Source organism: Musa acuminata, chromosome BXJ2-3 (assembly GCF_036884655.1).
Source record: "Musa acuminata AAA Group cultivar baxijiao chromosome BXJ2-3, Cavendish_Baxijiao_AAA, whole genome shotgun sequence".
NCBI classification, from domain to species: Eukaryota; Viridiplantae; Streptophyta; class Magnoliopsida; order Zingiberales; family Musaceae; genus Musa; species Musa acuminata.
This window is the reverse complement of record NC_088340.1, coordinates 385,934-507,829: the sequence shown is the minus strand read 5'-3', so window position 1 is coordinate 507,829 and position 121,896 is coordinate 385,934. Positions and strand designations below refer to the sequence as shown.

General features: G+C 39.6%; 15 protein-coding genes, 1 long non-coding RNA gene and 1 pseudogene across 32 annotated transcripts; 9 read left to right on the top strand and 8 right to left on the bottom strand.

Moving 5' to 3' along the window:
- Nucleotides 1–592: 592 nt before the first annotated feature.
- LOC135606704 (chloroplast protein FOR GROWTH AND FERTILITY 2-like) lies at nucleotides 593–3,571 on the top strand. The gene is made up of 2 exons (XM_065097824.1): nucleotides 593–1,104; nucleotides 2,478–3,571. Exons 1-2 carry the CDS (start codon nucleotides 775–777, stop codon nucleotides 3,264–3,266), a joined length of 1,119 nt encoding a protein of 372 aa, XP_064953896.1. The 5' UTR covers nucleotides 593–774; the 3' UTR covers nucleotides 3,267–3,571.
- Nucleotides 3,572–7,702: 4,131 nt separating this feature from the next.
- LOC135606703 (transcription factor ABORTED MICROSPORES-like) lies at nucleotides 7,703–9,773 on the top strand. Its single transcript, XM_065097823.1, has 4 exons — nucleotides 7,703–8,840; nucleotides 8,926–9,120; nucleotides 9,208–9,384; nucleotides 9,474–9,773. Exons 1-4 carry the CDS (start codon nucleotides 8,361–8,363, stop codon nucleotides 9,567–9,569), a joined length of 948 nt encoding a protein of 315 aa, XP_064953895.1. The 5' UTR covers nucleotides 7,703–8,360; the 3' UTR covers nucleotides 9,570–9,773.
- Nucleotides 9,774–12,679: 2,906 nt separating this feature from the next.
- On the bottom strand, nucleotides 12,680–20,165 carry LOC103977407 (uncharacterized; annotated as a pseudogene).
- Nucleotides 20,166–26,144: 5,979 nt separating this feature from the next.
- LOC103977277 (probable protein phosphatase 2C 60) lies at nucleotides 26,145–37,618 on the top strand. Its single transcript, XM_009392744.2, has 5 exons — nucleotides 26,145–26,699; nucleotides 26,963–27,366; nucleotides 27,899–28,266; nucleotides 32,106–32,342; nucleotides 37,022–37,618. The coding sequence occupies exons 2-5, from the start codon at nucleotides 27,051–27,053 to the stop codon at nucleotides 37,289–37,291; spliced, it is 1,191 nt and encodes a 396-aa protein (XP_009391019.2). The 5' UTR covers nucleotides 26,145–26,699; nucleotides 26,963–27,050; the 3' UTR covers nucleotides 37,292–37,618.
- A 1,889-nt stretch (nucleotides 37,619–39,507) lies between these two features.
- LOC103977278 (serine/threonine protein phosphatase 2A 57 kDa regulatory subunit B' beta isoform) lies at nucleotides 39,508–42,381 on the bottom strand. Of its 2 annotated transcripts, none has more exons than XM_065097821.1 (3): nucleotides 41,237–42,381; nucleotides 39,851–40,145; nucleotides 39,508–39,739 (listed from the first exon to the last, which is right to left on the bottom strand). In XM_065097821.1, the coding sequence occupies exons 1-2, from the start codon at nucleotides 42,254–42,256 to the stop codon at nucleotides 39,852–39,854; spliced, it is 1,314 nt and encodes a 437-aa protein (XP_064953893.1). In that variant the 5' UTR covers nucleotides 42,257–42,381; the 3' UTR covers nucleotides 39,508–39,739; nucleotide 39,851. The 2 variants fall into 2 exon arrangements, with proteins under 2 accessions (XP_064953893.1, XP_018679118.2); XM_018823573.2 differs by having other exon boundaries at nucleotides 39,508–39,648.
- A 2,633-nt stretch (nucleotides 42,382–45,014) lies between these two features.
- On the top strand, nucleotides 45,015–52,436 carry LOC135606700 (DNA-directed RNA polymerase II subunit RPB1-like). Its single transcript, XM_065097817.1, has 14 exons — nucleotides 45,015–45,212; nucleotides 45,313–45,576; nucleotides 46,308–46,610; nucleotides 46,693–46,851; nucleotides 46,933–47,094; nucleotides 47,180–47,400; nucleotides 47,469–47,610; nucleotides 47,684–48,019; nucleotides 48,101–48,387; nucleotides 48,470–48,728; nucleotides 48,802–51,752; nucleotides 51,907–51,978; nucleotides 52,073–52,126; nucleotides 52,217–52,436. The coding sequence occupies exons 1-14, from the start codon at nucleotides 45,129–45,131 to the stop codon at nucleotides 52,293–52,295; spliced, it is 5,373 nt and encodes a 1,790-aa protein (XP_064953889.1). The 5' UTR covers nucleotides 45,015–45,128; the 3' UTR covers nucleotides 52,296–52,436.
- LOC135606701 (uncharacterized) lies at nucleotides 50,273–55,845 on the bottom strand. Of its 5 annotated transcripts, none has more exons than XR_010484879.1 (7): nucleotides 55,622–55,845; nucleotides 55,427–55,540; nucleotides 55,244–55,344; nucleotides 54,894–55,145; nucleotides 54,615–54,784; nucleotides 52,903–52,981; nucleotides 50,273–50,476 (listed from the first exon to the last, which is right to left on the bottom strand). XR_010484879.1 is itself a non-coding variant. In XM_065097820.1 (6 exons), the coding sequence occupies exons 1-5, from the start codon at nucleotides 55,734–55,736 to the stop codon at nucleotides 54,629–54,631; spliced, it is 738 nt and encodes a 245-aa protein (XP_064953892.1). In that variant the 5' UTR covers nucleotides 55,737–55,845; the 3' UTR covers nucleotides 52,750–52,981; nucleotides 54,615–54,628. The 5 variants fall into 5 exon arrangements, 3 of the variants coding, with proteins under 3 accessions (XP_064953892.1, XP_064953891.1, XP_064953890.1); XR_010484878.1 differs by having other exon boundaries at nucleotides 54,619–54,784; XM_065097820.1 differs by lacking the exon at nucleotides 50,273–50,476 and having other exon boundaries at nucleotides 52,750–52,981.
- Nucleotides 55,846–60,121: 4,276 nt separating this feature from the next.
- LOC103977409 (high mobility group B protein 9-like) lies at nucleotides 60,122–62,195 on the bottom strand. The gene is made up of 6 exons (XM_009392902.3): nucleotides 62,006–62,195; nucleotides 61,853–61,931; nucleotides 61,592–61,754; nucleotides 61,389–61,505; nucleotides 60,489–60,883; nucleotides 60,122–60,407 (listed from the first exon to the last, which is right to left on the bottom strand). The coding sequence occupies exons 1-6, from the start codon at nucleotides 62,146–62,148 to the stop codon at nucleotides 60,246–60,248; spliced, it is 1,059 nt and encodes a 352-aa protein (XP_009391177.1). The 5' UTR covers nucleotides 62,149–62,195; the 3' UTR covers nucleotides 60,122–60,245.
- A 9,032-nt stretch (nucleotides 62,196–71,227) lies between these two features.
- Nucleotides 71,228–72,316, bottom strand: LOC103977410 (NAC domain-containing protein 22-like). 2 transcript variants are annotated; one of them, XM_065097402.1, is made up of 3 exons: nucleotides 72,151–72,316; nucleotides 71,789–72,051; nucleotides 71,228–71,710 (listed from the first exon to the last, which is right to left on the bottom strand). In XM_065097402.1, the coding sequence occupies exons 1-3, from the start codon at nucleotides 72,314–72,316 to the stop codon at nucleotides 71,303–71,305; spliced, it is 837 nt and encodes a 278-aa protein (XP_064953474.1). In that variant the 3' UTR covers nucleotides 71,228–71,302. The 2 variants fall into 2 exon arrangements, with proteins under 2 accessions (XP_064953474.1, XP_009391178.2); XM_009392903.3 differs by having other exon boundaries at nucleotides 71,234–71,713.
- A 3,022-nt stretch (nucleotides 72,317–75,338) lies between these two features.
- LOC135606699 (chitin elicitor-binding protein-like) lies at nucleotides 75,339–76,940 on the top strand. 2 transcript variants are annotated; one of them, XM_065097816.1, is made up of 4 exons: nucleotides 75,339–76,149; nucleotides 76,221–76,338; nucleotides 76,428–76,618; nucleotides 76,701–76,940. In XM_065097816.1, exons 1-4 carry the CDS (start codon nucleotides 75,483–75,485, stop codon nucleotides 76,814–76,816), a joined length of 1,092 nt encoding a protein of 363 aa, XP_064953888.1. In that variant the 5' UTR covers nucleotides 75,339–75,482; the 3' UTR covers nucleotides 76,817–76,940. The 2 variants fall into 2 exon arrangements, with proteins under 2 accessions (XP_064953888.1, XP_064953887.1); XM_065097815.1 differs by having other exon boundaries at nucleotides 76,695–76,940.
- Nucleotides 76,941–77,296: 356 nt separating this feature from the next.
- LOC135606698 (protein LAZ1-like) lies at nucleotides 77,297–90,464 on the bottom strand. 4 transcript variants are annotated; one of them, XM_065097811.1, is made up of 9 exons: nucleotides 90,045–90,464; nucleotides 89,713–89,945; nucleotides 89,559–89,615; nucleotides 87,076–87,184; nucleotides 81,044–81,228; nucleotides 80,855–80,943; nucleotides 79,738–79,999; nucleotides 79,024–79,272; nucleotides 77,297–78,077 (listed from the first exon to the last, which is right to left on the bottom strand). In XM_065097811.1, exons 2-9 carry the CDS (start codon nucleotides 89,860–89,862, stop codon nucleotides 77,724–77,726), a joined length of 1,455 nt encoding a protein of 484 aa, XP_064953883.1. In that variant the 5' UTR covers nucleotides 89,863–89,945; nucleotides 90,045–90,464; the 3' UTR covers nucleotides 77,297–77,723. The 4 variants fall into 4 exon arrangements, with proteins under 4 accessions (XP_064953883.1, XP_064953885.1, XP_064953884.1 ...); XM_065097813.1 differs by lacking the exon at nucleotides 79,024–79,272; XM_065097812.1 differs by lacking the exon at nucleotides 89,559–89,615 and having other exon boundaries at nucleotides 77,514–78,077; nucleotides 90,045–90,182.
- Nucleotides 90,465–92,475: 2,011 nt separating this feature from the next.
- Nucleotides 92,476–98,593, top strand: LOC135581943 (ubiquitin domain-containing protein DSK2a-like). Of its 2 annotated transcripts, none has more exons than XM_065097809.1 (8): nucleotides 92,476–92,861; nucleotides 96,104–96,877; nucleotides 96,949–97,157; nucleotides 97,233–97,340; nucleotides 97,411–97,469; nucleotides 97,827–97,858; nucleotides 98,034–98,120; nucleotides 98,233–98,593. In XM_065097809.1, the coding sequence occupies exons 1-8, from the start codon at nucleotides 92,621–92,623 to the stop codon at nucleotides 98,379–98,381; spliced, it is 1,659 nt and encodes a 552-aa protein (XP_064953881.1). In that variant the 5' UTR covers nucleotides 92,476–92,620; the 3' UTR covers nucleotides 98,382–98,593. The 2 variants fall into 2 exon arrangements, with proteins under 2 accessions (XP_064953881.1, XP_064953880.1); XM_065097808.1 differs by having other exon boundaries at nucleotides 96,946–97,157.
- Nucleotides 98,594–99,345: 752 nt separating this feature from the next.
- On the top strand, nucleotides 99,346–105,931 carry LOC135606697 (uncharacterized). Of its 6 annotated transcripts, XM_065097803.1 has the most exons (5): nucleotides 99,346–99,552; nucleotides 104,640–105,313; nucleotides 105,381–105,464; nucleotides 105,544–105,666; nucleotides 105,738–105,931. In XM_065097803.1, exons 1-4 carry the CDS (start codon nucleotides 99,515–99,517, stop codon nucleotides 105,639–105,641), a joined length of 894 nt encoding a protein of 297 aa, XP_064953875.1. In that variant the 5' UTR covers nucleotides 99,346–99,514; the 3' UTR covers nucleotides 105,642–105,666; nucleotides 105,738–105,931. The 6 variants fall into 6 exon arrangements, with proteins under 6 accessions (XP_064953875.1, XP_064953876.1, XP_064953874.1 ...); XM_065097804.1 differs by having other exon boundaries at nucleotides 104,667–105,313; nucleotides 105,544–105,931; XM_065097802.1 differs by having other exon boundaries at nucleotides 105,544–105,931.
- Nucleotides 105,932–106,590: 659 nt separating this feature from the next.
- On the top strand, nucleotides 106,591–107,769 carry LOC103977411 (uncharacterized). The gene has a single exon (XM_009392904.2). It carries the CDS (start codon nucleotides 106,591–106,593, stop codon nucleotides 107,767–107,769), a length of 1,179 nt encoding a protein of 392 aa, XP_009391179.2.
- A 2,807-nt stretch (nucleotides 107,770–110,576) lies between these two features.
- On the top strand, nucleotides 110,577–112,281 carry LOC103977285 (WRKY transcription factor WRKY51). Its single transcript, XM_009392761.3, has 3 exons — nucleotides 110,577–111,237; nucleotides 111,339–111,464; nucleotides 111,552–112,281. Exons 1-3 carry the CDS (start codon nucleotides 110,663–110,665, stop codon nucleotides 111,724–111,726), a joined length of 876 nt encoding a protein of 291 aa, XP_009391036.2. The 5' UTR covers nucleotides 110,577–110,662; the 3' UTR covers nucleotides 111,727–112,281.
- A 268-nt stretch (nucleotides 112,282–112,549) lies between these two features.
- Nucleotides 112,550–113,074, bottom strand: LOC135606379 (uncharacterized). The gene is made up of 2 exons (XR_010484809.1): nucleotides 112,983–113,074; nucleotides 112,550–112,815 (listed from the first exon to the last, which is right to left on the bottom strand). It is a non-coding gene; the product is annotated as an uncharacterized LOC135606379 (long non-coding RNA).
- Nucleotides 113,075–115,142: 2,068 nt separating this feature from the next.
- On the bottom strand, nucleotides 115,143–116,352 carry LOC135606506 (uncharacterized). Its single transcript, XM_065097536.1, has 2 exons — nucleotides 115,974–116,352; nucleotides 115,143–115,147 (listed from the first exon to the last, which is right to left on the bottom strand). The coding sequence occupies exons 1-2, from the start codon at nucleotides 116,350–116,352 to the stop codon at nucleotides 115,143–115,145; spliced, it is 384 nt and encodes a 127-aa protein (XP_064953608.1).
- Between the last annotated feature and the right edge of the window lie 5,544 nt (nucleotides 116,353–121,896).

Sequence of the window (121,896 nt, the reverse complement as noted above, 5' to 3'; positions counted from 1 at the left end):
ATCCTACTATGTAGTTTTTTTTTTTTTTTTTGAGTTTTGGCATATCTAAAATAGGAAAAAAAAGTTTGATTAGTTTTGAGAGATATTACTTGGTGATAAAAATACACATATATCGATCTAATCTTAAAAAAAATTATATCGGAAGGAAGTGTGTTCGACTGAACTGTTTTAATAGTTAAATTAATTTTTATTTGTTAAGAGTGAAAAAAAATCTTATATAAAGTTGGAATATTCGAATTTAGTTTAGCTAGTTGGAAATGAATTGTGCCTAAAATTAATTATATTGGTTTTATAACCATGGTTAGCAACAAAGCTTAACTAGAGAGGAATGTAATAAAAATGTCATATTGGTGTGGCATGCCCAATTAAGACTTTATGGTACACTTTGTTGTATTCATATGAGTTGGATGCATCGAGCTATAAATAATAATAATAATAATAATAATAATAATAATAATAATAATAATAATAATAATAATAATAATAATAATAATAATAATTGGATAATAAAGATATAAAATAGCCTTTTAATCGTAATTAGTTTTATTCTCAGTATATTATTGTTGGTGGAGTCCCAAATCATGGCAAAAGGTGGTTGTCGGTTGACCGAGAGAGGAACCCTTCCCTTCTCTTCCTTCTCCAACTTCTCTTCTCCCTCCCTCTTCTTCTTCTTCTTCTTCTTCTTCTTCTTCTTCTTGGTGTTCGACCTGTAGCATTTTGGACTGCTGTCCGAAGACAAAAGAAGCAAAATAGTTGGCTTGCTACCGCAGTTTCATGGAGAGACTGATCTCTTCCTCTTCCTCCTCCCTTTCTCTCCCCTTTCGGACGGCAGAGCCTCTGCGGCTCTTCAGGCCTCGACCACTCCTCTCCCTTCGGTCCCTGTCCGACCTGAGATTGAGCCCTTGTTTGACGCAAGGGCGGGGTCCCAAGCCCCTGACCGCGCTCTTCTACGAACGAGATGGCCCGCCTCCTTGTCCCTCCCGCGCCTCGTCCTCCCCTGCGAGCGCTCCGCCGCCTTCTTGCTCCCGAGGGGAGGCACCGCTTGCTCGGCCTCGTTCCCGATTCATCGCCGGAGGAGGACCGGATGCATGTTCCCTGCCAAAGGTGTGATCTTGTGTCTTCTCCGTGGCTTGTTCTTTCCTTCTCTGGACCTTTGTTCTTGACCATGAACCTACAGGCTTTTGTTCGATTTCTGCTTGACTCAAATCTCGCTGTTCACCTGATACAGCGCGTGGGATTAGCTTGATCTCTTACAAGATCGGGAGATTTCTTATGATAGCAGTGTTCTCCTGTTTCTGGGTTAAGCATCAGATGATTCATGTGTTATAACAGGAAGTTACTTTAACCATATGAAGTGGTCACATTTGACGTCTGATTCATCTAATTTTGTCTGAGATTGCACCATATTTAGTCTTTATTCCATGCTGGTCAGATTAGAGCTATCTGTGTTCACTAGATCCTGTGTGGCTTTAGATCTTGAAAATAACCAATGGAAGACTGTTAAGACTGTGACTAAATTTTTGGTGTCATGAAGCATGTTGTTCGCTATATAGAATGAACTTGCTGCCATCATTGGATTTATTGGAATCCTCTTATAAAGCTTCCTATGCTTGTAATGCTAGCTTTTTATTGGTTGGATCATTGTGATCGTTGACTGCAATTATCAGCAGACATGATGTCCATTTGTTAGGTCTTTGACAATCATGTTGTATGTACTGTTGCATCAATGGCCTCATAATGTCTCGACATGACCTCTTCATGATCTCTTGTTCATATTGGAGCATCAGGTCTGTAGGTTATTTTGGACAACTTCCAAACTATTAGCAATTTGCAAACGTTCTGTGGGTTCTTGCATTTGGTCTTTTGTGCCAATCTTCATGTCCATTTGGTGCATCTGTTCCCATATGTTTAGGTTCTTGGCTGATAAATTTGGTTTCAATGCCTGTTTGGTCTTTTGAGAGGCAATCATCACTAGGATAAGAAGGCAGTCATGATAGTTTACCAAGACTGCAAAAGTTGCCATTTTCAGTCGAGGCTGCAAATTGATGGAACCAACAAGGGGCAACCAGCTTGAATATGTGTGAACGATATAAGATGAAACTGCTATTGCTCGTCTGAGAATACTAATTGATTATGGTTACCTTGTAACCGGAAGAATCTAACTGTGTGCCACTTAGAAACAATTTCTTGCAGCATTCTTAACTTTGGACTTTCTTGCCCTAGAAGACATTTCAATACTTGACTGGATTTCCCATTTCGCTTCTATATGATTGAGATACTTTGTGTTGGGAAAGCTCTTAATTCTTATGTTTACCATGTATGCTTATGCACCATCCACTAAAAAACGGAGAATAACATTGCATGCGGAAGTATATCTGCACTAGGTTTCGGAACAAATTTTAGTACTAAACATTAATTTTATTTTCGATATTTCATGTTAATTTTATAACATAATTTTGGGATCGACAAATTTTCAGGTTGCTCGCGCTGCTGTGGTCACGGCCCTTTCAGCAATTATACTGACAGTAACCAATTCAATTTTAGCCCAACCTTCATTTGCCAGAGTGCAATCTGCTTCCAACTTAGGCGGACAGCTTATTAAAACTGAGTTACTAAGTAGTGCTTTGGCTGGTTTTTTAGCTGGTTGCCTGCATACATTGTCAGGCCCCGACCATCTTGCTGCCTTAGCTCCTTTATCGATTGGAAGAACAAAGATGGAGAGTGCCATAGTAGGAGCCCTTTGGGGATGTGGCCATGATGCCGGTCAAGTGCTTTTCGGTTTACTATTTCTTATGCTCAGAGATCGTCTTCACATTGAGGTTTTCCGCACATGGGGGACTCGAGTTGTTGGCTTAACTCTGCTAGTGATAGGTGCTCTTGGAATCAGGGAGGCTTCCGAGGTGCCCGCTTCTTGTGTTGCTCTCGATGAGCCCTCAGATTTGAGCTCCACTGGGAAGAGGAAAATTGGATTGGCAACTTTCGCCACTGGCATTGTGCATGGTCTGCAGCCAGATGCACTCATGATAATCCTGCCGGCACTGGCACTTCCGTCGCGCCTGGCTGGTGCTGCATTTCTTTGTATGTTTCTCGTCGGCACTGTATTCGCAATGGCGAGTTACACAGTATTCATAGGTACATGCACAGAAGCATTGAAAGAAAGGGCCCCTAGGATCACAGAGAAGCTAACATGGGCTGCTTCACTCGTCGCGATATCCATGGGACTTGCTCTTCTAATTACTCCATTCTTTGGCTTTAGCCTGTTTTGATTCTCTATTTGGTTGGTAGTTCTCCCTTGGCATCCTTGAATCGCTGAAGAAGAGTAGTTGTTCTGGAAAATTGGCTTTCACTCTGCAACAGAGGTTACTACCATTACTTTAGGTTTGAGCTTTTAGCTCATAACAGAAACCATAGTGAAGTCTGCCTTTGACAAAGGGTCAGTTTTCGTTCTAATGTGGCCTTGAAAATTTTCAGTATTGGCAAATTTGGTTATTTGTCGGTATTCTATAGATGTTGAGTTGTTCTCCAATTTAAGATTAAATATTGCCAATATATTCTAAATTTGGACTTGTTATGTGTGTGTGTGTTCAAAATTTCAGTATTGCAACATTTGGTTCTTGTTGGCTGTCTATAGACTTTGAGTTGTTCTCCACTTTCAGATCAAATATTGAAATTATTTTCTAAATTTGGACTTCTTGTGTGCGTTTTTGTGTTGGCACGTCCCATTATTGATCATGGCACGTCCCATGATCAAATATTTGCCATTATTTTCTAAATTTGGTCTTGCTATGTGTGTATTGCCACATTTGCTTATTCGTTGGTGTTTTATATAGACTTTGGGTTTTTCTCACCTTTTAAGATTAAATATTTGCCATTATTTGGGTTTTTCTCGCCTTTTGGTTTTTCTCTATTAGTACTTTCTCTTTTCTCCAAATGTTGGTCCATTTGTATCCGTAGGGAGTCCTTTGTCGACTCTATCGATTGAGCCTCGGATTCAGGCAGGGTAGAATGGTGTTGAGGCCCGTCAAATTCGATGGTTGGGGACTGAAGTGCCCCTCGACTAATAGTTCGACGAGTCTTGGGCACTCTTGGGATGTTGGCATCACGTTAGATCGGGGAACCTAGACGAGTGCTGGTGCTAGTTGGGGTGGAGCCGATAATGACAATTGAGCTGGTGGCACAACTTGTTGGGTTAACAGAGGTAAAAGCAGAGTGATAGCTTATATCATGCCTATTAGTATTTGCACTTGTTGAGTGAGATTTAAGAACACCTTGATGGGAATAAGCAGGTGGCTCGTGGTCATCCTTGGGGGTGAGAGACCCGGTTGTTGAATAGATGCTAGTATTATATCAGCATCTAAGTTGAGATGGACGCGCCTATGTACGAAAAGGGTGACTATTGTTCCCCTTAGGTGAAAGTACTATGGGTTGAGGATAAAGTCTCTTCGCTTGAGTGTTCATTGAAAGAGTTGACGATTAATCGTTCCTACAACATCGGACATTCCTTCTAGTGCTAAAAATATTGAGGGAAAAAGTCATTGACATCTTAGTTAGCCCAATGTGGTCCAAACTCATATGCTCGGGGTTGTCTGAGGTGTCTCCGAGGTAGAAACATCGAACTTTCAAGGTGTCACCTACACGAAGACCAAAGTCGTAAGAGGTTTCTCTAACCGCCTTCAATAGTCTCCCTTGGCCTCTTGTTCACGTAGGTAACAAGAGATGAGGTAACTCATAACTGTCTATTTGAGATTATTGCCCATATGGCTAGACGAATGGAGAATACCCTTCGTACCCTCCATTGAGACTTTTTTTATTATTTGTTTCAATTGCAATATGGGGAGAAAGCAAATGATCAACTTGTAAGCCTTCGAAGGAGTAAGAGTGACTCAGCGGACTTATAAGCCTTTGATTCCCCCACTCCTCAACTAATGTGGGACTAAATATCCTTATCAATGCTCTCCCCTAAGAGGAGCTAAGGGCTCATGACTCTCCTTCTAGCACTAAAATATTAACTTGATGTATTGGACCAGGAATCGATACTGACTTGTCTTATCCCGAAGGCACGAAATTGTCCAAGTGAGTCTTCTCGAGGGAGGGTGGAGTGGCTAAAGCTGAGCAGGGGCTGGCGAGGGTGATTCTGAGGTTATCCTGAGGTAGAACTAGAGTAGATTCGATCTCCGCCAAGACCTTGCACAACAGGTCGACAACGAATGTGATTCCCAACTCTACCCCTTCGATGCTTAAGTTAGCTAATGGGGAATTAGTTATATATCTAGTGGGGTTTTTTTTTAGATCGGTCTCCTCTTCAAGCGTCGAGGACTGATTTTTATACCTATAGAGCCGGTGGGAGGGAACTACGATTACAAGGGTCATTATGCCTCCTACGATGCATTCATATGGGCGGTCGACTCGTACAGCCCACTACGGCGTGGGTCAGCCTGTTCGGGCTTCTATGGTGTAGCGTCGATTTGTACCGCCTCGTGCGGTGTAGGGTTGGCAGGGGATGATCGAGAAAGTGTCGGCCACTAGCCTAGCCCTCTCCCTCGTCAGACAGATGCCGTGTTGTCTTTCACATCAACTTTCTGGTGGTTGTCAGTTGACGACCTGTGATTGGTGCTAGAATACTCCCTATCAAATTGATTTTTTTTTTTTTTTTGAGCTTAAACCATTCAGTGACATTTTGACGATTATAAATAATCAGTTTGATCTTTAAGAATTTCGTATGTTTCCGAATCATAACAATTATGTTGGATAAATTATATTGTTAAACATTTTACTTTGTGTTGGATTAAAATAATTTACTTTTAAACATTATGATTTATTCTTTTATCTAGATAAAGATTAATGTCTATAATATTGGTTGATGTTACCTTTTTATCTTATTTCATATGGTCGAAGTTTTGTTCTCATTTATGTTTAAGATTGTTCTTCTTTAAATTAAATTGAATAATTTATTGAAAAAAAGTCATCACTATTTATTTTTTAATTGTTGAACCTTATTATTCAGTCTCCTTTTTACTATTGACAAGCTCCCTTGCCATTGATAACCTATCACAAAATAATTAAATATTATTATACTATTTATAATCTTAATATTATTAATTTATCCTTTTTTTTCCTTCCCAATAATTTCTTATTTATCATCGTACCATCGCTTTTGCTGATGTCATTGGCGTCAATCTTGCTCATTGCCAACATACTTGTCACTCCTTTCGATACATCTTTGTTTGTTGTTGATGACGATAACACCTATGTGACAACCCCTTAACTCTCGTCACAAGTGTCGTAAACGATGTTGCTTATTGTCTCTTCACTCATTGTCGATGTCGCTTATCACTATTGCTGAAATTGGTCGATGGTGTCCAACTCTTCTCGCTGCGCCCCCTTGATACCATCATCTAAAGAGGATGAAGAAGAGATTTTGAAGGAAAAAGAAGATACTTACGTATATTTGTAAAGAAATAATTTAAAAATATTAAAAATAACTAAAATAAAGTTATAAATAATAAGAAAAATATTGTAAATAGTAATAAACCCTCTATTATGAAATTACTAGGGTGTCCTTTTTTTTCAGTTTTATCACTTAATTGACGGGAATCGAGTGGGAATCCACCCAAAGGGGAAACTGAATCAGACCGGATCGGATCGGTTCACTGTGGTTCTATCTTTCCTTGTGAACTGTTCCTTCTCCTCCGCCCTTTTGCTTTCTCTCTCCTTCTCCTCCTCCTCCTCTGTTGGGACCCAGTTCGACCATGGACTATGCCAAGCGCCTTCTCTCTCTCCTGAGGTCAAGGAGATCAGTAGAGCTCCTTTACCGAGTCTGGCATGGTTGTCTAAGGGCGAGGAGGAGCCCCGAACGAAATGAGTGTGTGCGTTTGAAGTGACCGCAAGCAGTGTTAACCATGATCCACTCCCATGTATGTAGTGCGGCCCATGAGAGCTCGCTCCACTCGTTCGACGAAATGCTCCAAAGAAGCCGCTCCTCCTACCCTCCTCTTGTCCTTCTTTACAATAGCATGATCCACGCGTGTGCCTCCGATAACCCCCACAACACTGTTCCTTCCCTCTACTTATTTCGACATATTGCTTCAAAGAAACTGTTGCTGCCCCCTCCTCACATCCTTGTCTATGATAACATGATCCGCAGCTGAGCTCCCTCCACTTGTTCGATAAAATGCTTCAGAAAAAAAAAAGAAGAATAAAAACTTGAAGCCTAATAATTTCTAAAATAACTCATAGCATCCATCACCTTATGTTGAAAAAACTGATGGATTCATGATTAATAATAGGTTACGTTCCTCTTCATATTACATCACGACATCTTTGTTACATGATTTTTAGTTTCACTTCAAATTATGATTAGGGACAATGGCCTTTTAAATGAATTATTTAATATGCTAGATGAGAATAAGAGTTTCAATAACAAAGAATTATATATATATATATATATATATATATATATATATATATATATATATATATATATATATATATATATATATATATATATATATATATTGTCTCTTCGGCGATCAAAAGTACTTGCAGGAAGAAGTAATCATGACACACGATGAGCTATCCAAATAAAAATGAACATATGTTTCTGACAGCTAAATTAATGTGATATAATGCCTTCATGCTTCATGATCAATATAAAAAGACATATCCTGCAGTGCTTCCTTTCCATGATCTTTGAGGACATGGAATGGCTCCAGGTGAAGGATAAATAAATGGTGATGTTTTCTGCATAATAGTACTACGATTCCTGGGAACCAACCATCTCTCACATACTTTCATGGCAATTCACCTAACCCCAACTGACTCCAAAACAACAAGTAATCAAGCAATTTCTTCTGCCTGTCACCACATCATCATGATCTATTTTCCTTGTGAAAATATTCCACAAAGGTTGGGGCCATTTCAGACAACACATGTCGTGCCACAATGTGGGATCTCTCTTGTCCCCCACATGATGTTGCAGTTACCCATAGCCATCAGATGATTCTCCATTCTCCGGTCCTCCTCAGCCTCTCTCCTTTCTCTCGCCATTTACTTCCGTTATGACTCTCCCGTCCTCTCAGTACAGTCAAAGAGAGTAGTCATCGTATATGCGAAGAAGGAAGTTTGCCACTGTGGTATGGAAATCCTCTCCTGCTACTTTTAGTTACAGTGTCAGCGGAGCATGCAGCCTTTTCAGACATAGCACATCTTTTCCTACACTGACAAACAACTGCTTTCTTGCCACTTGAAGTTTCTTCCTTAAGAACAGGTGATATGTATTACCTCGATATTCTCTTTGATTTATTATATCTGTGAGGAATGCCTGTGGAAACTGTCTTCGGAGTTCTCGAGATAGCCAACACATGTTGGAGCCCTTCATTTCCGAGTGCAACAGCCCGGCCATTGACCTGCCCATGGCCAACAACAATGGGGACCCAGACATCACCATTGCCCATGATCTCCGGCCATGGTTCCCACCACAAGCAACGGCCGCCAGTCCTCCCACCTCCCCATGGAACCCTTTCTGTGGGCCGAAGAAGGGAGATTCCTTCTTGGACGCTTCCACCGATGAGACAGTAGCGTACCTCAACTCCTTACTGACCACCGCCGACGCCGAGCCTTCTTCGCAGCCATCTGCGGAGCACGATGAGGAGGAGCCGCCGAAGAGGGAGGCAAGAAGACAGCGTCGTCCCGGTTTGGCCTCCGGGGGAAGCGAAGACGACGAGGAACAAAGGCCTGGCAAGCGGCACCACTCTAAGAACCTCGTGGCCGAGAGGAAGAGGCGGCAGAGGATCCGGGATCGGCTCCATGCCCTGCGGTCCATGGTTCCAAAGATCACCAAGGTCGAATGCACATTACCTTAACACAGACACTTGATGCTCCTTTCTACCCGGTGGAGGTGATGATGTATCTGCTCGTGTTATGCAGATGGACAAAGCCTCGATACTGGGAGACGCCATCGAGTACGTGAAGGAGTTACAGAACCAAGTGAGAGATCTGCAGGACGGGCTGGAAAAGAACGAGGAGGAGGACGAAGGCAACGTTCCAGTTCCTAATGGGATGATCAACCGAGGCAAGGAGCCAATGAGCGACGAGGACGACGACGAGCAGCAGCAAATGGAGGTGAGTTCCATTGCTTTCCTCGGAGCAACAGGAACAAGCTTGTCGATGCGTCCTGACTTAGGAGGCTTGTTGTGTTGATTTGAGCAGCCTCAGGTGGAGGTGAAGCAGCTGACAGCCAACGAGCTCTTTTTGATGGTGCTGTGTGAGCACAGGCAAGGAGGGTTTGCAAGGTTGATGGAGGCCATGAACGCACTAAGCCTGGAAGTAACCAATGCCAGTGTCACCACATCGAGAACAGTGGTACTCAACGTCTTCAGAGTTGAGGTAGCAACCAAGCATTTCATGATAAGAAGATCCATAACACTATGTTTAAATCCTTGGCGAGATCTAAACACACCTCTCAACTTGTACAGAAAGGGAATAATAACTTGGTGGTGCGAGCAGAAGAGGTGAGGGACATGTTGCTCGAAACGGCGCGAGGCCGCAACGAGGGCCAATTGCAGATCTAGACTGCACAAGTGACAGCGGATGGGGTGAACAGTACCATCATCAGCTGCAGCAGCAGCATGGCCACCGCCATGGCAGCGATAGCAGATGTCGCCATCCCCCACCGCCACCACCAACTTGGCTTTGACCTCCACCTTCTTCGTGGAAGATGATGAAGATTAAGCTTTTGTTTTGACTCAATTATGTTCCTAAGATGCACAACAACGTATGGGATGAACTTAGTTATGTTGTTCTTCGTAACAACATAAATAAAAAAAAGTTACTTTGTAATTGTAATTTTATATATATATATATATATATATATATATATATATATATATATATATATATATATATATATATATATATAATTTTATATATATATTCATTTTAGCTTATGTAGTCTTGATTTACTCGTATATAAAATGACTAATATATTTTCAAAAATATAGTCTGAGTTAACAAACGTTAGAGTCTCCTTACGTGACATGTTAACTCATAATAAATTATCAATATGACATATGTAATTTAGGATTAAGATTCATTTTAGCCCAGTTTTAGTCATAGATTTCTTATGCCCTTATGATTTACTCGTGTCTAAAATAACCCTTATATTTTAAAAAACATAGCTTATAAACTCCTCCCGTCAAGTTTGGGTTAACATATATTAGAGTCTGCTTATGTGGTATGTTGACTCATAATAAACTATTAATATAATGACACGTGTAATTTAAGTTTTAAAAAAAAACTTAAACCTCCATCAATGGCGGGAGGCGTTGTTGTGGAAGCAACCACCAACAACAGCATCGAGTTGTTATTGCCTAGTATGGTGTCATATGCATGCAGCCTCTCTCGTGTTGATGACGAGTTCAAGAGCTTCCGATCTTACCTCAAGTGGATGTGTGTCGACTAATTTGACATTAGATGACGTCTTTGTCTCCACCGCCTCCCACTTCATCCTCTCTTGCACCCCCACTCGTCACACCTATGATGTGGTGGTCTAACTCTCCCTCACCTTCACCTTCGAGCTCTCCTACCTTTGCCTCTCCGCCTTCGTCTATCGCTACGGCCTCCGCAACTTCCTCTTCCTTAACAAGCTGGTTAGGGAGAGTGAGTAGGTGCAGGAGGGCTACATGGACTAGCTCAACTACTCCTTCCGCCTGCCCTCCGTCTTCGTGATGTCGTGCTTCGTGGGGGATGTGGCTTACAAGGTATGGTGGTACTTGTCAAGATCAAAGCAGCTGTCGTTCGTGGTGGTGAGCAGCGCCATAGTGGTATGCGCCCTAGAGTTTGCGAGTAACATCCGAAAGCTCTTGAGTTTGTCGTTAGTGCAAGAGAGGCTACGTGCATACAACGCTATGCTAAGCAATAGCAGCTCGATACTGTTGCTGGTGGTCACTTCCACAATGACGCATCTTCTCGCCATTGATGGAGGCCTCAATTTTTTTTAAAATTTAAATTACATATATCATTATATTAATGTTGTGAATCAATATGTCACGTAAGTAGACTTTAACGTCTGTTAACTTAGACTTAATGGGAGGGTCTTATATGTTACGTTTTTTAAAATGCGAGAGTTATTTTAGACACGAGTAAATCATAAGGGCTTAAGAGGTCCACGATCAAAATCACAATAGCTAAAATAGACCTTAACCATAAATTACATGTGTCATTATATTAATGGTTTATTATGAATCAACATGTCATGTAAGCAGACTTAGATTTCTGTTAACTCAAACTTGACGAGAGACACTTATATATCATATTTTTTAAAATATATAAATTATTTTAAACATGAATAAACTATAAATATTTAAGGGGACTATGACCAAAAACATAAAAGCTAAAATTGATACATACATACATACATACATATAATCCCTCGTCTCTCCACTTTTCTCTTTAATTTACGTAATAATTATTTTTAATAAATTGGTACATACATAATCCCTCGTCTCTCCACTTTTCTCTTTAATTTACGTAATAATTATTTTTAATAAATTGGTTCCTCAAATCTTTGTTGTTTTAGTGAGACCAATCATTCTTTCATACTAGTAATTCATAATTTTTACGATAAAGACCTAATGAATTTACTGGCATTTATCTATGTACTATTTCAACCCTAATATATTTAATAGCACAAGCTATGTTTTGGTGTCATATCACTACCTCAACTCCTTATTTATTTGATGAAATCCTCTTCTCTTCCTGTCTTATATTTTGGTATTAGAACCTCAATATTTTAACACAATGCATGAAATGCTCCAAATTTCTGACTGATTGAGTAGTCCAAGCTATCAGATTGGCTGTTTGTTTACCCAGTAAGTGGTTCTCACACTCACGTGCTAGGCACGTTCAAGAAGCTTTCTCGAGTGGTCTCTAGAAATTAGTATTGTTAACGAGAGAACTCCATCCCAACGGTCATTGAGGACCACCGACCGTAGAAATTATCCGCGAGACACCGTACCGCGAAGCTCTTGCTCGCCCAAAAACCAACACCCACACGAAAAAGAAGCGAACGCGAGAATTGCTCGAGGACGATGGGAAGAACCCTTACCCGATCCGATCCCCCGCCGCTGCTTCCGCTTGGAGCGCGAAGCCCTTCGCGGTCGGCCGGAGGTCCCTTCACGGCCGCGGAGTTGGCAGCGGCGGAGCAGCTCCTACAGCTGAGCGAGAGCAGCAGCGCCGACTTGGCCGCTTCGTCCTCCTCGGCCTCCTCTTCCTCCCCTCGATCCGTCAACAACCGGCCGCCCCCCGAGGCCGTCTTATTGGAGGCCGAGGAGGAGGAGGAGGAGGAGACGGGTCTGCGGCGAAGGACGAAGCGGTACCGTCTGATCGCCGATCTGCACATGGTCACGACGCCCATCGACAGCTGCAGCAAAGGAGGAGGAGCGGAGAGGGGGCGCGTGTGTTGTCGAGAGTTCGTATGGAGTTGAACTAGCCATGGCCGTGAGAGCGCGTGTACATATCCTATGTAGGCTTGCTTGATAGGGCTTGTGATAACATGCACAACATAAATATTATGAACAATAACCCTAAAATTTCTTTGGACTTTGTTCATGTTCCTGTTCTTGTTCTTTATGTGGTGGCATCTGTTTTAAACCTAGTTTTGAATCTGTAAAACGTAATAAGCTACAAAAGACGAATGATTGATTCTGTGAGCAAGCTGTTGTTACCAGACAAAAAGCATAAATACATGGTTCTAATGAAAACAATTCAAAAGCCAGGGATAAGAACCGAGTAAACTGAGCTGAGAACATTGCTCTATAAGAATGGTTAGAAGATGGAACATCGCAGATGATTTGCCAATATGCTTCCAATTAGATAAGACTTCAACACCGAGTCAACACAGAACAAGTGTCATTTACCCAGTGGTTACAGACCCGAGGGAGTTGGAGATACTGCTGACTCCTGAGGAATATTAGAGTCATTTACCCAGCAAAGTGTCATTTACCCAGCAAAGGTTTTTGAATGTTGAACTTGTGACTCCTGAGGAAATGAGCACCAAAGGAAACTGCATCATTAAGGATTGTAATGACTATCAAAGTGCAAGTTTGTTCAAGACTAACAAAGATATCCGAGAAGTAAACGTTTATTATGGTATATATACATCATTGCAATGGTATCCGATAAGTAAAGAAATATTAGAGTCTACCTATTGAAGGGAAAAACATGATTCTTCAAGTTCTAAGGCGGAAGTAGGAAATTGTCAAATTCACAAAGCATATGCAATTTTTTTTTTTTGTGATCATTATGATACTGTCAAGAGAAACTCAAGTTTAATTCCACTATAAATCTGTGGTTAATGTTGCACCAATCGCAATATGGGATAGCAAGTTAATAGAGAGATTACAATGATGATGATGATGATCATTTGTTCAACTGTTCAAGACTACCATAGATATTGAAGAAGTACTATTTATTAGTGTATATAAGCACATCACTGCAAAGTTACACCATAAATAAAGAAATATTAACATCTAACTAATGGAGGAAAAAAATTTAAGAATGTTTAGTAATCAGACAGAAAAAGGCATGCTAATCAGAATAAACAACCCTTGTCAACTACCCATTTCAGCTCGAGGTCAGAAACTCCAGAACACTGACACATATTCTAGACTCTTCTAGAAGGGCATGCATTTTACTTGTCCCTGTTAGTTATCTTTGTCAACAAGCCAATTTCTTGCTGTTCTGTAACTTCTACCTCCAAAATAATACAGTAGAAATATTTGGTCTACTGTTAAGTGAAGGTGTCATCAGCCTGGCCAAATTTACAATTGACTTGAAAGGAAGCATATCTAGATTATTAATATTTTTGTGGATGCACCTGTTGTTGCTTCCTACTCATCAGATTATTTCACCAATGTTTAATCAGCACCAGATGAAGATGAATGGTAATGAAGCCGTAATTGTGTAGTTGTAAGGCCTAAATATTGGTGTTACTTTCGGTATGTATTAATTATTCAAATACATCTCATTAACAAAGATTAGCAAACAATGATGGATCGAACTATCATGTGTGAAAAACTTACATTTCTGACATCTGCATAATTCACATCTAGATCAGTTGTCACCATAAGAGACTTGACCTTTGTGATGGTTAGATAACCATACCTGTAAATCAAGGTACAATAAGTATGGAACACAGAGATACAAAAACCCACCAAACCTCACAAATAGATACTGAAAGAACTGCACAAGCTGTGGTAAACCAAAAAAAAAAATCATATGTTAGAGGCACTTACACTTTGTAAATCTCGTTTGGATATAATATACCAAGACATGTCTCATTTAATGTAGGCCCACTTCTCTTTGGGTTGTTCACTGCCAAAAGGAAAGGAGTGACATGTCATAATGTCATTTATGATGTTATATTTATCCTGTTTAAACAAGTGATCTGCAACAATATTGTTGATCCCAACTATTCTGGTAAAGGATCATTATTCTTGATATTGTAGTCACATTGGTCATTTGGTGTCTATTCAATTTAACTGATTGTGCTAAACAAAAAGCTTGAAATAAGTGTTTCAGCACCTGTAGATGCCTTGTACAAAGGATGGCTAAAGATAGAGTATATCTGTTTCTACTTCCATTTAATTTTCACAACTCTAAGATAAGGCAGAGAGACTCAAGAGAAATAAAAGAAATGGAATCCCAATAGGACTCAAGTTGATTATCGAGGCACAGTGATGTTTCATGAACTGAAAACTGCTTTTTGTTAATTTCTTGCTCCACTTTGAGCAAAAGGCATGAAGTACCAATAATGCAAATGAAAAATATAAAGATGTAGAAGAACTTATAATGCTTTGTGCATATTGCTTCTGCAGCCCAGAATGCTCCATTATTTCATTGAAGCACTGCAGGGACTTTACTAAAATAATAACAAAGCTATTTTCTTTTAACTTGTAACACAACCAATTACAGCATGTGGAATATGGATTATGATGTGGAGAACAGATGTCATTACCTGTCTCAAAATAATAGCTTCTGAGCACTTTTCTGAAGCCTAGGTGCAATTTTGGGCTCAAGTAATGACAAATATATTACGTTAACCACATGGTGTGTGTGTCACATTGAAAACTGTTGTGCACCCTGATGAACTAAAAGTCCTGCAAGGGACCAATCATACACAATGACAACAAAATGATGAGCATATGAAGGCCCCAATATTCCACATCGCTGGTGGGAATCGTGATCATCTAATATGCCTAATGAGCATGTCAAATATTTGAGTTGCAGAGACTGTGATACCAATAACTAGAACAACAATGGGTACAACATTATCATGTAAAGACATAAGATATTAGGTGCTCCCAGAAACCAATTTTCATTTCTTCTAGGAGTGAAGCCCACGTGCTTGGGTGCTCAGATGGTGATAATATTTGTGTTGGTAAGTTCTGAAAAATAAAAAAGTGATGGAATTTCATCACTCTTGATGATTGAATTCACAGGAAGGTAATTAGAGATCACTAATCACGGATATATGGGATGTATTCGGAGTTAAAATAGGTGGCTTAATCAAAGCTTTGGACAAGAATTGAGCATGTACTCAACATTTAAACAGAATTGAGATATTTGAGTGCCAAGAGACAGTGGAAAACAACTTAAATAACACTTGGCAGTTTTAGAACATTTAATTAAAACAAAATTGAGATATTTCAGTTACATAATATTGATACCGAATTATAATCTTTGACAAGAAATATCATATGCTAAGTTCAGGAAAGTTTCAATGAAGAATATGGAGAAACAATCATCACTTAGAACAGCAACATCATATTTAGCATTATTGAAGAAATGAGATTGTTACACTTCAAACATTAGTTCCTGACACTGCATCAACTTATTAAATGCCCAGAGACTCAACTGGAATCGAAAAAGATGGTCACACAAAAAATGTCAAATCTAAGCTAAGAATCTAACTTCTTAAACTGCCCATCTAATGTAATAAGTTGCCAACCTAGAAATGGAGCACTCAATGGTAGCAATTACATGCTGAGGTTAGTTATCCCTGCAAATTAATCAGAATAGTTTTATTATGCATAAATTTGAAAAGCTCTTATATAAAAAGTCAAGTATAAGAAATCAATATGCAAGACCCATAAAATGAAATTTCAGGACATTAAGCAATAGAGATAAAGCGCCTTAAAAGAAGTTTCAGAGGAATCAGGATTTAAGTAACAAAGCGAAAAGAACATGCCTTCTTAGCATGTTACACTTAATCGCCATTCCGTGGAATATAGACTATGTCCTGGTATAAGAATAGAAAATATATGTCAGATATGAAAAAAGCATAACTATTTACCAGGTAAGAAGACTAATGAGTTTACCATATTAAACTGAGTTTTTGTTGGGCTTTGGCCCTGAATCATTATCTAGCTGATCCCGGATAAAAACATTATTATGAGAATCAGTAGACTGGAAAAGGGTAACGGCACTAGGTGTGGCAAGCAACAAATATTTTCCTGCATGTGAAAATAAAAAACAATTGAAGCTTCTATAGGTCAACATCAACAATTATCAGAATATGCAACATAAATAATTGTCATAGGTAACAATAATTCAGAAGTGAATAAATGGTTCAGCAATTCCAAAAAGGTCTAGTTTCACTGACAACTAAGGATGTCTCCTTGTGGGGAATGCATAAAAGTCTTGTGGATCCAATGAGGTAACAAACAGCTTGAAGAATTAGTAGACTAGAAATTCTATCATGGGAAGTCATGAAACAGAAGAACCTCCATAAGCTGATGAACCATATGATCATAAAATGAATACATCTGGAAGGGATATTATGTCCAAGATTTACAAGAAGCAATTGTTTTACTCACATTTGAGTTTTAAATGGGCAGGAAAAAAAACCGATATGCAAAATATGTACATATGTAAAGACAGAAATACCTGAAATTATTCATGATGTAGAGAAAACGATGAATAGCAAAAGCAAAAGTGCACCACTCATATGCTATAACCATGATTGGATGTAGAGTAAAAAGAATAGACAACAAAATAATGGCTGACATAGAGGTTAGAACAATATTTGTTTCCAAATATTTCGTTTACAAGTTCTCACCTAGATTAGTTTGCATATATCATAGAAACTCGAGCTGACCAGCACCTGTCATGTACATGCAAATGTTAACTCATCAAAACTCAACAATTATGCAGTCATAAAATGCACCCATCATCAAGCTTACTTTTTTTTAACAAAAAAGTTTCCTAACTCCTAGGAATTGGTACTACAAGCAATGAGCCTCATTAAATCGATCCTTTTATCATCCAGGATCAGTACATGACCATCTTATGTAGTTCTTGAGCTCCTCTAACGCTAAGCTCTAATATTCTATAAGGCTGATGATCGTATGCATCATCTAGCCTAGGAAGAACTTAGTTGTTAATTGTACTGCAACAATGGCCCAGGACCACCTTAAAATGTCAGGAAAAAGGATGATGTAAAGTCTATCCAATATATGAGATCAAGTGTTTCTCCATTCAGGATACAGCACGTCTATTATAGTACTGAGCTCTAATCTTTCTCAATAAGAACTTATCCAGTGAGCATTATATCATCTACTTAAGAAAAGAAAAAGCCTCTCTATCTGCATAAATATATATTTTTTCAATTACTCGTACTCTCACCATACAGGTGACTTGTGTCTGATACGCTAAGCGGAACACTATTAATTAGTAAGATCATTCAATCCCTTCAAATTCTTCTAACATCAAATATTCTTTAATACAAGTCCTTTTCAATCAAGATCTGTGACCACACTAACGCCCTTAACTGAAGAATTCGAGAAAGAATAAAAGATCAACAACAAGAAGAAGGGGAACCTCTCTCGTCTACCACATCCAAGGAGCAATGAACAATGTGATGGAGCTTCAGCGTATCTTCAGCCTCCGTGAAGCTCTGCAGCTACATCAGATTGTTCTGTGGATCATCAACAGGTCAAATCCACCAGATCAAGAGCCGGCCCACACCTTATAGTCATGTGAGAAAGAGGCACATGTAGAAAAAGAATGAGAAAGAAAGAGATACCTGGTGGCCAACAACGGCGACGCAGACGACATCTTCCCTGCACCGCCTCGGAGCAAAGGCAGAGATAGGAAGAGCGGGTGGAAAGAAGACACCGCTGTGACTCAGAACCCAAGGCAGGACCTGATCCAATGGAAGTTCACGAATCGGCTGTTTTGTTCGGAGCAGCAAAGAGCACATCTTTAAATAAAGGTATGTTCATATATATGTATATCCTTGCAAAGTTCCAATATATATATATATATATATATATATATATATATATATATATATATATATATATATATATATATATATATTTCTGTGGATAACTTTAGTAGTAGCAAAACTTGTTCAAGTCTCCCAAAATAAAGCATTTATTTTATGTGGATTTGCTCATGGTTTAGTTTTATGCATTCCCATTTCATAAAGAATTCAGAAAAAGAATTCCTAAACATGGTGAACAGCACACTGGATTCTGGATTTCAGAAAAAGAATTCCTAAACGCGGTGAATATCACACCAGATTCAGAAATTTCCTTTTTATTTTCATAGAATGTCTTTTATCTCAAATATATTAATGAGTTCTATAAGAATAGATATCAACTAGTAAAGTAAATAATCCGATTCAATTATCAAATAATGCAAATTAATCATGGATCAATACCAAATAATTCATGGATCAACCAAATTAAGAAATAATATATTTTTTAATACTTAGATGATATTTAAGTTATGAGATTAGCTCAAATTTTAATCAAATCGGATTTTTAGGCCTTTAATTGTGGTGGTTTCAACTTGACCGATCTCAATCCAATTGAACAGAGAACAAAGATTCTTAGAAATACAATATAATGCATCGTATAATGCATCGTAGAAATACGATAATTCCAGAGAAGGCTACGAAAAATAGCCTTAGAAATACGATATAATGCATCGTAGCAAGGATATACATATTACAGGCAGAAACTTAAGAACATGGTCCATAAAATGTCACTATTCAAATATTACTATGCATTGAATCAACATCTAACGGACAAACAATATCCCACACAAGCAAAAGCTTGTAACGAGCTAACCTATTCTTGGAATTTTCAGTGATCACCACTATAATCTATATTCATTCTATAATGCCTCCAAACTTTAGAAGAATCAAAAGCAAGAATTGTTCTACCTTAAGCAAAATATGACAAACTAAATTTTGTATGACAAAGGAAAAAATGGAAATCAAGACATGGAGTTTTCATATCTAAAGACCTGTGGAAGCTCAAAATATTCATAATTGAACAAGCCACAGGAAATTCTCATAATCATAGCAACAGGCGACTCAAAATGCAATCTTCTCATTGTTCTTACTGCCAGGTAATAACCAATATTATTTAGGAGTTATTGCAGACAGTTTGAAGCTCATAATCGAAGCAAGAGGTGAGTCAAAATGCAATCTTTCCATTGCTTGTATTCGGAGGTAACAACAAAAAGTTATTTGGGAACAACTGCAGATAGCTTTCATGGTTTTACCTCCAGTACCTAAAACCATCTGCAATCAAGAAGCACAAGGAGAAGAGGTTCCGACAGAAAAGATACAGTTCTGGGCAGAAGGATCATACGTGATGCTTGAGGAGATTCCTCCGCGCCAAGAGCCTGGCCATCGGCGGCGTGAAGGCGATCGTTATCGGGACCCTAACCGGAAACAGGCCCTTGTTGCAGAGTATAGCCAGAGCTAGGGTTCCGCCACTGGACGCCGCCAGCTCCGCCGTCCTAGTCATCTTCATCTACTGCTGCTGCTCCCTCGGCGGCTTAGGCGACAAAGAATCATGGCCGTCCAAAATGACCACGCCGGAGGCGCGATCATTGTCCGGGACGCGGGACGAGAGGCCGACCTTCTCGAAAATCGACTCGACGTCGACGTTGTTCTTGATGGCCACGTAGAAGCCGGTGATGGCTGCGGCGGAGACGGAGAAGTGGTCGCCAAACGCCACCTTGCCGTACTTCTTCATCAGCTCCTGCAACCGCCCCGTGAACGCCATCCTTAGCGAGAACTTGGGTTAGGGTTTAGGAGCCGAAGAGTCGAGAGAGAGAGAGACGGGAAGAGGGAGTGCGACATCCTATGCTAGTCCGCGGCGAAGTACACCGACGCAGTGTTTCCAATAAATGTTTTTATTTTTTATTTCCAAAAACAAAAACCGTTTGACTAACAATGTTTTCTGAAAAGTGCTTTTTGGTAGCTGTTTTCTGAAACAAATTTGTCTTGTTCTCAGTTCTCCCTCCCCCCCCCCTCTTCTCTCTCTCTCTAAGAAAACAAAACTGATTTTGAAAACAATTCAAAACCTGTTCTAAAATATCAATCTTGAAAACTACTCTCAAATCGGCCCGAATTGTTTCTTGAATTTTTGTTGCAATGTTTTTATTTTTTTCAAGCCTGCTCACGTATGTTTTATTGGACTTCGAAAACAAATAAGGTGCTATAACTTAACATATGATCTAAAGATGTATATAACTAGAGCTTGTCTTTAAGGATGTTTATATTTACACTTTAACATAATTTAATTTTTTATTATATTTTATTAATTAATAATAATAATATATCATTCATTCATTATATAATGTCTATTAACTATCAATTTTTATTCAGATAATTCCTATAAAACTTATGTTAGAAGCAAGCTAATTAAGGTCCATATGAAGCTCAGATTAATATCTGTTCATATTGAATAAAAAAAACTAAAGATATTTCGATAGTTTAAAATAAGTTTTGAGTGTTTGAAATTAGAGATATTATACTATAATTGCATTATTGTTGAACTATTTCATTTATTTGTTGTGCTAATGTGGTATCCATATGTATTAGTTACAAATAATTATCATATCATTTATTCTTTTATTATGCTTTAGGGTAAAGTTTTATTCATACCTAAATGTAATGTCTATCTCAAGATTTCAATAATTATGTTTTGTATCCATACAAAATCACGTACCTTCGATGCTTTTGTATGGATGTATCAATCATGAGAGATACATATACTTAAGGCATGTCAAGCACTCTGTAAGTGCTTATAGTAATGGGGAATAACTTTTTATTTTGGATAAACACATAAATGTAGGAGATATTTTTTGAATGCATCAAGCGTTTTAATTTTTTTTTTTATCCAAAATAGACATATTAGACAAAAGAAGATTCATTATTAAATCAGAGTGCATCATGGGCTTTGGATACTTTTGTTTTGGGTGAATGCATTAGATACAAGAATATATCTTATTAGGTTAACGTGCATCGTGCACTTTATCCCATTAGGTGCGTACTTTTGTGTTAGGTGAGATGCATCAAGCATAAGGAGCATCTTTAGACTATTAAGATACGTTAGTCACTTTTGAATATTATTTTGATTCATTTTATATCGTGGCTCGGGAAGTAACACGGTTTGGTTCAGTCCCGATTATGTAAGATCGTCTATGGGATTACTCCGAAGGAAGATTTAAAAAAAAAGGATGTTCTCTCAGTGAATCTGCAAGGGGCTTCGAGTCCCAAGTCCCTGCACAATAGGTCAACACTAAAGAGGGGAGTTCCAGCTTGACTTCTTCGAAGCTTAAATTAGATTTGTATAGATAATAAATCTTCTCCCCCGACATCTATCTAAGAGTGATTTTTATACCTCTTGCGGGGACTCGACTCCCCTTGTGCTCGTTGGTGTCCATCGATATTTTTGTCGGACAATTTGTCTGTTCTAAGGCTATCCTCCCGAGCCCATGCCTTGCGAGATTGTATCTTTGATGGCTAACCTTACTTGATTTTAGTTGACGTGGATTTGCAGTGCACCACTTCGGACTTGAAACATGGCATTATTTCTGAGTCAAGTCGCTCCAAAACATAATAATCTCTGTGTTGTTTTGCCCTGCTTCGAGATGTGTATGCTATTTTGGCTGGAGTAGCCTCACATGTGATTTGAAGTGGTTGCCAGCTAAGCGAAATGGCACCACTCATGATCTAAGGTGGCTGTCAATTGGGCGGTGTCAAAATGTACTCTATTAAATATTTTCATATTACATGGATGAATTAGGTATAGTGATATGTTCTACCCAATTAGTGTATATTAGGCGCTTTAGATACTTTTGTCATAGGCAGATGCATCAGATGTCGAGAGATGTATTCTTGGTTAGAGTGCATTGAACACTCTTGATGCTTATGTTCTATATACAGACATATGAAGTGTACTTGTATTTTTGCTCGATAAAGTTTGATCAATCGATTTGAATGAGTCGAGGTTATATGCCTAACTATAGTGAGTTAATGGCCAAACATCTTTGCCAAACTAGAGTTGATCATGAATTTTTATTTGGGATTAGGTCGAACATTATTCTTCTTAGGATTTTTTCATATAATTAAAGTTAGTTGGACATATCTTGTCTAAGAGTGCATAGGGTATATCTCAGTCGGGAGTAGATAAAAAAAATTTTACTTCACTAAAGTGGGTCACATATTTTTTTTTCTAAAACTAGATTGGATATGTTTTTTTGCAATAATGTATGAAGTAGTTTTTCCTAACCAGATTGTGTCAAGCATCTGACTTTGACTTGAGTCTAATCATTTATTTGCCACCTAATTAATGAGCATATAATTTTTTTTGTTCGCACATCTTTCTTTTTTAATTTTTTTCATCAAACTTAATTTAATAATAGATATTTGAGGTTTGCCTTATACTTGTACCGGATTACGTTTGATCACCCAATGGGTGATCTTGTATTGTTATTTAAAATATATCACTTGTCCAGAATATTTATGAAGTTAAACACAAGGTGGGCAAGAAGTAATAAAAGTGTATACTATTTCTATTGAGACATATGTTGTTATGAATTATACAAGTTATGAGAGAAGATGGATGACGATCTATATCATTATAATCAAAGCCTAAACCTACTAAGTTTGAGAAAGGGATCAACGAGTATAATTATCCTAGTTCAATTTTTGATTGGGGGAGAATCTATAATATTTAAAGAGTTGATGATAGGAGAGTATAACTTAAAAACTGTCATGAATTATGCAAGTTGCGAGAGAAGAAGGATAATGATCCGTGTCATTCTAATTAAAGCCTAAACTTACTAAGTTCGAAAAAGGGATAAGTAAATATAGTTATCCTAGTTGGATTCTCAATTAAGGAAGAGTTTATAACGTTTAAAGAGTTAATGATAGAAGTGTATAGCTTGGATTGGTATGGATGTTCTCTTGGATAAGAAGAGGGGATAAGAAGAGGCTAACCACTATGTGGATGGTTGGGAGAGGAGTCTCCTCCTCAACATATTCCTAAGGGTCTTATGTTTTTTATTTTCCTATAATATATACTTCAAACCTAGTTAGAGTAGTATTAACTCGAGAAGATTGAGTTTGAGTCTAATCAGAGTAGATCTCCAAGGAGTTTTGACTTGAACCCATGAGGTGACTTGTTAGAGGCAAAGTTTTCTCTTATCTAAGAAAAGTTCAACTATCTAATTATAATTTAAATGACTCCTACAAAAACTTAGAGCACGTGTAATTAGGCTGGTTAAACGCTCAAGCCAATAATATTCTATTTAGATGCTACATTGATGTGGTATGCCGAATTGACACTTTGATCATTTTTCGACTGAATGAATTTTATATCTCGAGTCTCAATTGATTATAAATCATTGTCATTATATATTTTTCACGAGAGCTTTATTAAAAAAGATTTGGTCTGATAGTTAAAATATAATTTTTTTAAAAATTTATTTAAAATTGTCACAAGGAGTTGAACAATACTTTTTTTATAATTTGTTTGGCCTTTTTCTTTTATACTATTGAGCTTCATCCCACCATTCATCTTGAAATCAATTTTTATCAACCCTATTAAACCTCAGCCAAAAAGGTTATTACGGGCATCATAAGAAGCATTCCCCAATGACTCATTATTGAAGATTGATCTCTTAGTGAGAGAAATTTAAATAACATAAGACAAGAGCAAGCAAGCTAAGCGGGGATGAGACCCCACAACCCTAACAATGACATGAGAGAGAGAGAGAGAGAGCATGGCATTGATGGTGAAGGGGCAAAGGACAAAGTGTCTTCATAACATGGCATTGATGAGTGCAAGTTCATGCACTGTTGTTGTTTGAGTGGCTTCTGAGAAGGCTCCCACCTCATCATTTTCGAGCACATCTCTCTCTCTCTCTCTCTCTCTCTCTCTCTCTCTCTCTTTCTCTCTCTCTCTCCTGGTCTAAAACATCGCCATGAAATAAATCAGGACCACCTCATATCTTTCCTTCTTTTTTTCTTTTCTTTTATTTTATTAAGAATATAAAATTACAAAGAATAAAAAATGAATACAAGGCCTCGAAAGTTCACTACAATGGCAAGTCTCATCCGTCATGCTTTCATATGAGTTAATTGTCATAAAAAAGAATTTGAAGATTTAATGAATAACACCAAATCGATTTGTATCATCGGTCACAGTAAAATAAATATCGTACAACTCTAATTTAACTAGTTAAGATTTTGATCCTTTGATCGTTTATCATTTACATAAAAAAATATTTAACTTAGCTAGACGATTCTTTATGTTTAAATAATATTTGATATTATTTTTGATGAAACTATCCACGATAAAATAACTACTAATTAAATTCCAATAATTATGTATTTTATTTTAAAAAAGATTCTTGGGTATATCTAGCAAAACTCTCGTAAAGAAAAAACTTTAAATACAAACCATTGTTTCTCGGACTAATGAAATCCTTAGTCGAGAGTTTAAATATTTATATCGCGTATGTTCATATTCTAAATTTTATAAATGAAACGATAAACTCTCCTCCCTACACCCCTCTTTGTGACGAATATGATTTTGTAACATTTATTAAATTAAAAATTATTAGTCATGAAAAATTTGTGATTGAGTTCAATACTTATAATGCATTCACGAGATCCTCATTTAGCTCAAGAAATTGTAATGTTGAGGTCGACCTCACGCGAACATTTGATCACATAGTAGTATTGAATTTGGATGGAGAATGCATACTACTTATACTTGACCCACTAAATTAACGAATGCTATTACATCGATCCATACCCGAAAAGTTGAATTCTAACCCGTAATGGGTAGGCCCGCTCCTAAATGATAGCAGAGTGGATACGTGCAATACATGGCAAGGCTAGTAAACGCATTGGTCGTAGACATGTGAGTCACCGAGAAAGCAACAAGACTTGGTGGATAGACACGCCGCACCCTTCTTAATGGTCAGTGTTCCGATTTTATTAAAAATAAAAATAAAAATAAAATTATGTTTGTCCTAAGTAGTTCCAAGTTTTTATTTTATTAATATTTAATATTTTTTATTTTTTTAATTAATATTTATATTTAGTATATTTATTAAAAATATAAATATTTAATTTAAATATTTATTATTTTATAAGTTTCTTTTTTATGGAGTTTGAAAAATATTAAAAATTTATTTTTAAAATGATTTTTTATTGATTTAAATATTTTTAATATTAATTATTTTTTAAATCACAAATAAAAAAATATTAATTCTTTGAATGGATTTAGGAATATAATGATATATTTTTTAATCCCTGCATCGTCCTGTAGGCGGACAGCCATCAGTTCCTCGATAATATTTAAATATCCAAAATCTTCTTGAATCTGAATCAAATATTTATTTTTCTATTAGTCTCCTCATAAAATCTAATCTAGTAAATAAAAAATTAAAATATAAAAATATTTTGCCAGTTAAGAGTAACAATACATCTCATTCTAATGTCTGAATCCAATCCAGAAAGATATGAATAATAATTCTAAAATTATTAGGATTCACTCATAAAATATTCTCACCAAAAAAACAAAAAAAAAAGGAATCGATGAGCTAAAATGTCTAACACCATCGAGTAATAGATAGATAGGTTTATTTGCAGAAAACTACAAATCCTTTTAGGGGTTATTTGACTATTCTCATGTCACCAAGGGGTGTATTTGCATGAAATAGTCATACGTACGCCTTATTGGGCTAAATTTAGCATTTGTAATCTCTTTAGGGACTATAGTACAAATATCTGCGGATGTGTACTCCCTACTCCTTCCCTCTCTCTCTCTCTCTCTCTCTTCTGGTCTGTTGGTGGAGCCCGTCGCCGCCGCTGTGCCTCGCTGGCGTTGGCCTCTCTCTTGTCGGTTTCTGAGGGGCTTTGTCTGCTAGTGGTGTCGGAGAGATTAAACGCCTTCTTTTCCTCCAAATCTCCTGCCTGGAAGCCAAACCCAACCTCACATCTTCCCACTTCTTCAATCCTTTTAAGAAGAATCGTCTCGTCATCTCCAGATCTGAGGTTGCCGCACAATTAATCGCCCAACCTAGACCTAAATAGCTGTTTTTGACCGCCCTTTCGTGTGCGACGCGTCGGATTTGAGGCGTTTCTGACGGGCGATTCTTTTCTGGGAATTATCCCGCTTCCGCTCGTGAGGCCGCGGTCGGCATGGATGAGAAGATGCGGTTGTCAGGATTGGTGAGAAGATCGCGTGGGTCGTTAGATCGTTTCTTTTCTTCGAGTTAGCGCACGAAAGGCTGATCCTGGACTTGGTTCTGTCTAATTTGGTGAGAGATTTTCTGTCGGCCGCGCCGTCGGGGGTTGAGTTGAATCTCGAGAGGAGGTAATCGATTTCTCTGATTTTAGATTTTTGCCTCTGAACTTGAGACCTATTGTACGAGCAAATTTCATGATCATATTTTGCTGACATAACGTACTAAAGTAGTCAAAGAGTGATTTTTTCGACCTCTTTGATTCTTGTTTGCAATAAAGTTTCCGACTTTATGAAGAAAGAAAAGTTGGATTTTTGATGGAGTCTCCTGCTGCTGCTTTCGAATCATTCTTATCTGGTAACTGATGCGATCTATGTGAATTCTCTTGATGCAGAGTCGGAAAAATTGGTTTCTTTCCCCTTTGTTGGATACTAACTGAATTAAAATAGATGTTAAGAAGGCGAGCTTGGATGAGATGAGGGATGCTAGCAGCATTGATGAACCTACTGAGGGCCTGCTGGCAGCCATCGGATCGGTCTGTCCACTCAGGCTCTGAGGTCGTAGGCCGGCAGGATGGGCTTCTGTGGTACAAGGACAGCGGACAACACACAAACGGTGAGTTCTCCATGGCCGTGGTCCAAGCAAACAACTTGCTTGAGGACCAGAGCCAGATCGAGTCTGGACCACTGAGCTTGCTTGATACCGGGCCATATGGTACCTTCGTGGGTGTGTATGATGGCCATGGAGGTCCAGAAACCTCCCGTTATATCAATGATCATCTCTTTCAGCATTTGAAAAGTAAGTTCTTAATTTCCAAACTGCATGCTTAGATCTTGGGGTTTAGGTTTGATTCATTTTTTTTAAGCTCGGTAACTTGGTGAATTGGTACATGAAGTTCACTAAGACAAAAAGTTATTTTGTTTTAAGAAACCATCTACCTTGCTACTTTTGAGTAACTGGTTGAATACAATTCAACTGGGATGATACTCTTGATTAAAGAACATGTTCTAATAATTGAATGGATGGACAGCTTTTAGACTTGGGAACCAGCTGTGAGATGTAACAAAGCTTTAGTTTGTAATTGGCAGCTCCGTGAAATGTTTTTTGCCCTTGCCTTTATTGTTCTTTATAGTACTGGACATCTTGCTCAGGTTTTGAATTTGATGTTATTGTTTGTTAGTGAAATTGTGTTGTTTCCGGGATTCCAGACCCTGAAATTGTGGTTTCTTTCTTTCACTTTGTTACAAATCCGAGATATAACACACCATATCTCAGCCCACAAATATTCTACTGTTCTTATACGTGTGTGTGATAAAAGACCTTTTGGCAGGATTTGCAGCTGAACAGCAGGCCATGTCAGCTGATGTAATAAGGAAGGCATATCAAGCTACAGAGGAAGGTTTTTTCTCTCTGGTTAACAAGCAATGGCCTATGACACCTCAGATTGCAGCTGTTGGCTCGTGCTGTCTGGTTGGTGTAATCTGTGGTAGTATGCTATATACAGCTAATCTTGGGGATTCCCGTGTTGTTCTTGGGAAACTTGTAAAAGCAACTGGAGAAGTTTTGGCTGTCCAGTTGTCAGCAGAGCATAATGCTGGAATTGAGTCTGTGAGACAGGAGTTGCATTCAATGCACCCAGAAGACAAGCAAATTGTTGTCTTAAAGCATAATGTCTGGCGTGTGAAGGGCCTTATCCAGGTGCTCAAACATAAAACTTATCGTCTTGTTAATTTACTGAAGAACGAGAAAACAAGTTTTAGACCACCTAGTATTTATGCTTCTTCAGATTTTCCATATCGAATGTCTAGAACAGGACCTTCTAATTCTTTAACTTGCATGCAGTTTACAAAGGGTCATGCATTTGAATTATTTTTCTTCGATCTGAAAAATGGTTGTTAATCCACTGGGAAAAAAGTAATTGTTAAGTAGCCAATCATGCTGGCCTGTAGGTTCTCCTCATCAAAGCATCAAATGAAATCCTTCCATAGAAGCAACTGGTGGATGCATGAAATTCTTTGTTTTAAATGGTTTGGCAGTACACGTTTATATATCGTTATTGTAATAATTTAGTATCTTAAAGAAGGAGATAACGAGTTTGTTTCAAAATGTTTTTGCTTGATTGCTTTGTTACTTGGTTGCCTTAAGGACTTCTCATGTTTAGGTGAACTGATACTCTTGGATATAACTTGAGACCAGAACATTATTTACTTGTAGATTAAGAGGGCTATATTTTGATTTGTGTTTCGAGCCATCTTTTCACCTATGAATATCGGGACATTGTCTTCTCTATTGACGGATAAGTTTTACGACCTGTTACCAGTATCTTCGATAATCATAGAAGCCAATCACTTGATGGAGGTTGTTCCGGTCTAAATATAAACATTTATCCTTCAAATGAATTTAAATTGATTTTTTCCTTTTCTTCAACCTTGAACAATTTAAAGCACATATTTTTTTCATCCATTATATAACTTAAAATTGCATCTGTAGCAAATTTACGAGTGCCATAAATTTGTAACTTCCTCTGGAAACCTGTTTTAAATTTTCAGTTGATCTCATTTATTTGTAGTCAGGATGCTTGAAGGCATTCAAAGGGTACATGAATAGACTTTGTCAAATAGTCTTTGCTGAACTTTCTGTCAAACCACTTTAGTTAACTTCATATCACTAGTCACCATCTTTTCTACTTGATGCATTGCTAATTTGAGAGGGTTGCATCTCATGAACTGTTGAATCAAAAATGAAAATTGCATTTAGCCTCTGTAAATGGAATGAGAAATGACTTGGTAGTTCTGCTTGCTTGAGGATATCACTCTTAATAGGAATTGGCAGATGGAAGATGGAAAAATATTTTTCTAATTCTCTTTTAGATGATGTCAAGACTTTCAAGTACTCTCAAATTATTAAATATTGATTTTTTTTTATTTATAATTATTTTTGGATAAATGAAGCTTAATTTTCTTAAACTTTTACTAATTTGAACAAATTATATTTATCCTTTTAGTTAGTTCAACCATGCTGACTCTTTTCTCTATCTTAGGTTGTTTGTTGTTAGTTTTTAATAAAATAGTTTTAAGTTTTGGCTGTTCAATTTAGCACCTACACGGCATTTGGGTCCACCTGTTTGGCTTGATATGGTTGGTTTCATTAGCAGCCCACTAGCTTTTGTCATTTTTGAATGTTTTCACCCAGATTTTGTCAAAATCATATAGAACTAGTCATGGAGGACTTTCTGTCAGTATGTTGTTTATTTTGGCCCTTATGTCCATCATTTTGGCGGACTTACCGCTTATCAAGATAGTTACTAATTTATTCAAGATTTATTTGCAATTTTCTCAATTCTACCATGTTTTGTTGGATTTTCTTCTTCATCCACCTTACTTTTAAGTTCGTTATGCACCCAATTTGTTTTATTTGTTTATAGCAATGATTTAAAAAACGCTAGGCGCCAAAAGGCGCTAAGGTCCAAAAACTCTTGAGGCGCTAGGCGCTCGTACGAGCGAAGCGAGACGCTAAAATATAAAAATATATAATATAATTAATAAATATAATTATTTAAAATTTTAAATTAAAATATGTTATTAAATTAAGAAAATCTAAGATACAAAATCACAATGTCACATTAACAAAAAGTTTCAAAATTCAAAACAATAAAATTTTATATCAAAGTCATTCATCATAATCAATATTATCGTCATTTTCACATAAATCATCTTCATTGAATCTTTTTTTGATGTCATTGGAGACTCTATTGAGTTGTTCTGTACACTTGTCATTTATCTTGAAACCTAGTAATAATTTCAAATAAATAAAAATTAACAGTATTAAAATCAAAATAATATATTATTAATCTATTAATAGTATTAAAAATTAATAATTTTAAATAAATTTAATAATATTAACAGTATACAGTATACTGTTAACAGTATACTGTATACTATTAACAGAAGGAGAAGAAGAAAGTGTAAAGGGGTGATGAGCCTGCTGATTGAGAAAAAAGGAAGCGGCAGCGGCAGTGGAGTGTAAGGAGGTAGCGGCAGTGGCAGCCGTGACAGCGGCAGCGACAACGGGAGCGGGAGTGGCGAGCAGGAGCGGGAGCGATGAGTAGCGGGAGGTGCGAGTGGCGACAGCGGCAGCGTTTGCGAGCAGCGACAGCGGCGAGCATCGATAGCGGGAGCAGGAGCAGGAGCGGCGAGCAGCGGGAGGCGCGAGTGGCGACAGCGGCAGTGTTTGCGAGCAGCGACAGCGGCGAGCAATGGCAGCAGGAGCAGGAGCAGGAGTGGGAGCAGAAGCGGTGAGTAGCGGGAGGCACGAGCGGCGACAACGGCAGCGTTTGCGAGTAGCAACAGCGACGAGCAGCGGGATTGGGATAGAGAGCGGCAACGAGGGTTAGGGTTGGGTTGTCACTGATATCGGTTTTAGTTGGTTCGATTGAACCAACTAACCATCGGAGACTGAACCAGGACCAAACCAGACCTAAAATCCTGGTTCGGTCGCCTTGGTTAACCCAGGCGCTCGCCCGAAGCGCCCAACACCTGGGCTCGGGCGAGCGCCTAGGCAGCACCTCTTTGAAGGGCGCCACCTGGAAGATTAGCGAGGCGCTCGGGTCTTGCCTCGCCTTGCCCGAGCGCCTAGGCAAGCGCCCGAGCGCCTTTTTAAATCGCTGGTTTGAAGACAATCGTCCTTGTCAATTTTCAAGTATGCAAATTTTATCTCATCAAAGGTTTCATAACAAACTGCAAGTGACTATGTAATCGATGGTCTGCTTTCTTTTTATGGTTACAAATCTTGACAAACTGGAATATCAGAAGATGCATGTTTTATTATACTTTTTTTTCATGTAGAGAAAAATATTGAATGGCGTAAATTGATTTTTCCCACAAAACTGTGTTGAAAATACAGGTAGTGTTGATCACTGCTATTAATTTTCCCATATATTATACTTTGCATCATTCATAGAGTACAAATTGTAATTCAAAAGTAGCTGTGATCTATAAAAAAAAGAATCCAGATAGCACATTATGCCTTGTTTAGTTAAAATTTTCATTCTAATAGAAACTTGATCTGAAACTGCTGAAACCAAAACTTGGTGGTCTTGACTGGAACTGAAGGAAACTAAGTTCTATACCCTTGGTAGGCCCTTCTTACATTTTTGCAAATTTTGCTTTAACAGACATATAAGGGAACATGTGATGTGTGATTATCAAATGCTAGTCCACTGTAGATAGCCCAATTTCAAATCTTTGCTCACTAAATACCTGCTCTATACCTTGAGGTTCACCACCATCACATTAATAATCATCTTCATGCACCCCTTAAGTTGTTTAAATGAATGTTCCAACCATGGTACATTATTTATGTATCTATTGCTTCTTACTGATTCTTAATATTTAGTCTAACTGGCATATCTATTGCAAATTACAGATTCTTTATATATTAATATTTAGTCTCACTTATTCATTTATAAAGAACAATATCTAGATTTAGCTTCTTGTATCTTTGTGGCTTATTACTAATCAAATACATCTATCTTGCAGGTCTCTAGGTCGATTGGTGATGTATACCTAAAGAAGGCAGAATTTAACCGGGAACCACTATATGCGAAGTTTCGACTTCGTGAACCTTTCAAAAAACCCATACTCAGCTCAGAGCCATCGATTTCTGTGCAACTGCTGCAACCACAAGATCAGTTTCTTATATTTGCGTCTGATGGCCTCTGGGAGCATCTTAGCAACCAAGAAGCAGTGGATATTGTTCATAATGGTCCTCACAGTGTATGTTTTCTATCTTTATACTATTTTATCATTTTTTTAATAGAGTCCATAAGTGGCCATTGTTTTTCTAATACAAAATAAAATCATTTTAAGTAATGAATTTTTCTCTTTCTATTTCATTTTGGAAAATTAAGTGATGCATTTTATGATTCAAGTTATTGAGTTTACACATAGAATCAAATTAGAAAGTGGTTGGACATGTAAGGTTGGGAAATGTGTTAAACAATTCAATAGAGACAAGGAGTTGTCCCAACCTTGGATAAATTTGCATATGATCCTTGGCCTGAAAATCTGACTTGTGCAAGCAGCTAAGAATTGATGCATAAATATTATGGGAAGAGCAAGTTTGCCATATCAGCTAATCTAAATCCAGTTTGGCCAACCCAGATTAATATTCACCAAGGCTGATTTGCTTTTTTGGCTTCTCAGTCCTACCACTACAGATAAGTCAGACTTGGACAAAATTGGCTAATCCATGCTGGAATTGTGAATTGGACAGAGGTCTTCTGGATGAATTTTATTAGTTAGGGAATCTTTTGCAAATGTTATAAGTAGTTACTAAGATTGCCCAAGGAGAATACAAAAGGTTTCCAGATAAAAGGAAAATGAAAAATCTTAGGTTTGATTAAAGATTAAAAAGAAAAAAGAAGTATTCAATTTGATTGAAGATTTTATCTCTAAAAGGAAGTTCTTTCACAAAGAAGGAGGCCTATCGATGATATCGAAAAAACTTAAAGAAATATATTCTTGAAGAAGAAAAAATGGCATGATTGATATATTTTGACTTATTAAATGCAATTTTCTTTATTGTATTCTTCATGATATTTGTATTTTTCTTTTTATCTTATACTTGGGGGGTCTTGAAAAGCGGAAATGGGACCGTTACTAGAACATGATAGATTGCTGAATAAATGGAAGATATATCTTTTCTCACATTATGTATGTGTGGGTTGTTTGAGATTACATTCTCTTTATCAACGATATGATTCTATTGAGTCCCTTTTTTAGTTGGAGTGAGTCGGGTAGTTATCATTTTTCAATTTTATTTTATTTAAAACTTTATGTTCTCCGTTTAACAACTATTGAATCCTAGAAAAAAAAAAAAAACTCTTTGCTCCTTCCATGCACATGGGGTCAATAAATTTATGGCAAATTTTTAACTAAAGTATTTATGAAAGAGTTCAAGATTTGAAGGTTAAGTTGAAGAGTTAGTTAGCTATTTGCACTAGATAATGTCAAAAACTCTAAAGTGGACAAAGATCATGGCAACTATGAATAACTTCAAAGGCATTGAAGTTTTATATCAAGTTGCATTGTCTAATAACTAAAGAATGACATGCAAATTTAGACATTGATGCTATGAGGTTGTTGGTGTTTTCAGAATACATGGATGAGATATTTGAGAACATCATGCTCTCAAATCTTATTTTCTTTTGCCTGTTTGAACTTGCAGGGTAGATGTTGAAACCTGAAACCTTTCTTATGCCATCTTCCATACGTAGCAGTAAAAAAAAAGGTTCCTTCCTGTTTTTTTGACAGTGATAGATTGACAAACACAAATCTCCAACATTGTTGATTGATAGTATGGATATCTCATTCTGAACCTTTTATCCCAATTTGTAGGTTCTTTAAAGAAGCTTTGGTATGTACTCAAGGATATGTTCTTTTGATGCAAAAGCTATCCTTTTGATCCACGTTTGGATTGAATATTTAGTTCAACCATATTTGAGGGCCTGCATAAAATAAAAAGTTAATAATGCTTAAGCCAGAGAAAGTGGATCCATCTCATACAAACTTTATTTTGTTTATCATCAAGCCATGCAAATTAGTTGATTTATTGTCATATCCAAGGCATAAAATCTCAGCCTGGAACCAATTCAAGTCAACATGTGATAATACCAATTATCGACCAGATTAATATAGTACCAGTAACAACGAACATGTGCTGGTATGGTTCAATACTGGTCGACATCCTATTAAATTATACATTTCTTGTCTCAATAATGAATCAAAATATAGTTCTTAGTCATTACAAATCGCATATCAAAATCACATGTACAAAAAATTTCCACAAGTCCATAAAGATAGCACATGATATATATTCGATGATATGTATATTTATAAATGCTGAAACATGGGTGCAAGGCATACCATATAAGTCCTAATCCTCATGTAATACCAAAATGAATGTTGTGGTGCTCAAGAGGTGGTCGTGGCCCAATATCGAGGTCATAATTTTGTAAAACCAACTCATAATACTCATGAAGGTGTTAGCTAGCTTGGTTGGTAAGGATCTTGATAGTTTATCGCAAAGTCCTGGACTCAAATCCCGCCTTTGCCACTTACCCTTTTCAAAAAACTCATGATACTCATAACTTTTGGTGTCAATATACCATGTGCCAATTCTGGATTGAGAAGTGATCATTAAATGGCAGGTTGGTGCCTACACCATTGTTACAGTTGGTACTCCTGCACTCTTGCTTGTGTATATTGTATGAGCTGTAACTCCAATAATGGTTGTTAAGCTCCAGAACAGTATAACTGCCATGAACATGTTGCAGTTGTGGGTCTAAGCCATACAAAACCTTGGACTTGGTAAATTGCGATCAATTGTATGTTGGTACGAGGGCTATAACCATTGGAAAGTCCTATCTGCCTTGATATATGTTTCTGATCATCTCCTTGATGTCATCAACTATCTTTTGCCACCTGAGCTCATAAAACTAGATTTAGACCAGTCACTCAATCTCAAACATAACCTTGAGTGCAGTCTTTCTCTTAAATGGATGATTAACTGTGCCTTGTGTCAATGTCTTCATCAACATTGGAATGTCACTAATGTCCATTATCAAACCCATAGATGTGCAGCACATGGTGTCCAGAAAAGATGCAAATGTGTGTCCATCAGTTGTTAAATGACCCTCCTGAAATAAATGTCAGTTATCACTATCTAAACTATGACTTTCTCCAATCTCAACTCCATCAGATTGCATCATGAATCTGATCTGATGTATTGATGGACTTGTGGAAGATAGTGTTCCGATTGTTATTTTCTGAAGCTACTTTGATATTATTTCCCAATTAATATTAAAAACAGTATTTAAAATGAGAGTTAAAAACCTAAATCTATCATAGATCCTCAGAAGTCCAGATGGTGTTCAATGCATCTAGCCTACATTTAGAGGAATCTTTGTTAGATCGGCATATATATATATATATATATATATATATATATATATATATATATATATATATATATATATATATATATATATATATATATATATATATATATATATATATATATGTTGATTAGATCCACATGTCCTTAGGTTAGTTATGCAAGGATTTAGGCCTAATCTACTGAGTCTTAGACTAATCTGTGTGGAACTAGCTTAGATATATGTGGGTATGGAGTGGAATTTGTGAGCGCTTAGGTAGAACCACATCGATCTGGATGGTTTTTGTGGATCTTAGCTGGATATGCAATCTAACCTATGTTCACCAATCTTCAGTGGAGATTTCGAATTTAGGGTTAGATTTACACCAATCTTCGTTGGAGATTTTGATCTTGAGCAAATGAGTGCAAATCTTGGCCAAGTCTCTTCCAACCTAGCGAGGATCCTCACAAGGCCAACATGTGGTGCCAGCATAGATTCAAATAGATCTATGCAAAATATGCATAGAACTGCCCTTAATAGAACAATGCAAGCATGAAACTAGAAACTTAAGCCATCAAGCAAAATACCACTCTTAAGGAAGAAAATTAAGCAAATGAACATGGTGCCAAGCTTTAAATTTGCTTTAATAGGGAGACACTAAATTCCTTCCCAAGAAATACATCTTGTAGCAAGGAGGTAAAAGGCTTTAAATTTAAGCAGTTCGAGAAATTTGATGCTAAAAGGGAGAAACCTGGAGAAAAAAATAAAGAAAAATAGAAGAGAGGAAACAAGCTCCTGATGGAGAAAAAGGTAAGAGGAAAAGGGGAATCAGATGAGAAGAGTGGTTTCTGATGAGGAGGTTTTAGGCATTGAGCAATATACCTGGGGTAACAACTTGATATATATACTCCAGTATGAACTTGGACCGAGCAATTTCATCTGATTCATGTACTGTCTCATGGTTGGACCGGTATATACCAGGCATTATGGTCTGATCCAACCAAAACTTCAGATGTTGGTCATATCTGGGAAATACAGAAATTGTACTTGGAGTATGTAATGATGGTACCATTCTTCTCGCATTTGACTCGGAGATCTTTGTTGGCCCACAAAATGGGTCAGTGAATTTTGAAGTAAATGCCATACTATATCAGCATTCTTGGTTTTAACATAAAACTTAGGCAGCGCATTTGCATGTCTCAGTAGGTGCCATGGTTTCACAGTGATGGGTTAGTTGACCCACAAAATGGGTCAGTGAATTTTGAAGTAAATGCATATTATATCAGCATTCTTGGTTTTAACATAAAACTTAGGCAGCGCATTTGCATGTCTCAGTAGGTGCCATGGTTTCACAGTGATGGGTTAGTTGGCCCACAAAATGGGTCAGTGAATTTTAAGTAAATGCATATTATATCAGCATTCTTGGTTTTAACATAAAACTTCGGCAGCGCATTTGCATGTCTCAGTAGTTGCCATGGTTTCACAGTGATGGGTTAGTTTCATATCTATGAACTGCAGGGGAGTGCTCGGCGTCTAATCAAAGCTGCACTTCAGGAAGCAGCCAAGAAGAGGGAAATGAGATACTCTGACCTCAAGAAGATCGATCGTGGGGTTCGTCGTCATTTCCATGATGACATCACCGTGATCGTTGTGTTCCTCGATGACAATCTTGTTAGCAGGGCCAGCTCACACAGAGGCCCGACTTTGTCTGTAAGAGGGGGTGGGTTTGCCCCTGCTCCTAACTCTCTTGCCCCCTGTACGACGCCCTCCGAGCCCCGTGCCTCATGATCCAGTCAGGCCACTCCTTGTTATCTTGTGTACTAAATTAAAGCTTCAAGACCACTTCCATGATCATGTCCTCGGTGACTGAAATGGTGGACACAACTGATTTATATCTGTTCTATTATGTGCGCCTAGTGCAGAAATTACCTCCTTTTGTATCATGCTGTTTTCTAATTCTGTCGCCACAGGTGCCAAGGTTGTCTACCATATATCTCTTTATTCTCTGAATGACTTATTGGCTTTGGTTGTTGCTTGAACTTGTTGGATGCCCAACCCATTGATGTTGTGTTATTGTAAAAGGTTTTATGCAGAAAATAACCCCTTTTGTTATCATGCACAGTCATTCTCTGTTTCTCTCTCTAGCCATGTGGGTTATTGATGCAAACTTGCCTGGCTGTGCAGTGTTTCTTGTCCTCGACAATTTCTTGGATTAGGTTGTCATGGATTTCTGGATGTGCATTCCATTACATTCTTTTTCTCTTATTGATAATGTTGTGGAGTTCATCCCAAAAGTTGCTTCTTTAAATGGACTAATCCACTTACGGCTTTGTTCTGTTTGGTGACATGACATCTGCACCTGTACATATAATGAGCAATATATATAGCCACACACATTGAATCATCCTTCCATATAAAATCCCTACATCAACTTATGCCTCAATCAATCTCCAGGCTCTTCAAAATTTGCAGCACATCATGTTTTTTGACACCAAAACTTTTTGTTCTTTTCTGGCATTTTGATTTCACCCACAGTAACTTTTATATGATGCATCTGAGATCTCATGTTAATGCTTTCTCATGATGCATCTCTGGATTATTCTGGAAATGATAAATGCAAGTCATACCAATGTTCAACAAATCACAATAATAAATATATATATATATATATATATATATATATATTAAAAAATCATATTATTATCTAAATAAATATATTGAGATTATTTTTGGACTCTATTTATAGGGTCTAAATAGTGCCCTAAGAAAGGAATCCAAGGGACATGTTATTTCACGAAAGCCATTACCATGATTATCCAATTTAATAAAATAAAATAAAATTTTAATTTTAAAAATTAATTTTGACATAAATAATAAACATTTTGGTTAGTTATGTATTTCTCTATCGAGATGTTCTAACGGTTAGTACATAGTTGCATAATTGATGGGTCATAAGTTTGAGTTTGGTATGTCATCGTCTTATACTTCAAAACAATATAATTAAAATTTTTTTGATAACTTAAAAGAAATATATATTTTTCAAATAAAATAGATGATGATGGTGATGACGACGACGACAAGAGGGCAAGGGTTTTTGTTTTAGTACTTCAAAATTTCCAATTGTTCTCAGGGACAAATCCAACACATTTCTCCCATAGATTCTCTCTCATCCCATAGTGTCAGCAAAATTAGAGTGTGCACTTTGAATGAATGATCAAACATGATAGTCAGATGAGGTCAGTCCAAAAGGAGATTGACATCTTATGAACTCCTTGATTAGGTTTGGAATCTTGGTAAGGTAGATGTTCTCCTGGCGCCTCATGATGGCACATAAGTGTACTGTGAGCTATATGTTCTCTCTTCCTTGGTCTCATTTATAGAACTGGTGGATCCAAGTATGACTTAATGAAATGATAGAATTTTCTCACTCATCCATATATTCTTTGTTGAATCATTGCATAGGAATCTGATGAAACAATAGTATTTTCTTCACTAATCAAGAAAAAAACTCTTCCATTTGTGTCATGAATCCAAGTATACTTGGTAATACAATGAAGTGGATTTTGTTTACTAATCAAAGAAAACTCAATTCATTTATTCTTTGTTAAATAACTTTGTAGGAATTTGATGGGTCGATAGGATTGTCTCCACTGAAATGTTTGGATTTTGTCTACCTGTGAACGAAAGCTCATCACTTCATTTATCCTTTGCTGAACCACTCGCTTGGTAGGAATTCATTTCAATGGAATGATAGGATCGTCTCCACTGATCAAGCAAAACTCATCCATTTTATTCTTTTGCAAAGTTCATGAATCTTTCAAAGAGGTGTGTTCCCTCCGAGACAACCCCTCCTTTGGACCACGAGAAGCAACTACACACCACACACACATTCTGTAGATTTCCAATTCTCATAGTAGAACAAGGACAAATGATGACCAAAATCCAGCCAAGATGCAAGAGAGAGAGAGAGAGAGAGAGAGAGAGAGAGAGAGAGAGAGAGTATAGACAGTTCCAACTCCAAGAATCTATTACAGGAAGAGAAAAGAATCAAGAAAACATATGCTCCACATTTCCTTAGTTGGTCACAAGTTTGGCACACCTTGATGTTTAGGAGCACCAGTGTTGATTTTGGTGACAGCTTCAGACTGAAACAGGAGGTATGTTCACAATAAGTTACTACTACTGACTTCAGAGAGAGATGTAAATGTTTGAGTTGACTTCCTCTCATCATGTGACCTCAAAAATCAGAAGAAACAAAGAACAAAAGTTAAGCTTCTCTGTATCTTTAGAATCATCAAGTATATATACACCTGCACAAACATGGAGCATTAGGTTTGATTTGTTAACCTTAGCAGCCAGCCATCTCCAGCCTCTCCCACCTTATCTTCCTCTTGGTCTCTTCCTGGATCATCACTGATTCCTTGTGGTCAAGCTCAAGTTGATATCTGGAGTACAACACCGGCTCCATTTCCTCGAGCATGCTCTTCACAGATGTAGTCAGGTGCTGCACCGACTTGCTCCAGTGCCATCTCAGGTTCCTCTCAATGCACTCAACTATGCCAGGAAGAACTTGTTCCCAGGACTGTGATGCCATCTTCACAAACCGTTCGCTGTTCCATACGTACAACGCTCTTTCTGCTACCTGAACAAGTAAAAAATTATAGATTTATTGTAGGAAACAAAAGAATGGACGTAAAAGTCTCAGTTCAGGTTTGCACAATTGTCATCAGAAAGAAAAATTGGGTGCTCTGACCAATGTGCTTGGTAAATCCATCAGGAATCAACAAAAGTCCATTTACGTATACTACTGTAACAACAGTTCAAGGAAATCAATGAAAATTGCTGCAGATGAACCTTCCATTGGAAGGTTCTAAAGCAGAGATGACAAGGCATAAATCATGATTCTATTATATCATACCACGATTAAACCACTAAGTTCATGGTTCACTTTCATGGTGATATTTGTCTATCGTTGTTCCTAACAGTATATGAAGATCGCACCCACAATTATTATCGGCAAAAAGAAAATGCCACATTTTACTCTCCCGGTGAAATGTGGCATTTTGAAGTGCTCCAGAGTTTAGATCTTACGGTTTGAACTTTGACTAATGCACTAAGCACATCGATCAGGAGTCAACATCAGTCCGATTGTGGATAATTGTTCAATAAATTAAGTGAAGGAAGATAATTCATCGAACTAATGGCGTATGATGAAATCAGTGAAAATTGCAGCAGATGAACATTTCATTGGAAGCAGAGATGACAAGGCATACATGATGGTTCTATTCTATCATACCATGATTAAACTATCCATTCGCGAAAAAGCGGGATTACTTCTTCTTCTTCTTCTTCGGTCGAGGGAAGGATGGTAGATGTCTAGAACTCATAGTTGTCACGCCAAAGGATTTGGATGCCTACGATTCATAGTGACTGCTACTTTCCAGACGTATATCGAACTCTAACATCCTCTCTCACACGCAAGCCAGATCAGGACTAATTAAAGATAATGGCGTCGCAAGAATGTTAATCAAATACCATACGAAAAAGAGAGGCGGATTCGAGTTTTAGACTCATGATTTACTCTGATACCTTCTTGATTGGGTTACCGGTAATCCCCAAGCTTTAGATGTCAGGAAGGAAAGGACACAACTACGGATATTGAGATACTGTTATTGTAATTGCAGGATGTTGAGCTATTGTCTTTAGAACAACAAGGCAACAGGGCATCATCACCTGAGAGCTGGCGCTGTTTGAGCACCGGGCGATCCGAGCGCAGAGCGGCGGCGCCAGCCTCTCGAACTGCGGGGGATCCAAGCTCTCCAACAGGTCCTCCAGCTCCCCGAGAAGCAGCACCTCTTTCTGGCAATTGGTGACAGGCCAACGCTTCAAGATGCCCTTCACCACCTCCTCCCCGAGGCCCGGCTCCTTGTGCACGAACTGGGTCACGCAATAGGACAGCTGCCGGTGGTAGGCGCCGATCGCCCTGGGTTTGTGCAGCGGCAGCAGCACCCTCGTCAGGAACAGCCTGTGCTCCTCCTTGAGCGGCACGGCGAACCCGTTGATGATGCTGCCCCATATCTCCAGCAGCTCCCCGATGCCGTAATGCCGCTCCCCGTCGAACACGTAGCGGAGGAGCACGTTGTTCATGGACTTCCGCATGAAGGAGCGGTCGGAGGCGAGCTTGGAGTAGAGCTCGTGGAACACGTTCTTGAGGCGGTTGCGCTCCCGCGGGTCCTCGGACTGGAACAGAGCGAGGAGGCCGCGGAGGAAGGCGCGGTCGAGGTGCCTGCACAGGACCTTGGCGTCGGCGCTTGCCACCAGCGCCGCCAGGATGTCGTAGACGATGTGCAGGTGCGGCCACGAGGGGGCAAGGCTCATCGCGAGGCCGTCCTCCTCGTACAGGTCCGGCGGCAAGCAGGGGCTCGCCGGCGGGGGCAGCGGGCGGAAGAGGTTGGCGGAGAGCATGAAGACGAGGGGAGGCCACACCGTGTCGTCGAGCGGCCGCGTGGCGCCCCGGACGGCGGAGAGCACACGGGACAGCTGCTGGCGCTTGACCTCCTGCTGCTGCGACGGCGACTCCAACGTCGGGTCGGCGCAGCGGGATATCGAGGAAAGAAGCTCGTCGACCTCGGCATCAGCGGAGGGGGGCGGCAGGGGGACGTCGTGGGCGACGGCGTCCAGGTCGAAGAGGCAACGGAGGGTGGTGGACTTCCTGTTCGGAGGTGCTTTGGCTGCGGGCCTGGGGGCGCCCATGGAGACTCCGCCTCGGGCTTCTCGCTGCACTGGGTCGGGACTTTGAAGACCGGGGGAGGAGGCCACCTCGTGCTTTTGTCTTGTTCCATGGCGGGCAGTGGCTCGACCGCGGTGGAGAGGGCCGTAAACGACGACCGACCACTTGGAAGAATCTTATCACCTATCTTTAAGAAACAGAGCACATGGGATCCATCCCTCGGAGCGCTTTGTCCGTATCTAGCAGCAATGCTGGCTTCGATTTCGTGATCACCAACAGCGCTATAGCGTCCGCTAATTGGAATTACCGAGTCTTCTAATCCAACGTAACCCACTTCTTTCGAGCAAATCCAAAGATGCAAGAACATTTAAGCTAGATTTCTAGGCCTTGATGATGAAGTGACCATAAGATCAGCGGTCGACGTCTCGTCCATCGTCGTCGACCTCTCGACGCATAATTGGGCTCACCGAGCTCTCATGCCACGCCAAAACGGTCGCAGGCACCGAGAAACCATGATCGTGCACGACCTACGGCAAGTGGCAAAACGATCTAGTGCCGCGTCACATCGATTTGATTTGATTTGATGTCCACGTGATACAGTAAATCCGACTCAGATACCTATTTTCTTACGTGGACTCATCTAAAATCAAATCAAATAAATAAATAAATAAACCCAAAAGCTATCCGAATCCGATATAAACTCGGATCTTTCAGAGCTAGCTGGGCATCCCAAGAGTCCAAAGAGCACAAGACCAAGAAGCATCAAAGATCAACAAAGCCGACCGAGAAGTCCAGGTGGATGATGGGTGAGGAGGAGGAAGCCATGATCCGATCGTGTGGGCTCGGCTGCTGCAGTCTGCCGCCGGCCGCCCCCGGAAACCAACAATTACATTAGTATAGGCAACAAGATGAACTCATCCGTAGGAGATGACTCCAAAACCTGACAACTAATCGGATGGAGACTTGTATCTGCTTCCTCCGATTTGCTCCGCACAGCATTGCGATGAAGCAAGCGTCAGCAGACGGGTGAGTCCACCACCTTCCTTCGCGTACGACTTTATCCGATAACATGGAATTAGTAAAAGCAAAAACTTTGGGTATTAAAGGTCAAGATTTTTGGGTATGTGAGACAAAAGAGAAATAGTGGGATTGAGGGAGTAATGTTATCTGCACTATGCTTATGATTGATCCACGATCGAATAATTTAAGTTTCTAAATTAAATTGATATTTAATTTAATATATGTTAATCTTTGATAGTGGATAAGATCTTATCTAAATAAGTTCAAAATAAAAATGATCGAATCGGTCAAAATAGGATTTGAATGAATAAAAATGAACCAAAGGGATAGACACTAAGTGAGAGTCAAAATCTGAATAAAAAATAGGAAAACTGACTCGACGCCAAGCTAAAATTTGAATACGAAGAGAATGCAATTTCTTATACTATAATAATAAAAAAAAGAGAAAATAAAAAGGATGATCATCTAATACGAAATATACTTAAGCCCGAAGACTAAGACAAAGCATCTATTTCTCTAAGATGCAAGACTAAAAAGGCAGGCTACACTAGGATCAGAAAAAAAAAAAAAAAAAAAAAGTTTTTTCTTAATGAGACAAAATTATTATAAAATGATTTTTATATTAATTCTAAAAAAAGATTGAATAGCATCATATTTTAGATTATTTTTAATAAAAAATATATTATAAAATAATTTTTAGGATTTTAATAGGTCTTAAAACTCTCAAATTTTTGACTGCTTAAAAAGAAAAAAAAATTAAAACTCTTAAGGACAACATTAAGGTTATATTTTTATAATATGATAAGCAATGATCTCAACGTTACTCAATCAGTATGATCGATCTTTATCCGATGACCTCTTAAAGTCTTAGATATTATTCAATCAAGCAAAGCCTATATTATAATAATTTACATATCTCAATCCTAACATAACTATAATTAGGATAATTCCCACCCAAATTCTAGTCCTATAATTAGGCATACTCCTACTTAGAGTAGAAGAATGTTGTATGCCGACTTTATAAGAAAGGTCCTAAACATCTATGACTTTTACGCAATCCCAATCCTAGGACTAGAATTAGAGTAGCCCCTAGCCAATTAGGGAAGCATCTAACAACTCCTATAGCATTTAACTTAAAAATACTAAAATCACATAAAATAAAAAAAAATAGAATCATTACAATTATACCATATTTGTCTTCTATGTTAAAAAAAATATTAAGTCCAATTTGACAAGTACGAACCGATTAGATTCATTTAGACGGGCGATTCAATGAATCATTTCACGGGGGTTTTTAAGCATTATAGTGCATTTAAGCATTATAGTGCATCGATATAAATTCTAAAAAGGAAGGGAAGACTTTGTGGGTAAGTTGCTCTAATTTTAAAAGGTAAGCCTACAGCTATTAGGCATCCATAATTTTCCCCAAAAATAATATATTCATATAAAATTATTATAACCAAACTTTTGTGGTACCCACCCCACCCCAATTTGGAACATTAAACTATTTATTTCAAGTAGAAGTGCATTCATAATACCTTTCCAATTAAAGTTATTTATCATGTTTTATTTTCGATTCAATAAATAAATAAATAAAATCCACATATTCAAATATCCTCAAGATTGACGTCCACGTCGACTACCCCGCGCGTTGGACGGTCCCCCTCGACCATCACGAGCTCACCTTCCCCTCCGTCTATAAATAACGCATCATCCCCTCCATTTCTCGTTTCGCTTACCATCCTCTCGGCGACAAGGGAGAGATCGAACTATTCTCGCAGGAATTCCAACTCCAGGAGTCCTTCTCTCGCTCGCTAAATACCCTAATATTTTTTTTGTGGCTCGAAACTGTGGTTTCTCCCACGATTTCCAGCCATGGACATACGATTCCCTTACTCCCCGGCCAACGTCGCCAAGGTCGGCGCCGTACAGTTCGGGATCCTCAGCCCCGAAGAAATTGTAATCCCCTCGAACCTCATCTTTTCTCGATTAAGGGTTCCGTCGATGCTCGGATTCCCTGGTTTATTGACCTCGGTGTCGCTCGGGTGTGGTGTGGCAGCGGCATATGTCGGTGGTGCAGATCGTGCATGGCGCGACGACGGAGCGGGGGAAGCCCAAGCTCGGGGGGCTAAGCGACCCGAGGCTCGGGACGGTGAACCGGATGATGAGCTGCGAGACCTGCAAGGGCAACATGGCGGAGTGCCCCGGCCACTTCGGCCACCTCGAGCTTGCCAAGCCCATGTTCCACATCGGGTTCCTCGAGACGGTGCTACTTATCACGCGCTGCGTCTGCTTCAATTGCTCCAAGATCCTCGTTGATGAGGTACGCCGACGACGCCTCGTAAGAGGATCAACTTGCTTGCTCGCCTCCTTTCACCTACGATCGAATGATTTACTTGAAGTAGGAAGACGAAAGAGGAAAAAAAAGAAAATCTTTTAGTAAAATTAAAATAAGGTATATTGTTGTAATATACCAAACTTATTTACCAAAAATTGAAATTTCGAAATCATTATACCTTAAATATTGATACCATTCTCCGTCTTCAAAGCTTACTTTTTATAAATAAATTATATATATATATATATATATATATATATATATATATATATATATGTATGTATGTATGTATGTATACACTCACTCTGGGGTGGATATATAAGAACTACAACCGAAATTTCAGTAGATCATGTACTACACTCACTCTGGAGTAGATGTATCTTCAACAGGATTTTTCATATATGATTGGTTGAAAGTGTTTTGGTGATCCGTGCAGCGCTTGCAAAGACATTTGCTTTTCTCGGCTACCAAGTTACTTCCCTTAGTACATATATTTTATGTGCACCATATTTTGATTTTGTAGCTGTGCGTCCAACTAAATTGCAGTAGATGCCAATTCTACTTATGGTTTAGATGAATTGCTCTTGGATTATTTCTTATGGTCTGACATTTGAACGGTGTGTTGGTCCTTTCTTCTTGTTGTTTGGTTTTGGATGGACCTGTCAGCATCCTTTTAAGCACGACCTTCTTGTCACTGCATTTCTGCTTCGTCTCAGGATGATCCCAAGTTCAAGGAAGCCCTGAAAATTCGGAACCCGAAAAATAGGTTGCAGAGAATATATGTTGCCTGTAAAAGCAAGAAGAAATGCTCTGGTGGTGATGATATCGGTCTCCGGGGTCAACAAGATTCACAAGGACCAACAGAGAAGAGCCGGGTCGGGTGTGGTGCCCGGCAGCCAATTATAACCATAGATGGCTTGAAGATGGTCGCTGAATATAAAGACTCGAAAAAGAAATCGGATGAACAAGAAGACCGTCTCGAACCATCTGAACGAAAACAAGTCCTGTCTGCCGAGACGGTACCTTCCTCGCTATTAATATTCTTGGTGAATTAAATATGTAGAGAACATATGATGAGTGCTTCCGAATTGGTTTGCACAGGTTCTCAGCGTTCTCGAGAGGATAAGCGATGAGGATTGTCTGCTCCTAGGTCTCGATCCTAAATATGCCCGTCCAGATTGGATGATATTGCAAGTCCTTCCGGTTCCTCCGCCTCCCGTGAGACCTTCCGTGATGATGGATTCGTCCTTGAGGAGCGAGGTGAGTTCGTGCGTTGTCTGGCTGCAGTCATTGTCCGCTGCTGTCATGTTTCTTGACGTGCTTCCCTCCGTATCCGAGCAGGACGATTTGACTCATCAGTTGGCAATGATAATTAGGCATAATGAGAATTTGAGGCAGCAGGAAAGGAGCGGAGCTCCTGCTCACTTCATCTCGGAGCTTGCCCAAGTGTTGCAATTTCACGTCGCCACTTACTTTGATAATGAGCTTCCGGGTCAGCCAACAGTATGTGTTTACCGGTGATGTGGTGTTTCCTTTGGATTGGTATGTACGTTTGATCATCCGGAATTCATGAAGTTGCTTTGTGCAGGCGACGCATCGGTCAGGGCGACCCATCAAATCTATTTGCAGTAGACTGAAGGGTAAAGGCGGTCGAATCAGAGGTAATTTGATGGGAAAGCGCGTCAACTTTTCCGCACGAACGGTCATCACGCCGGACCCGACGATTAACATCGACGAACTGGGCGTTCCTTGGAGCATAGCTTCGAACCTCACGTACCCGGAAACTGTGACCGCATACAACATCGAGAGGTATTCGATTGGCTCGCCCCTTGTGTTGCACTAGCAGTTTGTCTAACAAATGATGGCTTCTCTTTCAGACTGAGGGAACTCGTGGAAAACGGTCCGCATCCTCCTCCTGGAACGCCCGGCGCAAATTACATTATACGGGACGACGGTCAAAGGCTCGATCTTCGATACGTGAAGAAAAGCAGCGATCGCCATTTGGAGCTCGGATACAAGGCTTGTGTCGTAACGAGGGTTTATTTTTTTTTGTTTTTGGTTGCTGCAGTAATAACTCTGTTTCTTTTCGCAGGTTGAACGCCATTTACGTGACGGCGACTACGTTCTCTTCAACCGGCAGCCGAGTCTCCACAAGATGTCCATTATGGGTCACCGGATAAAACTTATGCCTTACTCCACTTTTCGCCTGAATCTTTGTGTCACCACGCCATATAATGCTGACTTTGATGGAGATGAAATGAACATGCATGTTCCCCAGTCTTTGGAAACCAGAGCAGAAGTCATAGAGCTAATGATGGTTCCCAAGTGTATCGTCTCGCCTCAATCGAATCGCCCTGTTATGGGTATCGTCCAGGATACCCTCCTCGGATGTCGCAAGATCACGGCGAGGGACACCTTCATAGAAAAGGTGCCTTTTTCTTGCATCTGCTTGAGAAAGGGGAAAGGGGGGGAGGCGGTCGTTTACTTCGTTTGTGTTTGTGGCATGCAGGATGTCTTCATGAACATCTTGATGTGGTGGGAAGACTTCGATGGAAAGATACCCGCTCCTGCCGTACTGAAACCAAGGCCGCTGTGGACGGGGAAGCAAGTTTTCAACCTTATCATCCCGAAGCAAATAAATCTGATGAAATTTTCAGGATGGCACGCAGAAACAGAGACCGGTTTCATCACTCCAGGAGATACCGTCGTTAGGATCGAGAAGGGGGAGCTTCTCTCGGGCACCCTTTGCAGGAAAACACTAGGAACATCTCCCGGAAGCCTCATTCACGTCATCTGGTAAGTGTAGCTGAGCTAGCGATAAGGGCATCGATGACTTTTGCCTCGATCGTCATCTGGTGCGCTCGTACTTGCATTGCAGGGAAGAAGTTGGGCCGGATGCAGCTCGCAAGTTTCTGGGGCACGCGCAGTGGCTCGTGAACCATTGGCTGCTGCAGAATGGCTTTAGTATGGGAATCGGAGACACGATTGCCGACGCGGCAACCATGGAGAAGATCAATGTAACGATATCAAAAGCTAAAAATGATGTCAAAGAACTCATCAAGCTTGCGCAGGAAAAGCAATTCGAAGCTGAGCCCGGGGGAACAATGATGGAGTCATTCGAGAATAGAGTCAACCAGGTGCTCCACACGTGAACCTGAACCCTTTACGTAAGATCTATCATGTTCATCCAGCCACTTTGCTGCCTCTCAGGTTCTGAACAGGGCCCGTGATGATGCCGGCAGTAGCGGCCAGAAGAGCTTATCCGAGAGCAACAACCTGAAGGCCATGGTTACCGCAGGTTCGAAAGGTAGCTTTATCAACATCTCACAGATGACCGCCTGCGTGGGGCAGCAGAATGTCGAGGGCAAACGAATTCCATTTGGGTTCGTGGATCGAACGTTGCCTCACTTTACTAAAGATGACTATGGGCCTGAAAGCCGCGGTTTCGTGGAGAACTCTTACCTTCGCGGTTTGACACCACAGGAATTCTTCTTCCATGCCATGGGAGGTAGGGAAGGTCTGGTCGATACCGCCGTCAAGACTTCCGAGACCGGCTACATTCAGCGTCGTCTTGTGAAGGCGATGGAGGATATAGTGGTTACGTACGATGGTACCGTGAGGAATTCTCTAGGGGATGTCATTCAGTTCTTATACGGAGAAGATGGTATAGATGCTGTTTGGATCGAGTCACAGAAGTTGGATTCGTTGAGGATGAGAAAGACAGAATTCGAGAGCGTTTTCAGGTACCAGCTGGATGATGTCCACTGGAATCCTAGCTACCTGCAGGAGGAGCATGTTGAGGATCTGAAAACCATCCCCGAATGCAGAGATGTGTTCGATGCTGAGGTTCAGAAATTAGAGGCAGATCGGTACCAACTTGGCACTGAGATCGCCACCACCGGCGATGCCACGATGCATATGCCCGTGAATCTAAAAAGACTCATCTGGAATGCACAAAAGACATTCAAGATCGATCCGAGAAGGCCATCTGATATGCACCCGATGGAGATCGTGGACGCTGTCGACAAGTTGCAAGAACGGCTGAAAGTCGTTCCCGGCGATGATTTTTTGAGCATGGAGGCTCAGAGGAATGCGACTTTACTCTTCGGTATCTTACTGCGTAGCACGTTAGCCAGCAAACGTGTGATGAAGGAGTACAGGCTTACTCGTGAGGCATTCGAATGGGTCATCGGCGAGATAGAATCCCGGTTTGTGCAGTCACTAGTATCGCCCGGCGAGATGATCGGTTGTGTAGCCGCCCAATCCATCGGAGAGCCAGCGACGCAGATGACCCTCAACACTTTCCACTATGCTGGAGTGAGCGCCAAGAACGTCACTCTCGGTGTTCCCAGGTTGAGGGAGATCATTAATGTCGCCAAGCAAATCAAAACCCCTTCTCTTTGTGTGTACTTGAAGCCCGAGGTCAGGCACGAGAAAGAGATGGCTAAGCAGGTGCAATGTGCACTGGAATACACCACATTGCGCAGCGTTACGCACGCAACCGAGATATGGTATGATCCCGATCCTAGGAGCACCGTCATCGAGGAAGACGTCGAGTTCGTCAGGTCATATTATGAAATGCCGGATGAGGACACTGCTTCCGAAAACATATCTGCATGGCTGCTTCGTATCGAACTGAATCGTGAGATGATGGTGGATAAAAAGTTGGCCATGGCGGACATCGCAGAGAAGATCGATAACGAATTCGGTGATGATTTAAGGTGCATCTTTAATGATGATAATGCAGATAAGCTCATGCTCCGCATCCGCATCACGAACGATGATGCACCCAAACGAGAAGTGCAGGATGAATCGGATGAGGATGACGTATTCATGAAAAAGATCGAGAGCAACATGCTGACCGAAATGGCACTCCGCGGCATCCCTGAAATCAAAAAGGTTTTTATCAAGTCAGCAAAAAACAGTAGGTTTAATGACGAGGAAGGCTTCGAACAAGCTGTGGAGTGGATGCTGGACACGGAAGGCGTCAATCTCTTGGCCGTCATGTGCCACGAAGACGTCGATGCAACGAGGACCACCAGCAATCACTTGGTCGAAGTTATAGAGGTTCTGGGCATCGAGGCTGTCCGACGAGCTCTCTTGGATGAGTTGCGTGCGGTCATATCGTTCGACGGATCTTATGTGAACTACCGCCACTTGGCTATTCTTTGTGACACGATGACCTACAGAGGCCACCTAATGGCCATCACCCGGCATGGTATCAATAGGAACGACACCGGGCCTCTGATGAGATGTTCGTTCGAGGAAACCGTGGAGATCCTCCTCGACGCCGCTGTGTACTCTGAAGAAGACCACCTTAGAGGAGTCACGGAGAACATCATGCTCGGACAGCTCACGCCGGTCGGAACTGGGGCCTGTGCACTGTACTTGAATGATCAGATGTTGCAACAGGCGATCGAGCTTCCGCTTCCGAGTTACATGACGGACGGTGGTGGATTTGATTTCGGAACGACACCATCTGCTTCACCCAATTATGCTTGGGCATCTTATCACGAGGGAATGATGTCCCCGGGTTACTTGCTGAGTCCACAGATCCGTGCTTCACCCCTCACGACGGCTGCTCAGTTTTCTCCTTATGTTGCTGGGATGGCTTTCTCCCCCAGTCCGTCCTTGGATTATAGCCCATCATCTCCGGGTTATAGCCCTGCATCTCCGGCATATAGTCCTACCAGTCCTGCTTACTCTCCCACAAGTCCATCATATTCGCCAACATCTCCCCGTTACAGCCCCGCCTCTCCCAGTTACAGCCCTACATCTCCCCGCTACAGTCCTCCTTCACCGAGTTACAGCCCTAGCTCTCCAGTTTACACTCCAACATCACCTAGCTACAGTCCTCCTTCGCCGAGTTACAGCCCTAGCTCTCCAGTTTACACTCCAACATCACCTAGCTACAATCCTCCTTCACCGAGTTACAGTCCTAGCTCTCCAGTTTACACTCCAACATCACCTAGCTACAGTCCTACATCACCTTCCTACACTCCAAGCTCTCCATCATACAGTCCTACATCTCCCAGATACAGCCCCATATCTCCAAGTTACAGTCCTACCTCACCAAAGTATGGTCCTTCGGTTGCATGTCCTCCGAGCAGTCCAAGGCTGTTTCCGTCCAGTCAACATGGGCAATCATCTCCAAACTACAGGTACCAAACTGCTTTGAGTGCCTTACATAAGTTTTCTCGGTAAAGATCTTCGGTTTAAGCCATTTTGAGTAATGCTGTGTTGTAAATTCCAATTGCATTTGACCTATCATCATGTAACTTTTGCTTATGACTCTTTCGTTACTCTGTTTTGTAGATCAACTTCGCCATCGTATTCACCTGCATCTCCATCTTACTCCCCATCAAGTCCTGCATTCAGCCCTGACAGGTAATCTCTCTCTCTCTCTCTCTCTCTCTCAGAGCAGGACAATATTGCAATCCAATTGAGAATGCAGCTAATGGTTCTTTTATGGGGCTTGCAGCCCGTCCAACTCCGGAACAGGACCGGAATACAGCCCAAGTTCTCCACAATACAGGTTTATATAGACTTGATTATTTTTCGTTTACAGTTTGAACCCATTACTTCTACAATCAAAATTGACTCAATTTCTATTATAATTTTGCAGTCCGAGTGCAGTCTACTCACCGTCATCACCAGCTTACTCGACATCATCCAGCGACGAGGATGAAGAAAGCACAGGCTAATCGGCAGATGAATACCAAATTCTTCTTTGAAAAGGGGTTTGAGACTAGCAACACTAGTCTATTTGGAGACGGAGAGAGAGATTCTAGATTCAGATAGAAATCAGGTGGATAAAATCCCCTGTAATGTCTAAGCTTGTCACCCCTTTTTTTCTTGTTGTATCTAGTTTTGTCTCATAGAAGCTGATCCATTAGGTACTGATCAATATATATTTGTAACACTAAGCCTGACTAATACCCATGAATAATCCTGCACAATTATGTCAAGGGGTGGCTTTGCTGTTGTACCTTTTTGATCGACGGAGAGTGAAACCCACGAATGATGTTATGGCTACATGCTTTAAATTGAATATATATATATATATATATATATATATATATATATATAACTATTTCATTTTTAATTTCATCAAGTCATATTTAAAACATGTTTCTTGTGACCTCTCAAATCAGAATATAATAGAATCACACGAGCTATGATAATATTATTTGATAACAATGAAGACATCTATCAAAATATAATTAGAATAGTCATAATTTCTCAAATGGAAAATTTTTCCAAAATTATTGAAAGTAAAACAACATCACAAATGCATTAAAGCAAACTAACCTCATCCCACATATACTGAATGTGCTGAAAATGCTAGCTTACTTGGCTGGTAAGAACTTAGTCAGATAGATATAATATCCTGGATAAACAAAATCCACATCATGATTGAAGTAAAGAAAATATATATTCAGTAATAAGAATAAACTTTGAATACTTCCAACAAAAACAGCTTGATTTTTCCATAAATCATGATACAACATATTCAAGATCAATTAGAGAGAAGAAAAAAATCTTTACCAATCTCTCAATGGTGATGCATGCACCTCTTGATGATTTAATGAAAATTTGTAGAGGAGGTGAATGACTTCTGCTCTAGATCAAAAACACATTCTGACTCCAACTTAAAGTCACTAAAGATTCAAAGTTACTCATCTAAACAAATCATACTCTTAGTCCAGTTCAAAAAACCATCCAATACTTAAATCTAGAGTACTAAAGAACCTTTAGTCAAATTTTAGTAAAAAAAATCCAGGAATAACATATTTTCTCCCTTTTCTTGTTGCATTATACTAATCCTTGCAACTCCCTCGAGACTTGTGAGCAGGATTCAGCCAAGGAGGCAAGAAAGAAGATATCATAGAAAGTAATGTCAATCTTAAAGGAACAAATAACCCAACAAACAATTGGAATAAAAACCACACAAAAAGAAAAGAACAGATAAATCAATGAGAATTGCGGAAATGTCACATTGACAGAAAATTTCATCGAGTCAGCTTATGTTACTTCCAATGGTTTAAAACCAATCCAAAAGAGACAAAGTTGCATTTGATAGCATGAGAACCAGTGCGAGTGTCTGAACTTTGTGATAATTACCACTCACAAAAAAAAGTTTTCCTATTCGGCTAATTATATAACTTCAAATATCCTCAACAGAGGACAAGATACCCCCTCCTAATATTATTTGGTCCACCTGAATAGTCAGAAGAGATGCAAGAAGACAGCTTTGCTAATACTACCTTCTTTATGTAGTATATGCCCTCTGTAGTTGTATGCACCAACTATCAAGTATACCCAAGTGTATCACACTGAACTCACATGCAACAGCCAATTGTTGTATAGTCAGCACTGGAAGATTTAGCAAATTTCGCAGATAAATTCACTATAAAAATATATCATTGAAGGTAGATTTTGGTCATGATTTGTAATTCCAACGACAAAGAACCATAGTTTACTTACCACTGGATCACATCTGTTACCATCAACAACACAGCATGTTTCCATGGTCATGTACCCATAACCAATCAACATTGCTTGTATTTACTTGTGTGATTGTATGCCAATAAGTTGAACAGACATGCTGATAGAATTTAGTGAAGCCTGATAGACCTCTTCTTATATTAAATATGCATAAACATCACAGCATATGTAAAGGATCAACCAGTGAAACCTCAGAAACTAAAAAGGGAGAAAATATGCATAAGTACAACCTACACGATCTAGATATCCTCAAATGCCTGAACTTAGTGAAGCCTGATAGACGTTTTGTGACATCAAATACACATAAACATCACAGTATATGTAAAGGATTGACCAGTTATATCTTAAAAACTAAATGCCATAGATGCTACAACTACAATATAGGTATATTTAGGTATTTACAGCAGTAAGCAAGTAAATTTCAATATGTAAACAGAATCTTATAATCAACTTATTGTTAGTCATCAATAGTGACAAAGAAAAACATGGATATTCACATATGATATCTATATTACCCACTTCTTCCAACTTATAAGATGGGAAAGATGTTCTGATCATCATCTGAATCCATGTAATTGAATGACACGTCTCCTTTATAGCGGAAACTCGGGTTCACATAACATTTCATCTCGTGGAACAGATTCAGATTGTCTACCAGCTTATGAAACACATTGCAGCCGCAGCACTGATGCAACCACAAACCAAGAACCGCAAAACAGAAACCTATTTAGAGCACAACCGACACAAATAGAGGGAAAAAAACAGACATTTTGAGTTACAATCACATGGATCACCTGAACAAAGACGGTGCCGTCGGTGTATGCATGGGGGTTGATGGCACGAGTGGTCCGCTGACCGCAGACGTTGCAGGTGAAGGCCACACGCATCCGACGGCGGGGAGACCTGGTGTAGAGGGACCAGGGGAAGGTGAGAACAGTCTGATCGGCGGAATTGGAGTAGGCAGGGATCCGAGGGCCCTCCATTCCGGAACCCGTCGTCCACCCTCTTCCAGCCGCCGCGCTCAAAACCAAGCCCATTGCCGTATCCTAACAACCAGACACGAATTGCACGTCAAAAGACAAACTCTTTCCATGACCCGCACATCAGAAAAAGAGAAGAAAAGTAGCGGGGTCGGGCGAATTACATTGGGGAACGGGGAAAGAGGTGCGCGGGCGCGATTGCCGAGGAAAGGGACGAGGCTGGTGCTTTCGGACACGGAATTGTTATCCGCGTCGTTTTCCCTACCTGAAGAGCAGCAAAAGGAAAGGGAGATTTAGGTCACAGATCGAATCCAAGACGGAGAAGAGGGGAAGAAGGGAAGAACTACTTTTGGAGGCGATCGGGAGAAGGGATTGGCGTCGAGGGGTGCTTCTCTTGGGTGAGAAGAAGGAGAGGGGAGACGGCGACGATCCGGAACTACGATCCGCCTCATCTTCCCTATCTGAAGAGCAAGCAAAAAAGGAAATTTAGGTCACAGATGGAATCCAAGAAGATGAAGAAGAGGGAAGAAGGAAGGAACTACTCTTGGAGGCGATCGGGACTAGGGATTGGCGTCGAGGGGCGATTTTCTTGGGAGAGAAGAAGGAGAGGTGGGAAGGCGACGAGGGGATCGCCGCCGATGCCGCGACGGACTCCATTTGGGATCGGGCAGAACGCGAGATGGTGTCGCCGTGGGCAGTCAAAAGATGGCGTTTTGGAGGAAGGACAGATAAGAGTATAACAGGGTATAATTTTGCGTGGAGGACTGAGTTTGGGTGTGTAGTTTAATGGCCACACGAACTAATAGTGGTTGTGTTTTTAATGAATATTTCATCTTTTATATAAATATTTATATGGTTTCTACGGCAGAGTGTTTCATGTTTTAAATTTTTTAAAAAATATTTTTTTGCAAAAATTAATTTTATCACTTCTCCGCCTACCATTGGCCCAGTTCACCACGTAACCTCGCTCGCTCGCTCGCCCTTGTCATCTCGCCATCACCTATAGCCCTCGAACGAGAGCTCATCAACCCCCTCTTCTGCGTGTCCCCTTTTACCCATTAGTCATCATCTTTTGTTATCGCTCGTACCTCTCATACGAGGAGCTTATCGCACAAGGTTGTCCCCTTCCGCTTGCACCTCTCGTGCAAAGCCTCGCCCGTTGGTTTTTGTTATCTCGTCATCGCTCGCATCCCTTACGTGAGGGCTCATCATACGGGGGTCATCCCCCTCCACCTACAACCCTCGCACGAGAGCTAGCCACCTCCCTCATCAACCCATGAGCTCTTGTCATTTTATTATTGCTCATTAGTCATCATCTTTTGTTATCGCTCGTAGCTCTCATACGAGGAGTTTATCGCACAAGGTTGTCCCCTTCCGCTTGCACCTCTCGTGCAAAGCCTCGCCCGTTGGTTTTTGTTATCTCGTCATCGCTCGCATCCCTTACGTGAGGGCTCATCATACGGGGGTCATCCCCCTCCACCTACAACCCTCGCACGAGAGCTAGCCACCTCCCTCATCAACCCATGAGCTCTTGTCATTTTATTATTGCTCATAGTCATCATGTAATAGTCCATTGTTGCTCGTAACCCTCGCGTGAGGGTCTATCATGCAAGAATGCCCATCGCAACCCTATGCAAGGGTTGGTCGTCTCCCTCACCCTTCCATAGTCCTCACGCGAGAGTTTGACGTGCAGAGTCACCCCAAGTAGCCCTAGTATGTAGGCTCATCGTCGCCCATAACCCTCGATGAGCACCACCACCATAGGCAAGGGTCGACGGGCCGAGCGACCAAGGGTATAATGATAAGAATTTTTTAATATTACAAGGATAAAATAATATTTTCATATAGTTAAAAATGTTCTGTAAAAAAAAAATCAAAGTTAGAGATTTATTTTAAAATTTACCCTTCAAAAAAAATTTGGACGAATCTTTAGAGCAAAATCCCTCTTTATCTGTTTTTCGCAACCACTAATTTGAACCAAATTGGCCACCTATTTGGCCCAAAGGGTTCCCTATCCTTTGCCCATCGGTCATTGTCTGCCATCTCTGGTTCGCTAGGATCGCCCCTCGACTCCTTTGGCCTTACCTCTCCCCTTTACTCCCTTCCCTCTCGGCTCCAACCAAAAGCTTTAATCGACACAGGCTTTTCTTTTATGTTTTCTCCGATCAATCTTTTGTCACCTTTCTTCTCCTCATCCAAAGTTCCTGTCATTATTCATTCTCTTAGGGATTCGAATGTCATCATTGCATAGTATCCCTAAAAGTAATGGTCAATTATAGTTTTTTATGATATATTTATAATATATTTATGGAAGTATCAAAAATATTATAAGTAAATCTCGGTTGTTCTTATTCCTAGAGCAATAAGGATACTATTTGAAACTCTATGAAGGTTTATAAGCTGACTTCCATTGTGATTTTGAGTCTATTTTTCTTAATTATAATATTTTTCTAATAAGCTTACAATGTCTTAATCGAAGTATGACTAACATAGATGAGTAGTTATTTTATTATTGATAAATGATGGTTTCACAAATACCGATGAGTCAGTCTGATTAATTCACTATCAAAGGTGTCGATTTATCCTTGTGTCTTCTCCATGCTGACATAGGACTACTGACATAACAAACCGACATAAAAGGTCTACATGGGAGGTCGTCTACCGGGGATGCTATAGCCTGTGAGCAAAGAGGTCAAGTAGAGGGATCAGGGTCTTCTTAGCTTCTTGGTCCTTTCTCGGTCGTCGGGTTGTCTTCTGGTAGCAGGTTCATCTCCTGAGCGCCAACAGTCTTGCACAACAAGTCAGTGCCGGGGGCTTCCCATCTTGACCCTTCCGATACTTAAATTAGTATAAGATATTAAGGGAAGAGAGAGAGAGAGAGAGAGAGTGAGAGAGAGAGAACGATATAAGCTATATAATGGAATAAGGGTCGAGCCACCCCCCCCCACTTTGTGAGCTGGTGGGTGGCATTTTATCCTTGAGTACTTGGTGAGGCAGATTGTTCTTCGTATTAGTTGATCGAAGATAAGATTAAGTTAACTGATTGATCATGATAGCAAAAATTTTTCTATCTCCTCTCAACCTCTAATCTTGGTGAGGCGGGGGAGTTAAGGAGAGTGACTTATTGGCGGGCTACGCTTGAAGGACTATCGATGCTATGGCCTTGTGATTCAAATCCCTTTCTCCTTTTGTGCAAGCAGGGAATGGTCTTCTCATCCTTCATCTAGCAGGAAAGAGTACAGAGGTTCATCTAACAGGAAGGATTATAGAGGCTGTGTCATGCCACCAGCCATTAATGCGAGGCAAATTGAGGCATACTCATGACGTGGCATTATCGGGGAGTTGGTAACTCTAAGTCTTAGAAACGAATGAGTTGGAATAGGATAAGATTATTCTTATCAATATCTATTTAAACCTAAATCCTGCTTGTTCATTCTATGTCATGTCGGTTATGAGTTGACGGAACCTATCAAAAGGTTTTTTTCCTGGCATATGTATTTTCATATGTTTTTAACCTGGTAAGATACCTGATCAAGACCACAAAAATTTGAATGAAAATCCTCTTCAAGATAATATTTGATAAAAATGTATTACTTCGGCATTTTGTTGCTATATACTTTCTTATGAATGTCAGCATCATGCTTCCGGTGACATTATGACTTCATGTTCAAACATGGACAGCTAAAGTAGAATAATAAGGAATTAATCTGCTTCAGCGTCCTTAAAACAGATAGATAATTCTTCTAGATCCCAATCGAGAAGACTGGACTCCTACATTGCCCTTTCGAAAGGTTATATTTAATCAGATCCCAAGTCTTCGAACCAATCTTGAGAATAATAAGCTTCAATGATATCAATTCCACAAATTTTTTTATGGCATGTGATAGAGATTATTAGGGATGAATGTGTAGGGCGTAATTTTAACAAATCACAGAAGATTTTAAGTTCTTATTGTGGCATTGTTGGGATTGTCATTAAAATTCTTGGGAAAATTATGTTTCTAAATTGCCTGAATATTACTTATTCTTAACAAACATGAACTGGACATAAACAAAATCATGTACAATTGCCACACAGAGATCACTGATGGTTCCAGCTTAAGTTTCTTCCTAAGTGGTAATTCAACCTGTTTCAATATTGTAAAATAAGAATATATGTTTCTGTAAAGTAGAAAATGAACATCACTGCAAAGGATCATTTTGGATTATTGATTTACCTTTGGTAGTGATTAACATGTTAGAATGAATATGCAGTAATTGCTAGTTTACATCATTGCTACTAAGGTTAATCATCTGCAAAGCATTCTACCAGCATCACTGACTGCAGGTGGCTACTCTGCATGGGCAGCAGAACAAGCTTCCCACCAAGCAGTGAGTTAATGGCTATAACATGTCACAAGCTATCTGCCACCATGGTGTAAATATGAGCAACATGAAGAAATCCTCATCCTATCTCCAGCTTAATCTCGCCTTCCATCTGATTTCAGATTCACATTGTCTTTGAAGAACTAATGTATCAATATATCAGACATAGAAGCTGGCTGCTCGGTACAATGGCAATGACACCTTGATCTAATCAGATTCATGTACAGATGAGGAGAAAGCTGGATCAATTTTCTGGCAGAAATAGTTCCACGTGAGCAGCTCCTGAAGGAACACCTAAGCCTAGGTAAGAATGAATAGTCTTGGAGTGATATTGCCTGATGTTTCTTGTTGCTGCTTAAATGTTAGAAAATTCATAGCATCTCTGTAACCATTCACGGACCAACTTGTGTCACAGGATTTAATTGAACTAGATTAGTATGCACCTATCTCGTAAGTTCAAGGAAACTTAGTGTTTGGGAGCTCTGGCTGAGCATTTTTCCTGGTTTTCATCATAGGATCAAAATATTGAGTCTAGAACAGGTAGTACAATTCACTTTGTTCAACAACAATACTAGAGATGAGGATAATTTGTTGATAACTTCCTTTGATAGATTAAAACCCATTCTAAAATTGCTTGAGGCAAAACTCAAACACATGAGGAGTTTTGTCACCAAAACATGGATTTTGATCTTTCATCATCTTTAGAATACATCCATACATGCACAAACTACAACCAATGGCTTCGTTCTAAGCTGGTAGCAGAACTGTAAAATGTCCAGCATATACTGCTTCAGGTTTAACTTCAATGTCCATCTGCTGACACTCCCTTCACTTCTTCACTTGCAGCTTTGGATGGCTCAGCCCCTGCCATTTCCTTTGGCTGCACAAGCTTCAACCTCTCCTTGTATTCCTGCATCTCTCTCTTGTATCTTTCTTTGTCCTTGAGTCCATAATTCTGATACACCTGGGAAAACAATCAGATCAGGCGGTGAGACACTCCATGATTGGTATGTATTCGACACATTACGAAGAAATGCTCAGCCACCATTCTTTCTTCTTCGTTGAGCTTGTTCCAGGACTCTCCTATCATCTTGCTGAACTCTCTCTCCCTGTGAGGATAGAGAACTTTGAGCTTGGAGTGCTTCTCGGCGAAGAAGAAGTTGTAGGCACTCCTGTTTGGCTTCGGGTGGGCGGGATCACGGCTCCGCCAACCCCGCCTGCGCCGACGCCGTGTTCTTGCCATGGCAGCAGTACAGCGTTCGTTTGAAGCTTCATGAGCTGCACTTACTACTGCTGCCAAAGAGGAAGAGGCTGCTGCAGAAGGCTGTTGGACATGATACAGCACACCCCGCAGTATCTCAGACCCAATTTTCACTGTGACCATGTAGCCGTACTCGAACTTGCCATCGATCGATCCCGTTACAGTGAAATTGTAAGGCCCTGCAGAGAGCAAACTCAGGTGAGTCTCCTTAAACATAATGTATCTGCAAGAGAATCCAGTTGTTAGACAATAATGCTGTATTTACTGCTATTGTGTCTTACTTTTGCATGCCTGTCATCAGCATAAACTAGTATCTACCTTTGATTCTTGCTGCTTATTGATGATCAATGATAGTTTCATCAATCCCGGTTTACTGGACCACTGATCTAAGAAGAGGTTATGCATGTAGCCGTATCCTTGTTTCACGGATCATGATGTCCATGTTGACAGTAAGGCTTGGCTTCAGTGTCTCTCAAGTCACGGTATTCCAGTTTCTACAGCTATTTACTTACCTCACCTCAGTGGAAACTGAGTTGTTTCCTCCACCTCCTCTCCTGTTCTTTTTCCAGATTAATGACTACCCTTTTGCTTCAGATTTGTGACAGAGGATGATGTTGGTGACGGACATTGGAGCTGCTTTATGACAGATAGAATCGAAAACAGTTCCGATTTTAGTGATTTCACCTTTGTTTTGCGGCTCAGGAAGGCATCTTTTCCGGGATTTGGGTGTCTGCATGGTGGAGTCAGAGACGACGACACTGTGGTCGAGCTTACTGGGCGGCGTCCTCGTCTGAGAAGAAGCTGCTACCACCACTCGGGAGCATGATGATATTGTCCGAAGCATAGTAATCGGCAATGGCGACCGATGAGAACAGCATCTTAATTACCTGCGGGAGGAATCAGAGGCCCCTGTGTCCGAAAGTAGTAGGCCTGCTCGTAGTGGTGGAGCAAGCTCAAGTAGTACCGCCGCAGGACGAAGGAAGCACTGGTGGTGGTGGGAGGGAACTTGAACGCCGCAATCACTTCGCGCCACTTCTTCTCCTCGATCACCTGCTTCCACCAGTTACAGACACTGAATGATCTCGCTCTCTCCCCACTCCAGAGGTTGGAATCAGTACAAACGAATCATGAAGGGCGAGACGATCAACCTTTGCGAGGCCACCTCTTCGAGTCACCTCCACGTACAACAGGTGCAAGTCCAGCTCCTTCCCTCCAATCACCGGAATCCTGCTCCACCAGAGCTCTCATGAATCAAACAAATCAAGCAAGAAGCATCAACCGCCAGAAACGGGATCGCTTACATGAACTTGGTGGCCATGGAGGAGTGGAAACGGCGCAGGCTATCCATGAAGACCAACCTCTCCCTCACCACCTCCTCATGGGAATGCTGTGGCGCAGGGTAAACCTTCTCCTGGACCTCCTCCATCTCCTTCTCTTCCGCCATCAAGATTGATGTGTTGTTAGCGAGTAAGCCAAATACCAGGCTCCAAAACAAGCCATGGCAGGAACTACTACTGCTGCTGCTACAGGACAGCTTAGCCAAAGCCAGCTTTATCAACCGGGGGACGCGTGCATCCGTAACGCCTACTACCTTTCATCTTCCTGACCGACTTTATGGCATGCACACATCTCTACAATGGTCCGAAATTGATAGCTTAATAACCTTCGACCTGGCTGTAATTACTATTAGCTACCGTGGAAATTTCCATTGCTGCTGATCTTGATGCCTACTGCCTCTTTCTTTTAATAGGTTCTGAAGCAGTGTGCGTCTCTGGAGGCGAGCGATGATGGTAGGGTGATGATGATGGCAGCGGAGAGGTGTCAGCTGCATCGGTTCTGTGTTCCGTACCCAAGCTGCGTATCCTCTCCGTACCACAACCTAATCGCTCCCGTATCTTTTGCCCAACCATTTGATTTATTGCCTTCCAGCGTCTGATAAAGTAAGACATAAATGATCTATCTCCCTCTCGAATGGCAGTGGAAGAACGTAAGAGTCCAAGCTGGTTTTGGAAGGTCCATGAACTGGGGAACAGATGGTGCCCGGTGGCTAAAGCCGGTCTCAGATGCTTCTGCATTCAACAGAGGCTTGGCGTTTCATGAAGAAGCGTCACGTTGGCGCTGCTGCTGCTGCTGCTGCTGCAGCTGAGGCCTTCCGTGCGAGTTTGCGTGAGGAAGGCGGCAGCAGGAGCAGGAAGGGATGATGGTGTTGTTGGGGAATCACCAGACTACAAGACGTGCCGTGCTCCGTCGTTTGCCGGGGATGTGTGCTTCTTGGCTTTGGTGGTGGGGGTTGCAGCGGCAGCTTCACCAGCCAGCTTTGTCTGCTGGCGCCTCTGTCGCTGCCATCGATGTAGGCAAGTGGACTTGATGTACCGTGTGGGTTGACCGCCATAGTGGACCCATCAACCATGAGCGGTGTTGACCTTTGGCTCGTAGCACGTCGGGCGAGCTCCATCTGATGCATGGATTAGAGAGACGTTCGGTCGATAAAGGAGCAAGTAAACGATAAAAATAAAATATTATGATATAATTTTAAAAAAAATTAATCAAGAAAATCGATACAGTATTTAATAAGAGATAAGATAAGAATATTTAGAAAATATTCTCAAATACATATACACTTTTTATCTTACTTCATGAACTATGATTCTATTTATAGGATCTAATTATAACTTATTTCACCACTCGTGATTAAGGTAGCTATAAGAACTACCCTATAATTTTTAGATCATGGGTTATTTCTTAAATCATACCTAAAGCTATTTTGAACATGAAAACTATCAAGATATAAATTATAAGAGTTGGAGACTTACAAACTAAAAAAAATTTCACAACGATAGGAAAATATATAAATTTAAGTGAATCGGTCAAAATTAAAAAGAATAAAAATAAAAATCTCTTTTTTTGAATTTTTCTCGAGTGATATTTTTTTTTTGTATTTCTCAAAAAAATCTTTATTTGTCATAATCCTTGAAATATATCTTTACAACAAACTTGGAATAGTATTTATACATTATGGACCTGTCAGTGTCTCACGTATAAGATTTTCTTCAAAATTACTTTAAATTTTCTTATTCCACCATCAGACTGAGAATAGCTTGTTTCGAAGTTACTCCACTCGTCGACTGCACCAAACTCCCATGTTGACAGAAATACCAAAAGTATCTTAATTATTAACTTTATTATTAAGTCTTAATATTTTGTAAAGTTATTTATATGAGATTCTTAGTGGGTTTGATGAAAATTAGGAAGGTATTTTTAATATATTTAGAAAATAAAGAATTAGCAAATGTTTTATTTTTTCTCATTTAACTTTAAACTTATGTTTATATATTTTGAAGAATCTCATAATATTTATATTTGAATTGAGTTACAATGTTCTTTGCTGCTGAACTAAAATATTGTAACTTTAGTAAGAACACTATAACCAACTCGGCGAACAGTATATTGTAACTCTATTTTAAAATATTAACTAATCCAATTCTTTTTTGTTAGTTGGATTTTGACTGAAAAATAATTATTATTTTTTCCTGAAAATAACTATTGTTGATGGAAGGACTTTTGAGCATGGAATCTCTTGCCAAATTGTTTGAGATTTATATCATGTACAAGTAGATTTGTACTTTGAATAATTTATTTCACGTGATGATAATTTTGATTTTCTTTCTTGATATAATAACGATCATCCATGGAATGATGTGTGTTAATACACAAAGATTGTCAACTAGTGAGTCGACCCAATTGATTTACTATCGAAAGTGCGGGTCCCTTCTGATAACTTCTCTTGCTAACGTGGATAGCAAGCATCGTGGAATGGACGAAGGAAGCAGGACGATCTCATATACTGGATAGCCTTTTGGCCGTGCTTTCGAGCTATGCCGACGATCCTGCATAACAGGTTTGTGTCGGGCATGTCTCGGCTCGATCCCTCCAATGCTTAAGTTAGTAAAACAAAAAGAAAAGTTAATATTGTGAGTAAGAGAGTGAATAGCTCTTACCTACTTGCCCTTGTTTAGCCTGAGGCTTGGCTTTCATACCTGAGCACCTGGTGGCATGAATGGGTGCTCATGAAGGACCCCCACCCCCCCCCCCCCCCCCTCCTTTACCCCGCATGACAGAGGAATTTAATGAGGGTGGTTAGCTATCGTGTGCCCCCGAGGCTGTCACCTGAGATGGACTATCGAGGTGGCTTCTCCGACCTAACCCCCTTGCTCTTTTGGGTTCAACGAGGCCTCGTCCCTTTGTTGACCATCTAAAAGGAAGGCTCGTTAAGTCGGGCCAATCCACCAACCATTAATGAGGGGGCGTGGTCTCCCTCTCGACTATGGTGTTAAGAGAGGGTCTTGTGGGCTCATTTTGGGAGGTCGAGACATACGTCATAGCCTCTTGCTGGCGATTGCAGGGAGTATGTGGCTCCCACGCTGGTGCTTAGGTTTTGCTTTTTTGGTCGATGTGAGGGAGGTAGCTGATAGTATCAGGATTATCCCTATCATTCGTCTCTCCCCTCGAAGGACGTCATTTTTCCTGTATCTATATGTGTTTATGTGAGCATCATTTTGGCGATTGATTTATTGCTGAGGTCACGATGGTTGGTGGGAGATTCGATAGGGCAGACTGTGCTCTTTTACTGGGGTGATCTCTACTTTGTTAATAGACAGATGCTATCCTAAGGGACCTATCGTGGTAAGTCTTAGCTCTACCGCATCATCGGGAATTAGGACCCATCGTGGCGGGTTTTGGCTCGACTATATGAGTGAGAGAAGGGACCCGTCATGACGAGGATTGGCTTGATCACGTGGGTGGGAGAAGAGACCTGTTGTGGTGAGCCTTGGCTCGATCGCATCAATAAGAGGAAGGACCCATCATGGTGGGTTTTAGCTAGACCGCATAAGCGAGAGGAAGTGACCAATCGTGGCAGGTCTTAGCTCGACCATGTCGGCGGGAGGAAAGGACCCATTGTGGTAGGTGGTTAATAGCTACAAGTAATGCTACGACAAGTGGTGCTATTGTTGCTAGGGTGCCTCACCCATGGTGCACGTTAGGTTACGACATGTCTTCCTATCCTTAGGATTTGTATCGCCTGTGGCTTTTAATTATGGAGGGGATTTTTGGTTGCTCTAAGGTTTGACCCACTTAGGGAGTCGTGCCTCTTTTTCAAACCCTACTATCATGCAGTGATTAGAGGCACATCTTTTGTAGTAGGCACGTCTTGTTAGGTTTCACGTCGTCCCCAAACGAATTTGTACATGCGTTGCCTTATGGAAGACAAGTCGGTTTTAACATCCGCTGAGCTAATTCTGAGGTCTTTATATAGTTGGGCTTCGTCTTGGTATCACTAGCTTTTAGAGCTTCGCTTTGTCGTTATTTCTCAAGACTCTTCGTGCATTTTTTGTTGCCTAATATGGATCCTTATAGCCTGCAGGAGGGTGTCCCTCCTTTCGTGGAGCTATCGAGCTCGCGAGAGGTAGTTAAGGGAATACTAGTTAGGGCTAACCCGAAGCCGTTTGTGGAATATCACTTTTTATGAGCATATCCCCAAAGACTCTTGAAGAAAAGGTTGACGTGGATATGATATCATATGCCTTAGTAATAAGATCTATCATGTATGTTATGTTATATACTATGTTTGATATAACATATGCTATAAGTATTACAAGCAGGTATCAAAGGGATCCAGGTTTGGAACACTTGAAGGCAGTAAACTATATTCTTAAGTACTTGAGAAAGACTAATGATCTTTTACTAGTATATGAAGGAAGTAGCCTCAGGATTGAGTGCTACACAAGCTCGAGTTTTTAGTATAATGTTAATGATAGCAAGTCTAACTTAGAGTTCCAAGTAAGATACCATTGCTCACTTGACTATAGAGATGGAGTATATTGCTGTGACATAAGCAACAAAGGAAGGAGTCTGGATAAAAAAGTTCATCATAGATCTGAGAGTTGTGTCAAGCAACGACAACGAGAAGTCGATTCCCTTATATTGTGACAATTGGATGATTGCTCAAGTAAAAGAACTAATGTCTCATCAGAAGTCCAAGCACATTCTAAGAAGGTTCCACCTGATCAGACAGATCATAACCCATAGAGACATAGTATTGGAAAGAGTTTTATTCGAAGATAACATTATAGATTCATTGATAAAACCATTATCTCATATTGTCTTTGAGAGTCACAGGGGTCTAATGAGGATAAGGCACATAGATGATTGGATTTAGGTTTTGCCCTACAAGCTAATCACGTGAGTGATGATATATGTAACATGTTATACAGTCTCTTTGCTTATTATTATTAGTAGCATATTATCACTTTATGTTGTCTATTGCATGATACCCTTGGATTTGTACAATGAAAATTAGATTATGATGAGATCATGATAATGAAGCTAATTCATCTATAAAGACAGACTATAAATATTCCTGATCAAAGGTTACTCGAGAGGGACATCAAAATAACCGGATAGACTGATATGTTGTATACATGTCTATATGATGGAGGCGGCTGGTCTCATAGTGGCTCGTGTGGGGACACTATAAGCATAGTGCATGTGCTCATTGAAGAATGAACTCATTGAATGATTCGTTTACAAAATGTTGGATGTTAATGATACCTCACTATCAGACACTAGTTACATAGTCTCAATTGTGTGACTAGTTCTTAGACTTAAGACACCAAAAATGTCATATATGAGTACTCACTCTTTGATACCAGATTTATAGGTCTGGAAGTTTCAATTCTAGCACAGTCAGTCATCGGGAATGGTAGCCAACCTTACGAGGATGATTGAGTATTGATAGAGAATTATCTGCTCTTGGTGTCATGAGAGGAATATCTCATGTATTCTCGCTTAGGTAAATCCTTGGCTAGAGACATTTGGATTGAGAGAGAAAATAGTTCTATAGAATTCGATTAGAGCGAGACTCGAGTAGATTCCGTATAAGCCTGACAACACAATGCCCGATGTATGATCTCTAGAATATTAAATGAATGAGGGACTATAGATACACAGTAATCGAGGACAGATATATTTAGTATATTAGATTCCCTTATATCATCTGAGGATTATGACGTAGTAGCATAGTACATTCATAGTCAATGAGTCAAGTGAATTATTATGAATATAATAATTCATTTAGTTTGAAGAAGTTCTAATAGGTATGAGTAATGGTCAGCTCAGTATTGGGCTTAGAGGGTCATAAACATATGGTAGGTGTTGCAACGAACATAGGTATGGATATGAGATATCCGTCAAGCCCTTGTCTTATTAGATATTTAATAAGTCCCTATATTATTGGATCCTTTGGGTGAGGGCCAATAAGAGTAAATAGTGATTATTGGATAGAGATTCAGTATCCAATAGGGCAAGATCTATTAGAGTTAAATTAACAAATATCTCTTTATAAATAAGAGGGAACCAAAGGTTCATAAGCTAAACTCCTTTTAGCTGTCATTTTCTATTCTCCTCCCTCCCTCTTATCCTTGGCTAATAGCTCTATTTGGGGCATGTGGACAACAAGAAATGCCAGTCCTTTCTTGATCTTGGTGTAGTTTTGTGATGAGCAAAGGAGACAAAAGATCGCTATGAAAGGAGGGGCATTATCCCACCATCTCCGATGTGGATCATCGCTAGAGAGGAAGACATTTGACCTCTTTTATCTATGTATATAGATATGTATTTTTGAGGATATATGATCTCTCATAAGTAAATCATCTCACACGTGTTATGCGATTTTTTGGTTTTACGATTTTGCACACCAATCTTCGCATGACAATCCGATATTGAATCTTTAGAAACTTGTTTCGTTTTCTGTTCTTTTGTTGCTCATGTGATGCTACCCAAAGGTTTCCTAATATTCCTTACATATCCTTTCTTGCACCTCAACCAAGACTCTGATGGACTTTAGAGGAGATAGGCACCGTAGGAGGGGTCGGCTATACACCCGTTAGTATAATTGCCCATTCAGACCATAGTATCTGGCCTGGATGTGCCTTACCTTTCACGCTATAGTAGAGTTGTCAAGCAGTGCCCCATCCTCTTAGTAATGCGAGATCTCATATATTCGACTGTTTTTTATCTCTAAGTTACCTATGTTATTCTTTTTTATGGTTATAGCTATTAGGATTTCCACCGATGGGCAATTTTTTGTGCCAGGCCAAGCGGAAGCTAACTTGGCCAGAGCATCCACCTATGTGTTGCTAGTTTGGGGGACTCTTTATATGACAAACCGGTGAAAGTGGGTGGCGAGTCAGCATGCCTCTATTAGGTATCTAGTCATGGTTCCATCCCGGGCCTCGTATTCCCTATTGATATGACTCACCACTAGCTGCGAGTCATCAAACACATTGAGCTCTAGTGCATGGAGTTCTAGCACGAGCCATAGTCTAAAGAGAAGGGCCTCATATTTTGTCTCGTTGTTGGTGATTTTAAATTCGAACCGAAGGGCGTGTTCGTAGGCTTGGCCCTCCGAGCTTCTGTGGACGAGGCTGACACCCCCTCTTTCTGCTGTGGTTGATCCGTTGATGAACAAGGTCTAAGTTAAGGGGGTCGACATGTTTTCTTCACCTTCTGGGGATGGGGTCAACTTTGATATAAAGTCAGCCAAGGTTTGAGCTTTGATAGTAGTCCTTGGGACATAGCAGATGTGGAATTCCCCCAGTTCGATTGACCATTTTAACATGCATCTGACATGGGTAAGCTGGTTAATCCGAGGTAGCATCCACTAGCTGGGCAATTCGAGGCAGGGGTAAGCTATCTTTTAGGCACGCCTAGTTGAGGTCGGTGTAGTCGATGCACATTCTTCATTTTCCACTGGCTTCTTGGCAAGGATGACGTTGGAGAGCCATTGCGAGTACTACACTTTGGAGATAAAACTCACTTCCAATAGCTTTCCCACTTCTTCCTGGAACGTCTTTTGTCATTCAGGGGCAAATCGATAGGCCCTCTACTTTATCGAGTGACCCCTAGGGAGGATGTCGACACCATTATTCTCAACTGGTTGAGGGTGGGCCAACCACTAATCACATTGTAGGCCAAAGAGACACCGACCACAAGGAACTTAATCAATATTGTCTTGTCTCGATGCCCCTCCCTAAAGATAGCATGGACAACTACTACCCCAAGGGGGGAGACCAAGCTTCTCGTGGACCCGATAAGGGAGGTGTCATTGGGCATAGATCATTCCTGGTCAATTCAAGCTTCTAAAAAGTGTCGATGAATAATACGTCGATGGTACTCTCGGTGTCGACCATAAGCCTTTTTACCTGAGCAATTGATATCCATATCAAAATGGACAACGTATTATCCTGGACGTTGTCATTGGCATCTTCATCCTTGAAGAAGATCAGGGGTTCCTCCTCTATCCTCATGCATTTTTCTCTAGACGTAGAATGTGTTGAGATTCCCCCTCTTCAATGATGGGTTCCCTGAGGTTGACATCGATCTACCTTTCTAGCATATCGACCTTCCAAAGGGGCGAGACTCTTTTAGGGGAGCGCTTATTGTGAGGATTCGCAGAAGAATATTTCTGTAACATTTTACCCTCCTTATAGTGTCATAATGTTAACACATAAAGACCATTGACTGGTGAATCGACCCGATTGGTTCACTACCGAAAGTGCATGTCCCTTTTGATGACTCCTCTTGGCTGACGTGGAGAGCAAGCGTTATGGGAAGGATGAAGGAATCTGTAAGGAGAGGCAGTTTACTGGGAGTGGCTTCGTCTTTGAGCGGTGACGCATAGTTTAGGAGCAAGGTAGTCCTCTTTGTTAAGTAGCCTCCTAGTCATGCCTTCGGGCGATGTCGATGACCCTACACAATAGGCTTACACCATGGGTATCATGACTCAACCCTTCCAATGCTTAAGTCATGAAAACAGATAGGGAAGTTAATAATATAAGTGAGTGAAGAACTCTTGCTCGCTTGCTCCTGTTTAGCCTGGGACCTGACTTTTATACCTGAGTGCGTGATGGCGTGGATGGGTGCTCATGAAGGCCCCCCTCTTACCTCGTATGGCAGAGGCATTTAACGAGGGTGGCTTGTTGGCGTGTGCCCCTAGGGGCATCACTTAGGGTAGATTGTCGGATTGATTCCTCCGGCGTGACCCCCTTGTTCTTTTGGATTAGGCAGGGTGTGGTCCCTTTGCCAATCGTCGAAAAGGGAGGGCTCATCAAGCCGAGTCATGTCGCCGACCATTAATGAGGGGACATAATCCCTTTCTTGACTGTAGTACTATGAGAGGGTCTTATGGTCCTATTTTGAGAGGTTGGTATAAGTGTCATGACCTCCAACCGGCGATTGCGATGAGTAGGTGACTCTCATGTGGGTGCTTAGGTGTTGCTTTCTTGACCGACGTGTTGGGTGGAGCTGATAGTGCCAAGATTATCCCTATTAGTGTGTTTCATCAATTCCCACCCCAACGAGAAATAAATAAATATATATTGAGAGAGGATTATTTTAATCGAAACATAAATTAAGGGCAAAAATACTATTTTCGAATTTGTATTTTGTTATCATTATTATTTCTCTAGACTATGTTATTTTTTATATCATAATCTTCTTCCTCCCCCTCAAATCTTCCGCTCTATTGATGTGCTGAAGCTTTAGCGGTTGAGCATAGTATCATAATAAGGAGACCAATATTCCAGCCATGGGCTTGTCAGCTGAGTGAAGAACGAGTCCTGCAACCACTCCAGCTCGCTGTTCTTCGGAACCTCCAACTCGAGCAGACTCGGCCTTCTGTTCGACGCGGTGGAAGCATCCACCTCCTCCTCCGCCTCGTCACCGATCACAACAACTACATCCGATGCATCCTCGATGACGATAACGTCGTCCACCGCCGTGATCGATTCCTGCAGCAACCTCTCCTGGTACGAGCCGGACGCCGACTCGGCCGTCGACCCAGAATTCTGCGACACCGTCATCGTCGTCTCCCCTTCCATGGCCGCCGCCCGTTTCTCCAGCTCCTTCATAGACGCCGGCTTCCTGTACACCTTGCATAGCACCACATCCTCCTGCATGCACACCGAATCGAGCTCGATCAACTCCCGGTGCACGCAAAACGTACCGGTCCGGCCAGCGTGTCTTACCTTCAGCAGCGGGTCGGGGAGGCGGTACTCGTTCATGACCCAGTCGGTCTTGGATCCTCGAGGCGCCCGGCCCTGGTAGTACACCAGGGTCTTCTTGTAGCCGATGAGTCGCTTCGGGTCGGCGGCGCTGCGCACCGGCCGCTCGCATCCGGTGGCTTTCCAAAATCCCCGCTCGGTTGTCCTGCTCGGCCTCCCGCCGCTGGCTTGTCGGCGGTCTCTTGGGACGTAGAAGTACCACTCTCTCTCCCCGATCTTGGCCATCCCTGCGATCGAGTGTCACAGTAAGTAAGCCATGAACGACGCGCGCTCTCTCTCTCTCTCTCTCTACTCGTGCGTAGTGATCAAACCGCAAGAGTATGCACCTGGGAGCTCCCAGGGATCGTAGTGATAGAGATTGATGGTGGAGATGATCTCAAGCTGAAGCTTCTTCCCCTGCACCATGCGCCGGAGGTAGAAGTCCAGCAGCTCTTCCTCCGTCGGATGGAATCTAAACCCAGGGAGATCCATCTCCAGGCCGCTTCGCTCCATGCTTCTCTTCCTCGTCCCAATATTGCTGCTATATATATCGATATACAGAGAGAGAGAGGTGGTGGTGGTGGTTGTTCATGGTGGATTGATTTCATCAGCAATCAATGAAGAAGACTTAATTGTTTCATGAAGCTGATGAGAATTGACACAGTCAATTTATCAGCTAATCCTCTCTCTCTCATTCACTCCGTCACAGAGCGCAGGTCAGCAGATAGCGTGGTCGATTTGATCAGTTCAACACCACCAGTTCATTGGATTCAATTCATGGCTCCCTGAATTGGATTTGGCTTTGGATCCACACAAGATAATAAAACTGCATAGGTTCGATCATAGTCAATTTTACGCGTTTGAATCCCATCCCGAACCTAAATTTCCGCGAGGAAGATGAAAGAATAATGGATGATGGGTGATTGGGTACGACTTGGTGGAACATGTAACTTAGTTCAACTGTACTCGACATCAGTCAAGCTTGAATTGAGGCAATTGTTGTTTAATACGTAAGGAGGTCCACATTTCTAAAGAAGATTTGAATCATTCGCAGGCCTTGTTCTTCATGAGATTGCATCCAACCTCCAACTTCTTTTGTCTTAATCGTTGGGTGATCCCAATTCCATGAATTACAAGGCCAAGTCAACGCCTACTCGAAGAGAATTTGGTCCACAACGAAGGAAAAGGGGAAACTCCTGACCATGACTGAAATATTAATCTAATTTGAGATGTCATGCTCTTGTGGGTCCTGTGTTGACCGGCCCAAATCTTTGAGACGGCAGTTTCATGCCACACATTAATGTCATGATATACATGTATATATACATGTATATATATATATATATATATATATATATATATATATATATATATATATATATATAATAACTATATGCTCTTTATACAATCTGATTCTTTCAAAGTATTATTCTCTTTACATGTTTACTTTTTACGCATGAATATTTTTTTGAATAATTTATTTTAGAATATGACTACTACTTATTCAGTATTGATTATGTAAATATAAGATTAGAATACATGATCAAACGAAGAAAATAATAGAAGATAAGAATAATTATTGAAGAAGCTTTATTGAAGAAATAAAAATACTTCAATACATTAACATGTTTCATCGTATAGTCGAAAAATCTTATCTTTTATCAAAAAAAAAAAAAAAAAAAAACATATAGGATTTCATTATCACAAAGGCATTCAATGAGATGAAAAAGAAACGTTGTTTCCAACAGAGAAATCGGTTGACATGTTAGGGTGAGGATGAGTATCCCAATGAATGCACCATGGTTTCTCGAGGTGACGATTTGACTTTGAGGGGCTCCCATGCCGCTGACTGCCTGCCCTCTCTTACCCACATATCCTCTCTCGGCTGTGCAGCTAAAGATGTTGTCTTGACTTGGAAGCTCGATTCACACAAGCAACGGAGTGACTTTGTGCTTCCCAAGATTCATTGGTTTGCACATCTCAAGTCAAAAGTTGTGGACACACTATCATTTTGCTGTGGATGGAGATGATAACGGGTGAGACGCCCATGAATTATGATTTCTTCAAATATCATCTTGGATCGAAATTGAATTCGAGTTCTGACTCTCTCGTACCTAAAGAAATATCAAGTCTGGTCTATATTAAAATATATGAATTATATATTAAGGTATGAATTGTCAAAAAATAAGATTTATATTAAAATAAAAAAATTATGATAAATGATTGAATAAGGATTAGTTGTCAGTATTGAATAACATAGATAAGATGTTATACTATATGTTATGATAATCTATTAAAGATCATAGTGAAAAAATGAATAATATGTCAAAAAAAAAAAAAAAACTCAATGACATGTCAAAAAAAGTGGTTGATGTTTTGAAGTCTTGATTGACATCAAATGGATTGAAATTTAGTACTATCTGGACTCAAAATGGGTCCTTGTGATGTTAGATTGTTTGGGTTGATTTTTGGATTATTTTGAGTCCTTAGTCATGGAAAGCCCAATTTAGATGGTGCTCCCATCCAGCATAAGTGTTTTCAATAAATGTTAAGTAGGAAACTTACTTTACAAATAAGACTTCTTTGTGTTCGAAAAGTTATTCCTTAAAAAAAATGCAATATAAGTGTAAAGTTTGATCCTAAACTTTGAAAAAGATAAAATAATTAATCATAAGATTAATAGTAAAAGTCAATAAGAAAAGAAATCAGGTGGGATGATAAGTCAGAATGATCAAACCACTACAAGTCAATTTGTCTCTCTTTTTTTACTTATATTTATTTGCTTGATTGAATTAACTTTCACATAATTATTTTTTTCTTCAATCACATAATTCTAATGGCCACCTGGGCTATGATTTATGTGCATTATGTTCAAGCATAATATTGATTAGGTTATGTTAGTAGTTAATGACGTTGTCAAACTCTTATGGAAAGATTATAATATTTAATTTTATCCCACATCCAAAATGGTCTAAAACCTAAATCAATTTAAAAAGGGATGGATGAATCGACTATCATTAACCTACTCAAGTATTTAAGCATTTCAAATATTTTCAAATATATATTAGGATCCAACACACAAAAAAAAAAGAAAAAAAGATTGAATTATATTTTATTATCGCACAATTTTCATGATAAATTTTGGGATCCCGAGATGATAAGCATAGCTGGTGATGTCATTCATCAGCAACACCGGATCGAAATCGCCCGAGACTCTCGTGATGCTGCACCCTTTCATTCCTTTGTCTTCCCCCTTCCCAATTTCCCAACTTTGGTTCATCAGGACATGAGTCAGACGCCATTATTGTCTTCGACAGCACTTCAAATTTCGAACATGCAGCGGGAACAACTCCTCCATCGGAACCCGACAAGCCGCAAGAATCCAAACGCGGTCGGTGGATTCACGTGCGCGGTCCGAATCCGACAACGGCACCCACGTGCGCCCACGCAGTCAAACGTAGTCGCCTTCGTCCCCCCCATCGGGAAACGCTCGTCCGCGATCAAACGGATCCGTTACGATGCGTTTCCCAAATAAAACATGCGTTTCGTGAACCCTCGGATCAACCTCAGTTCGTGATCGAGTCGCGTTCCTCCTCCCCGCCCCCCACGTTGCGGTAACTCCACTCGCGTTCCTCCTCGGCGGAGAGAAGGGAAGGAGGACGACGCCGGAGCTGACGAGATGGCGAGACCGACATTCCCGCTTCTCTTGCTGTGCGTCATCGTCGCCGCCGCCGCTCAACTGTTGGCGCCGGCTGGGGCGGCCAAGTTCGCCTGCAACTCCCGGGGCGGGGCGGCCAGATGCCAGTCCCTCCTCGGCTACACCCCGCGCAACGCCACCACCCTCGCCTCCGTCATGTCCCTCTTCCAGGTCCGCTCCTTCCGCTCCCTGCTCGCGGCCAACGGCCTGCCCCTCTCCACCCCGCCCTCCCGCCCCGTCCCCGCCCGCGCCACCGTCCGCGTCCGCTTCGCCTGCGCCTGCTCCGCCGGCCACGGCGCCTCCATGCACCGCCCGTTCTACAAGGTCGCTCCCGGCGAGACCCTCGACGGCATCGCCCGCGACGTCTTCGCCGGGTTCGTCACCTACCAGGAGATCGCGGCGGCCAACAACATCTCGGATCCGGCGCTGGTCCAGGCCGGGCAGGAGCTGCACATCCCGCTGCCGTGCAGCTGTGACGAGGTGGGGGGCGCCGCGGTGGTGCACTACGCGCACCTGGTGGCGGCCGGGAGCTCAGCGTCGGGAATCGCGGCGGAGTTCGGGACGGCGGAGGAGACGTTGATGAGCTTGAACGGGATTCGCGATCCCAAGAGCCTTCAGGCCGGCCAAGTTCTGGATGTTCCACTTCGAGGTTTGCTTCGCTAGCTGTTCTCCCCTCCGGTTTCCTTCCTCTTTCAACTCATGCCGGTGCATCACGTGCAGCTTGTTCTTCCTCGATAAGCAACGCCTCCATCGACCGCGGCTTTCATGTCCCAAACGGAAGCTACATCCTGACTGCAAACAACTGCGTCCTCTGCAGCTGCAGCTCCTCCACTTGGCAGTGCGTAGATCATTCAGCTTAAGGCATCGCGATCATAATCTAACAACACATTCTTCTTCTTCTTCTTCTTCTTCTTTGATGGCGATCAGGTTAGAGTGTCATCCTACGAAGGGGCTCAGCTCTTCGGCTTGCCCTGCAGCAACCTGCGGTGATCTCGCCCTCGGGAACTCATCATCCAGCACAGATTGTGAGAGCAAGACTTGTGTGTACGCTGGCTACACCACCACCACTGCCAGCTTCAACATCCTCACCAACCTTACCACCCAGTCGCTGTGCGACGGTAAGTTGGATGTCCAAACTGACGCACTCATCACGACATGATCGATTGCATACTGATGTTGGTGCTGGCTGATCAGCTGCAGGCGCACCGATGCCGCAACCAAGTGCTGGTTTTGATCTGCAATCAGGAGTGCAGTGGGCGTACTTGGCGGTGCTGTCCATTTGCTTTAACGTGGCTTTGGTAGGCTTTGTATTGTGAGGTAAAAGGAGAGAGCTTCCTTCAGTGATGTTGATGGTTGTTGAGTCCCTTGCAAGAGGCTCTCCTGCTCGGTTAACACTAAGAACTAAAAGGATTCTAATATCTCTGTGACTTTGATCTTTCATGTTAGCAGAGTAAATCTTATTTGTATTCTAATATCACAAGGAATCCAAAGCGGGACGAAGAAGTCAAAAAGAAGGAAGAATAAGGAGCAGATGAGGAGGAAGACAAATTGCGGAGAGAGAGATAAAAGCAGCAGTATTGCTGAGCCTCGTTCATATATAGAGCGCCAAATTGCTCTCAGGCTTCTGAGATAATAGATATGCATCAATTCCAATAACAAAACATGACGGAAGAATAAATTAAAAAGACAATCTCATATATACTTCTTCAAAGCATCAAATTTGTTCCCTTTTAAAAACTATAAAATTCATGCACATATATATCCCCGAAGAATTAAAAAAAAAATCAAAAACCCCATTAGTCATCCACTGGTGGCCTATTGACTCATTAACATGAGATTATAAATGTCTCACAAAAAAAACATTTCACCAATCATGGGGCTTATTTCCAAATAAAAATGGCACACCAATGCCCCTACAATGTGTATCAAATATTCTAAAAACCAAGTACTTTGGCTACCGATGATACACAAAGATTCCAATCAGTATAACCCTGCCAAATGGTGAGATAGAGATATTAAATGTGACAGATATATGTTGTGGCATGTGGATACTCACTGCTTGCATCATCAGTATCAGACATCCAAGATGAGAGAAGGCCCTGTTTCTTTTCCTAAAGCCAATCAAGGTGTATGAACAGAACTCACTTCGACATGAACTGCCCGACTCATTGCAGATTAGGCAAAAATTTTATGCATTCATGCCAATAATGTAAAGTGATTTTCTCAGTCCTTAGTAACCCACCGGAATCCATAGATCTGATACCCACCATGGCCATGATCACTACTTTCTCCCCCGCTTTCTGCACTTGTATATCCTGATTTCTGGCGTTGTCTTCTTCCTCTTTTGGCCCCGCTGTCGCTAATGCTTCCATATAGTAGCGGATCATCAATTCCATGAAAAACTTGTGGGCTAGGTGAAGTCGACCCAGTGGATCTGTCATCCTTAGTTTTCAACTTCTTCTTTTCATGCTTTCTTATGTTCTCGGAGATTTTGTGAAGATTCCGATTAAATCGTGTGAAACCCTTCTCCATGGGCTCCACTGCTTGGTTAACTGTAAACTTCAAATCATTTATGATCTGCAAAAGAAAATACAAATTTCACCAGAAAGAAAACAGACACCAAATACATTGCCATGCAACATTTTTCACACAATAGGTAATGAGCACTAAAACAAGCAGACTATGTTTTTTCATACTAATATATGTTATTTATGCTTTTCAAAACAATGTGTATATCTCTTTTCTGGTAAATGTTTGGATCTTAGGTTCAGGCTAATGTGAGAGAGTAGTGATGGCCTACTATAACCATGTCAAGTCTTAATTGATGGTATGTTTTCACCTATAATCAAAGGAAAATTACATTATGCTCAAGATCTTTGTATCTCAAATCATATCTTGCATTGAGGATTCTACAAATTTATCTGAAACTACTATTTGGATTTACAACTAATCAGGATTCTTCCAAAAGAAATATAAGAAGAAACAGCCTAAGGTTCTAACTGAAACGTGTAAAGGGAACCATGTTGGGGTTTTAAAAATAATTCAACATAACTTCAGCTTTGAGAAAAGAAACCTTGTAAAATATGGGATGATGGCTGTGATAGCATAAATATTGTCTTTTCAACTTAATCCAAATCCTCAAATAAATAAGAATAATTTACTCATCATAGGAAGCCCACATTTCATGAAACTCCCAATAGTTTCTGCAGGATTCCCCAGGTACCAACTACTACAAACATCTTCAAATTTCATACAAAAGAAAGCTTTTGTATGATATCGGTAAACAACACAAGCTTGCATCTATCTCCGTTATGATGAAATGAACTCAGCGTGGAACAAGCTAACATCCATCCCTAAATGTGGATAATAACCATAAAGAAAACTTCCTATAAGCAGACATGTTTGACTTGGTGGATGTGAATGGTTAGATAAATATCTCTAAAATGGCTTCAAATTGGAATTGTAAATCTTGACAAGAAGCATATCGACAGGATGTAGTAGTCAGAGCAAGACTAAAGCTTACATATTCTCCACCTCCGAGAACAACATCACAAAAGCTTTCTCTAATAGCTGTCGTTTTGGTATCAACATCAGGCTGGGGGAGTCTCAGTTTTGTGGGTCTTTCGCTGTCTCTCACCTCATCAGGGTCTAAAGGGCACTCCAAAGATGCATAGTCTCCGAGAACAGAAACACATCCAGGGAAGCAGTCACCCATCAACTTGTATGGCTTGGCAGGGAACACATAGAGATGGATAATGCCCGCAACACACATCTGTGCTGGAGGAATGAATAGGTTGATTAGAGTTTCATCTTGCCTGGGGCTTCCAATATATGAAATAAAATGAGTATTTTACAAGCTGATTATATAAAAGTCCACTGAACTTATTATAAAAATACATGAGTGCACTTGCGAAGGTATCCGATTCTTAGAAAGAACAAAAACAAATTAAGAAAGAAAACAACTGAAAAATATTACATATGCATGAATAAATCACTACTACATGTTTTCATCACAATCAGTTCGTTTCGATTTCTTACATGTAGTTAAACATCAGAGACTAAAAAAGGTGTACTGTTACATTTTCTTCTTTAACAGACCAGAAACAAACAAGAACCAATCTCATTGATCATGCAGATCATTACATTATTTCAATGCAATTTCAATATATAGTTAAAAAGATTTGTAAAAGCAAAATTCATATGGTGGTGTATATAGAATAAGAAATAACAAAATTACCTCTATACAAATAATGAAGTCCTGCACACTTGATTTAGACTGTAAAGTTTGAGCTATAGAACTTTTGAACAAACCCCAACTGTAGAGTAGTGCAATTGCCACATCTTGCCACCATGTCAGAAAGACGATTGATTTAAACATCAGGAACTTGGCCAGTGGCTTTATATGAGCTAGTTCATCCTTTGTAGCAGTATAAAATAGAACTAAACAGTACAACGCCCATGACTGACTGAAATTGAGAACCACAGCCATGTAAGGGTACCTACAAAGTTGAGAGATAGGCTAAGAATTTGTCGCTATACATCAACAAAACCAGAAACTTTATACGTAATACAGATGATAAATCATGTAACATGATACAATTTGTTCTCATTATGAAGGCTAGAGAGTAACTAGTGAAGATCATGTCTGCTCATAATCACAATGGATAAAGGTATCATGTCAAAGTACATTCTATTACACGCCAAAATGACAAGAATGAAGATTTACTATTTCACGTGGTGCTTGGTGGTTCCTTTAGTAGCTTTCCTAATCATGCCAGCAATAATGTGGTTCACAACCATCATCCATCTCTAAACAAGTATACTTAATTGTAGCACCAATTATGACACACTTTAAGGTTAAAAGGTTGATTCTATTAACTAACACTAAAATGTTGGAAATTGTACTCTGACATACCTAACAGTATCTAAATGCATATCACATAAAACTGAGCTCCTTTCTGTTTTCTTCATGGTAGAGCATGGTATTGTATGAAAGTAGAAGGTTTGCTAAAATACCTCCCAGAAAATAAATGACTTAAAAAGTTTCAAATGCATATAGTTTTCCAGCCTTTAGGTTTTCTCGACAGTTTGGACCTCGCGAGCAGACATAAAGCATATCCAACACATAATACACATACAAAGTATCTGGTTTTGAGTCTTTTGACAACAAACATACTTTATTTTGGTGTTTTAGATGCATATGCTCTCCATACTCCTATGTGCTTCAAATTCTGCCAAGTATCTATAATAGGAGAATATCATGAAGATCTAGAAATGCTTCAAAGCAATCCATAGTCAGGAAAGAAAGACAGTAATAGGCTAACAGCCACACTGTCAACTTAGTTTTCACTTACCCACAAGTCGATTTAAACTCTCCATCACAATATACTCCCAAAGTTTCAAGACTTACAGCTAAAACTGCAGTTACAGTCTTTATTATCATCTGTACAAAAAGGAGAGAACTTAATTATATTAATTTGACTTAAATTTTATTAATTTGCCTGTTATACAGAAAGATATAACAATCTTAGGTTAAAGCTTACATATTGAACAATTCCAATCTTGATAATCCGGTAAAACCACTCGCCCAGTCTCCAGGGCTTCAAAATGTAATTCATCGGAAATGGATGCTTTATTACTCCCTTCTCAGAAGCATTCTCTAACAAGGGTGTTTTAGAACTTGAGGCACCTTGCCTCTTCAAAAGTTCAATTGTTCTGTCTTCACCACCTACAGAAGAGTAAAACTGCAATCAGAAATTATAGCAAGATGCTGTCAGAGAAAACACAGTACATGATCGTATTAGTGAAGACCAATGAGACAACTAGTGCCATGATGTTAGGCTAAAGAAGTCCTTGAGCATGTGATGACTATTTGACATATTTCACACGAGCTGCTTAAGTAGCAGTCTCGATAAATAACTATACGATGTTAGTCATCTGTGATGCATTTGCAACTAGTCATAAGCAGAATAAATTGCCATCTTTAGTGCGTATTGATGATCTAGATAATTAATTGACTAATTACCAATCATAATATTCTAGAAAACTGTATCTAGTAATATACAAACTATGAATATATTTCTCCGTTTGTTACATTTTAATTTCCTTAACGAGGCTGAGCCTATTATAACAAAGTTCTTGTGTGTTTCTTGTAACTTTCCTGCTCCAATCAAGCCATGGTGCACTAGTACCTCCTAAATAAATATAGATGTCAAGTTTTGTACTCAGTTTAGGAAAACTTGGACTTTGTCATGACAATGCATGGCAGTCAATATAGCCATTAAAATCAATGATTTAAAAAGCGTCAAGTACCAAAAGGTGCCAAGGTCCCAAAACACTCAAGGCGCTAGGCACTCGCCTGAGCGAAGCAAGACACTCTAAAATATTAAAATATAAAAAATAATATAATTAATAAATACGATTATTTAAATAAAAAAATGATATTAAATTAAAATATACTATTAATAGTAGTTAGAGGGGGAGAAAAGAACTGTTAACAATAACAAAGGGGGATAAAAGAGTCACTAACAATGAAAAGTGTGAGTAGCAATGACAAAGGATTTGTTTAAGACAGTCGTGGCAGCGCTGCGAATGGCAGCGGGAGAAGCTACGAACAACAGTGGCAGCAGCGGCGGAAGCTGCGAACAACAGCAGCGATAGCGGTGGAAGCTATGGATAGCAGCAGCAGCTGCGGTGGAAGCTCCAGAGGGCGTTCATCGGTGGCGGAGGAACCTGCGGTCCTCTCCCTCAACAATGGAAAGAACTACACACAGAGCAACGACGGTAGGAAGATACAGGCTCTTGCTAGGCTGTCGGACCTATCCATCGTCAATAGAGGAAGGCTCGGTCCGTTGCGCCTACGGTGGAGGCAACAGCAGAAGCAGTGCTAGGTTGGCTCGAGGTCGTGCAAACATGAAGGGTGGCTTTTGAGGGTAAGAAACTGCGTTAGTTAATTCAATTGAACCAACTAAATACGGTCGAAGCCTTATTTAAATCGGGCGCCCGAAGCGCCCGACACCTAGAATCAGGCGAGCGCCTAGGCAACATCTCATTGAAGCGCGTCGCCTGGTCCACACATGAGATGCTCGAGCCTCGCCTCGCCTCACCCAAGCACCTAGGCGAGCGCTCGAGTGCCTATTTAAATCACTGATTAAAATAACAAAAATAAATCTAGATTGAAAATTTTATACTCATCCAAGTTTAAGAAAAATTGGAATTGGCCATGAAAATGAATAGCAGTCCATGCAACCATTACAATAGCAGAAAATAGATCAAGTGAAAAGATCCAAGATGACACACAAAAATATATGGACTTGATCCATTTTCACGATTCAAAGCTCCATATTATATTATATACTAAGTGTATAAGAATGCCAGATGATTAACTAAATCCTCTCAAAATAAGATGCACCATCATAGACCATGCAAAAGCTTAGAAAAGTTTATAAAGTAACATCATTGATAGAAAGAGAATTACATAGGTCAAAGCATCATATTTCAAATCAACCATAAAATATAAATTTTATTTGGTTTTGTGATCCATAATACAAGGCATACACATGCATCGATTGAAATACCTTAACCTGTGGAAAATTCATATATTATGCATCCATAAAAGTAACAAAAATTTGAAACTTGGCAAGAGGAGGAAGAATATTAATAGTAGGTAGTCAAACAAATAATATTTAAATGTTCAGCAAGCATCTTTTTTATTTTATTAAAAGGAAGAAATTATATAATTAGGAATTAAGGTCAGATTACAAAGATAGGTGGAGACAACCCATCAATAAGAAAGCCCATTACATCTCACCCTGTTAGCAAGCCTGTGAGCTTCAATATTAGCATCTCTAGGTATGTGACATCATTTCAAGACCCTTGGTCTCTGATCCTAAATCAAAATCATCACTGTACAGATTGTGCAACTGCCATAGAGTTCCATTTTGTTTGTTCAATACATGGATTAAATTCTTTGTGTCCAACCATAACCAGATATTTTGAAACCCTTCCATTTTGAGCCTCATACACCTTAATAACTTATACATTCTACACCATTAGTAAATTTTGTATGAGCTACGCCATCATAAATTAAAGTTTAAACTGTCCTATAACAATGGATGAATGTTGTTCTACCCTCAACAATAGCTATAAGTCAATAATCAACAATTTTAAAAATCTGAAGTCTTTCATCATAAAATATTACCATGGATTAACAGTTCAATCCCTAATTTTCAAATTTTAACATGGTATCGAGTATAATGATATCAATCCCAACTTGGACTTTAATTTGCATTGGAAATGTTTGGTTCAAGGGAAAATAGGTGTAGTCAAAAGCGCCAAGGTGCCAATAGGTGTTGTCAGGGTCTAGGAAGGCGCAGAGGAGAAGAAGACAAGGCCCACTGGAGGGGAGCTACTAGGGAGGAGAAGGAAGGGGCAATTGGGCTTAGGCTGATCTGGTTCAATCGAACCAAAATCAATGCGCCCCACCAGGCGGACAGCTCAACCAAATGTCACATGGTTTAGGCGCACACTTGGGTCGCGCTCAAATAAAGGTGCCAACTCAAATTGAATCCAAGCACGCAAGCATCGCCTCGCCTTGCCTGGGCACCTAGGCAAGTCAGGCCTGATGGCATTACTGGTTGAAAATATTCAAAATAATCAACTAGCTTAAAAGTTATAATAGGTTCATAAAGTCAATTCCCACATATTTAAATAGACTGTTTCATATGGTTAGTTGTTAGTAATTATTTTTCTATTATCAATAAAAGATAAATTTTGGAGTGTATAAAAATTATATTTTAGCTCATTTATGACATAAATGTATTCACTAAATGACTTGCACAACAGAAAAACAGGTTAATGCAAGTTGATAACTGGAGTGCCAGTTAACCTGAATTAAATTTAACCAAGTCACAAAGGCTTGGCTCAGGCATGAAGCAATTAAACCCAATCTGGATTTGATTTAAATAACCGGATGATGCAGCATGTACTTGAACAGTCAAACAATTTACCATATCTCATGATTGCATTTACTGAAATATTTTCCATATATCAAACAACTATCTGATGTATGAAACTTCAATAAAATGCCACTAGATCAGTTTACAACAAATGCCTTAAGAAAAGCAAAAACAAGGTAAAAAATTGAATTAGAAAAGCGAGTTAGAGCCGAAAAGTTTTCCTAATTGCCAAAAGCATAGAAGCACAGTTTCGATCAGTTCTCTATTAAACTTGAGATATCACTCCCGAATTGGTAACTACCAGTTGATATCGAACTAAAAAATTTGAAATATCGCTTCCCAAAGATTTTTGAGCTTAAGCAGATTTAAGGATACTCATTCATATTCATGAGCTAAATACTACCCTAAAGTAGTACCCCACCACTCCACCATCCTTGCCCTAAAGTAGCACCCCACCACCACCCAAAGTTGTGAGAATTTCCTCTACTGCCTAAGTCATGAAGGCTTTCTCTACCACCTAGGTCGTGAGGGCTTACTTTGCCACTTGACACACACGACACCTTGTCATTCCTTGACAAATTCTTTCAGAACCCTCAGCTCCTTTTCTCTCTTTGTTTGCAGTAGTTCAAAGAGTACTAGCCAATATTAAATTACACTGACGTGGTACTAATACTATGCTAGCCTGGTCGTTGAATGACATCAGTAACAAACCGAGATTTTAATCCTTGAACATTACAAAAATTTTTGTTCTATCCTAAGCATGAAAGCATCTAAAAAGCACGAATATGGACATGGGACACGGACATAACTCGACACGCATATGGCAACACGTCATTTTTAAAAAAATTAGGACGCGGACATGGTGAGGACATCTCTCTCTCTCTCTCTCTCTCTCTCTCTCTCTCTCTCTCTCTCTTTCTCTATATAAATAAATATATATATATATATATATATATGTGTGTGTGTGTGTGTGTGTGTGTGTGTAATATTCAATTCACATGAGTTTTATAGTTTTTATACTTATAATATTCAATTAACATGAGTTTTAAGAACCTAAAGCATAATTCAACATTTTATAGAGGTCATAAGATGGAGTACTTCAAATAATGATTTCACATTAAATTTTCTAATTATAATCCTAAGACTTGTTGATTTTTCATGTCAATGTAGGCCTTATATGTGTTTTCATAAAAGCAAAAGTAAAATGAAAATCATATTACAATAATTATGATAAAGTAACAATGTAACATGTATCATGGCTAAAAAAGCATAATAAATAATATCTAATCTGCACTGTTTAATTCTAATAAATGTACAACTGTAACACAATTAAATTTATCAGAGAGCAACAAAGATTCATCTGAAAAGAAACTGAACCTGCACTGTTTGATTTCTGCGATATATAAAATTATATATTAAGTGCAAGCAATTTCTGCACGATAGTGGGTTTCATATATTAAATGCAAGTTAAATCAAATATATTAATTTAACTTGCAAGTTATTATATATCAATTATATTAAATGTAGGTTTTATATATTAAATATATTAAATGCAGGTTTTATATATTAAATTATATATCAAATGTAAGTTATTATATATTAAAAAATTCCTAAAAAACAGCAGGCAAAAGGTTTAGAGGTCACGGGTTTGCACTAGATCGTGGGTAATAGGCAATGGGTGGAGGGAGGTTTGCACAAGCGAGGCCACCAGTGATAGGCGACGATGCTAACGAGTCCTTGAGGGCGAGAGAGATGTCGAGGACATGCAATGATAAGCGATGGGTCATGGTGCCCGTCACAGGTCATTGAGGGCCTTGCGTGGGTCGCGCATGATCGGGTGAGGTTGCGAATCGCTGAGGGAACATGTTGTACGAGGGGATGAGGTCACAAGTTGTGGTGCATGCGATGGTGGATTAAGCCTTCCATTGGACACGGGTGGGCTCAAGGCACTAGGGCAGAGCCGTAGCAGTGCCACCAGTGCAATTATGGCCTACAGGTTCTTCCAGTAGATGCAAATTCTGTTGAATCTACTCGCACTACCATCGAAAGATTCCACACCTTCGCAAACTCCCAAGGGTCACAAACATTGATAATCCTCCAGGTTCAACAAGAAATGCCCAAACTCCCTCGATTTCACGTCTCCCTACCCTCGTGTGAGGACCATGCAAGCTCAATGTCACATGTGAGCATGACATAAGGAAGGACGGGGGAGAAGGAAGTGTCCAACACAGATATGCCATGTCCAAAAATAAAGAATAAATAAACAAAACAAACACGTGTCCAACCATGTCGGTGACGTGTTCATGTTCAACATGTGTCCACACGAATATGCTCACCAAGTTGACATGTTCGTGCTTCTGAGGAAAGCATAGCTATAATCCTCATATAAAAATGAAAATAGATAATACCGAAAAATACTACCCACAAAATCATGGTATTGCTAGCGAAGCCTAAACATTTCGTTGTAAACATAATCAAATGGATAACAAGATAGCTATCATGAAAGAGAAAAGTCGAAACATAGTTTGAAGGAGAAGCTGCACATGAATAATCTTCCTCAAGAAATGAGAAGGATAGTTAGATCATCCAATATAAAGTAATTTGAGAGAACGGCATACCCAAGCAAGCAACAAGATATCTTCCAAAGCAATACATGGCAAAGGCCTCATAACAATCACGCAAAATCTCACAATCAACGCTGATGGATGGATTCGCCAGTGATACATACTATATTAAGACGAAAAAATTCAGCAAACCTTTTGAACACAAAATATCAACATAATGAAATAAATTGTTAGATAGGTTTCCACACAATTCAACATGTAAAGGTTTCTAGGGAAATGAACCAAACAGATGCAAGCTCCAGCATTGGCAACTTCTCAAGAAAATTTAAATGAATGAACAGGAATATCACCAAACTTATCAGCAAAAGAGAAAAATGGCGACATTATCACTTTGATGGTAAATCACCTAGTGAATCGGCAAAGTCATGAAATCATACAATGGAAGGATAGTGTACAAATATGCACAAAATGCAGCAAACCATGGGCGACAACCAACCACCACAAATACATTAATCTAGAAACATGGTCTCAAAAACTTAACATCCCTGTAAGTGCCATCACTACAATCCTATTAGAGAAACATTACCAAAACTATATTCATCAGCCATTAATGTTCAGATGTCTTGCTACTTCAACTAAGTAGTATAATCATATCGGTTTTTCACATAAAGAAAGCTATTATTTCTTCTACAATGTGTTGTACGAACTCCTATGCTATATGAACTAAAGGTAGTGTATATAGTTACCTATTATTTCTTCGTACTCTTTTGCCATTCAATATATGTTAAAAGTAGTCATAATAAAATCTCTCAAGCAGCTCACAGTTGCATCTAAGAGATTAATAAGATTTAAACAGTCTAATCCCTCTCAAGTTATGCTATATTGATCGTGGTCTAGTTGACTTTATAAGATGGGATCTGGGAAGGCTTTTGAGTCCTGAATTGCATGTGTGGAATTATATTTTGATAAGGATAACAGGTAGTCGCTTTGAAAAGGCTTAGAGAAAGAAATCAGCACAAAAAAGGAGTTCTAATCAGGAAAGTAATAGAGACCCAATCAATCTTAACAACAAAAGAGAAGCAGAGAAGATGTAGATAAGGAAAGAAACTCGCTTCAATCTGAGAGGAAAGAGAGGGTTGAGGTGGCAAAGGTAACTATTGAGGGCAATTTTTTCATAATAATATTAGTTTAGTTTCATGTTAATCCCTATTTGATAGCCTTTAAAGGCTTCAACCACCCATCAAATTAGATCAGCAATTGTTAGAGGCTACCATGAGGCCAATCTTTACGCATTCAATTTCTAAGATAGCCCATTCTAGAAGTTATATAGACGACAATGTATTGCATTCCCAGACAAAAACATATTAGGATCTCCATCGCTCGTTGTTGCTATAACATAAACAAATAAAGAAACAAAAAAAAAACCCAAGAACATTTTATATCGAGTGTCACTTATGATTTCAATTTATTGTCAAAAAAAATAGATATAAGCTCTAAAATTTTCAGTATGTGCAAAGTCTTACCAAGAGTAACATGGCTATTTAACAGTTTATTTAAAATTATTATTTTAACTTATCTTGGAGAGGACAAGCTTTGGTACAATGATAAGGTTCTCCTTTGTGACAATACAAGGGTTCGAGTCGCGGGTTCGAGTCACCAAAACAACCTTACTATATTTAGATATTTAGAGATAAAGCTATATACAAGGACCATCCCCGGATGCCGTATTGATGGAAGCCTTGTGCACCGAATATGCCCTTTTATACTAACTTATTTTGAAGCAAATGTTTCATAACAATTGCTACAGTTCTTTATACAGCTTTACACAACTAACAAAACCATTCTACTCATTTTCACTAAGCAATAAAACTTTGCTACAAATTTAGCTAAATATTTAAATTTAATGAGCAAACTACTTCAAGTAATCTACACAATTGCTATTGTTTTAATTGCATTCATTAAAATAGGACTGATTTTTTGTAGCTGAAACATTTAACGAAGCTTTCGTTTTTCTCATGTATAACTAAAGGAATTAAGTTATCCACAATTCTCCTATACTATTGATTCAACTTATTGAAACTAATATCACATGTACCAGATCTTTACAAGACTACAGTATCTCGGAATACATATATTAACGAGAATATTCATCAGAGATGACAAAAAACTTGTTGACTAACTCCCTTTTGGTGCCAATCATTGTGATTCATGAAATGTCATTCCTATAAATATACATTTTTTCTTAGTTTAAAGTGGAAACGCTAAACCAGTTATGCCTCCTGTCAATATAAATGAATCAGTAAACATCCAAAGTCAGTTATCTGCTCCAAATACAAGTTACTTCTCTAACAGATAGAAACAGTGATATATAACCTCAGCATCTAAGTGGCATTAAAAGATCCATTATGATATATATTTCACTTGTATTTTTTCAGTCAGAATCCCATGATCCGGTGATTGATAACCATACTGACTCAATGGCTTAACAAGGGTCCTTTACATTCAAACGTTACTTATGTTTCAGTGTAAAGGCCTACCGATTCAATGGAATAGCAAGGGACCATTAGGATCACACCAATTAGAAACTTCTGCTCCTGTAAAAATATAGACCAAATAACAGTAAGGTTACAAGAGAACAAGTACCCCAAGCACATCTATTAAAATAAAAACAAGGAAAAGAAGAAGTAGAACCTCTGGATTTTTGTATGCGGAAAGGTGTTGGAACAGAAGGAACATGGAGAGGAAGAGGGTGAGTACGAGTAGAACAGCACCAACGGCCGTGGCCCATATGGGTGGGGTATAAGATAATACACTCAGGTATAGTTGCTCGACAGTCTTCATCAGGTAAAACGACTCTCACCTGGCCCAATCTCCCTCTACTTCTAAGCATAACTCAAGCCAAAATAAGAGCACCAATCGATGGGCTGCAAACAAATCCAACGAGGGTCCTCAACAATGTGCACCTCCCAAGATTAAACGAAAAAAGATCGCATTTGGCGACAAAGAGAGTCATCAATGCTCACTTCATCCTTCAAGATCGCAAGATCCACCCAAGTTAAGCCATCAGCAGAGATCTTCTCGCGACAATGGGAAATCCAAAGACGGGCAACAAAACATGCTAAAGCCCACAACTAGTCCATTCGACCGAAACCTTGCCCCAGTATCATGAGAAAACGGACCGAGGGGAGGATTCCGGCGGTGTTGCAGACCTGTAAAACCCTAGATTCGAGGAACGAACAAACCGGAAGAATTCCAAACGGAATCAAAAACCGGATCACCCTGAACTCTAAGTTCGAAGCGAGGAGGTGAATCGACGTCGAGATGGCCGAGAGATGGCGAGGGTTGGAGTGGTGAAGCCACGGGACTTCGACCTTCGACGAAGTCGTCTTCTCCTCCGGGGGATGACTGGGCGCCGGGATGCCAATTTTGCGGTGTGACGACCGTCCGATGACCGGAGGGTGAAGCCTCGGATCGAGATCCAACGGCGGTGAACGTCGCAAGTAGTAGGTGAAACTGATGGAACAGCCGCGAGGAATGGTAGTTTAAAGTTCTCACGTGTCTTACACGTGAAACATGTGCCACATATAATAAATTGGTTATTAAAGCCAACTAATATATATAAACATAGAACTTTAAATTTACCTCTAATATTTTTTATCAAAGAGTTAAAATTAATTAGAGTTTCAACTAATAATTAGATGGCTGATCAATAATAATTATAAATATTATGTCCCTCCAAAGATTTTAGGCACCTACTCCTCTTGTTGATGTCCATAAACAAAGCTCAGTCAATCACTTTTTATTAATATTAATCTATTTAAACTAATATATCAACATGAAACATTTAAATTGCCATAAATATTTTTATCATCATAATAAATTTTTAAAGAGTAAATATAAATCAGAGTTTCAACTAGTGAAGATTAAAAATAATTAATGATACTTAATATCACATTGTTAACACCTTAATGATATAAGAATATATCATATCCTAATTTTTTTTTTCATATGATTACAATATCTTTCTATAGGTACATCAAGTGGCAAATAAATAAATTTTTTTATTTAATATAATTTTTTTAAATATATATTATAATTTATTTATAAAAAAATCAAAAGTATTAATAAGCTTTATTAAGAAACAGAGTAATTTTAACTTAAAAATAAAATTTAATTGCCTCTAGCTAATAGTAGAAGAACGTCAGATCTCCTCTTGAATTCGATCTAGTACTATTTAAAATTAAAAATAAATTAAATTAAATTTAGTAATGATGAGTATGAATCTCTATAAGTCAATTATAAAATAAATACATATCCAAGAATCAATCATAGCATATATCAAATATTTAAAGAAATATTTCCTTAATAAATAGAGAGATTTTAGGATGAATTCATTTTTTTCTGATATTAAATGAAAGTAAATAAATATTACACTCTAAATAACACATAGAGTAGTGCCCCTTAGCCCACTCAAGTGAGGACACATTATTGCTAGCGATAAATTGGATAATCATGCAATCACATTTGATGGTTCACTAATTTCCGAAGAAAATTCATATCTATCTTTGGCAGAAAAACAAGATTATCTCTTATATCTATATCGAAATAAAATAATATATTGTGACATCTCAATTCATATTTGAAATATTATTAATATCAAATAATATCATTTAACCTTTTAATTGACTTTGAACTCTAGCTTAAATTGATCAAATTAAACTTAATTTAATTAGAACATAACTAAATCGATTCCTAATCCTCATTTAAGGAATCATTTGATCTAATATGGATTAAATTATGTTCAATTTATATTAAATAAATTTGAATAAATCAAATCTAAATTGATTTGAATAAATCAATTTAGATTAAATAATTATAATATATTTTTTAATTTAAAAAATAAAATTTTAAATAAAATTAAAAAATATTTATTTTTAGGAAAGATAAAGGAACTTACATTCTTCCGTAGGATATAATTTCTCTTTAAGCTAAGTTTTATGTTTGACGTGATGAGAAGAGAGGAATCTCTCCCCTTAAGTAAGAAGAGATAAGCTTTGATAATGTTTGTTTAAAAAATATATGATAAAAAATTCATCCAACTTGAAATATTAAATATTAAATAATTATATTTTAATTAAAGAATTTGATTATATATGACAAATGATCGTTACCTCACCTCATCCACACAACATATACTCTAAATCAATATCTTAATCGCAAAATCAAATTCTATCTTGATTATATATATATATATATATATATATATATATATTATTTTTTTTAATATAAAAAACCGACATTTAAACAGCCGGACAACCCCATTCCTTTGTCACGTGAGACGGGCGTGACGCGTCCTGTACACGTCCACATCACGTGAGAATGCCCTCCTTCCCCTTGAAGAAGATATAAAAACGAGAAAAGAGTTAACTTTTTCTCTTTTATTTCTTCTTCTTCCCCCTTTTTGATTGCGCGAATACCGTTTCCTGAAGCTTCCGATCGCTCCCTTTCCTCCCTTGCAAGCTAGAGAGAGGCCCGGTCCCCTTCCCTTTCTCGAGCCGTGCTTCTTTGATCGGGACGCGATCGTCCTTGGCCTAGGGCTATGGGCACCGACGGGGATTCCGGCCACGCAAGCGGCTCCGACACCGTCGGAGGGGCAGCCGCCGTCACCGTGCACGTCCGATCCTCGAGCGGGTCCAAGTTTTCGGTGCAGACCGCTCTCGATTCCACCGTCGCGGCCCTCAAGGCTGCCCTGGTTGAGAAGTGCAACATCCCGGTGGAGCAACAGCGGCTGATCTACAAAGGGCGGATCTTGAAGGACGAGCAGACACTGGAGAGCTACGGTGCGTCGCCTGATTTCGTGTCCTTTTGCTTTGTTCATCTCCTGTTGATCATATCTCCCTATTTATTTTGTAGATAGATGTCATTTTCAGAATTGATTGCCTGTTAACGAGAGAATCTTCCTTAAAGAGACGCGATATAGCATAAGAAATGCAAGATGTCAAAAATAATCACTAGTGGATGCGTAAAGGATGAAAGCTTTCGATGCTTTGATCAAACGTTGAACAAGAAATATATATTGAAATGAATATTTATCATGTGTCAGCGCACAACTTCAAGATGGAAATGCTTTTGGACCTTATGTTCTGTCTTGATGCCCCTTAAAATTTTTAGGATTTTCACCTCCTATCAACGGCCTCGCCTCCTTTCTTCAAGGGGTGAAGATATCCTCCCAGAGAGGCACTTCTATCATAACAAAATTGAAAGTAAAATCTCATGATATGTAACGACCGATGGCCAAAAGGTATTTAGTGAATCGGGCTGTCTAAGGTTTATTGTTTATTATCCGCAAAGTGGATAAAGTATTTATTATGATTTTATAGAGATTCTTATGGTCTGGACCGAGCATAAATTATTAAGGACTTGCCTGTGCTTTCTGGTGACTTAATAAGACCTAATTTTTTGTATCCGAGCTCAACCAATCATATAAAATATTGTGTTGAATTTAGACCAATATATGGACTAGAGTTGTGGTCTTGAGCTGATAGCATGTCTCAATGATAGGTCTAATTTATCCAATGTGAAAGATATGGAAACAAATAAAAAATTCTGGAAAATTGAACATGGGATGAAAATTCTGGTTCCTGTCATTAACTAATAAGTGTAGAAAAATTATTGGATAGTTAGATCAATGCAATTATTTTCTGCATGAGGCTGTCGTATTATAGCTGGATTCTTGTTAGAGTAGTTTATCCTGCAAGGTTGATGACTTGGAGCAATTGATGTCAGATAAGTGGTTGCAGTGCCTTAAGAGCATGCAACTCTGGCAGATTTTAGTGTATACTCATTCTACCGGTTACTTGGTTGACAGTTCAAAACTGTTTTTAGAAATGTGAGTTATCATATATTGACATGGAAATACTTAGGTACGTATTCCAAATCTTTCAACATGTAACTGGCAAACTGGTGATATGCTGCATTTTGACCATTCTTTTTCTGTAAATATGGAAGATGGTATTTCCTTAGGGTGTAGGGATTATCGCTTAATATTTTACTGGATGTCATAGACAATTGAGCAAGTTGGAGTCTTTTACAGTCTGTTAAGAGCAAAACAAGTTGACACATTTGTTACTGTAATTAACTTAATAATAATTGTCCTGTGACTAACTTTGTTACATTATTGAGCTGTGAGTCAGTTTTATGACATCTCTTGTTCTTTGAGAAGGAAAGGAGACAGTCAATTGGTCTTTTTAAGCTTATTCATGGTTATACTTGAGGGTAACATACATTTCAATTTAGCTATATTGCTTGTGGATCTTGTGTAAAATATGTGTATAGTGATATGTTAATCATATATAACTGTCCACAAGGTATACAAAAAGTTAATGATGAAGCTTTGAGTGGAAGGCAAGTGGTGGTCTCAATTATATTATGTTATGAACTCGCTTGCAATGAAGTTGTTGCCACATTTTTGTCAGTACAAAAGAAGCATGCCGTAACTAAATGTGGATTAATTATTATACATCACTTAATTTGCATGAGCAAAATATCGTGAATAATTTATAGTGCAGTGAAGTACTACAAAGGAATTGGACCACAGAAGAAAACCTGACAAACAGTTTAGGGTAAAAATATTCACTAGAATTTTGAGTTGATGCAATTTTGATGAGACTGAGTTTAGGTATAGTTTTATCCTATCTGGGGTTAGTTTTAGTCTTTTAGATTAGATTGCTGGCAACATTGCATGGTTGCTCCCCTAAAGTTGTGTGCCCCTCTAAATAAACAGACCTTTATGATTATCTATCATGAAAACCCTCTCTAGTGGTCTTTATTAATACTCTTCAAATTAGAAATTTTGTACATATATAAAAGAACTGGGTGTATGAATTTTTTTTACAAATTATAAGGGGATATCTGCTAATTTGAACTCTCATGTGTGAAAAATTGCATCTGTATTCTGTATTAGGGTACATATGAAATTCTCTAAATTGCTATAGGCTTCTCATGCTTTTTGTTTGGTGTGCTTCGAGTTTGACCCATACTGGCATGTCAGGCCAGCAATATTTTCAGAAGAAAACAACTTAGGGAAGGAAAGGTCTGTGGTGGTGGGAAGGATTTGTATTTGCATTTGACTTTTGTACTCCTATTCTATTAGGGTCTTCCTTTATAATGTGTGCATTGGGGATTCTAGTGTTGTATGTGTGGGCATCAACTCTCTTGTTCTATTCTCCTTTCAACAGAGTGCATCATATCCATCTTTGCCCGTTGACATGAACTTGTATGCGAAACCACAAATTTGCTTGTGTCAGTCTTTGTTTTATTTATCTACAACTTTTTTTTCATTGATTTTTGAATTGTCTCCTGATTTGTTTACAAACTTGGCCAACTTGTACTGTACTGTCTCTAGAAACTTTGGTAAGGACATAAAAAACATAGTTATTACTGCATAAAATTGTTCAAGTAGTCTTTGTTTTATTTATCTACAACTTTTTTACATTTTTGTTGATTTTGAATTGTCTCCTGATTTGTTTACAAACTGGGCCAACTTGTACTGTACTGTCCGTCCAGCAGACTAGAAATCTTGGCAAGGACACAATAAATATAATTATTACTACATAAAATTGTTCAAGTAGATCTTTTACCACATAAAAAAACATGATAAGTTATTGTTATATGGTATGGTTGGAGCTCAAAAGTTTGTTGAATTTTTCCATAGTATCCTGCTTGATTCCTTGACATTCTTGTTACAATTGGACTTACTTGAATCCATATTGACCTAATTTTATGATGGTTGACTCCTACCTTGAAGTAGTACAGCAGATTTCTTTTTTTTCATTTCTTTCATATTTAATCCTCTTGTTATTTTAGGCATCAATCATACTGGCTAACTGAGTGATTGTAAGTTGTTTATTTTCTGTTTAGTACCACCTCATTTCTTGTTAATTGTGTGGTCGCCTTGTTGCTCTCTGTGCTTTAGTTAGTGACCATTAAGGCTAGATGATTGCATGGATGTGGTTGGTTCTCTTGGTCTCCATCATTCACTGGCATTATTTTAAGGCTTCCTTTTGTCTTTTGTCCTTCCTAGGGCTGGAGTCAGATCACACAATTCATTTGGTTCGTGGTTCAATACCACCAGCTGCATCTGCTGATGTGACTGTAGCTAGCAATGGAGCTTCAAGGGTTCCGAACAATACTACAGGTGTTGAGAGTGGTGGTTCTAATGAAGGTGGCCGATTTGGAGCTGATTTTGGAGGCTCGCTTTTCCCTGGCCTTGGTGTTAACAGAAGAGATGGTAGTGGTTCAGGTTTTTTGGGGTTTGGTTTACCAGATCTTAATCAGATGCAGCAGCAGCTTGCTCAAAATCCTAGCATGATGAGGGAAATGATGAATATGCCTGCCGTTCAGAGTCTGATAAATAATCCTGACCTGTTGCGAAATATGATAATGAACAATCCTCAAATGCGTGAAATCATAGACCGTAACCCTGATTTCGCACATGTCCTTAATGACCCTAGTACACTACGACAATCACTGGAAGTCATGAGGAATCCTGAACTCATGAGAGAATTAATGCGGAACACTGATAGGGCTATGAGCAACATTGAGTCATCCCCAGAAGGATTCAACATGCTTAGGCGCATGTATGAAACTGTTCAGGAGCCATTCCTGAATGCTACAACCGGAGCAGGGAACTTGGGCAACGATTTGGAGCGAAACCCATTTGCTGCACTTTTGGGGAATCTGGGTGCTATGCAGGCAAGAGATCAGACACCAAACCAGTCCGTTACTGATTCCGATGCAACAAACGAAACTGCTGCACCAAACAGTAACCCACTACCAAACCCATGGGGCAGAACAGGTAAGTGATTTGATATTCTTATTTCTTCATATGGTTTATTTGTTATGTACTAAAAGTTGATGCAACAGCAGGAGGTGCACGAACTACAAACACTAGACAAGCCCCTGTAAGTGATGGAAGATCTCCAGCCATTGCGGGGTTAGGCGGGCCTGGTTTGCCAGAGTTGGAAAGGATGGCTGGTGGCATGCCGGATCCATCCTTTTTGAATCAGCTTCTGCAGAATCCAGCCATTATGCAGATGATGCAGTCCCTTCTCTCCAACCCTCAGTTTATGAATCAGGTATCTGCTATCTATTATGAGTGAGACAGAGCTGTAATTTTTGCTAGTCCATATCTGATTGTTGCTTATTATTAGGTATTGAATCAGCAACTTGGTGGCTCATTGGGGTCCAATTCCCAACTTAGAGATATGTTGCAGAACCCAGAATTGATTCGTCAGCTTACTTCTCCTGAGATGTTGCAGGTAGCTACATTTGCAATCATAATTTGTTTCTGGTTTTCTGTTGCAAAGTCTTTATTTTTCCTCTTTGCAGCAACTTCAATCTTTTCAGCAATCACTTCTATCCCAGGTTGTTCGGCAACAGTCGAGCCAGTAAGTTATCACTTATATAAGATTGATTCCTTTTATTTTGTTATTCTGCTATTCATTAACCTTTACATATTATCACTCATCAAAATAGATAAAGTACTTGTGCATGTCTAGGATTGGTTGAGCTTGCCTTTTTTCTTTAATGTCCATGGGTGAAATCTTGTTTGATTGACTAAGATTGAAATTTGAAAAAAAAGAATGTTGTTAAGTTTCATTTTCTTTTTGATATATGAACTAGTGCAAAAGCACAATTGGAGCCGAGCTTTGACTGTTTGTTGCCTTTGCACCTTAAGATGAGTTAGTTACTGGCATGCATTTCAAATTTTGATTTGTTCACCGACTTTATGCTCGTCATTGCAGGGAACAAAATCAGAATGACGGTGGTGCAGCAGGTATGAGGAAATCATCCGATGTATCTGGTCCTTGGGGCCTCTCGATCCCATGTTCATTCACTAGATCTGTGATATGGCTTTCCATAAGATCTCAAGTCTTTCTGTCTTAATGATATTTCTGCACAATGGATGCATTTTAAATACAAGATGCATTTATCATTTTGTTTTGATGCAGGGACTACAAATACCAGTGGACTGGAGCTCCTGATGAACATGTTCGGTGGGCTTGGACCTGGTGCTGGTGTTCCTAATAACCCTGATGGTTATATGCCTTCTAGCCTGTGTCAATTAATACCAGAATATCCTTTTGCGATCGAAATCTGTATTCCAAATTTCCCAAGTGTTAAACATTTCTATGGGTCTATGTCTTGCAGTGCCACCAGAGGAACGATATGCGACACAGCTATCCCAGCTACAAGAAATGGGTTTCTTGGACACTCCAGCAAACATTCGGGCTTTGAGTGCCACTTCTGGAAATGTCCATGCGGCAGTTGATTGGCTCTTAAGGAATATTGGTGGATAGATAGTCTTCATGTTTGCTTTGCCATTTTTCCCTTAGCTCACAACTATAACGATGGTTTCAACTTCATAATTTTGCAAGGCATAATCATATATACTTTTCGAGTTGTGTAACCTATGAACGGTTATGTCTCAGTTTCAGATGTCTCTGTTGATATATATTGACTCATTGTAAATATGAATCCTAAAAAATTATTATCATTCCAACTTTTTACAGCCAGGTATTATTTTTGGTCACATCTTTTGCTTGCGCATGCTTAATTATATATGCTTTGAGAATCTTCAGGCATCAAAAGAGATGCTGAAGGAAATGATCTGATCATCAAAAGCCCCTTCGTCGAGAGTGGATTGTGTTTTAATGCATATATAATTATGTAGTTTTGAGAGTGGTCTTTTGGTTTTAATGCATATATAATATCCATTATTTATGACGTATATGTTTTTATTGAAGTACATTTCATACATGTGAACTAAAGAATCAGGGACGAGAGTTTGTCTTGTTGTTGCATTTAAATAAAAAAGAATTTGTTTTATTATGGTCTCAATATTTTAATAATAAAATCAAGCTACTTTTTAGCTGAGATCCGTTTGATCTTTTGCTTTTTATGTATATAATATAATATATATATATATATATAATATCCGTTATTTATGTGTGATATAACCTATTGAGATTGTCGATAAGTGTCAGATTATATATATATGTATGTATATATGTATATATACATATATGTATATACATATATATTATATATATATATGTGTGTATATATATATATATATATATATATAATATTAACATATTATTTGATTTATTTTCTAGTGCATACGTGGCATAATCGGGTCCATACATGCCGCATCATCTCCACCTACATCCATGGTGGATTGGACGCTCGCATACATGACTCTTTGCACGAACCCGCAGAGAGCTTTATCTCGAGCACATCTACCCGTTCTCCCCCCCTCCTCTCTTCTCTCTCTCTCTCTCTCTCGCTCTCGCTCTCGTCCCTCCAATTCTCTCTCTCTTTCTCTCTCTCGGTCTCGTCCTCCAACACCGTTCCTTCTCCTTCTACTCGTCTTTCATATCTCCCTTCTTCCTCGTATTCGCGTTCGTGTTCGATTCTTCGGCAGCCCACGATGGCCCGCATTGCTGGTGGAGTTAACGGGCGATCCAGGTGGGTTGTTCTATTCCATCCTCATGCCCTGCTTTGTATCGCTTCAAATTCCTTTCTTGATGCTTTCTCGCACGAATGAGAGAGCAATTCCACGTCCGTATGGTATCCCATTACGATCGAGCCCTGTGTGATCGATGTTTCCCTGCGATAGCTCAATTGGAAATTCTCCCCCTTTGGAACCTAAAAAAGAAATATTTACCGGTGGACGGTGATGATTCCTATTTGAAAGTTCGTTGCTCTCAGGAACATCCTCTTTAGTTTCCCGTTAATTGGTGGCCTCCTTTTGGGCTGAGTCGGGGGCGGTGACAATTTCATCTAGTGCAATGTCCGTAAAGACGTTTCGTTTGGCTATCTCGCACTGCTGCAAGTTCGTGAGTTTGCTGTCAATCTTTCTTTGATCAATTACACATGGAATGAAATAGCTTCTGATTTGCACACTAGACGACAAAGACCCTATATTTACCCTTTGGGTCATGTTTTATTTCTGAAGATAGTGCTGCTGACTTAGGTTAGATGTGGTTTGTTTCTCATAACGACAGCTGAGCATAGTAGTTTTGAGTTCAATTTGTGTGCTAAATTTCAAATTTTTGGTTTTGCTTCTGCTTTATTAATTATGGAGCCTTGTCTTGTTAACCTCTCTACCATTGCTGTTGAACTGATTTATTTTTCTCATACATTTTTTTGGAGCTTTCTGGACAATGGAATCATTGCATCAATCATCAGTGGACAGTTTGTTCGTTGTAAATTTTTATGGCTGGTCTGCATAGGCTTGGTCATGATTGATTTACTGTTTTATCATTTCTAGGAATATGGTATTTGTGTGCTAGTATGTAGATGGTGTTTCTAAAATACTGTACTGGCATGTGAGGTGGTGGTATCTTGCTTGGTCTGAGATGATTCAAGCTGGTTTGAGATTTGAGAGTCTTAAACAGTTAAATGATGAACGAGGCACTTGTCTCATTCTAGCATGTGAGACTTGATAGAATGCAGCTTGAAAAGTTAACTGACATCTATTCCCCTTGTCTAGAGATACAATCACTTTCTGAATGCATTTGGAGAAATATGAGCTTTGATCAAGAATAGTGAAGGGTATGAGATCTAGAAGTTGAAGGGTGAAGGAAGATCTATGTCTCATCGGAGCATGCAAGAATCAATATAATAATGCTTGTAAAGTGAAACAGAGTGAATACAAATAAGGAGGAGGAACTTAAGTGACATTGAACCTCTGTTGTTAGCTTTAAGAAATTACCATTGCTTTTGAAATGGAATTTGGAGACATGAACTTATTCTAGAAATACGAATGACTTTCTTTTTTAACTCTACAGCTAAGCGGCCTATGGAAAGGCAGAATATCTGACCATTCACTCTTGTAAATTGGTTTTCTTGCTACCTTTTCTGCATACTTGTTCAACCTATTGAATAATATATAAAATAAATTCCTTTTGATCTTATAGCATGCATTTCTTGTCATCAAGAAATGTATTTCTTATATTTCTATTTTTCCTTTAAACCATAATCTTTTGTCTTAGAAATTTTTTTATAAAGTGTTGCATTTATTTTCTATATTGCTATTTTGTACCTTGTCCTTGTCATCAAAGTTTGTGGAATATGAATGCTTAGATATTTGATTTATACTTCTCCCCTCTGCATAACTAATATGTATTGAAATTAAGGTAATTCTAGAATCATGGATTTGATTTTTTCAATCAACCACATTATATTATTTGTTCCAGGCTAGTTAATTTATCAGTTCTAAGAATAATCACTAGTAAACAAAATGTTGATAATTGAATGGTTAATGGTATAAGAAACTCTTGTGGCATGTTAGATTTGGATATTTTAGAGTAAGTTAACTCGACAGATTCGACACTAGTTGCTAGTTGGATAATGTTGGTTTATAAGATTAAGTGTTGGATATTTGAACGAAGTTAGGGGAGAAGTTATCACATTAAGATCATTTTATTATGTCAAACATATGCTCATGCCACTTTTTGTCTCAAACACGTATGCAACATGCACTATATCATTTACATCTTTTCAGAATATGCATCCAATAAGGTTATCATTCTTTTGAAAATGTCAAATCACAAATCATCCAGTAGGTTTATCTTTGGCCATATCAGAGCCGGTTAGAACTTGGCTAATTGATTGATTTTAATTTGGATTTTGGATATCAAGTCTCATCTTCAAAAAAGTATACCTGGCATATGAGGCTCCCGCCAATTTGGCGAGGGTCAATGTACACAACCTTATCTTTATATCTAAAGAAACTGTTTTAAGAGTTGAAACCTGGTCTCTTAGGTCACAAATGAGCAAGTAACAAGTTCCATCAACAGTCAAGTAACAAATCCCATATACAGAGAGAAATTTTGACCCTTGCATTTGACAAAAATGGTATCCAGTTGAATCATATGGACAAGAGTGATAAACATTAAGATAATATCAATTTGTTTCATGTTTTAAATGTTGACTCATATGTGATTTTTTGGGGTGTCACTGGAGTGGCTCCAATCCTTGTCATGAACTCAAGATTCTACTGTGTTTCTTCTGCTCAATTTTTCTCCTAGTGCTACTTGTTTCTTTACTGGCTTCTTACTAGCAAAATTTTACTTGTAGGACAAATGATTTAGGATGTGAAAATTCAAAAAAAAAAAAATTAAGTACATGTATTTACAACACTTCATGCATCATGTTTTGAATGTATACTACTGGTTGCCCAAGGAATATGACTGGTCACAACCAAAGTGCCACTGGTGCAACCCAGGCCTAACTTTGGTTTAGGTTGAGTTGCAACGGATTTGAGTTTCTGTCAAATGCCATGATTATTTCATGTGTTTTCTTTTTTGCTGTTGAAAACAAAAGTACCAACTGTAGCTTCTTAGACTCTTTTTCCTGACTCAACCAAACTTTCAGCGGGTCTCGTGTACATAAGTTATCCGGTTGACATACTTCCCTGTCTATTGTTAGTTATTGTCAAAACTCGTCATAGACAATACTGTTTCAAGAACAATTGAAGTTGCAATATGAGACCTGTAGCTGTGAGATCAACCAACTGCCATGTGTGGCTTCAGTTGGTATCTGTCCATGAATGCAACTTGCTATCTGATGCTGTTAAGTTATGCTGTATTGGGAGGATACATGATGCTTAATTATATCTCTGTTTATAAAAGTTTGTCCCACTTATCTTGGCCCACAATGTGATAATGACAAAGAAAAAATGGTGTTCAGTCAATTTAACAATGAACCTGCTTTCAGTCTTGATGTTTGCAAATACAATTGCAACTTTTGCATATGTGACAAAAGACCAATTTATGCCCATTCATCATTTGGGGCATGTCCATCTCCCTCAGATTTTACTTTGGTGGATGGGACTTCTAAGTTCTACCAGTCTTAGTTGATGCTGTAGAGTCCAAAATTTTTTTGATCCAATTCCTCTAGATTGAACTTGGGTCTTAGTTTGAGGCTTGTTTTGTACAATGAACTGGTTTGAACTTGGTTTGAGGCTTAGTTTGAGGCTTATCCAATTCCTCTACCAGACTTCTAAGGTGCCTTTGTGCTGGTTCCTTATATTATGGTGTGTCCTTCAGTTCAGACCACATGGATCTATGTATTGACAAACTAACTTGAATTGGTCATAAATTTTCATGAGCAACATTTTTAGTTATTTCAAGCAACAATTTACTTCAATAGCCAAAAGCATGCATGTTGCTTCTAAACATGCTCCCTTAAATATCTGCAAGGCAGGAGAATACTATTTAGATTAAGACTAAAACATTACTCCATCATGAATTCCTTAATTTTTAGCTCCTTAGACCTAGAAATGGTTCCGCCTTAGTAAGAAGATGATATATGTTCTCCAATTTCTTTTCTTGTGGTTGCACCATATATGAGAGATTTTGACAAGCAGTTTGCCTAAATATTGATTTGTGGAGATAACAACTGTAATACTTGAGTATCAAACTGAGACAGCTAATCTTAAGAGACAAGGTTGGTGATTGAGTTTGACTTGGCTTTACATCATTTTCACACACTTGGCTCTTTACAATGCTTATTGATCATTCCCCATATCAGGTTCTCCCTCTATACAGACATATGTAATATTTATGCATATAGTTACATGTATAGCGCAAGTCTTGGCAACATGATTAGGTTGCTCCCTTGCGACTTGAGTAATCATGATTGGAGTTACAGATAAAACCTATTTAGCTGTGGAGAAGGGCTATTGTGCCTCCTTATATAACTGTATCAGTATGTTTGCTTTTATATGTATAAATTTGTTTTGTACAATATTAAAACTTTGTAGTAAAATCTCTTAAAGGTATTCACTGTTCTATTGCATTATAATGATTTACAAATTCATTGAAACCTGATGAGTATTGGTTGCCCTGCATTTGAAGATGTTCAGACCATGATTTACTACTTTTCATACTATAGCTCTGCACTTTATTTTTCCTCATGTAACTAATTCCTTTTTTTTCCTAGTGGGACAGGGATGCCATATCTGTGGTTAAAATCTTAATATAACTTCCTTCTGTACCTCTCTATCCAATGTATGTCTTAATATGCTCATCCTTTAAAATAATACCAGAAGTCTTTGACACAAGTTCGACAAACTTAGTGATTTTTTGTCAGTCTGACAATGGTTGTTTAATGCTGTTGCTAAGTTCCTAGTGAAGGCCATTGTTGGAAACAGAGGGACTAACATGAATTCTTAAAAGATTATTTGGTGGGTGAAAGTTTTTGCATTATTTCTTTGCTTCTGAAGCTTGACTTGGAAGAAATCCTCAGAAATTGGCAAACCCTTTTTAGGTATTTGTATTATAGACACATATAAAAAGTGATTCATAGGGATATCTGGTTATTGTGTGCATGTTGAACTTCTTGATGGCAAAAGCTATTTTCAGGGCCTCTCCTGTCTGCAGATTGAGTTGATGCTGTTTGTGGCCTTAACTTTGGCTACTGACTGCTGCTTACTCACTGCTGCATTATGAAATTAATTTCTCATTATTTACACATTTCATTTTTTTCTGCTTGCTACACTTCAGTTTATTTTGGGTGAGGAACTGTCTTCACCAATAGTTCAATAGAATGATAGATAAGTTCAGCAAACACAGATTGGTCAGCGGTAGGAGTGCGATGCCAGCAGGAGACAAGAAACAAACAGTCTCAGTGAAGAAAGTTGCTCTGAGAGAGTTGTCAAATGAATCCGGGAATATCAATAACTGGCAACCGGAAAATTTTATTCTGAAAGAAAAGGGACAAGACCCGGATTTGATTAAGGTATTTGTCCCTGATTCTGCAAGATTAGCTGGATCCAAAAGGAAGCAATCCGATGGTCCAGCAAATCCTTCCAGCTCTCAGGTGCCAGGCAAAATTTGTTCACATGGAAATCTCGTCTATGTTCGTAGAAGGCTTGAAACAGAACAAGCCAAGACTGGCACTTCAGGCAATGCTAATAAAGATGAATCTTCTGAATCAAGGATGTCAGAAGGCGTTGTCACGGTGGAACCAAATCCGGTTCTGAATAAAATCCAGGAACCTAAAGCTGCTACTTTCGGGGGACCGTCGGATCTTAATTCTTGTGAGAAGACCAACTCTGGGTTAGTAGTTTCAGAACCACATTACTCAAGTGTTATCAGTGAAACTCCTGTAATTGACGATTCACTTAAAGTGAATAATCAAGATCGGGGAGAAAGATTCCTTCAGTTGCAGATGTTCTTAAAGAGCTGCAATCAATCCGGCCAAGAGGATTATATGCAAAGTAAGTCAACTTTTCGGTTGCTAGGTTATATATCGGTGATTTCTGATATCTTGTGTTGATAATTCAGTGCTCCGGTCCTTATCTGCTGCTGGTCGAAGTAAGCATGCTGTCGAGTTGGAGAAAAGAGCAATACACCTCTTGTTGGAGGAAGGTAATTTAGCCTTCTGTAGCCTGTGATCCATTTCTTTCTTTGAAATTACTTGTATCCATGGCTCGGCTTTCTTTGGCAGGTAAAGAATTACATCGCATGAAAGTTCTTAATGTTTTGGACAAAGCCTCACAACAGGATCATGTGATGCGACCAGCTCATGCGTCATCGTCTTTATAATCACATTTTCAGAGATGAGAACAAGGTAAATAGTGTCAACTCAAAGAGTTAAACATGTAAGCGATGTGGATCTTTGATTTTGTAGTCTCGTGACAGTTATCTTTGCGTGGAGTTGAGAACTCTTGTTTGATCTGGAAAAGAGATGCTCCCATGTCATCTAAAGAGCCTATGTAACTTTGATTTCAGTTTTTAGATGTGTATGAAACTAATAAGAGTAACATGGAATTTTGCTTGGAATTAGCAGCTGCTCTTCCTCTTGACTTGTGCGAATTGGATGAATTTGAGCAGTACTTCGTATCCTGGTACTAAAGTCATGAGAGGATTTCTAAGTCGTGACATGGAATATTTATTTTACGAGATTTTAGATGAAGTAAAATGATATTTGTTGATATATATATATATATATATATAATTTGATGTAATATATATTTTAAATTTTTTAAAAGTGATATTTGTTTTTTTTTATTTTTAATACTCAAAAGTCGAAGTCGACTCGGTTCATCTGATCGATGGTAGTATTTTTAATCACGAAATGTCAAGAGTTGAATGATAGCCGAGAGAGAATGAGATAAAAGTAGAGAAGCTATTGGATAAAAAAAAAAAGTGTTTTTTTTCCTTCCCTTAATTCGAATTTAGAATTAATATAATAATCTCAGCTATATTACAAAACCCGACTAGTTTTATGTGATCCGATTGATCCATTCTGATGTTTTAACAAAATCGATCGATCGAATGAGTGGATCAGATCGATCAATGCTTCGATTATCGATTTTTAGTCATCACTCGATCGATTGCCATCCTAATTTTATCAGGTTTTTCTACTCTTCCTTCCGTCTTGTGTTCTAACTCGAATTGCCACGTACGGCGTATTGGATCGATCATACTGACCTTGCAAATTGGTGAAGATTATTGAGTGACATGTTATTCTTCGTATGATTTGAATCAAGAGATGAAAAGCGTCTTTCATGGCTCGGCATGGCTTTTGCGTCTCCTGCGACCCGTACCTTCTCGGGATTCAGGTCGTGACCCGAATCGCGTCCTGCAGCGTGTTCCGACCGACCAACGCCACGTGTTCGACGCGCTCGTTCGGTTTGACGGTCCCGCCGCCAACCGTCACACTTCAAACGGCGGATGTAACCGCCGACGGGAACACGACGCTTCGCCGAGCGACGCCACCGTACTCCATTTTCTACTTAACCCACCTACTTCTCCTCCTCTCCTTCAGCAGCAACACCGAGAACCCGATGCCCCAATGACTGTCACGGCCAACCCAGAGCCCCCCGTCCACCCCGGTGGCCTCGCGGCTGCCGGCGGAGGCGCAGGCGACGACGACGGCGACGACCCGTCAGGACACAAGCGCCTCAAACGCAACAACAACATCGACGCGAACCCCGTCTTCCCCGAAGACGATGACGACGAGGAGACTGGCGACGAGGAGGCCGGAAGGAAACCTCCTGCGCCGCTTCGTCGTCCTCCCCGCCGGCCCGAGGCTGCCGGGCCGCGGCAGTGCGACATCTGCAATAAGATCTTCAGTTCGATCAATGCGCTGCACGGGCACATGCGCAGCCACCCCTTCCGGAAGTTGCACGGCTCGGCGACGCCGTCGTCTGGAAAGCTGGATGCCGAGCAGGAGGTGGCGGACTCTTTGCTTCTGTTGTCTGGGCAGGGAGGGGCGACGCGGAAGAGAAGGTTCATCTGCAGCAGGTGCAACAGAGAGTTCGCCACCCGGCAGGCTCTCGGCGGCCACCGCGCTAGCCACAAGAGCCAGAAAGGCTGCTTTGAGAAGGCCAGAGAACTAAGAGAGTACGGCCCCAGAAGCGGGAGGAGAAGAAGGAAGAGAGGAATCAACAACGAGGGGCCGTCTGGGACCAAAAACACAGAAGCAGCAGCGGTGACATTTCCAGTGACAGCACCACCGGCAGCGCCTCGCGCAGCAACAAAAGCAGTCGAAAGGACGACGACGACGACGACGACGACGACGACGACGACGACGGTGAGGAGGGGTAGGAAGAGGAAGCTGGACCTGAACCTACTGCCGGCGTCTTCGGACGACACCAGCGGAGGCAATGGCAATGGCAATGGCAACGGCAACGGCAATGGGAGTCCGACATCCGGTGCCAAATGTTGATGAAACTGAGACAGATGCCAACTGATGAGAGTATGCCGTGACATCGTTCATCCAATATTGCAATAAGCATAACTTTTCTGCTGACATTTATCACTACTTTTCTTCCAGCGTGAGATGTTTTTGTGGTGTTTCTGCTCAACATTATTATTGTGTTAAAACTCGTACTCTGTTTCTTGATTCACTAACATTCTTCAGGACGTTTATATATATGTGTGTGGTTGTTGAAATGATCGTTCGTGCTCTTCTCCATGCTAAAGTTTGCAGGCTTACGTACGTGGTAACACGGTACGATGCATGCATGCATGGCTGCTGCAGTTTACATTACATGCACGTAAGCGACGTCCAAGAATGTTCCTCTCTGCATGATGCGGTCGGATGGAGTATGGCATGACGGGGACGACGTGCTTGATTTCATGAATATTGGAGGGATTCAATTTTTGATACGTAGATGCAACTAATTTGTTGATTCGGTGAATATGTTAGGTGAGTCCGTGAGATCAATCGACCGGATTTGTCGAGGAGAATATTTATGAGTAGGAGCTTCTGAGGTATGCATGATTCAGATTTGACTTTTTCTTTCTCTTCTTACATATTTTTGGGTATACCTCAGAAGCTTGTTTTGTATAGTTTATGCGAGGGATCCCCTTGGAGTACTCTCCTCGAAGGACCATCCAGAGAAGAAGCTTGACAAGGCTAGAAAGAAGGCGGCCCAGTGCGGTAGCATCAGCAAGGTGTAGCCAAATAGGACTTGGATTTGGATTTGGATTTGGATTTGGATGATGAACGACAATGATCCGACCAGAGTTTTTAATTTGGATTTGTGATTTGTATGTTGAATAGATTATGTTGTAAACTAAATATACAACAGTAGATTCGAAATAATGTTACTACTGCATGAATAAGAATTATAATTCTGTAGTTCTAACAAGTGCCGGCAGTTTCATGCACTCTCGAATTCCCTTGTCTTTGAGGATTGGTTAATTGATCTTACTTTTTCGAAGAATAACAAGGAAATAGAGGAAATGTCTCGAACCACCGGTAGCAGACAGCCAATGGCAATTCATTCGCGTTCAGATAAACATTGTATCTATTGTAGTACTTTGTAATTTGGCATTTGTTTTTGGATCTATTAGCGTTTAATGCTGTAAGATGGATCAACATTGTCACGCTGGACTATAGAAGAAGAATAAGATGCATAAAATATGGATTCTTAGCTCTGCTGGGATTTCATGACAGTGAAGAAGAATCCAGTAATGATATATATTTGAGATCTTAAAAAAGCTTTGGTGGTTAGCTTTTTGGTGTTTGTGGACCGTAAAAGGTTAGCATTTTCGAGTTGATCGGTGATGCTCGATGGTGCAAATCCTGATGTGGTATGGAACTTAGGAGGATCAACGATGACACTAAGAAATGAATAATATTGATGTAAATTTTAATAAATTTTAGAATTTCAATCGAGTAAAGAAATATATATATATATATATATATATATATATATATATATATTAGATCTTAAAACACACAATCGAGTAAAGAAAATATATATAGTGAAGATATTATTTTCTCCATATTATTTTATATGGAGAAAATAAATATCTTCACTATATGAAGAAAATAAATACAAAGAATGTCTCTTCTCTCTCTTGAGTTAAACTTAAGTTAGAAATCCTGTGCACACTCTCACATAAGTCAAAAAAGAAATATTTATTTACTTACTAATATTTATTCTTAATTAAAAAATTAATCTTAATATTGCATGTGGTTGGAATCTAACTTAGGTCTCCTACACTCCTTACCAACCCCAACCTAACACATTGAATAATAATAAACTCATCATAGTTATCATGTTCTTCCATAAATGATTCGAATCATTTTTAAAAGGAGAGACTAAATATATCTCCTCCATCAATTCTTAACCATGTCGACAACAGCGTCTGCCAGCTAGTTTAATGCCTCAACCACAACCCAATCGGCTCTCCACTAACTTCTGTCGGCGAGTTGACCAGAACGCCATCGGCAGGGCGGCAAAAGTCAAAAAGGAAGAAAGAAAGTTGCAGCCAGCTGACCTCGCTTTGAAGCCAAGTTTTTTGCAAGAGAAAGCAAAGAAAAGCAGACGAGGAGGAGTTTGCCTTGGAGCCACGCTTCCTGGGGTCAAGCAAAGCATCATCAAGTTATCCCCATCGGACGGCCCGCGGCTCTCTCGTTGACTTTTCCTCCTTCCTCACCTCATTTATTATTATTATTATTATTATTATTATTATTATTCTAAGTCTCGAATCCCTCCATCTCCGGCCTCCTGCTTTAGAAGCACATTTTTCTTTATTTGAATTATGTATATTTCTAACTTAAGTCTACACCTACACTGTAACGACAATGAGAACGAAATATATCTCATCTGATAAATATATGTAAATATAAGTCCGAAAGTTCATCCATATGTATCTGATCATCTTATCTTTAGGACATGGTTTTTTGAATATATATATATATATATATATATATATATATATATATATTATTATTATTATATCAAAATGTTTACGAAGGTGGATAACACTTGGTAGGTTCCCTGTCCAAAAGTCAACGGTGACTTGGAAGGCAGAGCACCCTGTTTGCTTTGCTGACGCGCCACACCACCCGTTCTCATCCGAAAGTCCACGCGACGAGTCGAAGAAACAAACCGGGATCTAAAGGCCTCTTTTGACTTTAATTCTCGTGCTTTATTAATTTATTTTTGATTTTTCTTTTTCATGTTCTCTCCCTCTCGACCTCGCTCATTATAAACATGTGCTCCTACTGATCTCTCCTCTCTCCGCTCTCCTCTCCGTGGTAATATTATTATGAGGTCACTTTGGATCTGATCTCGGGGTGGCGTTCTTGATCGTGTCGAACGATGATGGCCGTCGATCTGGTGGGCCGTGGAAAGATGGACGACCTGGTGGCGCTCCAGGAGGCGACCGCCGCCGGGGTCCGCAGCTTGGAGCACCTCGTCTTCCGGCTCTCCCACCTCCCGTCGTCGCCGTCAGATTGCAGCGAAATCGCTGATACGACGATCTCCAAGTTCAAGCAGGTGATCTCCGTCCTCGACCGCACCGGGCACGCCCGCTTCCGCCGCGGACCGGCTCCCGCCACCGACGGAAGGCTGAGTCTACTCCCGGAACCGCCGAAGCCGCGTCCGCCGACGGCGCCGAGGGTCATAACCCTGGACTTTACCAGGCAGGGGGGCGACCTTCCTGGGACGTCCCTGAAGCTCGGTTTCGGCGCCTCGGCCACGACGTCGTCCGCGAACTCCTCCTTCCTCTCCTCGCTCACCGGCGACGGCAGCGTCACCAACGGCAGGGTGGGGCCCTCCGTCGGGAAGCCCCCCCTCTCGTCGTCGTTCCACAAGAAGAGATGCCCCGGCTCCGGCGTTGCCGCGAGAAAGAACGCCGGCGCCGACGGCCTCTGCCACTGCTCCTCCAAGAAGAAGTAAGCCCCCGTCCCTTCGTCGTCCAGCTCAATTTAGCTATCCTCCGTCGTGATATCTAACCTGCGCCATCCGTCGTCGTCGTCGTTTCTCGTTCGTGCAGGAGATCGCGGGCGAAGAGGACGATACGCTTGGCGGCGATAAGCTCGAGGGACGCTGACATACCGCCGGATGAGCACTCGTGGCGGAAGTACGGCCAGAAGCCAATCAAGGGCTCCCCTCACCCCAGGTAACTACTTCGCTCCGCCCTCCACCACCGTCCGGTGCGTCAACCCTGGCGACGTGGCCTGATCTGACCCGTCTCGCTCTTGCGCAGGGGCTACTACAAGTGCAGCAGCGTGCGGGGGTGCCCGGCGAGGAAGCACGTGGAGCGGGCGGCCGACGACCCCTCGGTGCTCATCGTGACCTACGAGGGGGAGCACCGGCACACCCCCAACCCTGCGCCGCCCGCGTCCACGGAGGCCATCATCGTCGGCCGCCCACGTGCTTGATTCCTTTCTTTCCTTGGTGTCAGCGTTAGCCTGTAAAAAACGATTCACGAGGAAGGAAGATTGAAGAAGAGAAGAGAAAGAATTCGAGAAACTTGAATTTTGACTTGCGTGGTGGGGGTGGAAAACATGTTGTCGCTTTGGAGCTGTGAATTAACGAGCTGGGTTTGATGCAGAAGACTTCAACGTTGCGTCGAAAGACATGGTTGGGTGGAGCTTCCTTGGATCTGTAACGTGCAATGGCTCGAGTGGTCCTTGTTCGTCGGCGGCTCCGCTCCCACTTCTCGACTCCTTTTTGTCTGGTTGACCTCCATCACCTTGCACTCGAGGAGGATGTATTTGTTAATACATTCTGATAATTTTTGGGGATTGAAATTTCGACTCCTTGTTTAATGTATAAAAATATAAGGAACTCCAAGCTAAGATCAACAATCTTGTACGTCTTCCACTGTTGTTCCAATAATTGCTAGATATTTTTATTTTATAAAAAAAACATGATGGGTCCTGAAATGTATCTCATTATTCGCCCTAAAAATAAAGGTGGATGGATTAGGGATTCTTCTCGGTTTGCACTTATATATGGAATTCAAGTTAAGATGATGATGAATATTGATGGAACGAGCGCAGAGAGATGCAAGACGATGATGGTAGTGCAGGTTTCTTTGTAAGACAGCAGTGGCAAGTGCATTGCTTGTAGCTCCTAAGCGAGGGAATCCTTGGCACACTACAAGAAGGAATCTAGGAATCTAGGAATCTAGGAATCGAAGATTAAAATTTTGAACAAGCAACTTTAGAAAATCTTCTGCAGTCCACTTTAGGCATACCATACATCAAAATTCACAGTGTTACTCGTATTTGATCATCTAAATCTTCTAATATCTTAATTCTTATAGTTAAGTTCATCCAATTATAAAGAGTTAATCAACCTACTTTGGATTACATGTGGGAAAAGTTCTACTACAGGCTGCTGCAGTATGGAAGAGAAAACAGGACTGGTTTGCATCAACTCTACCAACTGTGTTTAGTTTGCATCAACTCTACCAACTGTGTTTCCATCATCTAAATATATACTTCGTCGCTGAATAGAAGAGCCTGCACATTAAGGCAAAATACACAAAAAAAAAAAGAGAGTTAGTGTTCCTAAGAATTAGATGACTTGTGCACAGTATCAATCACACAAGTTTAGATGACCTATTATCTGAGTTAGTTGTTGATTTTGTACATCTCAAACAATATAATCCATGAAAACACAAACACACCTGTCTCCGGTGGTTGTCGGTTGACGATTAGCTTTCTTCGTCATCAGATTGCGCCTTGGTCCTCTCTCGTCTCCTCTTTACTGGTTGCGGAGATACACCACAAGAGAGGTATAATTAAGTAATCATGAAAGAAAAGCATGTTCTCTTTCAATAAATTGTTAAGGTTGTCAAAACTGCCTGGGATGACCAAGAAATAAAGACATTCTAAACCCTAATAACTTAGCAATCGGCAGGTAATATGATATCTGAGTAACATATTATACGACAATTAATCCTGATGTCCCAACCATTCCAGAGCAAGCTTACCAAGTAACATATCCATGTTATGATGCCATTTATGGGGTGAGATCATGAATATCTGCAGTAATTTATTGATGAACACAATAAAATTAAAAATGAAAGTATTGTGAAATTATGGCATGTTTATGGGAGCTTGTCAAGTTTAACATTCATAATAACTTTGATTTAATTTTCAATTTAAGCCTCAAACAGATTTCACTCTCACAGTGTTGATCTTTGAAGATAAAAACTACACTGCCATGGAACATATACAGTTGCATGTACAACAAAAGTAATTGTCTGTACAAGAAACAATGGTCTTAAACAATCCATGTTTTCCGAATTCTAAGACTAGTACAAACAAGACTGCTAGGAAGGATTCAGAGAATCATCATGGATCAGTCTTTTATACTAATTACATTGAGCTCTAGATGCCTGAACTGGGAGCACCAGCCTCATAAGCTGAGCACAAAGCACCTAGGTAGTTGCCAATGACAACACCACCCAGTTTCTTTAGTAAAAACAACCTATATGCAGTAGAACTGACCAAACAACTCTGAGAATAGTACAAAACAGGGAGAAAAGGTCATCAAGACCAAAACTGTCACTTGGTGTCTCGAGAAACAAGTTATGGTCCCTCGTATGCAGTAACCTAAGCTTCCCAAAAAACACACTCTCGGAAGAATCTAATGATATCAAACATTGAGTTCCTTACCCATAACTAATCTATACAGGTTTCAGTCCCACTTTCCCTGTCCACATCCTTCAAGAAGAAAAGACGAAACCAAAAATAGTAGTAGTAGCAATATGTTCTTCAGTCCACCAAGCAAACATTATGCAAACAACTACTAGATTTACTCAACAATCCAAAAAACAACTTGGTGACAGCCAAATGTTTTTAAGAATTTGACAGTTGTGTAAAATAACATGCATAAAATAGCTGGTTAGTTGATTATGTTCTTATCAATCTATGCCCAAAACTAATCTATACAGGTTTCAGTCACACTTTCCTCATCCATTTCCTTCAAGTAGTAGTAGTAGTAAGTATAATATGACCTTCAGTCCACCAAAAACACATTATGCAAAAGACTACTAGATTTGCTCAACAATCCAAAAAACAACTTGGTAACAGCCAAATGTTTTTAAGAATTTGACATGCATACGATAGCTGGCTAGTTGGTTATGTTCTTATCAATCTAGGTCTGTATTAAGAGATATGATGACCAAAAGGAAGGCACCATGATCCTAGTTACTTTAGGAATTACTTGAATTCCTATAAAGTTATGACTGGAAATCTGCTGCTAATAAGATCCAAATGGACTACGATAGAATATCAAATGCAATATTTGTTACTTGTATGTTCAATAAAATCTAACTTGCTACAGAAAATCTACACTGATGTTTGCTGCAAAGAGTATCATATTCAGTTCAGCATCATATTTATGTTTAGCATTTGAACCCTATTTTTTAGGTTAAACATGTCTGAAGGGAGGTTAGAATAGTGATGTTTAACTATAGATATCACTATTTGAGATACACTGAGATTATACTCAAAACTTGTTTTGCACTTCATTGGTAAATGTTCCTAATTTGCTCTCCCTCCAAGTCTATTCAGCTCAAAAATTTTCACCTCAAGCACAGTATATAGAAGCACCAACTGTAACTAATATGCCGTCTCTGAATCAATCATCCATGTCGACAGAATCTTCTATTTATTGTAATGTAACCACAACTAAAGGTTCCTCTATCCTTTAACAAAAACCTGAAGCTCTCCATATAATCCAACCTCCACAATGCAGGGAAATTGAAGTTCATTTTATAGCTTGAAGGTCAATCATTATATGGGTCGACATATTCACTCTGTCTAGAACTGGTCGCCTTTCAACCTACAGAGATGTTAAAATTTATGTAGAAACAATTGCACATCCATCAACCATTTTCCTGTAGTTTACTTGTTTTCGAATAAACATTTTTTTATCGAAAAAGTTGTAAACTGGGATACATAGCACAGAGAACAAACAATCAATATCAACAACAAACTCATATCATAGACCAAGTTTATTATGGGAAGACAGTCTGTTGTATTTGCGTGAGATAGTAAATGGAATAGCAGTCTTATACATGAACAGTATCAGTGAGACGCAAATAGTTACAACTCATGGAAAAAAAACTGCAAGAGTTCTATGTCACATGTATCCGGATGCTTTGGAACAATGCCTTAGCAACATAATGTCTACATATATTTAGAACCAATCTGGTCGAAATGCCTCAAACAAATATATTTCCACAACAAGAACCTACATATATGCATAAAGAATTCACTGTAAAATCTAACAGTTCATAACAAAAAAAGCTGGTTTTCTGCAACAAAACTGCATAGTAAATATGTAAAACAAGCTATCTAGCAAAAAACATAAATATCACGCAAATTGCATACATGCATTCTCTAAAAACTTGTAATACTTTCAAGACAACCTCGAATCAGTTGACTTTGGCATTAATCCATGGTAGAAGCTATGGAATTGCTATGAACAACACTAAAATTGACGCATTGATCGCATACATTAATTTTTTAGTGATTATATATTGATATTAATAATTTTAACATCACCGACTTATTTACAACGAGTTCGAATATGAGTGACAATATATATATATATATATATATACAGAGAGAGAGAGAGAGAGAGAGAGAGAATAATGTTTCATTACCTTCAACGAAATAGGCTGAAGAGGGCCAGCCACGATCAGTAGTGAACGACATGATCTCCTCCGCCGTCATCGGGTTGGCGAGCCTGCTGACGAGCTCCGCGACGCCACGGTGGCGATTGCGGGGCGGTACCCAGTAGGAGGAGCCAGGGAGGAAGGGTAACCAATAAGGGGCGGATCTACGGACTACGATGGCGTGGATGACGTCCTCAAGGCGGCGCATGCCGAGGACCTCGATCTCCGGGGGGAAGTCCTCCGCCTGGAGCTCCACGTCGATAAGCTGCGGCCGTTCGGAGCGGCTGCAGAGGCTGCGGAGGCCGAGAGGCGCGGCCACGGGGTGCGAGGCCCCGGCTAGGGTTCGGCCGCAGAGCAATCGCGCCATCAAAGAAGATGAGCGAAAGATCAGAGCACGAACGAGATCGGTCGAGAGAGGACCAAGGAGATAACACTATGTATATAGAGGGAGAGAGAGGCGGTGCACGTACCGTGAGAGCGTTTTAGATCCAATAAATTCATCGGATCCGGGTAACTCAGATACGGGTTTTATGTGGATCCGACCACATTATCTCACAGCACCGTGTAAGGCTACTCACATCACTATTATCGGATTAATCTTAAAGTCCGATAAGCTTATCAATGCGAAATAAGCAGCTACGTACACAGTATCTGATACAGATCCGTAACCCGTATTCAATCGATAGCTTATAGATCCAAAACGAACACCCATTGTTTGAAATTTGGGTTAGATTCGGATCGGGTATCAGTTCCATATTATCGGGCACAGATCCAATATCGGCAATATTTTCCGGGTTATCGGGCCGAACCAACAAGCCCTCCGGTATCAGCTGGCGCCAAACGAACCGAACAGCGGAAGCCTCAAATATCCTTCCACTCCCCCACTTCTCTTGAAGACGAAGAATGGAGAGGGCTGCTCTGCTAGGGTTTGAGTCGCCGATGAGGTTATCCACTTATCTCCCACGTTGTTTCAGAGTTTGTTTAAAGATATGCGAGATTTCTCTTTTCCCCCTCCAAATCTTGAATGGCTTTGATCGTGGATTGCCATCAGATGGCGGGTGATCTCAGGGCTCAATCTCTGAAAGAAGAAAGGAAACGAAACCATCACTGTGCTCATGTTTGCTTCTGAGATAACCATCGCTTGGCCCAATACTTCGGTGCCGATTGGTATCTTATGATTACGTTTCTAATTGGAAATGTGTGTTTGAGGCAGTAATCTGCAGTCGAGTATGTGCCTCCAGAAAAATTGACAAGATGCATCCCTACGCTTTCAGAGGTCGAAATGTCATTCGAATTCCTTAATTTTAGTTCCACTTGTTTGAGAAATTTGTTTTTCTTTAATAAGTAATCTGTATATGTTTGTCATACTTGCTTGTGTTTCTCTTTGTTTTCAAGTTAGAACTGCTGATTTCAGCAGAGATATTTCTGATAATCTCATGCGGAAGGGATTTATATGCATTACACACAACATTATAACAACTTCAATTGAATAACGTTAAGAAGTCTCATGAATGTCATTTCTACTCTTGGCATTTCATTTGACTGTTAATAATTGGAGAAGCAATTTTTACTCAGAAAATTAAACTGAACAATAGAGTGAATACCGTGATAAACTGCCAGCCCTTTCACTCCAGCTTTGACTTTGTCATTTCTGTCCCCAACTAGATTCTGTACCCCGAGAATTGTCTCTCTCTCACACTAACCGATGACCTAAAAGATAAAAAGCTCTGCCCTAGTGATTAAGTACATAAAATTCAAGATTTTTTTTTTTCTCTTTGGATATGAACGCCAGAGTATCTATAGATTTTGATGCTTTGCCTGAGCTTGGAGTTAATGATAATATCTTTCCATGAGATCAATTGATAAGACTACAAGTTCTCAGAGTCACTATTGAAAAGCATAATATTTATTAGAAGAAAGTGCCTTTTTCTTTTTGAAATAATTAGTGGATTACCACCTGTTTGTAGAAGAATAACTTTTGGGTGCAACACTTCTTGTCCGACTGCCTTCACATATGTGCTATATGTTTGATCTTTTAAACTTAACTTTGATCATCATCTCTGTGCCACTCAATACAATAAAGTCATCCTTTAGTCAAATCCATTTATTCTGTACTTGTTTGATCGTCTGTCATCATGATCTGATGCTGGTTCAGTGTGTACAGTGAATAAAATTAGTTTGTAAATACGGGCTACTTATTTGAATTGTGCTTCTGTAGTTACGAGCTTCCTTAATTGTTCATTAGTGCTTCTGAAGTTCATCAGCAAGTAGAATCTTGTTGCAGATTTTTTGAAGTAATCAATTAGCATTAAAAAATTCACAATGGTGTAATCAATGAGATGTGTTACAAATTCACAAACAATGGTGGCATACCAAGTATCTTTTTTTGTTTTTGTACAAGCAGATTGCATTATATTTTTAGAACTAAGCAATTAAAACAAAAACTAAGGCCAATACAGTATGCAGAAGCTCAGTTCTTACATCATATGGATCTCTACCTTCTCAATGACAACTAAGATGCTACTCCTTTTTTATTTTTCTTTTTTGATCTTTCAGTTATTGAGGAAATGCTGTTATGCTTGGTGGCCCATGTAAAACATTGTCATTTTCTCTCCATAGGTTATACAAGATGGTGGGTAAGATATTTGTATACCAATTCAGTGGTGTTCATCTCTGGCTGATATCCAGGTATGCTTCATTTGATCATTCTGTAGAACTTTCTCAATTATTCTGCTGTATGACCTATATAAAATTTATGGAACAAGACTGAAATGATGTCTGCGATATCAATCCCTCTTTCTATCTACATAAGCGTAAGGATAAATTAGTTTAGGTGTATGTTATATGCTTATTGCAGGCAATCATGTGGCTCCTAGAAATTCATATTTGCAAATGACTTGACAAAAACATGCCTTCTTTGACTTTGAGGATGATCCGCAAGTTGCACATTGATGTGTATTCTTGTTGGAACCACATTAAGTCATTTTTCTGATTATGAGTTAATTTTGATAGATCTCACCAACACCAATGCCTTTGTTAACTTTTGTATGAGAATATGAGGGTTAAATGTCACAAAGGACAACCTGCCACAACCCTGCACTCCTGTATCTTCTCTTGAGTTGCTGCTGGCATGACATCTTTGGCTGCATTTAACTCTGTTCTTCTTTGTGTAAAGCCCAAAAGGACATCTCTTGGATCTGCCTACTTATGAGTTCATATACACAATGGAACAGTTGGTATATTGTTTGTCATGTTATCTTTTTTTATTTGCTTAGTCTTCTATAAAAGAAATAGTTTGAGATGCCTTCATAATATGGTAATGTGCTTATCTATATGTCAAGCTCTACCCCAATTTTTGTCCATAAGTCTTCCTCCTTCAAGAAGGATTTGACAAGCTTAAAAAGGAGATGTATAAAGTCTCCCTGAGTACAAGAAACGGGCAATAGTTGCAAAAGAGCATATGATTTAGTAACCTTCAACTCAGTTGCTACTAGAATTTTCGTCATAGTGTATGAATTGAATATTGAGCAGAGAGTGCTGCAGAGTCCATCCCATCACATTAGATTATTGGACGAAGGAAATATGATTTTGTTTGAAAGCATCTGCGACGATAATGGTGGGTTTCACATTCCTCTTGCTGCACCTTTCTTATAATTTAATGATGTTCTCATATGTCCTCTGGTAATGAGCTCCAACAAATGTCCAATCTGGTGGGGGTTCAAACATCCCTACGGGCTGTCAACATGATATTAAATGCACGTTACAGTTTAAATGCAGTTATGTGCATATCATTAACTCATAAGTCAAGTTTGACATCAATTGAACTGATTGGCACTCGGCATTTGATCAAAGTGAATTAGTTTACTCATGATCAAGAGGCATTGCTCTATGTTAGTACAACAAAGAGAGCTCCCTACACATCACATTGATTTTGTTTTGAACCTTCTGGTGCCCACAACATTTTTCTGCTGGTACTTGACCTATCGAAGCTGGCTGGTAAGTCTGGTCTATGTCCGACTAGGTCCATTCCTCATAAGCATGATCTATGTCATTCTTACCTTCAAATCAAATCTAGTAGCCTGCTACAATTGCCAGAAGCACATCTACTGTGAATGAATTCTCATCTCTTTGTAGTGAGTGGTTCTATGAAATGTTGGTCAATAAGTGTTTGCAAAACATATCGGACATTGGATAGTGTTTGTTCATGTGAACTTTCTAAGAATCTGCATGCATTAGCATGAAGGATAGACAAAAAACATTTTTTGGCATCCATAGTTGGGAGAAAGCTGAAAGATGTCTGGTTGCCTTCTTTGTTGCTATTTCTCCACATTTTGATCATGTGACATTTTTTCTTTCATAAGCTTTTATCTTTTTCATGTAGGAATTATTATGTGGATTTTCCATGAGGCCAATGATGATAGGCGTTTGTCTCTTTGGACCTAAAGAAAATGTTAGGTTCTACCTCAAGGATGAGTAAAAGATAGAAAAGATAACTTGGAATTGTTTCCTGATAATTCTTGTCAATGTTCACCATTGGTATGCTATTCTTCAGGATTTGAACTTTGAAATGTTGGCAATGAGCATAAGGTCAAGTTGCTTGACTAAAGAAAGGTTGTGCTTTAAGCCACAGATCCTTTTAAGGAGAGACTAAAGAGATCTTCTACAGATGTTTATTTCAGGCTTTATTTGGATCCAGATATTAAATAACTTAATAAGTTAAGGATAATGTGAAGGTGGTTATCACAGGCAATCCATAATTACTTATAGTACGATCAAATTTGCGGGATGCTTTTACATAAAAGAATATAATCATGATATGGTAAAGCAACCAAGCTCTGATGATTGGAAAAAGCTTGTTTGATGAGAATGACTACGATGATGATTAATATCAAACCATTTTATTATGGTTACTTATTGTTGATTATGCCTTTTTTTAACAAAAATGATATTTAGAATGTCAAATTATTTTCTCATCAATATATTGGTTAGTTTTTTATCTTATTTGCAATGACTTTCTTTCTTGTACCATTCTGAACTTTGTTGCAGAAATTAGATTGATTTGGAATTGTGATTTATTTTTATGCATCTGCAAAACTGCTCTCGAAAAGATTTAACCAATATCAAGGCCCAATGAGCTGGTGAACTTGCGAATTTTAGAGTGAACATTAAATATAATGCTGTTACCTTTGCCTTTCCCTAAAGTAAACCTGAGGTGTTTGTGGTTGATCTGCATACCATCAAGTGATTAAATGGTTGGGTTTAGATTTCGTATTTTCATTTTTAGCATGTTCACCGACATTCTTATTTTTTGTCTTCTAATTTTCATATTTCTCTTTTATCTTCACAGAATGAATCCAGTTTCGGATAATTTACAGCAGTGAGATTAGTGTTTTTTTTTTATCATAAAACTGTAGAAAACTTAGAGATTTTCTCGCGGTCTGCCGGCTGGTTTTCATTGTTGAGGATCTGTCCATGTAGAGCATAATATGCATGGGACTACTGCCACTCAAAGATTAGTGAATAAAAATCAGATGTAGAATAGAATTGAGATACTCTTACACCTTTGGAACCTCTGGGACAGCATCAGTTCGAACAGAAACCTATAATCAATTAAACATACACAATACCAGATCTCTTCATAAGCCCCAGAATTTCTAGGTACAATAAAGGGCATAAATTTCTGAACTAGTGGACAGACAATAATGAACCGCAAGAAATCATGAAGTAACCGAAGATGTAAAATGCCCAATATAATGGAACTTATATGGCAAGACACCAAATACTTCAGAGGTACTTGATGAATGAACCACATTTAAGATTACCTCTGCTCTCTTTTTTCTCTGATTCTGATTTTGCATTTGTCTTCTCAGAGCAAAATCTCTCACTGCAAATTTAGTGCTACTTTCTCTGG

Coding starts and splice junctions, on each gene's coding strand:
- LOC103977277 (XM_009392744.2), top strand. CDS start 27,051: ATGCTAGCAGCATTGATGAACCTACTGAGGGCCTGCTGGCAGCCATCG. Junction 27,367..27,898: donor TCTCTTTCAGCATTTGAAAA/GTAAGTTCTTAA, acceptor ACCTTTTGGCAG/GATTTGCAGCTGAACAGCAG. Junction 32,343..37,021: donor TTCATAATGGTCCTCACAGT/GTATGTTTTCTA, acceptor TATGAACTGCAG/GGGAGTGCTCGGCGTCTAAT.
- LOC135606698 (XM_065097811.1), bottom strand. CDS start 89,862: ATGAAGACTGTCGAGCAACTATACCTGAGTGTATTATCTTATACCCCA. Junction 87,185..89,558: donor CTTGCTATTCCATTGAATCG/GTAGGCCTTTAC, acceptor GTCTTAATATAG/TATGTATCACTGGCGAATCC. Junction 78,078..79,023: donor TTCTCGGAGGTGGAGAATAT/GTAAGCTTTAGT, acceptor TTTCTTTTGCAG/ATCATAAATGATTTGAAGTT.
- LOC135606699 (XM_065097815.1), top strand. CDS start 75,483: ATGGCGAGACCGACATTCCCGCTTCTCTTGCTGTGCGTCATCGTCGCC. Junction 76,150..76,220: donor TCTGGATGTTCCACTTCGAG/GTTTGCTTCGCT, acceptor CATCACGTGCAG/CTTGTTCTTCCTCGATAAGC. Junction 76,619..76,694: donor CACCCAGTCGCTGTGCGACG/GTAAGTTGGATG, acceptor CTGGCTGATCAG/CTGCAGGCGCACCGATGCCG.
- LOC135606697 (XM_065097803.1), top strand. CDS start 99,515: ATGGCCCGCATTGCTGGTGGAGTTAACGGGCGATCCAG. Junction 99,553..104,639: donor GGAGTTAACGGGCGATCCAG/GTGGGTTGTTCT, acceptor ATAGTTCAATAG/AATGATAGATAAGTTCAGCA. Junction 105,465..105,543: donor ACACCTCTTGTTGGAGGAAG/GTAATTTAGCCT, acceptor TTTCTTTGGCAG/GTAAAGAATTACATCGCATG.
- LOC135606506 (XM_065097536.1), bottom strand. CDS start 116,352: ATGGCGCGATTGCTCTGCGGCCGAACCCTAGCCGGGGCCTCGCACCCC.
- LOC103977285 (XM_009392761.3), top strand. CDS start 110,663: ATGATGGCCGTCGATCTGGTGGGCCGTGGAAAGATGGACGACCTGGTG. Junction 111,238..111,338: donor CACTGCTCCTCCAAGAAGAA/GTAAGCCCCCGT, acceptor TCGTTCGTGCAG/GAGATCGCGGGCGAAGAGGA. Junction 111,465..111,551: donor AAGGGCTCCCCTCACCCCAG/GTAACTACTTCG, acceptor GCTCTTGCGCAG/GGGCTACTACAAGTGCAGCA.
- LOC103977278 (XM_065097821.1), bottom strand. CDS start 42,256: ATGGGCGCCCCCAGGCCCGCAGCCAAAGCACCTCCGAACAGGAAGTCC. Junction 40,146..41,236: donor CAAACAGCGCCAGCTCTCAG/GTGATGATGCCC, acceptor TTACTTGTTCAG/GTAGCAGAAAGAGCGTTGTA.
- LOC135606700 (XM_065097817.1), top strand. CDS start 45,129: ATGGACATACGATTCCCTTACTCCCCGGCCAACGTCGCCAAGGTCGGC. Junction 47,401..47,468: donor ACCGCATACAACATCGAGAG/GTATTCGATTGG, acceptor CTTCTCTTTCAG/ACTGAGGGAACTCGTGGAAA. Junction 47,611..47,683: donor ATTTGGAGCTCGGATACAAG/GCTTGTGTCGTA, acceptor TTCTTTTCGCAG/GTTGAACGCCATTTACGTGA.
- LOC135606701 (XM_065097820.1), bottom strand. CDS start 55,736: ATGGAGTCCGTCGCGGCATCGGCGGCGATCCCCTCGTCGCCTTCCCAC. Junction 55,345..55,426: donor TCTCCCGATCGCCTCCAAAA/GTAGTTCTTCCC, acceptor GCTGCTCTTCAG/GTAGGGAAAACGACGCGGAT. Junction 54,785..54,893: donor ACGGCACCGTCTTTGTTCAG/GTGATCCATGTG, acceptor TGGTTGCATCAG/TGCTGCGGCTGCAATGTGTT.
- LOC103977410 (XM_009392903.3), bottom strand. CDS start 72,316: ATGGAGCGAAGCGGCCTGGAGATGGATCTCCCTGGGTTTAGATTCCAT. Junction 72,052..72,150: donor CGATCCCTGGGAGCTCCCAG/GTGCATACTCTT, acceptor ACTCGATCGCAG/GGATGGCCAAGATCGGGGAG. Junction 71,714..71,788: donor TCCCCGACCCGCTGCTGAAG/GTAAGACACGCT, acceptor GTGTGCATGCAG/GAGGATGTGGTGCTATGCAA.
- LOC103977411 (XM_009392904.2), top strand. CDS start 106,591: ATGAAAAGCGTCTTTCATGGCTCGGCATGGCTTTTGCGTCTCCTGCGA.
- LOC135581943 (XM_065097808.1), top strand. CDS start 92,621: ATGGGCACCGACGGGGATTCCGGCCACGCAAGCGGCTCCGACACCGTC. Junction 92,862..96,103: donor GCAGACACTGGAGAGCTACG/GTGCGTCGCCTG, acceptor TGTCCTTCCTAG/GGCTGGAGTCAGATCACACA. Junction 96,878..96,945: donor AAACCCATGGGGCAGAACAG/GTAAGTGATTTG, acceptor TTGATGCAACAG/CAGGAGGTGCACGAACTACA.
- LOC135606704 (XM_065097824.1), top strand. CDS start 775: ATGGAGAGACTGATCTCTTCCTCTTCCTCCTCCCTTTCTCTCCCCTTT. Junction 1,105..2,477: donor ATGCATGTTCCCTGCCAAAG/GTGTGATCTTGT, acceptor ACAAATTTTCAG/GTTGCTCGCGCTGCTGTGGT.
- LOC135606703 (XM_065097823.1), top strand. CDS start 8,361: ATGTTGGAGCCCTTCATTTCCGAGTGCAACAGCCCGGCCATTGACCTG. Junction 9,121..9,207: donor ACGAGCAGCAGCAAATGGAG/GTGAGTTCCATT, acceptor TGATTTGAGCAG/CCTCAGGTGGAGGTGAAGCA. Junction 9,385..9,473: donor TCAACGTCTTCAGAGTTGAG/GTAGCAACCAAG, acceptor CAACTTGTACAG/AAAGGGAATAATAACTTGGT.
- LOC103977409 (XM_009392902.3), bottom strand. CDS start 62,148: ATGGCGGAAGAGAAGGAGATGGAGGAGGTCCAGGAGAAGGTTTACCCT. Junction 61,755..61,852: donor GAAGAGGTGGCCTCGCAAAG/GTTGATCGTCTC, acceptor TGGTGGAAGCAG/GTGATCGAGGAGAAGAAGTG. Junction 60,884..61,388: donor TCCTGAGCCGCAAAACAAAG/GTGAAATCACTA, acceptor TGCTCTCTGCAG/GGCCTTACAATTTCACTGTA.